This window comes from Cannabis sativa, chromosome 2, assembly GCF_029168945.1.
Source record: "Cannabis sativa cultivar Pink pepper isolate KNU-18-1 chromosome 2, ASM2916894v1, whole genome shotgun sequence".
Classification (NCBI taxonomy): Eukaryota; Viridiplantae; Streptophyta; class Magnoliopsida; order Rosales; family Cannabaceae; genus Cannabis; species Cannabis sativa.
This window is the reverse complement of record NC_083602.1, coordinates 55,322,340-55,450,502: the sequence shown is the minus strand read 5'-3', so window position 1 is coordinate 55,450,502 and position 128,163 is coordinate 55,322,340. Positions and strand designations below refer to the sequence as shown.

Genomic DNA, 128,163 nt, shown 5'->3' with positions numbered 1-128,163 from the left:
AATAGCTTTGGGAATTATCAAGCCTTAGGGTTTTCTAGCAAAGTGCTTTCTTGATAGAAAACTTGACATCTCTTTCAAATGAGCACCAAAGACCTCCTTTTATAATGTTTAGGTGATCACACATAGAATTCAAATTCCACACTCATTTCTTTCCACATAAATGAGTATTAATCTATTTTGTAACAACTATATCATCACAATTTTGAATTCTATCATCATCTTTGTGTAACATCTCTTTTATTACACTAATAATGTGTGATCAACATATGAGTTACAAGTAATAACAAATTGTAACTCCTCTCCAAGTTACAACATGTAGGTTACAAAAGTGTAGGTTATAAAATCATAGGTTACACATTTATTTACCATACACTTAATATATATTATTCACATATATTTATCACATTTTAATCTACTTTATTATTATATTATAAAATAATATAACAATCCCCCACTAGATTAAAATGTGTGACACACTTGTAACACACTTGTAACATTTATTTAATCAATCAAAATATTATATCAAAATATAACATTCCCCCACTTTGATTGAATAAATATACACTTTTAAAGAAGTCTTGCTTAGGTGCATTAGGTAAAATGTCTTTCGACTTGAATTTTACCTTAGTGTAGTTACCACAAAGTTTGATGAAATTTTGGTTGCCGTAGCATTGAACCACTATCCCTTTAATACAAACCGGTGATAACACACACACCCTCGCTAATGCTCACTTGAGACCGCATGTCTCGCTCTTGCACCGTTAATGGCCATGTGCAAAATTCCAATTCATGGACTCTCTAGAGAATACTCCCAATTCTCATAAGAGGCGGCACCACCTCTAGTCCATATAGGTGGAGTTTTAGTGTCTCACCACTCGTTAGATACTTCTTAAGCTTAAGTGAGTTTTCTTAAGCTTAAGCTCCATTAAAAAACCTTTTGGTTTTAACCCTCAATTTTACAACATGTACTCATCCATAGATGGGACAATTGAGTACCACATTCACTCTATTGACTTGTTATTACCTATTGAACTTAAGACTAGATTTTTACTAGTGTTAAGATAGGTTACCATCAATGAGCAAAACGCTAAGGGAGTTTAGGTCCCATCCCTCGAAAATTCATGCTTTAATCTTGTACGGAGATTAAGCGATTTGTTATAACCTCTCACTATTGATTCCATGTGAATCATGCATGCCAAAAAATATAGTGTTCACTTTGTGACCACTTTTCTCCTTAAGTACTTAAGCTTTGAAAATTCAATCATAAAAGATTAATTTTCACTCAACTCAAATTCTCAATAATTTTGATACCAAGCATATCAAAAATACACTAATTTAGACACCAAATATGTCTAAATTCTCATATTTTAATTTTAGACATCAAGTATGTCTAAACTTTCTCATATTGGAGTATGCACCCCCACATTTTCACATTTCATTATCAAGACAATATCTTGATTTTAAAATATAGAAGACTACTTTGTCTCTATAATTTTTTTTTTTCCTTCTTGAAATTATTTTTACCAAAACTTTGACACTAAATATGTCAATATTTTCACTTATGCACATAGCCAAACTTGATTTAGAATTTGAATTCAAAATCAAATAAATTAATCAATAATGTCTCAACACATTTTGATTAAATTTGTGGCTCACCCCCACATTTTTACCATAAAGTGTATATAAAATATCACTTTTGTGTATTTTTCTCTTCAAATGACTCTTTAAGGCCACTTTAAAAATACCATTTGACATTTTTAGTTTTCTCAACAAAACTAAAATATCAAACTCACATTACTACTCATAAAATAATGTGATTATTTTTACTCATAATTTTAAGGTTATCTCCTTATTGAGATTAGCCCAAAATTATACCAAAGTTAACAAAATTCTCATCAATTTTGTTCACCACTTTGATTATTTAAGATTCAAAATTGCTTCACTAATTTTTGAATCCATATTGATTCATTTACTTTTGAGTCCAAAATTGCTCTTCCAATTTATGGCTCATTTCACAAATTTGGATCCACTTTTAATCCATTTGTTCTTGCTATGACAAGACAATTCTCATAAGTGTAACTCTCATATAGTTCACTTTTCTTATCTCATAATATGAGATAATTATCACTTTTTATTCAAAAAGAATGTAACTTCTCACAAGTTACAAATTTTTTTTTCTTTTTTTTAAAATCACTATTGAAAAAGAATTTCAAATTCTCTTTGTTCACAATATATATGATAATAATCTCCACATCAATAGTAATAAACACTATCAATATTATCATCATATACATTATATAATTTGTATATTAATGTACAAAATTAATATATAACTCCCATGCATGAATTATAACTCTCAAATAATAATTTTATGCCTATTAATATAATATGTATGTAACATACACAATATTAATTATATAAATATATATGTTATATATCTCATATACATATAACATATATACTTTAATATACATATATATCATATACACATAATACATATATATATTAATTACACAACTATATATGTTACATACCTCACACATATATAACATATATATACATATTAATATACATGATATATATTATATATACATATATAACATATATTATATATGCATGTCTCAAATAAATACATAGAAATAATTATTTCTACATATTTAATCTCACTAATATATATTATATCACATGCTCTACATATATATAATATATATTACTCATACATACATATTATATATTATATATCTCACATATATACATATAATAACATGATATAAATTTCAAATATCATATATATAATATGATATAAACACATGATCATGTATATGTCACATATATATAACTCATATATATCATAAATATATATATTACTATCATATATAAAATAGTAAATCATATAATATTCATGACCACCATGCTCACCCATGAATGGTTTTCACATAAAATCTCTTATCCTTGTATTCTCACAATCTTGATTTATCACCTCTTCCATTGAAAAGGGATAAGCTTTTGATTGTTAGAGATTTTATAACAATGGAAGAACATCAAGATTTATTACAACTCTATTGTAAAATAATACAAGGACTAAAATAAGAGATTGATTAAATATATGTTACAATACATATATATACACTATATATATCACATATATATATATGAAAGGTAGAAGAGAAGATTACAACACATGTAATATAATATATATATATATAACAAGAGAATAATATATGTCTATATCTATAAATACTCACTCACAACCTTGAGTGTAGATTAGTGGGGATCACCATGACTTGAACAAGGTATTACACCTTTGTCCAAAAGCTTATTTCCCCCTATCTCTAAGCACTAAGGGAACTCTCTAGGAAATAGCTTTGGGAATTATCAAGCCTTAGGGTTTTCTAGCAAAGTGCTTTCTTGATAGAAAACTTGACATCTCTTTCAAATGAGCACCAAAGACCTCCTTTTATAATGTTTAGGTGATCACACATAGAATTCAAATTCCACACTCATTTCTTTCCACATAAATGAGTATTAATCTATTTTGTAACAACTATATCATCACAATTTTGAATTCTATCATCATCTTTGTGTAACATCTCTTTTATTACACTAATAATGTGTGATCAACATATGAGTTACAAGTAATAACAAATTGTAACTCCTCTCCAAGTTACAACATGTAGGTTACAAAAGTGTAGGTTATAAAATCATAGGTTACACATTTATTTACCATACACTTAATATATATTATTCACATATATTTATCACATTTTAATCTACTTTATTATTATATTATAAAATAATATAACAGCAGTCACCACAACCCTTATTGTACTATCACACTAGTCATTGTTGCTGCAGCTGCTGAACCTTTTCCCCTCTCTGCATCACACTTGGGGGTGGACAAGAAAAATGCCTCTCCTAATGTAACTATCAAAAGACCGAATGATGCCCTCTCAGTAAGGAAAATGTTAAAGAGATGTTGTTGTATCAACTGGAACAAACTCTTCTTCGTTGTCACAGGAAGAGGCTGCTGAGAACTTAGTTTCTGAAATTCCAGATTCTATTTTCTCTTATGACACATGAGCGGTGGTTGCTATGTAATCCCGCAACTCACCATGAAAACCATTAGATGGAATGCACAAGGTTTGGGGAAACTGGAGTGCGTTCAAACATCTTCGACTGCTTATTCAACAACAATCATCCCATGTTTTGTTTCTTATGGAAACGAAACTCAATGTCAATTTGATTACTCGCCTCCGACAATCTTTTCATTTTAATAACGATATTGAAGCTCCTAGAGTGGGGCTTAGTGGTGGTCTCATGTTCTTATGAAAAGATGATGTGGATGTTACCTTATTAAATTATGATCCTATTTTTTTTGTCTGTTATATGATGGCAGATGGGAGACCAAGTTTTCACTTTACTGGTTTCTATGGTGCACTTGAAACCAATAATGGGTCTCAAGCTCAGACACTTTTTTAGCATTTTATGGATGTGGTTCCACTCCAACCATGGTTAGCAATTGGAGACTTCAATTAAATCCTCTCCAACAACAATAAATCTGGTGGTCCACTTCGTAATTAGTCACAAATGGAAGCTTTTCGAACTGTCCTAGATAATTATTGCTTACATGAAGCTTCTTATGATGGTGATCCTTATACTTGGATTAAAAGTTGCAAATTTGTGAAAACAATAAAAGAACGTCTGGATTGATATTTTTTCAACCACTATTGGGAGACTCTTTTCAACACACACTGTGTAATATTTGGACTACTACCATTTTGACCACCGTGCCATTTCAGCCACTTTCACCCCTACTGCATCATCATCACTCAATGAAAATAGTAAGAGCAAGTCTAGGTTTGAAAAGTTATAGTTGGCTGATCCCAAAAGTAAGGTAATTATTGCAAAGAACTAGATTTCTTTTGATTCAAATGACCTGATTTTCTCAGTCCTTCGTAACTTGGATTCCTGTGCCAAAATCCTTCAAACTTGGCATATTGGGAAATATGATAAAATGAAGAAAAATATCAATGAGAGTTAGGTTAAAGTTGCTCACTTGAATAACGCCACTACTCGCACCAACAATCATATGAATGAATTGTAACAATTTGAAGCAATTCTTGAAGACTAATTGGAATAAGAAAAAGTTTACTGGCAGCAACGTTCAAGGGTTGATTGGCTGGTCTGTGGTGATAGGAAAACCAAATTCTTCCATGCCAAGCATTTGCTCAAAAGTCCAATAACAAAATCACATTTCTCTACAATGAGGCAGGCCAAAAAGTGAAATCTAAGGCTGATATCAATGCTATTGTTTAAGATCACTTTTTTGGCCACAAATATAGATGAACAAGCCCTTATAACCACCCTTGGCTACATTCCTACTCTAGTTTCGGATGACTTAAATGAGAACCTTATAAGGCCTTTCCTGAAAGCTGAAGTTGAAATGGCCTTAAAAATCATGGGACCGGATAAAAGCCACAGAATTGATGGCATGTCTGTCATGTTTTACCAATAAAATTGGTCCATGGTGGGTGATCTTGTAACCTCCGCTGTGTTGAGTGTTCTCAATAATGGTGTTGATCCTTCAGGCTTAAATCAGACCACCATCACTCTCATTCCAAAAATTAAGAAGCCTCAACGCATGAAAGAGTACAGGCCCATAAGTCTTTGCAACGTTATCCATGCTTGTTACAAAAGTTCTAGTTGCTAGATTCAAACAAGTCCTCCCTTTGGTAATCTCTGAAACACAAAGCTTTTTCTTGTCGAATTGTTTAATAACAAATAATATACTAGTAGCTTTTGAGTTATTTCACGCTATAAGACGAAAGGACATTGCATGTTTGAAGCTATATATGAGTAAGGTATTTGACCGAGTCGAATGTATTAGGGATTGTTTTACTAGGATTTAGATTTACTACCATGTATGTTGTTTAACATCCTAAATATAAATTTCTAAAACAATGGAATTTTAATACATATAAAGTTTAAGAAACCTTACATTGGTTGCAGCAGAATTAAATGACTCCTTACACTCAGATTTCTAACCCTTGTTCCTTTCTGTCGCAGAGTATTTTTAAGATCTGAGCTCGATTCTCCTTTAGGTGTTGGATTCTTCACAATTTTACACACTATGATTGAGTACTAGACTTGCTATGTGTGGGCATGTACTCAATCACTATAAAGGACAAAAATTTGAAGAGAGAGAGAGAGAGAGAGAGAGAGAGAGAGAGAGAGAGAGAGAGAGAGAGAGAGAGAGAGAGAGAGAGAGAGAAAAGACTCAAATTTCACTAAAGGCTTAAGTTGCATCAACTGTCAGTTTTGAGTCTATCACTATCTATTTATAGGAATCCTTCTAAGTTTATGTTTCAATTATATGTCATTAAAGAATCAATAAATAAATGGCTAAATTGAGCTTAAGTAGTCATTCATTAGGATGTGGGCCCACCAGTTACAATTTTTCTATTTTACTCAATTATTTATCCTATTCTTTCACAAAAGTTATATTTTCTAATTCAACCACTTAAATGTCAAAACTATTTATTTAATAATTAAAATTAATTATCAAATAAAATTACCATTTAATTTATTTATCAATTAGACTTAATAAAGTCTCTTAATTAACAAATAAAACCTAAAACCTCTTTTCTTCATAATTAAGCCCTAACTTAGTGAAAATTCATAATTAAGACATAGTCTAATTTTAGAATTATAATTGATTAATTAAAATTAATTAACTGAGTCTTATAAGCAGTATTGTCTCAACTAGTGTGGGGACCATGTGCCTATATAACTGAGCTTCCAATAAGCAGATCTATAATTTACCAAGTAAATTCCCTAACTTATTAATTCCTCCTTGCACTACTATAGATTTGAAATCGCACTCTCAATTATATAGAACGCTCTATATGTTCCATGATATAGATACGTTATGAAATTTTAACCATCATTCTAATCCCAATAATCAAAGATCTCCTATAGATAATTTACATTATGTAGGGATAAATTTATCGTTTCACCCCTCACTGTATTTTATCCTTAAAACACTTAGCTTCCTATAAATGATATTTCAGTAAACTAATATAATTACTGAAATAAGAGCTCTTTCATTTATCTTTATTAAGCCAAGCTCGAAGGAAATTATCATTTCACTTCTATGTCTAGATAGAAGCTATAGATTCCGTATTTATGATTAGCGTTCCCACTTAATTATACTATCATGTTCCCAAGTTGTACGTGTGACCTAAACCAATTGGTAAGTTTTAACTAAAAACTCTAAGAACATAAATAAAACTCTTAAGATCGAACCTAACCATGTCAGGATTAAGATCTTTTGATCTAAGATGAACTAGTGATATTGACTTAGAAAGATGCAACGGTAAGATTATAATATCTTTACCAAGATCAATATCGGTCCCAGTCTAATGTATACTCCATACATCCGATACTAGCATACTTTGCTAATGTTCTGGAAAGAACATAATACTTATCCAAGGTGTAAGTAAGCTTTATTGCTGACTATCACATCAGTGTAAATCCAGTGCACTGATGAATCATAGGACATTATCTTTTGAAGCATATATAATCACAATTACCTTCTACTGTGTTGGCATCACTGTAATTGTGAATAACTATATGTTCTGGATTTAACAGAAATTGTATATTAAACCATAAACATGAAAACTACATGTAAACATAAATGACTTCTAATCTTCTATTGATAACAAATAAGATTATATTGAAATAGGTTTTATTTAGGGCATAAAATCCCAACAAACTCCCACTTGCACTAACATAAAATAAGAAGTGCATTTCAATCAATCCATTGTCTTGATATCCAGATCAAGTGTAGTGTGTTTGACTAAACCCAAATAACAGGAACTGTAAGGCTGTGGTAAGCAACTGCTTTCTCCACCGTTACTTCCTTTGTGTTCAAAAAACATTATGCAACATCATATTCTATATGTATTACTCATCTAGGGATACTGAATTCTTCACTGGTTATTAAGGGCATCTGAATATACAGAAGACACTTCTCTAATTCAATCCAAAATGGAATAGAGATAAAAACAAGTTAAGATCTTTCTTCAATTTGAATAACTTTCTATTACTTATAGAAGCAACTAAATTATTATAGATGGGTTTCTACATCCTTCTAAAATAATTCCTCCACCCCAAAGTAACCACCATCTCTAATAGGTTCTGAGTTGGTGTAGATATAAGAATTTTAATATACACCCCTATCATCTAACATAGAGGTCACTTTCAGAGATTCTTCCTTGATTATCTCCCAAGATTGCTTGTTTGATTACATCTTTGATGGCTCCCACTCAACAGTATGATCTGGTTAAATTCATACACAAGTGGGCATTTAACCTCTTACTATTGGTGCTTAAGGACCTCTTGTTGTGACATTTTATCTTAGTCTGAAACAATAAGTTCCATCTAGACTAAGTCATCAACATTACATCTAGTATTATCATTAATGTAAAATAATTACTTAAGATTAAGTAATCACTAGAAATACCATAAAACTTTTCATAAGGATTAAGAATTTTGCCTAAGTCTTTCGAATAAATATTGTAAAAAAATTCCCTATCTTATACTCATAATATTGATAAGTCATTTCTATCCATATGAATGGTTAAATTTATTTTCTTAGTTTTATTCTAAAGTTCCTATCTTGATCATAACATAGTAGGCTATCACTAGTCTCATCCAAATAATGATGAGCTGGAATTTTAAAATTCTCCCACTAAGATAAGGTACCGTGATACTATGTCCAAAAACTTTATTGGTATCAATCTCTATTACTACAATAACATGTTAATTGGGACACTTATAGGATCAAGAGTAAGTTCTCATAGTTTGCTAGTTCGTTTATTGTATTATATCCATGTCTAATCAAAAAATGTGTGTCATAGAGACTGTGGTGTATTGAGTATAGTCTAGAGTTCAAAGTTAAAATTTGAACTGCATATAACAATAACTTCTTCCACCCCTAAGTGATGTAGAGATTCTATGAAGTTTTGAATATAGTATAGAGTTCAATAGATCTAAAAGATCTTTGAACTGCATATATTGTTTCTTAACATCTTTCACCCCTATCAGGTAAAAATATCTTTTTTATTAAACAAAATCTTAATAATTGCTTAAGAAATGACAATTATTTATAAACATTGAATTTAAATTCTAAGTGTTTAAGTGGTATTATCTCTTTACAGATATTAAAAATACCATAGATTTTGTCTCATTAATAAATAAATAAAAAAACATACAAAATCATTGCAAATAGAATTAAGCCCATCCTACCTAATATTATCTCCCCTACTCAAGCTGCCTTCGTTCCTGAAAAGGATATACAAGATAACAATGTTATTGTCTAGGAAATCATCCACTCCTTCAACATGAAAACGGGCAGAGAGGGTCTCTTTGCAATCAAAATTGATCTTGTGAAAGCCTATGACAAGCTTCGCTGGCAGTTTGTTGACCATTATGTCCTAAGGTGCTTTGGGGTCCCGGATAAATTTTGTAAATGGATTGACCAATGTATCTCTACCACTTATCGTAATGTTTGTCTGAATGGGGGTCAGGTTGGAATAATTAAACCATCTTGTGGTCTGAGGCAAGGGGACCCTCTATCCCCGTATCTTTTCATTTGGGATGCAGAGATTTTATCTAGACTTTTTGAGGATTCGGTGAACAAAGGAAAGATCAAAGGTATTAGAATTAGTCAAAATGACTCTAGTATCTTGCATATTTTCTTTGCGGATGGCCTCATCTTGGTTTGTAAGGCCACTGTGGGGGAGGCTATGGGTTTGTGGAACTGTCTTGGTAATTTTTGTGATTGGTCAGGGCAACGTGTCAACAAGCTTAAAACCTCCATTTTCTTCAGCAAGAATACTTTTGAGAACATGAAGTCGGAGATTAGGAAAGCCGCCCTTGGTATTGGCAGCCCAGAAGGCAACATCAAATACCTGGGTCTCCCTTTGTTCAGATCAAGACACAAGGATGTCGACTTCAATTTCATTCTGAAGAATCTGATTTCCAAATTACAAGGTTGGAAGGCAAAAATATTGTCTAAAGCAGGACGTGCTACCCTCATTAAATCTGTGGGGCTTGCTATGCCAACCTATGCTATGTAAACTACTAAGCTTTCTAGTCGGCTCGCTAGAAAGATTGATGGTATGGGATTCACTTGAAATCTTGGGATAAGATGTGCCTCCCTAAATCCTGTGGGGGCCTTGGCTTTTGGAAAACAAAAGAAATGAATCTGGCATTCTTAGCCAAATGGGGTTGGAAACTGCTCTCAGGATCCCAGTCTCTTTGCTGCCAACTATTGAGAGCTAAATATCTGAGAGGAATAGATATTCTTAAGTGCAAGGCCAAGCCTTCTGATTCCTGGTTTTGGAAAAATGTGATTAAAGCTATTGATATCTTGAGACAGGGTGCTTGCATAGTCATCACTGATGGAAAAGATACAAATATTTGGGATGACCCTTGGATCTCTCATGGTAAGAACTTTTTTCCTAAAGCTCCGGGGACCGATTCCTTTGTCTGAAAAAGTGGCTAATCTGTTGACAGATAGGGGAAACTGGGACCTCCACAAACTGCATAACCTGTTTGATAATGAAACAATTGGGGCCATCTTGAAAGGTGGTAGTCCTACGGGACAAGGAAAATTTTATTGGATCTAGACAAAGGAAGGTAATGGCCAATTCTCTTGTAAGTCGGCCTATCTTATCCAAGCCCTCAAAAGAAACCCCCACTGTAATGTGGCTCCAGTTCTTTGGAACAAGCTTTGGAATAGCAAGATTCTTGAGCGTCACAAGGTTTTGTGGTGGTGCATTCTTTTGGATGCGCTCCCGACCAGGTCGGCTCTTTGTAAAAGCTTCAGTATTGAGGACACTCGTTGCCCTATTTGTGATGCTGATCAGGAATCATCTGAGCACTTGTTTCTGCATTGCAATTTTGCTTATCATATGTGGCGCTCGTCCCCATGGGAAATCTTTTTTATATCTGACAGCGGGATTAGAGTTTGGGATTGGGTTAAGTTCATATGGAATCTTTAGCATAAAGGTGTAAACCCGGATGAGGTGTTTCTGTATGCTTCTGTTGTTATGGACACGATATGGAGAGTCTGGAATGATAAGGTACATAATCATAAAATGGATAATGTGAAGCAATGTATTGGCTCTATTTCTCACTCTTTTGCATATTATAGATCTTCATTTATCTAGCCTCCTCCTCCAAGCCGTTCTCTTACTTGGTGCCCGCCTCCTCAAGACTGGCTCAAACTGAACTGCGATATCAGAGTAGGCTCAGATCACATGTGTATTGCAATGGTTGCTCGAAATCACTCGGGTGAGGTGATTTGGGTGACCTCAACAAAATTGGAGTACTCTGACGCTCTTTGCGGTGAAGCGACGACTGTTTATTTGGCTTTAGAGGTGGCGTTGGAACAAAGTTATAAATTTATTATTGTTGAGAGTGACTCCAAGGCAGTAGTCAATTCCATTACTAGGGTGGACCCTAGGTGGGAAATTGAAAACTACTCCTCTTTTTGTACTAGAGTCATGTCCTCTTTTACTAGTTGCCTTGTTTGTAATATTTCTAGAACGTGTAATGTTATGGCCCATAATGTGGCTAGATGGGCGTTTACCCACAATCGGTTTGGTTGTATCCCTATCGACTTCGCCATTCTTAAAAATATTTTATGTAATGACCGAGAGGTCTAATTTTTCTTTATAATGAGCGATCACTTTTTCAAAAATTTGTAATTTGAATGCTTTATGATAATACTTTTGTAGTTTTTTTTTTTCAAAAGAGTAAATTTGTATATATATAAATAAAATTAGAAGATAGAGGTGAGAAAATCAGCTTCAAAATTAGGTCAATCAAATAGTTAAGTATTGTTTTATATATAAATATTTATACTAATTCTGCTGTTTAAAAGTTATGTATTGTTTTTATTTCTAATTTTATATAATTTGTTTTAAAATTTTGAGAGTGGGATTGAGCCCTCTACGAGCTCTATGTGAGTTTGCCTATGACTACTACAAAAAATAATTATTATACTATTAGTGATAGAAAATCTACTTCAAAATCTTTCAAAAAAAAAAAGAAAATCTACTTCAAAAAATAGAGCCAACAATTGCCGTATCTTTTTTGTTAAACCGACCGTTTTTATATATGATTATGTGAACGCTCCCTCAGAATTTTGTTATAACTAAAAAATGTCAGAATGTCACCTTTGTTATATTGATTTAATAATTGTTCTATTTTGATTAGAAAAGAAAATAATAATAGTAATTCTATTGTATTATCTTAAAAAACTTATTTATAGAAAACTGAATTCTTACTATTTTTAATAATTAATATTATATTTTGTGTGGTTTTATAAACAAAAAAATATATATTCTTACTATTTTGTTTTACCAGTTATTTTAGTACTATTTATTAGACAAAACGAGCTGTCATATTATTATTTTCTTAGGAGGTATGTATTCGACATTGAGTCTATTGACCCCTAATACTTTATCGTTTGTCTTAAATGTCTCTCTTAAAAAAATAAAAAATAAAAAAAATGGAATAGTTGACCTGACCAAATCTTATGATAACCTTGGGCGGGCCTTTGATTATAATACACTAATACAGACTATAGAGTGGTAATAATAATGAATGATATATATTAAAAAAAAAAAGGAAATTGGAAAGAGAGGGACAAATGATGATAATGCTATGAAGTAAGAATATAAAATCATTTCAAATATAATTTTAGAGAATTTAAATACTGTATTAAAATTTACCTTCCCTTTTAGTAAGATATAAAATAATCAAAACATTATGGTGTACAATAATCTTTTAATACAATTAATAACTATCCTCATGTCTCAACACTGTTTACGGTAATTACTATAATAAAACCATTATTCCTTTCTCTATGGTTTAACTTGTCAAAACTTTTCAAAGCATTTAAAGGAAAGTAATTTATATGGACAAAAAAAGGTGGTCACTACTTACTATAGTTATAGTAGTAATTTACTGTCCATTCTTTTTGCCATTAGAATCTCAAAGAGGAAAAATGAAAAGGATAGTCCTAAAAGATCAAGCTTAATTTAATTATATAATACAAAAGATCCACTTTTTCAAAATTTTCTTTTATTGATACCTTAATTAACAACAAAGTATGGGATAGAGATGTTAGTAAGAGATCTATCTAATATAATAAGGCCACTATATTTAATGTTAGTTTGAGAGTTGTTTACAAAAATGCCAACATCTTCAACTAAACCCAAAAATTAGATTTTTATTTTAGGCACACTTATAGCTTAGCTAACCAATTTTAATTACTTTTTTAGATTAGTAGTGAGAATGTGTGAGAGGAGCAAGGATAATGATGAGCCAACATGTGTGTAAGGGGACCATTATTTTATATATATGTATATAAATAACAATAATAATAATAATATTAATAATAATTACATTGGTGGCCTGTGAAGGGAGAGACAAAGCATGTCTGTTTGGCAGTTCTGAATAGTTGTAGTGTGTAAAAAGATAAAGGATAGTTGAAAGTAGAAAAAGAAAAAGAAGAAAATTCTGAAAAGTTTCACATGGTAGGGTGGTGTAATATGGTGTCTCACACTCACACACTTTGAGCAAAGCAAAGTATTTTTTGGTACAGCTTAGGGCCTCATCCCTTCTCCTACACACAGTAGTGGGAAAGATCCTCCAACCTCATTCTGACCACTCATGCCATGTGATTTTCAACCAAAGCTTTATATTTCATTCTAGTGTGTCTCACTATATCTTCAAATTTATATACATATTTCTAACAATAAAAAATACAAAGGAACACCCAGAACTGAGGACAAGAGATTCATTGATCAAATAACTTCCTTTATAATAAAATGTCGAATATAAATTGGAAAACCCAGTTACCAAATAGTATTTTCAGTAGTTGATAAAACATGAGCTACCATATTAACTGTGTTAGAGCAATAAATAAAACTAGCATCATTAAAATTATTACATTGAGAAACAATACCGTCTACCAATCACATTCTCATCATGATAATTTTGTTGCGAAAGGTTTTATAGTTTTATTTTGTTGTGAACCCTACTCACATTCACATCATGAGGATTTTAAATGTAGTGAGCCATATGCATCTACCAACATGGACGGGAGAAGGAGCTAATATAAGTCAAACCAAACAAAAACAATTTTGTTTTGAAATAATAACACAAACAAAAAGATATAAGGGGAAAAAGTGCTATTAAATAGGAAAATTGTGTCAATATTTGTATACAAAGTCCCTTTAAATGGGTCTCTCTCTTTGTTTAAGGCCCGTTTTAATGGAAAATGTTGCATGTGGTGTATCATTTTTAACAGGCCCTTTGATTGATTGATTTATTATTATTATTATTATTATTATTATTATTATTATTATTATTATTATTATTATTATTATAATTTTCAGACGCTCTTGCTTTCTTTAATACAAAAGACACGTGTTTTCTTCACACCTGTAAACCCAATGAAAATGCAGATATAAAACACGCAAAAATAATTCACATAATGTAAAAAGTATATATGAACAATATAAATGAATTTGCTAAAAAGAAACAATACAAATGAATAATGTTTTTCCATATTATAATGTGATATGATCAGAGAGTCATTTTCAGAAAAGAAAATGCTATGAGACTCAACACTAACTACAATGATGGGTCTGTTAGGTAGCATTGTGTTGTGGAAAAAAATAGATGTACCTACACTGTAAGAAAAAGCAATTGCACTGAGTATTTGGTACATTATAAGATTTTTAAGTAGTAATGCTAATTATTGAGATTTTAATTATAATGATAATAATATTATAATTTAGTCTTGTAAATGCGGGTTTAATTTTTTGATATGAAATTAGTATAATGGTACGAAAAAATATGAGTTTTGCACGATACGATACTACAAAAGCATGACAGAACGACAAACTCAAAAGGCACTACGTAACCATAAATAGTCTAGCCGTATCAAGATTAGGGTGTTAGTTAAAGTTTAGTTAAGTTAGTTATAGTCTGTTATAACTAATTATTAGGCTTCTTGATTCAGTTGGTTCAGTTAGTCATTTGTCTACTGCTATATAAACCAGCTCTTTGTATCGAATTCTATAACAGAGTAATAATAATAACAGAGCTTTCTCTTCTTCTCTCTCTTTCTAAATTCTTTGTTTCTCATATGGTATCACCAGAAAATCTTGCCAACTCTTCAATGGAGAGGCCCTCCACACACTCCCAGGTTGGTGTTCCTCCACCTGCAGTTGAGCACAACCCATCGGATTCTAATCCAGATGCGATTTCTGCACCAGTAGCCAACAATTCCATGGCTCCACGACGTGTTCCGAGTTCCAGATCTCAATCTCACAATGAGGAAGACAACACGGAACCAGTTCATCCATCTCCTATTCCCCCACCTAACAACTCATCTCAACCCACTCGACGTTCTCTTCTTGATTGACTGGCTCACGAAGACATTTCCAGTCATTTCTTTCTTTGCTCAGCCGATCACCCAGGTCTCATCCATGTCTCCACCGTTCTCAATGGTGCAAATTATCAGTCCTGGAAGAGAGACATAAGAATGGCGTTGATAGAAAAAAAAAAATCAACCTTCATAGATGGCATTTCCTCAACCTACAATTGGTAATCCTCTCCTTAACTCTTGGAATCGTTGTAAGAACATGGTAATGTCTTGGCTCATAAACTCTGTCTCCTCTGAAATTGCACAGAGTATCATGTATTTTGATCTTGCTACAGATATGTGGCATGATCTTCAAGAAATATTCAATGAGGGTAATGGACCTCGAATCTTTCAGTTGCAAACACAACTCACCCATTTGCAACAAGGTGACCAATCCGTCACCATATACTTTACAAAGCTCAAATCGATTTGGGATGAGCTAAAATAATTCCAACCAAACGCCACTTGTTCTTGTGGTGCCATGAAATTGTTTCTTGATTACTATAACCAAAATCAAGTCTTGCAATTTCTCACCGGTCTCAATAAGTCTTATGCATCTGTAAGGGCTCAAATTCTTCTTAATGAACTGATTCCTAACCTCTCTCGAGTCTTCTCTATGATAGTTCAAGAAGAGAGATAAAGGACTTTAAGATCCTCATATCTGTCATCCCTTGCATCCTTGGTTCGCCCTTCTTCATCCACTAACAATCCTCGATCCAAAAAATCGAGGCCTTCTTGTACTAGTTGTAGCAAACCAGGACATTATGTGGATAAAAGCTACTTTCTTCATGGGTTTCCACCAGCCTATGTGGACAAAAAGAAATCTGATAAAGGCAAGGCCACTGCCAATAATGTTGCAGCAAGTTCTAAACCAGAAATTGCGCATAGTAACTCTCAAGCTGACCTTTCCACCCAATGTCAGCAGCTCATTTCTTTACTCAGTCACCAATTGAGCCAAGGTCCAACTCGTGATGACTCCAACAATGTTCCTATAGCTTCAAACATGGCTAGTAACAAGTCTTTATTTCAAAAAAAAAATTCGGATAATTGATAAAGGAGCCACACATCACATGTGCTCCACCAAATCTTATTTTTCCAATTTTACTAATCATGCTTTCCCACCACAAGTGCTTCTCCCTAATGGCACTAACATTCATGTTCAAAGAATCGGCACTATCAAATTAAACCAGCAACTAACTCTTCATAATGTGCTGTTTGTACCCACATTCACTATAAACTTGTTTTCCATTCCTACATTTCTTCACAACACCACTAACATGGTCTCTTTCAACCTTAATTATTGGTTTTACAGGCTCATTCTTCGAGTGTGGTGATTGGGACAGCTAGAAGACTTGGAAAACTTTATGTCATTCTCCAAGATTCACTTCCAATGGCTAGTTCTAATTGTCCTTTATTTTCTACTAATAATGGAGACCATTGACATAAACGCCTTGGCCATCCTTCAATGTACATTTCTCAAACTTTCAATAAAATGCATGATGTTGGTTCCATTAATTCCAAGAATCACTTCTATCATATTTGTCACCTTGCAAAACAAAAGATGTTGCCTTTCATATCAAATAACAACTTTGTTGAAAACATATTTGACCTTATCCACATGGACATTTGGGGACCATTCAACATAATAAGTATTGAAGGTTACAAATATTTTCTTACAATCGTTGATGACAAATCTCGATTTACATCGACATTCATGCTTAAAACCAAGTCTGAAGTGCAAAATATCATCCTTATGTTCTATAACATGGCTTGCACGCAATAATCAAAACCTATTAAAGCTATTATATCTGACAATGCCAAAGAACTTAATATGCAATCTTTTTATGCTTCCAAAGACATTTTCCATTATCATTCGTGTGTTGAAAGACCACAACAAAACTCGGTTGCGGAAAGAAAACACCAACATATTTTAAATATTGCTGGAGCTTTATGCTTCCAATCCCATTTACCCCTTCCCTATTGGTCATATCTCATTCATACTGCTACATACTTAATGAATAGGACACCTTCTAATCTACTTCAAGGCAGCACCTCCTATGAGATACTTCACAATAAACCCCCCTCTATGACCATCTTATATTGTTTGGGTGCATAGCATATCCCTCTACCCTTCCCTCTAGTAGGCACAAGTTCTCCCCTACGAGTCGTGCCTCAATTTTCATTGGATACCCCCAAGGTATGAAAGCCTATATATTGCTTGATATTGAAACCAAGCAAATATTGTTGGGTTTTATGCCCTAAATAAAACTCATTTCATATAATCAGATTTACTCATTAATAAAGATCAGAAATAACATTTTATGTTGCATGGTTCACATGATTTATTTCATGATTATATGTATATAATGTATGAATTCTTTTTAAGTCCAGAACATATGAGTTGGTTAAAGATTATAGTGTTGTCAGCACAGTGGAATATAATCTTTATTATATGTTCAAAAGTTGATTCCCTGATTTGTCAGAACACTGGATTTAGACTGACATGGTATAATCAGCGATAGGTATTCTTACACCTTGGAAAAGTGTTATGTCCTTTCCAGGACATTGGCAAAGTTTACCAGTATCGGATGCATGGAGTATGCATTGGAATGGACCGATATTGAACTTTGAATTAGATTTTGAAACTTACCGTAATATCTATTCAATTCAATATCATCTGTTGATCCTAGATCACATGATCGAAATCCTGATATGGTTAGGCTCAATTTCAAGAGTGTTACTCGTGTTCTTTGATTTGTTAGTTAAGCCTAGTTTTGTATCAGGGTGATACGTACATTTTGGAACATGGTAATACAATTGAGTGGGGGAGCGCTAACATAAATATGGAATCTATAGCTTCTATTTGGCAAATAGAAGTAAAGGATGATTTCCTTCGAGCTTAACCAAACGAAGATAAATGGTGGAGATCTCATTTCACTTAGGTGAAATATCATTTATACAGGGTTAAGTGTTTTAAGGATAAAATACATTGTAGGGTGTTACGATAATTTAATCCTGTACAGTGTAAATCATCTATATAGAGGATCATTGATCACATTAGGGTTATAACAATGGATAACTGATGACGTGTCTATATCGTGGAACATATAGAACGTTTCTATATGACTGAGAGTGCAATTCCAAGTTCTAAGTGTGGATTCAATGAGGAATTAATAAGTTAGGGAATTTACTTGGTAAATTCGGTTCGACTTATTGGAAGCTCGGTTATATAGACCCATGGTCCCCATACTAGTTGAGGCCATACTGCTTGTGAGACTCAGTTAATTGATTTTAATTAATCAATTATAATTCTAAAAGTTAGACTATGTCTACTTTATGAATTCTCACAGTTTAAGGATGAAATCGTAAAGAAAAGGGTTTCTAGGTTTAATTATTAATTGAGAGACTTTGCATGTCTAATTAATAATTATTTTAAATGACAATATTATTTAATAATCTATTTTAGTTATTAAATAATTAGTTTTGGCATTTAAATGATTAGAATTGGAAAAATGGCATTTTTGGAGAAATAGAAATAAAATTGAGGAAACTGCAAAATCCAAGTGAGGCCCATTTCCCTCTTGGGCCGAGCACTCCCTTTGTATTTCCCAATTATTATTTTTATTTTTTAATTGTCATGTAATTGCTAATCAAAGCCTAGCTATGATAGGAAAGTGGTGGATCACACTAAATAAGGCAGTTAATCAATTACACAGTAATTAAGAAAACTGTTTTATTTGGAAAGTTGTGCTCTCCCTTTTCCCTATATAAAGGAACCTTGCTCTCTTCTCTTGCATGGATGATCAGCCACGAAATTAAGAGAGAAAATAGAGAGAAATTTCGAAATCCTTGTGAGATGAGTAGTGCCCACACACATCAAGTGGTATCTCAATCATAGTATGGAAGACTATGGAATTTTTGCATCAAAGGAGGAGAAAAGAAGATCCAGGTTCAGATCTTGGTGATGCTCTGCTACAGAAAGGAATCAAGGGCTAGAGATCTGAACGGAAGGAGTCATATTATTCCGCTGCACCCACTGTAAGGTTTTCTAACTTTATATGTGTTTATTTTCATTGTTTTAGAATTCATATTAGGTTGTTAATCCAACATACTTGTTAGTAAATCTAGATCCTGGTAAAATAATTTCCAACAAATATATCAATCTCGAGATGTAATTTTTTATGAGAACATCTTCCCCAAAACTGGTCAGCAATCTGCTACTGACATTAACCAGTTTTTTCATTCCCTCATAAACACCTATGTTTGAGCCACTCACTCGGGCCAACACATCCAACAAAAAACCTGGTGCCTTTCCCACATCACATACTTATCTTGGCATTAACCAATTGATTATAGATGATTTTAGTGCTTCTCTCACACCAGCAACAACCCCTGGTGACAATCACTCACCCTTAAATAATTCCACAATATCTTATCATGTTAATGATCAAGCACGCAAAGAGAATTCTGATGTGCACAACTCGATTGATAGCAGTTCTGATGTTTGTCCCACACCAGACACCATTTGTACAGAACAAATCCCAACTCTTTCTGCTGAAACTCCACAGGTTACTGAAGCCATACCTGCCACTTCAGCTAACACATCACCTCCTCAATCCAGAGTTGGTAGACATATCACAAAACTCAGACTTTTAACAGACTATGCCTGTCACAGAACATCTACAGTCTATCCTATTGAACAATTCATATCCTATGCCAAACTAAGCCCTCAATTTAGAGCTGCTGTTTTGGCAGCTTACTCTCAAATTGAACCTCATTCTTATTCAGAAGCTTCACAATTCACACATTGGCTTAAGGCCATGGATAGTGAAACTGAAGCACTTGAAAAAAACAAAGCTTGGACTGTCACCAAATTGCCTCCTGGTCACAAAGCCATTGGATGCAAATGGGTCTACAAAATCAAGTACAATGAATAAGGTGAAGCTGTTAGATTCAAAGCTCGTCTTGTAGCTAAAGGATTCAATCAAAAACAAGGTATAGACTATGATCAAACATATGCCCCCATGGCTAAATTCAATACCCTTAAAATATTTCTTGCACTAGCTGCAATGTACAATTGGGATGTTCACCAAATTGACATCAACAACGCTTTCCTACATGGTGATCTCCATGAAGAGGTCTACATGAAAATCCCTCTGGGTTACAAGGCCCCCCAAACTCTGTTTGTAAACTCAACAAGAGCATATACGACCTTAAACAAGCTTCTAGACAATGGTACTAAAAATTAAGTACCACACTCAAATCTGTTGGATTTCACCAATCCCTTTCAGATAATTCCCTATTCATCAAAAAAAAAACATCTACATTCTTACTTGCTGTACTAATATATGTCGATGACATTATTGTGGCTAGCAATAACAAGGAAGCCATCACTCACTTCAAACAATTTCTGGACAAAAATTTTACACTTAAAGATATTGGATCACTTCGTTTCTTCCTCGCATTAGAAATAGGAAGAACAAAGCAAGGTATATCAATTTCCCAAAGACCTTTCACTCTACAACTCCTTGCTGACACGGGTTACCTTGGAGCTAAACCAGCTTCCGCTCCAATGGAACCTAACCTTAAACTCAGCAAGGACAAAGGGAAACTCCTTCCCGATCGTACAACCTACAGGAGTCTAATCGGTAAACTCATCTACCTCACCATAATGAGGCCAGATATTTCTTATGTTGGAAATCACCTAAGTCAATTCCTAACATGTCCAAGAGTACCATCTCCAAGCCACTCATCGTGTGCTACAATACCTTAAACGAACTCCAGGACAAGGTCTTTTTTTCCCATCAAATGTCCAACTTTCTTTCTTTGCAGATGCAGATTGGGGGACATGCCAAGATACACGTCGATCCATACCTGGTTATTGCGTATTCCTTGGCAAAGCTCTCGTCTCTTGGAAATCAAAAAAACAACAAGTTGCTTCTCGATCATCAGCAGAAGCCGAATACCGTGCCATGGCTAATGCCACATCTAAAGTAACCTGGATTATTGCCCTCCTCAAGGATTTTGGCATCTCACTCAACAGGCCCGCATCTTTGTACTGTGACAACACCGCAGCCATTCACATAAGTAAAAATCCAATTTATCATGAGCGCACCAAGCACGTTGAAATTACCTGCCACTTCATTCGGGAAAAAATCCAGCAAGGGACACTTAAGTTACTTAACGTTCCATCTCAACAAAACTTGGTTGACATCTTCACCAAAGCCTTACTTCCATCACCTTTTAATTCTATTGTATCCAAGATGTGTGTATCCAACATATACACTCCATCTTGAACGGGCTATCAAGATTAGGGTGTTAGTTAAAGTTTAGTTAAGTTAGTTATAGTCTGTTATTACTAACTATTAGGCTTCTTGATTCAGTTGGTTCAGTTAGTCATTTGTCTACTGCTATATAAACCAGCTCCTTGTATCGAGTTCTATAACAGAGTAATAATAATAACAGAACTTTCTCTTCTTCTCTCTCTTTCTAAATTCTTTGCTTCTCATAAGCAGAGAGCACGTCAAGTTAAAAAAGTTGTAATTTGATAATCGTAATAATAATAAATATTCAAACTTTAATAGTTTTAAATAATTTCTTATATGATTTTTTTATTGAAAAATTATATAAAATACATATAGTTTAGTTATTATCTCATTAATTATAAAATAAAATGTGAAAAAGTAGAGTATTGATTTGAACCTATATAAGAAAATGGATGGGTTTGAGTAAAGCACGCGAGAACACAACCCATATTTTTTTAGGGATATTTACACCATATACTAACTTTTCTCTAAAGATTACATTAATACTTAGACAAAAAACAAATTACATTTATACTTTTCCTACTTATATTTTTATTTTACTTTTTTTTATTAATTTTTTATTTATTAAAATTTGTATAAAGTTTTTTTGTCTTCCTTATTATATCTTGTATTTTTTTCTTAGTTGAATTCTCTTTTTTTTTTTCTTATATGAGCTTGATTGAATATTTTTTTTTTCTTTTTCTTCTCTCTATTTATTTTTTATCTTTTTTCTTTTTCAATTCTCTCTCTCTCTCTCTCTCTCTCTCTCTCTCTCTCTCTCTCTCTCTCTCTCTCTCTCTCTCTCTCTCTCTCTCTCTCTCTCTCTCTATATATATATATATATATATATATTTATATATATCTTCCGAGAAATGCTAAAGGCACCAGTGGTGTCTAGCACCCTCCTTTGTGTCATTATAGCAATTGGTCCAATTAAGTGTCGGGTCCTAATCATATATTTTAATGTAATAACTTTTAGAGAGTATCGCTAGCTAATCGCAAGGTGACATGTCTAGAGGTGCTAGGCACTATTGGTGTCCAATAGCAATGCTTATATTTTTCACACTATTTTTTTTATCTTTATATATACAAAAAAATATATATAATAAGTATACATTTTTATATTTTTTTCTAACACTTTTTCGCTCTCTCACAAAATTTTATTTTTATACATTTCATATTTCTTTTTCTCTTTTTTACATTTTCTTCTTATTCATACTCAAACTATTTCATACTATTTTTATTTAATTAATTGCATTTTATAAGAAAAAATCTTAATTAACTTCTTTAAATTTTACTTTTACACTTTTTCTTATAATTTTCTAAAACTTTCTAGCTATCTTAGAAAAAAAATTAAGAGCACTCCTCCTATATATTTCTCTCTTTTACATGATTGATAAATTAAAGTAGTAATTTTTTAAATATTTTTTAGTTTATTCAGAGTTAATTTATGAATAATTTGTATATTTTAATAAGGTTGATGTCTTGTTATTTAGAGTTATCTTTTTGTTATTTTATAGTTGGTTTATGTTGTTGTATAGGTATTTTATAGTTATTTTTCTGTTACTGTTATATATTTTTTGTACAGTTATTGTTTAGTTTATGTGCATTTTTTATGGTGTATACATTTAATTTATTCCACATAATTTTTTTGTTGTATATATGTGCATTAGTTTTATTATTTTTATGTTATTTTTTTTTTTTGTTATTTTTAAGTGGTTTTCAGAATATTTTTTTGTTCAACGGTCATTTTTTAATTATTTTTTATTCATGTGTATTTTTTTATGGTGTAGATTTTTAGTTTCTTCCTAATAATTTTTTTTTGGTTGTGTGTGTGTTGCTTTGTAGTTTCGATAGACATATATAGTTTTTTTTTATACATTTTATTAAAATACAATGATAGTTTTTTTTTTTTTAATTGACACTATGTACAACAGTAGATATTAACTTATTGATTATATATTATCGATTATATTATATACCCCATTTTAAAATCATAAAATTTTATTATTTTTATTATTAATGTAATTATTTATTTAACTTTTAAAAAATAAATTATCATTTTAACTGTCACTAACATATAAAGAGAAGAAGAGAAAAAAAAGTTGAAAGTATGAAGTTGTAACAATAAATTTCATGAAAAAAAAAATAATGTAGTAGTACAAAAAGATAAATCAAGTTATCAAAACTAAGTAAAAAAATCGTAATACAAAAACATATTGATCAATTAGGTTATTGTTTTATTATTTTTCATTGATTTGTAGTACCTTTTGTTGTTTTATAATTAATTAATTATTTTCATGTTGCTTGTTAAGTTATTTTAGAGTTTTTTTTAAGTTATTTTTTTTTATTTTACTGAAACACAATATTTTTGTAATTTTGAAATTTTAACACAATATTTTTAAAATCTTGGTACAGTCTAAATGTAAAAATAAGAGTATAACAGTAAAAATGTAATAATAATAATAACAAAATTGGTTATTTTTATTAGATCTCTTTTTTTTTTATGACATGGCACACGGTGCATATATTGAAAAGTATAAAAAATAAGGATAATTTGTTCAAAAAAAAAAATAAGGATAATTATATTTACGTTTAAAGAAGTTTTTTTTATATTTTTACAGTTTTTCATAGAAACAACACGAAAACAACAAGAAAACTACATAAAAGTAACATGAAAATAACATCTAAATAATATCAAAACAACAACAAAAAAAAAGAACATACATATGATAAAATATCAACAACAAATTAACAAGAGTACAACATAAAAAAAAATGTATTTTCTGTAAATATAATTAAAAAAAATCGTAAAAGTATTTAAAATTCCGTAAAACTATATTTTTGTAATTTTTTTTGTTGTTTTTGTGTATTTGTGAAATAATCCCTAAAAAATATTGGTAGGGCCAACCCTACACACATATATTTATAACACTATTATAATCTAATTCATTCTAATCACAAATATATAAAAATCTATATTAATGCAGATTTTCGTTAACCAAATTTAAGCCTCGCGATGATAATTCAACACAGAAAAAATAAAAGTTATAGAAAAATAATATATGAACACAAGGTTTTTTTACGTGATTTTGCAGTTAAAATTCTGCATAGTCCACGAGTCAATCTTATTCAGATTTCTGAGTATTTTTTCATGGCCTCTTTCATAAGAGTTTTTTCGTCCCCTTTTTTGAGATTGTTTGCCACTATTTATAATTGTAGTGGCAGTTACTTACAAAGCTGACCAAAATATGATTACAATCATTATCCCTAAAATCGTGGGATCTGGTTACGTATCACAAAATATAAATACGGTGTATGATTTTGAAAATCATATATCTGTGATTTTCCCACTTTTACTGGGTCAAGAATATCGTGTATTAAACACGTCTTTAATTGTTGAATCTAGAGATGTCTCGACAGAAACTTGATTGTAGTGATCCCAATGGCGAGATGGAACCATTCTTCTTTCCAAGGTCGACAAGGTATGTCTTATGTCGATCACGGAAATCTTAAGACTTGCCAGAGTTATGAGCCTCGCTCCTGTTAGTTGGAGGAAACTATAGGAAGTTTTCTAGTAGCGAGATGGTCATCTCGCATTCTTGTTCTTCGAGCCGATCCGACTTTTACACTTAGTTTGCTTATTGTAAGCTAAGGTATGTGCTACTTTTCTCCAGTGCCTCGCTATTCTCATTCAGCGACATATGATTTCTCGTTAATACACTAAGTGCCAGTTCGTACATTGATTCCTCGCCTAAGACCTTACAGCCAGTGGGTTACAAATATACTCTGATACTTACGCAATTAATGAGTTATTCTATAAAAAGATATTGCACTGATTCACATTCCCTTTACCTTGACACATGTCCTCCAGCCAAATTTTGGGTATAACAATTGCCCCTTAAAAAGTTCTTTTTTAGTAAAAAGAGCTTTTTAATAATTACAGGGGGCATTTTTGCCAAAATCCTTTCTTGGAAAGGATGCCTCCTTTGATTCTGGCCGTTGTGCAGTTTCGAAGATCATTAAGAATTGCCTATTCATATTCTACACGATTCCCAACCGAGAGATTTCTCAATCTTTGGCTTTCTTGTCACTGAATCTTGTATATAAAAGGGGGGCTCAAGCTTGTCATTTTTCATAAACCTCTAGCTTCTTTAGTGACATCCATTTTCAGAATGGATTACTTCCTTCCTGCCAAAATGTCTCTTCTGAGTTCAGAAATTTATCCTTCCAGATTCATAATACCCAGATGCACCAACCATTTTCCATTTGTTCCTACAGACTTCAAGTTTCAACTGGAGCCGAAAATAATGGATTCCATGTTCTGACCTTATAGGATTGTTCTTGGGTAGTCATGGGACTAGTTTCGATATTTTCTTGCTGAAACTAAGGTGATTTTGGGTTAGAAATCGAGTTTGGAACTTTTTAAAGCTTAGTCTGAGCGTTAATGACGTTTTCTATTTAAGGGCTCGATTTTAATTTATGTTATGTAAGGATGGTAGTATTCATGGTATATATGTGCCCTGTGAAGTTTGGAGTGATTTGGATAAGTTTTGGTTGTATTTCAGTGAGTGGGAAAATTAAGATTTTCGTGTTTCATAATTTTTTGAAATTCATTGGAAATCAGAAATCGTATTTTTGTCATAACTTTTCACTCGAGTGTCCGTTTTAGGCGTTCTATATAATGTTTCAAATCTTGCGACGAGCTCTACGATATGGTGTATGTTTTAGAGCCAAATTATAAGTTTTATTTTAGTGTATGTATACCGCGGGGTTGGATAAAAAATCCTAAATTATCTTACGCGAGTGTTAAGTAGTGTTTTGGGATAAACACTTATTAGTTTATTATTATTATGACATAGGGCCCGGGATCATCGATCGTTCTCCAAGCAGGTCAGCCAATACACCTGAACCAGAACTTGAGGTAAGAAAAGTATAACTACATGGCATGACATGTTCTGAAATTATCGATTTTCTGATTAGGCATTGGTAATGTAATGATACTATGGACATAATATATGGGCTCACCTGATTAGGTGATGCGATACGGGCATAGGTACAGGCATCAATGACAAATGATGAGTACCGAGCATAGGTACGGGCTCACCTGATTAAGTGATTCAATATTCCTGGCGATGTATCGGGCGTAGGTACGAGCGTCAGTGATATAAAATTGCCTGGTTATGGCATAGATTGAAATCATTGTTGGGTTTCTTCCTGGCGACGTATCGGGCGTAGGTATGGGCGTCAGTGACATATGATGAGTATCGGGCATAGGTACGGGTTCTTCTTATTAGACGATGCGATATATTAGAGCCAAGTTGTGGCACAGGCTCACCTGATTAGGTGGCACAGTGATATTATATATGATATTGCATTATGACAGGGGCTCGCCTGATTAGGCAATGCAAATACGAGAGCATATCTATTTATATTCATATGACTGGTTATTTACCTACTATTTAATGTTATATTTTAATCATTATGTGGTAATGAAATATATAATTAGCTATTTAATGTATCCTTCTTTATTACTTTTCTTGCTGTGTGTATGTGACTCACGGGTGCTCTGTGGTGTAGGTAAGAGAAAAAAAGTTAGAACAACCATGAGATGGAGGTCTTCTCCAGCAATGTACATATTGACCCCACCGGCCTGCGTGTCGAGTTGCCAGAAGTTGTTTTAGACTGGCTATATCTGTTGTATTTTGAATTGTTATTTTATATAGTCTTTTGGGTAAATCTTTTATAACAGGGATCCTCGAAATACTTTTTACTACCGCTATAATGTATGTTTTTAGTGTTTTATTTTACTCAAATTTTTATTATCCTCACAGTTTGTAATAATTAATTAATATATTAGTATTAAACTAGTTTTATAAAATCACACACGTGGCGATCTTATAGATTAGGACATTACAGTACTAGTGTTGGTTACACTAGATCGTATCCTTTGAACATCATATACTGTACCAATTCACTCAGTATCGGTACCGTACTAGCGTTGGTAGCATATAAATTACATAATCAACATGCATATAATACACATACACATATACATACATATATTCTATGCTAGTCTTGCCTTCTTTCTGAATTCAAGTGTGTTGGTCGACTTGAATGGAAAATTACACGCTGAACAGAGGCCCTATGACACAATTGTGTAAAATAGGTAAACAACTTTCTAAGATCTTTCTGGGGACCTAAAATCAAACTATGAGTTTTCATATTGATAAATAGCACTACAATACCCTAAATATCGAGAAAACATAAAAAAAAAACGATATTACGAAAAACTTCCTAAAAATGGCAGGCCGTTTCTGTAAAAATGGCAAGTCATTTTTCTGGTTCTGTATTAGTAAAAACGGTAGACCGTTTTTGCAAAAAAGTTTTGCCGTTTTTCACTGCAGAAAAACAAAGTCTCCAAATCGACTCAAAATAATCCCAAACTCCATACTAGGCTCCAAATCACCTAACAACATCATAATAGACCATTTTCAAGCAATAGAATCTCAAAACATACAAAAATTTTAAAATACCATTGTTGAGCCAAGTTTGAGCTCTTGAACTCAAACTTGCTCCACTTTAGAATCAATCAACAAAACCAACTAAAACAAGCATAAAATATCACTACTAAGCTGTAGAAAACATCCCCAAACAAAACCATAACCAACAGAACCTAATTTCTAACTTACATGGTTAAAACTTTCAAAACTTCACAAAAGAACACTAGGGTTATTACCTTTAGTTCTAGCTCCCAAACCTTCCAAACTTCTACTAAATTCTCTAAAAATGGTGCTAAAATGACTGGGTTTCTTCTTCTTGTTCTAGAGGCTGGGTTTTACTTGGCTTTTGTGATCAATGAAAAGATAAAGATAAAATAATCTTATCTTACTAATTAATGAACAAAGACCAGCTGTAGGTTAGTGGAATAATCCACTTAACACTAAATAAAATGCCAAAACTACTATTTCTTTAAAGCTTAACTAATAAAATAGCTTAGGGGTAAATTGGTCATACACCACCACCCCCTAATCCTGACAATCCACAATCAAGCATACAATTATTTCCCTAGGTAAATGTTCTAAGTTTACCCATGTGACTCTAGTGGTCATCCGTCGTATTTTCTATCGTCATCGAGCTACAATTATAAAAAATGTATGTTTCACATTTAGCATAAATAATACACATGGAGTTTAATAAAATCTTCAGAATTGAGAAATTATAACTATAATATCCATTTTCTTAAAAAAAGGATCCACCATAAATATAATCATAAAATATTAATAATAAATGTTAATTGTCCTACTAATTCATAATCTAATCATGCGAACATTATATTGTTTGTATGATTCTTCACTTTCCCTACGACCTCTCTTAGCCTAGCTAGCTCAGAATCATCCCCAAGTCAGTATGAGGCTTGTTGACACTACGTTGGCTAACTTCAGGCTCGATTTCTCTAGCGTATTATCTAGGGGTAGCTCTCGTTAAAGGAACCCTTGTGGTACTTTTGGCAAGTTGTCCAACATTGACCAGAATTTGTCTGGTATTTTCCAAATCTTTCCCAGTATTAACTGGGCCTTCAAGTCGGAACCCTACAGATGGATTGGCCCAAGGAGCCCGGGCAGGGTTGGTCGAATTATCACCAGTGGGTGGAACACGGACATTAAGATCCACAGCCATCGGATCCTGGGGTTCAATGGACACGCTTCTTCTTGTCAGGACCATGGTGATTATCAGGTGAAAAGAGATGAGATCTTTGTAAGAATGTTGAAGCTCTCAACGAAAGCACCAGAATATTAACTGAGAAAATTGCCAACTAACTTTGAGTCTAATAAACGTTGATTAATCACCAGTAAAGAGTTAAGAATAATAAATAAATAGAAAAAATACCAGAATTTATAGAGGTTCGACCCCTTTATATATGGGTAATGACCTAATTCCCTTTTAATTGTATTGATTGTGAGATAATATCGTGCAGATCACTAAGGAAGACAAAGTGAATTCTAGATACAACTCTCAAGATGTTTACAGAGAATTTAGCAAAGTGCTCTTAAGTGCGAGATTATGATTTTAGGTCCCTTTCCCTATGAATTCATTCACTATTTATAGGAGGAAGGTTGTTACAATTAGCTCCATAAAAGGAGTAACCATAAAGTAAAATCCCTATATTCTAGGGTGCAGTTACGATCTGTTAAAGCTCCTACAATCTCAGGTAGAACAGTTGAATCAACATCTATAAGATACAGTTAAAGAGATTTGTGAAAGTTTATTTTTGAGGAAGAAATCAAGGCTTGTGTAGCCTTGCCCGACATTTCTGTCGTCATTTATCCTAGCCGACGTGTTGACAACCCGGCCAGGCCCTCTTCGAGACTTGTCTTTTTCGATGAAGTTACTCACAAAGCATTCCTAGAAGGTACCCTTCTCTGGCCTGCATGTTAAAGCCCGACTAGATACTGCTTGGAAATCCATCTACAATTCATGGATATTAGCCCCATATGGAACCTGCCAGGTACATTTTTATCTGTAAGTTCCTTGTCATGTTTAAGGGTCGGCTGGATTATACCACAGGTGGTGCCACATCAGAAGTGCAAACTTTGGGATAGCAAAATCATTCTACCTCGCGATCAGTTTGGTTTTCCTTTTGTCATTGATGAGTCATATCTCACGTTCAGTATTTCTCGAGCAAGTTATTGTGCATGTTTTAGGTCTCGCTTCACCTACCATTCTTATGATCAGTATTTCTGACTCATCCTTACGGCCTAAGGTAAGACTTAAATTCTGAATCATATGAGTATCTTTCAAGACACATTAAATAACACATTAATTTTTTTAACATGCGAGCCTACTTATTTTCAAGTTCATGCATACATGCGATGGCCATATTTACTGCTGAAAATATAAAAACAACAACAACCATAATAATATAAAAATATTATCACCTACTTTTTATCAATTGCAATAAAATGAAACAACAATGAGATAATTCCCAAAATTCCAATAGTTTTTTTTTAATAAATAGATGATAACTTATTTCAATAACTCAATAAATAGTAACTTAATCCTCAAAATAATTTAAGAAATTGAAATAAAAAAGAATTAAAATAAAAAATTTAGATGTCGTTTGATAACACTTTTGTTGTCAAATTTTTTAATCACAAAATGAAAGTAAAACTTTTGTTTTTAAAAATTTTATTTTTGAAAAACAAAAAAGCATTCTGTAACCACTTTTGTTTTTCAATTTCAAAAACAGAAAATAAAAGTATGTTCTGTAAAGTTTATTTTCATTTTCATTTTTTGATTTTATTTAAGTCGGGTCTAGATTTGGGATCAGATTCGGGTTCGAGTTAGAAGTCGGGTTCAGCGCCAAGGCCTTGGGAGGGATTTAGGTCCGGATCTAGGCGGAATTCAAAATACTGATTAAGAAAAAAATTGTTTAAAAAAATATTAAACCTGATTTTTTTTTAATTTTGATTTTCAATTAAAAAATTGAAAAGTAAAAACAGTTTTATAGAAAATGTTTATGAAAAATATTTTCAGTTTTTTAATTTTAAAAACAGAAAACTAATTAAAAAAGTGTTATCAAACGCTACCTTAATAACTAAAAATTAAAATTTGTAGCCAACAAATCCCTTAAAAGAAAAAAAAAAATAGTCTAAAAAAACAGGACCAAGCCTTCGTCTTCTCCGTCTCTCAACAAGCATGTTGGCTGTCCAGATCTCGTCTTCTTCCTCTTCAAACTTTCAGAGTAGCGATGAGTCTCAAAAATCTTTTTCCCACCCGTCTCCGTGTCGTGGTGGTTCAACATTAATGGCGATTGACAGCCATCCATCAGCCTTCTCTCAGCTGGGATCGGAATCGTCAACCTTGCTGACGATTTGGGAGAAAGCGTGCCAATCCATTAATGTCTCCCTTACAGGTTTGATCCCCTCTCTGAACAAATCTCATTATGATCCCTATTTTCTCTTAATCATGACTGCCTATTCCAGTTCTTTTAGGGGTTATAGTCTTAATTGCTCTTTCTACCAACCTTGTCAGTGGATGGATTTGGATAATCCCCCGCCTGATCCGGTATTAAATACATGTCTTTTATTCTCCCTGTATCACTCGAGTACATCTCTAGATTTAGGAGATCTATCTGTTAGATTCTTAATTGCTCTATGCTTTGTTTCCTATTTAAACTCAGTTCTAGATTTAAGGAAGCTTACCCTTTTCGTGCATTATCCTTCCCTGCTTTATTCGTGTGCCCCTTTATTACTAAAAATGGAAGACTTAGCTAAATCTTTTTCTGCAGCCCTTCACCTCACTGATACTGAAAATACAATCCACTCTCTCGCTGAGCATGTCGACCCAAATGAGGGACTTCCACCAGCCCCACCCCAGTTTCATCTCATGGCCACCCTCTTCACAACAAAGAATTTTAACCACAATGCCCTCAAAAATTACCTGGAAAAACATTGGAAAGGTCGCTTCCCAGTGAGTGTCAAAGAAAGATCACCCAACTCAAACTTGTACCTTGCAGCGTTTCACTGCGAAGGTGACAGACGCAGAACCATTCTCAACCAACCATGGACTTTTGATAAATGCCCTATCCTGCTGGAAATTCCTGACACTGACTCCACCTTATCCCCAGAAACTATGAGAAAAATCCCCTTTTGGGTACAAGTCCACAACATTCCTTTTTCACGGAGGTCTATCTCTCTTGCCAAATTGCTGGGCCAAATCACTGGCACCCTCCTTGAAATTCATCAGCCCTCCTTGCTTGAAACTTGGGGCTCCTATATGTGGGTACGTATCATGTTTGATGTAACCAAGCCTTTACCTCGGGGTATCCCAATAGTTTTCCCTGGTTTAGCCTCCCCAACCTGGCTCGAATTGAAATACGAGGATATCCCTGATCATTGCTACTATTGTGGCCGTCTAGGACACTCTTATCCCTCCTGCACTGAGTATATGAGAGCCTCGGATGAGTCTACCCAACCACCACCCCTTCCTTATGAAAACGTCTTGAGAGGCACAACTCGCCCAAACCATGGCCCCTTCGGAATACTTCCCAATCCTTTTATCCTTAACTCACCAGCCATAGTGTCCCTTCCAAGTGCCCCAACAACCTATCAACCAACCAATCTTACACCAATCAATCACCCGCGTGGCCAAGTCCTGAATTAGGACTTCTCTTTCCACAACAACCCAACTAACTATGCTGATGCCGCAGGACTGTTTCTGAGCTCTAGCCAAAACCTGGGAAATCCCCCACTTGGGGATCAGGGAGCAGGGCCTTCCAACTTAGGACCAACCCACTCTTTTGCACCCCCTGGACAGCTTCACTCTCTCGCACCCCCAGGGCCAAATTTTGTTGCCTTGTTATCAGTGGCTACTGGTGGTAATTTGTCATGTTCTGTCTCCCCCCAGCAGTCATCCAATCCAGGATCCCGGGGTTCATCTTCCCCATCTTCTAGCCAGCTTCAAGCCCCCTTAATGATATCCACTTCCACTGCCCAGCTGGACCCGACTCCTGTGGGTCACATGGCTGACATTCCCTCAACTCTGGCGTTTGCTATTGGCAGCAATGATGCGCCACCCCGTCGGCCACACCAGAAGAAGAACCAACCCACTCCCTCGAGTGGTTTCAAAAGGCAGCTGGCTACGGTGGGGAATGAGCAGAGGGAGATGCTGAAAAGACACAGACCTCACTCAGGACAGGATGTTGTGGAGGTTGTTTCAAGTGATGAGGCAGGCCCTGTGAACTCACAGGCCTGCCAGGAGGAATGAGTCTCATCAGTTGGAATGCCCGGGGGCTTGGGAGTGACCGAGCATTCCGAAATCTCTCCCTTCTTGTTAGATTGTATAAGCCCTCTTTACTTTTTGTTATTGAAACTAAATTGTGTAAGAACTCTATTGATCGTTTTAAGGTTAAGCTAGGTTTTGATTTTGGTTTTGAAGTCCCCCGTGTTGGTTTAAGTGGGGGACTTTTTCTTTTGTGGACTTCGGATTTGGATGTAACTATAATTAACTATTCTCTTAATCATATTCACTGTTTTATCTCGTCTGATAGTTTTTCTAGTTTTAATCTTACTGCTTTTTATGGTGCTCCTAATCCTGCTAATAGGTCCCAGACTTGGGAGTTATTATCTAGAATTGGGCTCTCTTGCATTTCTGTTCCTTGGTGCGTGTTAGGCGATTTTAATGACTTTTTAACTTGGGAGGACAAATCTAGCAGAAATTTAGGCAATGGCCCCTCCCCTCTTTTTCGCACTTTTATAAACAAATTTGATTTTCAAGTTTTGCAACCTGCTGGTCCGCCCCTAACTTGGACCAACAACAGCCAAGGCAATCGAAGAACTTTGGAACGTCTTGATTGGGCTGTTGGCAATAGCTTCTGGCATTGCCAGTTTCCAAATAGCACCTTACATCACCTTGATTTCTTCGGTTCTGATCATAGAGCCATTCAACTCTCCCTCAATCCAAACTCTCACTCTCATTGTCCTAGGAGAAAAGATAAACGCTTTCTTTTTGAAAATGTTTGGCTTTCTGAGCCACATTGGGATGATGTCATTTTAGAAGCTTGGTCTTCCAATTCTCCTAGTAATGACCCTTCCTCAGCTCTTCTTCGAAAGCAATCCAATTGCTCCACCTTTCTTTCGTCTTGGAAACACAAAGCATTCTTTGGGTTTCAGAATAGGATAAAGCAGGCTCATCAGGCCCTTGAGCAGGCTAGGAAGACTGATGACACGTCTTCTGAGTCCTATTATCGCCAAAAGACTCTTCAAGCTAATCTTGATTCTCTCTTGCTAAAAGAGGAAACTTATTGGAAGCAGCGATCGCGAATTCAATGGCTTCAGTTGGGAGATAAGAATACTCGGTTTTTCCATAAGTTTGCTTCTAACAGGAAGAGAAGTAATCGAATTGATTCCCTTACTTCTGAGGATGGAACTGTTTACCAGGATTCTGAGTCCATTCTATCCCTCATCCAATCGTTTTACTCCAACTTATTCACGTCTCAACACCCCCAAGATTTGGATATCGAGGCTGCGCTCTCTGATCCTTTTCCTCTGCCTGAACCATCACATTACCAATTGCTTGAGGAAGCCTTCACCCCCTCCGAGGTTGAAAAAGCTCTGTTCCAAATGGGTCCTGACAAAGCTCCAGGTATAGATGGGTTTAATAATAAATTCTACCAAAAAAACTGGAGTGTTGTGGGTAAAGATGTCACTGAAGCTATCCTCAATGTTCTAAATAATCATGCTGACATCTCTCCCTTTAATTCCACTCTGATTACCTTGATCCCTAAGGTTAAAAAACCTGTTTCCCTGAAAGACTATCGCCCTATTAGCCTTTGTACAACTATCTATAAAATCATTTCGAAAGTCTTGGCTAATAGGCTTAAGGTTGTTCTCAGCCCTTTGATTTCCCCAAATCAAAGTGCTTTCCTCAGAGGCCGCCTCATCTCTGATAACATTCTTATGGCACAGGAAATCCTGCATTCCAGTAACAATAAAAAGCAAGGGAGAGAAAGTTGGATGGCGGTTAAGCTTGACATGGCCAAGGCTTTTGATCGAGTGGAATGGAAATTTCTCCATAAAATGATGGAGAAATTTCAGTTTCCTAGCAGATTCATCAAGCTGGTCATGGCATGCATTACCACTGCCACTTTCAAATTCAACATCAATGGCCAAGCTCAAGGGCTTGTCACCCCATCTCGAGGAATCAGGCAAGGGGATCCACTCTCCCCATATCTCTTTCTCATTTGTGTCGAGGGTCTCTCAACTATTCTTAAACGAGTGGAAAGACAGGATGAAGCTTTTGGTATAAAGATAACTCGCTCAGCCCCTAAGATTTCCCATCTCCTGTTTGCGGATGATAGCATTCTGTTTTGCAGGTCAAACATCCAAGCTTGTAATGCTATAAAAGAAGCCCTTGACCAATACCAAAACATCTCTGGCCAACAAGTCAATTTTCAGAAATCCTCACTGTTTTTCTCCCCAAATACAAGCCTCACATACCAAACTCTTATCCAAGACTATATGCAAATCCCCATGACAAACCACCTTGACAAATACCTTGGATTGCCTCAGTGTTTTGGCCGATCCAAAAGCTCCTCCTTCAACTCCCTTAAGGATCGCATCTGGTCTTATCTGTCTAAATGGCATGGCAAGTTTTTATATAAGGGAGGGAAGGAAATTCTCCTAAAGGCGGTGATTCAGGCTATTCCCAGCTATGCTATGTCCGTATTTAAATTGCCTGATTCTTTCTGCAACTTTGTCGAGAAAGAAATGGCAAACTTCTGGTGGGGAATAGTTGATGGTAAACACAAACTTCACTGGAAGAATTGGAAGTTGCTGTGTAACTCTAAAAGTATAGGGGGCTTAGGCTTTCGATCTCTCAAGCCTTTTAATCAAGCGATGCTTACCAAGCAGGCTTGGAGAATTCACACCAATCAGTCACCACTTCTTACTCAGCTTTTTCAGGCCAAGTACTTTCCTAGAACCCCTTTCTTAGACTCATCTCTGGGCCATTATCCCTCGTATGTTTGGCGTAGCATTCACTGGGGCAAATCCCTTCTCAAATCGGGCCTTTGCAAAAGAATTGGTAACGGGGCTAACACCAGTATCCTTGATCCTTGGATTCCCAACCATCGAGTTCTCCCTTCTCAAATCCCATCTTCCCTGACTCATGTATCCACCCTCCTTCTCCCCAATGGGGATTGGAATATTCCCCTTCTTCGAGCTTACTTCCAGCAGGACACCATTAATGACATTTTGTCCCTCCCTCCCCCTGATCCCACCCAACCAGACACCTACTTCTGGCAGCACTCCACTTCTGGACACTACTCGGTTAGGACAGGCTACCATGTTGCTAAACAAGCCATTAACCTGGTTCAACCTTCTTCCTCAAACACGGAAACCCTCACCCGTTGGTGGAAATCCCTCTGGAGTCTTCCAATACCCCCCAAAATTAGACATTTTGTTTATAGGTTGGCTCAACACTCCCTTCCCACTACTGACAATCTTTATCATAGGCATTGTATTAGTTCCCCTATTTGTCCTAGGTGTTCTCTCTGTTTTGAGTCAGTGCAGCATGCTTTGTTCGAGTGCAAGAAAATGAAGAAGGCTTGGTCAGGTACGATTTTCAACTCTATCCTTAAAGAAACCAAACACATGAACATTTTCGATATTCTTTTATTAATGCAGTTAAATTTTTCCAAAGATGAGTTTAACCTATTTCTTTGTATGCTTTGGAAGTGTTGGAATGCAAGAAATGCATCTGTTTTCAGGAACCAAGATTCAAGACCGGAGACCATTGAACAAGAAGCTCTTGATTATTTGGAATTTTATCAAGCAGCCCAAGACAAGCGTGGGAACCACACCCAGTTTACATCAGACAGAAATCTGCTGGATTGGGAGCCTCCACCAGTGGGATTTTTCAAGCTCAATACGGATGCTGCAATCTCCTCTCACCAGAATAGAACAGGAGGGGGAGCATTAGTTCGTGATCACACAGGAAAAGTTCTAGCAGCAACAGCTTTTAACCGAATTGGACAATTGCATCCTCAAGCAGCGGAAGGATGGGCCTTGTTGGAAGCTCTTAAATGGTGTCATGATAAAGGAATCAACATCCACCACGTAGAAGTGGATTGCAAAAACCTCCTCACGGACTTGCAATCATCCAATGAAAATCTTACAAGTTTTGGCAATATAATCAAAGCTATTCGACGGCTGTTATCTTCGTTCCCCACTGTAACCCTTCTCCACACTAGACGGCAAGGGAATACAGCAGCACATAACCTGGCACAAATGTCCATAGGGCTAGATAACACTTGGAGTTGGAATAGCCAAGACCCCTACCCTTTTCCTCTGTAACCTTTGGGTCTTATTTTCAAAAAAAAAAAAAATCCCTTAAAAAAATAAATCTTTGTGTTTGACATAAAAAAAAAATAAATCCATTTAAAATGATAAAAAAATGTAAATTGTAGAAGAGGATAAATAAAAAACTAAAGGAGGTTGGGTTTTGAGGTAAAATTTCAGTGAGCGTAGCAAGAGTTAGAACAGAGAAAGACTGAAGAGAAGAAGGAAGACCAACTGACCAAGACAAAAGAAAATGGAGAGTGGAACCTCGGCCGGCGATGGCGACCCAACCATAACGATCCACGTCAAGTTCGGCGGCAGATCATTTCCGATCCTCATATCTCCCGATTCCACCATTAAAGAACTCAAGTCCCTTCTCCAACCTCTCACCAACGTTCTTCCCCGTGGCCAGAAGCTCATTTCCAAAGGTTCTTTCTTTCTTGGCTTTTCACTCTCCAACTTGAGTTTTTCAGAATTACATAACTTCTCTATTGGTGTTTGTTGTTGAGCGTCGAAATCATGTATGGTCCGGTATGTTTTGGTAGGCAAACTTTTGGTGGATGGAATGACGATTAGGGAGTCAGAGGTCACGAATGGATCCAAGATCATGCTCATGGCTGCTCACGGTTTGCACCAAGGGGTATTATATCTGTTTAACTACCTTTTATGGTTTCGTTTTTTTCCAATTTCAATTTTGGCATTGAGAATGAAAAATTTATATGAATGGGAACGTTCACTTGTTCGATACGATAAACCAAATTATTTCAATGGACGAATGATAGAACATTGATATAAGAATTTGTAATCAGTAGAAAGTTTAAAGAGCTTCGAAAGATTTGAGTGACATCGTTTTTTTTATTATTATTATTCAAGAAATCATTTAACCTATATCATTCTTTTGAAACAAACATATTCAAGAAATGATCTAGCCTACCTCGTTCTTTTGAAACAAACATATTCAAGAAATGATCTAGCCTACCTCGTTCTTTTGAAACAAACATATTCAAGAAATGATCTAACCTAATTGTGTTGTTTTGCTTTGGGGATTTAACCAGGACGGTCCTGTCCTTAAGCAAGCTCAGACTCGTCCAGTGTTAAGAGACGGAGATGCTTCTAAATCAGCAAAAGAAAGTAAGCCAATTGATGCTGATAAAATCAGGCGGGATCTATGGAAGGCAACTGGAGTTATAGCATTGTCTGAATGCAACCTGCAGGTATAAGAATCAAATTTTGTTTGGATGATCAGACATTGTCAACATTTATCTTTGGTGGTCGTACCTAATGCATTCCCATGTTTTTCATCAGGGATGCATTCTTAAATTTGTGCTAATTATATTTCACTTATGATTGTCCTTGCTATACATCATTCATATACGCTGATTCATCTTTATGCTAGCATTTAAAATATATTGCTAGCATTTACTTGTAACTAAGTGTTCACATGGCTTAATTTTCCAAATAGTTGAATTATTGTTGTTGATTTCCTTTGAAGGCCATACCTGATGAAGTTTGGGCTTCTGGAAATGTCAGACTTCTTGATCTTAGTAACAATGCTATTGAAGAAGTGTCTTTCCCAGTTGGTTCCTTTCATGTGCAGGTATTGATAATTTTGTCTCTTCTTTTATTTCTATGTATTTACTTTGATCAGAACTATTCGACTCTCTTATTGTAAGTTCTAAACATTTCCCCCAATTCTCCTGTTGCACAGACATTGTTGTTGAATGCAAATAAGATAACAGATGAATCTCTTAGGTGGGAAGGAATGGCATCTATGCGAAATCTAACACTTCTTTCTCTGAATCATAATCAGTGAGTATATTTTGGCCTTACCGGTTCAATGCAAGTTTTTTTTTTTTCTTTTTCAAATGAGGTCAAATTTCGAAACAAGTACAAATGGAAGAATTTGTTCTTGATTTTGATTTATTATTTTCAAGACTCCAGCCTATGGCTTGAGTTTACTTGGGTCAGGGTTCAATTTCTCTAGATCACCTATCTGGAGAAGGGCCAGGAAGTTCATACCTATGATTGTTATTGAGTTCAGGATTGAGTTGCATGTCTTACAAATACGGAGTTAATGGGCGTGATAGAAAGAGAGGGAGAGCCTAAAAACCAAATAAGGACATAACGTCAAAGAAAGTTCTGTATTTTATTTTCTTTCATGCAATAATATAATATGTTTCCCTTCTTCAGCTTAACTACTTTACCACCTGCACTGGGCGAGTTGACTTCACTTAAGCAACTTCGTGTTGCAAACAACAAGTTGACTAGCCTCCCTAACGAAATAGGACTTCTGAGACAGCTTGAAATTTTGAAAGTCAACTCTAACAGGTAATGTTTTGAGTATTCTGATATATGTTTAGTTCTTGTTCTATTATCATGGGGGGTAAAGTTTAGTTCTCACAAACACGGAATCGGCATCATTGCATGTAAACATGGGAAAACACTAGATGATTTATATTTATTTTTCTGTTATCTTTTTGACTGTTGGGAATATATAATTTTGTAATAATAATACTCTGCTGACCAGAAAGATTCTAGAGCCATTATGCTAATTCTGACATTTTCTTGTTAATGTTACACCTCTTCGCTCAGGATAACCGAAATAACTGCATCCATTGGGGATTGCAGTGCTCTTATTGAGGTACTACAATTGTCTCCATTTAGTTGAATCTCACTCTGGATATGGTTTTTTGCCTGTCTGCTTATTTTGTTCTGGCACAATACAGGTTGATCTGACAGCAAACCTTCTGTCTCAGTTGCCTGATACATTTGGCAATCTGCACAATTTGAAGGTCCGTGTTTCCTTTGACCTTTTAGAGCATTGCTATTTAACACTTTAAGATGCCCAACACCACACTGATGTAGTGTCCTATAATTAGTTAGCGGTTTCCCATATCATTTATTAAATTAAAATATGTAAGACCTAATATTAAAATGCACTAATAGCAGTGTACCACGTCTTGTGGTGCTTGGGACCTTAAGGTGCCCGTTTTTCTTATAATTATGTCCATTTCTTCCATTGAAGAAGCAGTAAATACTTTTCAGTCCATTTGGAGAGCACTTGAATGAATAATGACTTTGAGAAAATGGTGGTTTTTTATAATAATAACAATAAATACGCTTATGCCTTAGTCGACTGATAGGGATTTTAATAGCAGTATTGAAATTGTTACTGTATCATAAAATGTAGAGCTAACTTCAAGGGGTTCAGTGGTAAGGGCGAATGCTGGAATGTGTGGGAGGGCACACTGTTCCAGACTTTGAATCCCTAGACTCAAAAAGTTGAGGTCTCCTGGTCGAACTGCCAGGGCCTTGTGAGATTTGTCAGACAACCCCGGTTACTCACCATAAGCGTACATTACTATTTAAGCTTTGAGAGAAGAAACATCTATTGTGTGTGTCCAATTCTATCATTGTTATTATTATTTGGTGTAGCCTTTTTACTTTACCCTTCTATGTGCAGTCATTGCGTCTAGGTAACAACGGACTCAAGTCCCTTCCATCCACCCTTTTCAAGATGTGCCTACAGCTGACCACATTGGATTTACACAATACTGAAATCACAATGGATATCCTTCGTCAGGTGTGTGTACTCTACTGACATAAATCATTGAATCTAAATCTTGTGAAAAATACTGAATTAATGTTGTTGCTTCTTCACTTTCAGTGTGAAGGATGGGAGAGTTTCGATGAGCGTCGACGATTGAAACATCAGAAACAATTGGATTTTCGTGTTATTGACTCTGCTGATTTCGATGAAGGTGCTGATAAGAAGTGACTTCTGCCCTCTGAATTGTCTAAGCTGTTGGTCGAAGCCAGCCATTGTCTCAAAGCTAGAAGAATACAGTAGGTCACTATTATCTTTTGTTGGATGACCATACTATATGTACATTGTTTGATACATATGATATCCAGAAACTAAAAAGGTTAAAAATGAATTACTGATACACAAATTCTTTGTAATTGAAATTAAGAACTTTTAACAAATGGAATGATTGCGATGTTAATGCATGTCTTTTCTTCTGCAGCACTTTAATAATGTTTTCTTTTTTGGGGGGTTCCAATTTACAACAACAATATCGTCGGTCACTATTATTTTGGTGGGAACGTTTTACTTGAACTTATTGTCTAACTAAATCTAAATATGTACGTGGTCTGATTCTATTAGCCCGTACTATTTTTCAAAAAAGATTTATAAACACCATTTGCCAACGTAACTTCTTATCTGAGTAAATAAAAAACCTATACTAAAGATCTGAATAAAATCAAAATCTTGGAATCTGAATAAAACTTGAATGATCTGTTTAGGTAACTATTTTGTATTATATTTGATTATGCTGTATATTTTTATGTAATACTATGTTGGCTTATATTAAATGGGGAATGAAGGTAGGAGTTGTACTATAAGCTTGCACCACATTAACAATTTAACAGTTGAACTAGTGTCTGTATAAATGGAGACTCCTAATGATGGCAAGAGTCTCCGCCTCACTTTGTCATTGAGATCACAAATTGACCATACCAAGGCCAACCATGTTCAATTTGAATGAAAAAAAAAAAAAAAAGATGAGTTGGAATAGGCCAAGAATGATAACAGGATCCTCATGATGACAATTGTCGACAGGCATATTAGCACTATGGTATTGCTGACTAATTAAAAGCCCAGTGAGACAAAAATCATAATGAATGTTTAGGTTCTTTAAAAACGTCGTCACAACACAGTAGCCATGCATTCAAGGTTCTCGGTGGTTAACATATCCTCCAGCTCCAGCACCAGCTCAAAGATGTTATTACAGCCAAAAGAAGCAACTGGAATAAACTCACTAACCCTATCCTAAGTAAAGTGTAAATTGTAATTATTACTAAAAGTTCAATATTATTTTATGTTTTTAAATTTTTTTTTGGGAGAAATTTTAATCACATATATAATATTTATTTAATTGCCAAAACACTATTTTCGGGTAAATATAGCCATATGATTTTATTTGTTTTACCCGGATTCAGATTTATTAACATATATGTTGATTATAATTCTATAATCTAACATCTTAAATATGAATTTTTTAGAAAATGATAAATAAACATTAATGTATAGAAACCCTATTGATGGCAGTAAAATAAAATTACTCTTTCCGTTCAGATTTCTAACTCTTGATTCTTGTCTGTAGCAGAGTATTATCAAGATCTGAACCTGGATTTTCTCCTCCTTCGATTGTGTTCATCACAGTCTTCTACAAAGGCCTGAGTTTCACCTTGAATAGTATGGGCTGATACTCAAATACCTTTGGAACAAAAATTTTGAGAGATAAACTATGTAATTTTCTAAAATCAAGAAAAGAGGAAGAAGTGACATTAGATTTTTCAATTCTCTCTTTCTTTATATAGGTATTCACATAGATAGGGTTAAGTTTAGATGAGATTTGGCTTAAAATAGAGACTCATGCTAAAGTCTAACTCTAGGGCCGAATTCCTCATGGGCATTAGAGTTAGATTTATGTCACTTTATTTCATTTAAATATATAATGTGTCTTTTTTTTTATTTTACCACTTATTTCTTCTAATTATTAAAATACCAATTTCATTTTAATAATTATAAATAATTATCATATAAAATATAATTTAAATAAATTTATTAATTAGACCCACAAAGTATACTAATTAACAAGTAAACCCTATTTTTCTTTTCTTCTCAAAAATGGCCAAACTTGGTGAAAATTCTCAAATAAAACAGTCTATTTTTAAATTCTAATTGACTTATTAAATCAATTAGTTGAGTCTACAAGATGATATTATCTCAGACAATGTGTAGACCATGGGCCTATGTAACCAAACTCCTAATAAGTATATCCGAAATTTGCCAAGTAAATTTCTTAGCTTATTAATTCCTCTTGACTCCACTATAGATTCAAAATTGCACTCCTGATTACATAGAACTCTCTATGTACCAAATATAGATACGGTTTGAATTATCCATTGTAACAATCTAAATAGTCAATGATTATCTATAGACAGTTTACATTGAGTAGGGATAAATTTACTGTTTTACCCTTCAACGGATTTTATCCTCAAAACATTTAGCTACTTGTAAATAATATTTCAAGAAACACTTAGATACTAGTTTTCTTTGCTAGATATGGAGAGAGAGGATCACCCTAGCGGAAACCTCTTTGAGGAACAATAGAACCTGAAACTTCTCCATTGATTAGAAAAGAGAAGGTGTTGGTATGAAGACATGTCATAATAAGAGAGATCCAACGAATATTGAAGCCTATTTTCCCCATAATAGCTGCAATAAAGCTCCATTCAACCCGGTCAAAAGCTTTACTCATGTCAAGTTTGAGAGCAGCATAACCTTTGTTACCTCTATTCCTATGTTTCAAACTATGAACCAATTCAAATGCAACAAGAACATTATCTGTTATCAATCTATTGGGAAGAAAAACACTTTGTGTTTCAGAAATGACCGTTGGAAGAACCTCCTTAAAGCGAATGACCAACATCTTCGAGATAAGCTTATAGATGACATTGCAAAGACTAATTGGACGGAAAAGTCTTTCATTGTCTTCGGCTTCTTTATTTTTGGGATCAATGTGATTAAAGTCTTGTTGAAAGTTGCTGGACTGCTACCATTGTTCAATACATTTAAAGCAGCTTTGGTGACTAACTCTCCAACAATATCCCAATTATGAAAATAAAATATTACCGACATTCCATCTATACTCGAACTTTCATCTGAAACCATTGTCTTCATTGCTGTTAACACATCCGAGGCAGCAAATTCTTTAGATAAGAAAGCATTTTGCTCGGCTGTAATTGTAGTTGGTATAGTAGATAAAACATGTGACAAGGCCCAATGATCTTCTTCAGAAACCAAGAACAGATTTTCAAAATAAGAGGATACCATTGCTGTTATGCAATCTTTAGAGGTTATTATATTCCCATTGTCATCATGTAGAGCTTTGATTTTTTTGTTGGAGTTCCTAGCTGATGATTTGGCATGAAAAAATTTAGTGTTACGATCCCCTGACTGCAACCAATCCACTCTCGAACGTTGTTGCCAATATTGCTCTTCCTTAGCTAGAAGATCATCCAAAATACTTTCAGCTGATTGGATGTGATCTGTGTTAGCAATAGTTTTGGAGTTCAAAGAATTAACCCGTTTTTAAGCCACTGCTATTAGGGGTGTACGTCGGTAAGTTTGGTCGGTTTACGTTACATTTTATTTAACCCATTGTAAAGATCGAGTTGCAAAAATCTAAGTGCAACCCGCCCAATTAAAAAAAAAAGTTGCAACCCGCCCAATGAATTGGTCGATTTAGTCTGTTTAACTCGTCCAAACCGAGTATACTAATGTTTATTTTTTTCGCATTCAATTGTTATATTTTAGTTATTGTGATAATGAGATAAATATAAAGATTGAATTTAGAGTTCAAATCATTCGCCATAAAAAATATAGTAGTTTGAACTTTTTATTTTTTATAAATATGTATATAAATTATATAATATATAGATTATATATAATAAAAACATACATATAAACTCTCTTAATCGGATTGGTCGGGTTAGTTCGGATTGATATTATTTTCAACCTGCCCAATATAAAGATTGGGAGGGTTATATTTTCGTCGAGTTTTTCGGTTTGCATTTTTCGTCGAGTTATTTCGGTTTGGTTTGGACGGGTTGTTCGGGTTGGACAGTTTACACAAATTTATGTACATCCCTAACTGCTATATCCTTTTTAATTTTTCCAAACTTGCTGAAGTGCCATTTCTGTAAGTGGTCAGCACACCTATCTAGACAAGAAACTGTTGTTAATATTTTATTAGGATCTAGATTTACTAACAAGTATGTTGAATTAACATCCTAGATATGAATTCTCTAAAACAATGAAATGAACACATAAGGGTTTAAGAAAACCTTACATTGATTGCAGCAGAATATAATGACTCCTTCCGTTCAAGATCTCTAGCCCTTGATTCCTTTCTGTAGCAGAGCATTATCAAGATCTGAACTTGTATCTCTTTCTCTCCTTCGGGTTTGGTTACCACCGTCTTACTCACTATGATTGAGTACTTGACTTGCTATGTGTGGGCACGACACTCATTCACTCAAGATTTCGAATTGTGGAAGAACAATAAAGGAGGCTGAAATCACTAAGGAAGGAACTCTCTCATCAACTAGTTGTCTAACATAGAAAACTATGTTTGATTTGGTTGAAGGCATCAAGTGGATGAGTGAGAGTATCATGTTCCTTTTATAGTGTTTCAACTAGGGATTAGAGCTGAATTATATGGATTAAAAAATAATAAAATATTGGGCAAATATCCACATCATGGTCGTACACTATAAGACCAATTTCTAGTTAGATTTTTGCCACTTTATTTCAACTACTTATTCTTCTTTTCAATAATAACATATTTTCCAATTCAATCTTATAAATGTCAAAACTATTTATTTAATAATTATAATTAATTACTAAATAAAATTGTCATTATGTAATTTATTAATTAGACCATACAAAGTCTCTTAATCAACAAATTGACCCCAAAACCTCTTTTCTTTACAATTAAGCCCTTACTTAGTGAAAATTCATAAATAAGACATAGTCTAATTTTAGAATTATAATTGATTAATTAAAATCAATTAACTGAGTTTGCAAGCAATATTATCTCAACTAGTGACAGGACCACGAGCCTATATAACTGAGCTTTCAATAAGTAGATCTAGAATTCACCAAGTAAATTCTCAACTTATTAATTCCGCCTTGCGCCTTTATAGATTTGAAATTGAATAACATTCTCAGTTATATAAAATGCTCTATATGTACCACGATATGGATACGTTATGATTATCCATTGTTACAATCCTAATAGTCAAAGATCCTCTATAGATGATCTACAGTGAATAGGGACAAATTTACTGTCTACCCTTCAATGTATTTTATCCTTAAAACACTTAGCAACCTATAAATGATATTTCAGTAAACTAATATAATTACTGAAATGAGATCTCAATCATTTATCTCTATTTAGCCAAGCTCGAAGGAAATCATCGTTTCACTTTTAAATACCTATAAAAGCTATAGATTCTATATCTATGATCAGCGCTCCCACTCAATTGAACTATCATGTCCTTAATCTGTATGTCACGAGAAGATCCAATTGGTCGACTTTAACGAACAAATTGAAGAACATAAATAATACAACTAAGTTGAACCTAACCATATCAGGATTAAGATCCATAGACCTAAGATCAACCATTGATATTGACTTAGAAAGATCTAACGGTAAGTTTATGATATCTTGTCTAAGATCAATATCGGTCCCTTCCAATGTATACTCCATACATCCGATACTGGTAAACTTTGCCAATGTCCTAGAAAGGGCATAACACTTATCTAAGGTGTAAGTATACCTTATCGCTGATTATCATGCCAGTCTAAATCCAGTGAACTGACAAATAATGGGAATTAAATTTTTGAACATATAATCATGATTATATTCTACCGTGCTGACGACACTATAATCATGAAAAAATATATACATATTTATATATGTTCTGGACTTAATAGAATTTATACATTAAGCACAATCATGAAATAAATCATGTGAACCATGCAACATAAAATGCGATTTCTGATATTTTATTAATTAGTAAATCTAATTATATTGAAATAGGTTTTATTTAGGGCACATAACCTAACAGAAACAAGGCCAAGAGAGAGATCATTTTTGCTATCATAGTACCAACAGTCTGATATTAAATCAATACAATCAGTTTTGTAAAGTCCTTTTTTGGCAAGTTAGTTGACAAAATAATTTTTCCTTTTATGGTAAGATTGTTGTGCATTCATATTCGAATTCTTACCTTATAAATTCGGTTTTTAGTTGCTCTTTTCCTTGTTAGGAAAGTTGCACTTTCAGCTGAACTTTCCTTTGTTGAAAACTTCTTAAAAGAGAAGCAATTCTCTTTTGTAAAGTTGTCTTTTTTAGGGAAACTTTGATTATTGCCTTTTCCTTATTGATTTCGATTGTATCTTGATACAATCAGAATATCTAATCTGTTTTTAGCAGGAATCAAGCATTGATAGAAGATCGGACCCGATTATAGCAAGTTTCCTGTTTCTGGTGTGATCTGCTGCGTCAGCATCCGAATCTGATGTAGCAGATCGTGTTTTCTTAGGAAAGTTTTTGTACAGCTGTAGATTCGAACTTGTGGTTGTCTCTAAGGTTTCTATGTTCTATAAATAGAGCCTAGAGAGCAGCCATTCGAATCACCTCTTCCACTATTCATTTTTTGCATTTATCTTTTGAGAGAAGAGAGTGTTTCTTTGTTTTGTGAGAGCCTAGTTGCTCATCTAGGTTCTAGTTGTTTATTTCTGTTCTTACTCTGTCCTAGAGGTTGTGAAGAACTCTTTGATTGAACAAGAGATTGGTCTTCGTGAGAAGACTTGATAAAGCCTTACCTCGGGAGGAAGTAAGCACTTGGTCTTCGGGAGAAGACTTGTTGAAGCCTTACTTCAGGAGGAAGTAAGCACTCACACTTCAAAGACGAAGGGAGTTCGGGCTTGAAGGTGTTTCAAGAAGTCAGATTCATAAAGTGGATTACAAAGGATTGCAGGAATATTTTAGAGGGAGTCTAAACTTGTTTAAGTCAATTGTCTTTGTAATTTTGATACTTTATTAATTGATTTCATTCTCTGGGCGTGGCCCCGTGGACTATGAGTGTTCGTGAGAACATTGATACCACGTATAAATCTCTTGTGTCAAGTTATTTATTTTTCTGCTAATATTTTATATTCTGCCTGTTTTGTTTTGCTGCAGCAGAATTACTTTCTGCTTCTGCAAACGCTTACAGTTTTATATTTTCTTATATATAACTGACATTTACAAAAACACGGTTTTTCAAGTTTCATTCAGCCAAAGACGCTCAAAACAAAATTGTGATCGATTTCTTTCGTGTTGTTGTTGCTGCTGAGAAAAACAAATTTCTGCCAATATTGCTCTGTGATCCGAACCATAGTAGACCAGGTGTGTAACAGTTGGTGAGACAATATTGTCTTGCCAAGCATGGTTAATGAAACACCAATCCAATCTCTCCTTAAGAGATGCTGATTTTTTTTTTTTGTTTGCCCACGTGTAATCATCACCAATAAAAGGAAGTTCAAGCAAATTACATTGATCTAATGTAGAGAGAAAAGCATTCATTTGATTATCATTTCGAAGAGGAACCCCATTCTTATGAGATGATGAAAAAATTTCATTGAGATCACTAATTAATAATCATGGTTCAAGGGGACAAGCATCAGCCAGACGTTTAGAAGGGTCCAAGTGTGTTTTTTATTCATTGCTTCAGGAAAACCATACACAGCAGAAAAAGGTTAGTGAGAGCCATCATCAAACAAGACATAACAATCAGAGTGATTTGTATTCATAGATAGTAAGGTTACATCAACATTCTCTTTCCACAATAACATAAATCAACCTTTCAAACCAACCCGAGGAACTTCTAAACCATTATTGAAATATAAAGACTTTTTAAATCTAGAAAGAGCACTAGTAGAAACCTTTGTTTCCATAAGAAAAAAGACATGAAGAGTATGCTCACGAACAAGTAAGCGTAGGCGACTAAATGCACTTTGACTCCCCAAACCTTGTGCATTCCAACTTAAAATTTTCATGATGAGGAGCGGGATTGCTGAGCAATCACTGCTGCATTATCAAATGAACCAGCAGAATCTGAGGAAGTTCCAAGAGTTGGTTGGTTAGGCTACACTTCAACTGATGAGGAAGAAGCATCAGGTTGGTGAACTGCTCGACATCTTTTCAGTGTTTGTCTTAAAGTTTTGGGGTCATGTTACCTCTTGAAAATATGATTGGGATGCATATTTTCTTTCTCATTGACGGCATCAGCAATAGAAGAAAATGCAGGAGCAGGTATAGTAGCAACAATTGATGGAGCAAGGGAGAAAGTATCCCTAACAATAGGGAGGGACATATTAATTGGAGAAGGTTTTGTGACAAAACATGTAGGATTATATGGAGGGTATGTAGCAAAAGGAAACGGTGAAGAGAATTTGAATTGGGAGACAGAAGAATTATCTCCAATATCTGGTATGAACACATTAAATATATGAGCAATGGAGACTACTTTAGTGGCCAAATCTGATGGTGTAGTAAGATAAAGGTGAAGTGTGATTAATAGGGACATACGATGCTAAAGACAAGGATTGAATATTGGCAATGGAAGTAATGAGAGAAGATGAGGAGTAAAAAAAGTGGATGTAACTGTCTATGCCAAAGAAGTTAACATTCTGTCTTATTGGATCATCTTGTTGTTGTGTGTTTGAAGCCTCTCCAATCAAAAGTGATCTCGGATGTGAGGGAGGCCTAGTAAGTATTTATGAGATGGAGGCAGTAATAGAAAATCTAGCCAATCTTGTAAGAAAGGGCCAAGCCTTTCCTTTAGAATAATCAGATCTATATCAGTCATATGGAGAAGTCGGTAACACTGAACCCTTCAACATGGGGCCATAAGCCAATTATAGTTCAATTCCCTTGTCAAGATTCTCCAAAAAGATAAGATATTTTTGGTATAAGTGGCCAATCACCCCACATTCCATACAATAGTATGGTAACCTTTCATATCGAAATTCCACCCAAAATTCATCACGAATTGTTGGCAAAGTTATCATTTTTCCTCTCAGCAGTAGCTTAGTGGTGTCAAGACGAACTCTAAACCTCAAAAACGGTCCCCAACCTTCATTTAAGGGGTCATCATGGACTGCCAAAAACTCACCCAACAGATTCCCTAAAGCTTTAGCCAATGATCTTGATTTGCTAAGAAATGGAAGCCTATATGCTTGTACCCAGAACAGAGAGAAAACTATATCCTTAGGAGTAACATTTTGCATTAATGATGGAGAATATAGGACAATATGATAGTTTTGAAAGTGTCATGGTTCCTTTTTCCATGCTCTAAGTCGATCACCTTCACAACCAAAGCATACTAAGAAGATACCAAAATGGTGTTCCTTGATATTAACTTTGAAACGACCATCCCAATGCTCCGCCATTTGACGATGCAAAGTAGAGAGCCAGACCTTTTTTTAGGTAAATATTCTTGGAAACAGGGCATATTCTTGATGAGCATTAACATGCGAAGGATCATTATCCACAATAGCAAACACTGATCTTTCATCTTCAATTAAGTTCATGTTTGTTTTCATCTTGTGAATGAAAGGATCCACGGTATAGAGAAACAAGGGAGGTTAAGATCAAAGAAGAGGGAAATATAAATAAGTTTAATTTTCTATTCACAAAATCTTAATTTGTTTAAATTATTTATTAAACTTTTAATAATTTTAGTTTAATTTTATGAAGTGTGTTTATAAATAAAATAAAATTTAAAAATATTTTAAAAAAATAATAATATAGATACTTAAAGTAAATTTAATTTTTTTAGGGGAATTACCCTATATACTACTTTTTTAACCTTTTTTTTTTAAATTTACGGTTTGAGTTTTTAAAGTGGTTGCAGCGCTAGTTGCAATAAGAGTTTCTATACAATTTTGTGTTGAAATTTAGGCTGCAGCGCTAGTTGCAATAGGGGTTTCTATGTAGAATTCTGTAAAAATACAAAAAAAAAAAAAAAAACAGTTTGGAAGTGTAAAAATGAAAAAGACCCTTTTTTTTTATTAACTTCATATTTTTATTATGTTTTTTTAATTTTTTAAAATTAATAAAAAAAATATATTTTTTAAACTTAGCATCTATATATCTATATAAAGGAGAAGTATGAGGCGGTTACATGGAATTCTAAAATCACTCTAAAGCTATTTTTCTCCTTTCTCCTTAATTCTCTCAATTTTAATATTTTATTAAAGCATAAATCTACAAATTGATATTTTACTATTATTTTAATTTTTTATAAATATATAAATATTTTTTTAAAAAAGTTAGAAAATAAAAAATAAATTCCAAAAATAATATTAAAACTTAAATTAAATATAATTAATCGTAAATTTCGTTTATATACATACATAAAATATCGATCAATATATACATAAATCTATATCTATATATATAAAGCATCTATATATCTATATAAAGGAGAAGTATAAGGCGGTTACATGACATTGTAAAATCACTCTAAAACTATTTTTCTCTTTTCTCCTTAATTCTCTCAATTTTAATATTTTGTTAAAGCATAAATCTACAAATTGATATTTTACTATTATTTTATTAATTTTTTTATAAAAAAAAGTATAAATCTACAAATTAATATTTTACTATTATTTTAATTTTTCATAAATGTATAAAATATTTCAAAAAAAAGTTAGAAAATAAAAAATAAATTCCAAAAAAAAAATATTAAAACTTAAATCAAATATAATTAATCGTAAATTTCGTTTATATACATGCATAAAATATCGATCAATATATATATATAAATTCATATATATATATATATAAAGCAGAGACATAAAGCGGTGATATGGTACTCTAAAAGTTCTTTAAAACTAATTTTCTTTTATCTCTTTAATTTTCTCATTTTTTTAATTTTTAATTCATATAAAATTGCTCTAAAACTATTTTTCTCTTTTCTCCTTAATTCTCTAACTTTTTTTTAATTTTAATTCTATAAAAAAAAAATACAAAAATAACTCCATAAAACTCAAATTATAGTAATAATAATACAATATACAACTTTAACATTTTTGGGTTTTATTTAAAAAAAATATATTGTAATGATAATATAATATAAAATAATATCTCTAATGTGTACGTTTTTGACTTTTTTGAAACAAACATCATAATAATAATAATAATAATAATAATAATAATAATAATAATAATAATAATAATAATAATAATAATAATAAAAGAATCAGTTAAACGTGATACTTGATAATATTTCAATTGCTTTTTACCATGTTTAAAGTTTTTATTAAAAAATATTAATTAATTTTAACAAAAGTCTACTTTACATCTTTCTTGAAATGATAGTTTTAATGTCAAGTATCACATAATTATAACTAAAGAGCATTACTATTGGGCACTAGTGGTGCCCAACACCTTTCATACGTTGCACCCTATGAATGGTTAGCAATATTCCCTAAATCTTATTTTTTTAAGTTATATGGGACATGCTACTTAATTACACTAATAGTGGTATAATACTAGCAAAAAGAATTACCTTTTAACATTTCTCATAACTAAATTATTACATTTTTAATATTTTTTTTCTTTATTTTTAATTTAGATATTTAAAAAATAATAATCATTTTTTTTTTCAAAACATATTAATTCATAATAAAAGAACAAATTAATGAATTTTCTCTAATGTCTTAAAATATTAAAAAAAATATTTAAAATTTGAGATGAAATCTAAGATTAAGATATAAATTTGGGAAATACAATAGTAACAACTACAAGTGAACTACGTTAATGACAAGCAGGCCCGGCCCTGGGCATAGGCGGGCTAGGCCTGTGCCTAGGGCCCACCTATCCCAGGGGCCCAAAAAAAAAATATTTACCTTTTAAAATTATACCATTTTTTTTTACTGATTTTGAAAAACACCATATTTTTTTCTTAATAAGGGCCCAAAATAATTTTTTTTCTATGGCCCACTAATAGTCAGGGCCGACCCTGATGACAAGAGATGCAATACAGTGATGACAACAGGTGAGATACGGTGATAAAAATAAGTGAGATACAATGAGACAACAAGTGAAATACAATAATAACAATAATTTTGAATGATCGAGATATGAAAATAATGTATTATGGGAAATACGGTAATTTTTTTCTATGCCACGTTATTTATTTAGTTTTATAAAAATAATTTCTTTTAACAAAGCAATTTAAAATACTACATATAATAAATTTTAAACTTCTTAATAAATAATTTTAAATAATAATTAATAAAATTGTGAATTTAATTTTTAATAAATAAATTATTTATAATAATATGAAATAAAATAATATATTTATAATTTTATTATATATTTAAATTATATTTTTAAGTAATTATTTATTATAATATTAAAAAAAAAACTAAATTAGCTAGACGAAGAGCAACTATATTACTTAGTTTTTAATAAAAAAGCAAAATTTATTATTTAATTAAAGTTCAAAAAGTAAAACCAATAATTTTGAACTGAAAGAACATAATTATATGACCATAATATTTTAAAAGTTCAAAAGCAAAAATACTATATTTTTTTTTTTTTGAAAAGAACCTTCTTCCTTTTCAATAATTAAAAAAATACATAATTATATGACTATAATATTTTAAAAGTTCAAAAGCAAAAATACTATTTTTTTTTTTTTTCAAAAGAACCTTCTTCCTTTTCAATCATTAAAAAAAATACATAATTATGAAGAAAAACATGAAGGTTGAAAGAAAACCTCTGTATAAATGAAAAATACCTTTTGCTGAAGGAAAGGGAAGAGAAGGACAAACAAATTGCCATAGTTCAACTAAAGGTCCTTCGGATTTTTCAGAAAAAGAAAGCGTCTTTTCAGATTTATATATGAAACATGACTTTGTGAAAATATTCATGTATGCAAATACCAAAGTAAATTTGGAACGGAGTCAGAAAAGCTTATTTCAGGGCTCTCATCCTATAATCACAGTACAACAGACTCAGCCGGATTAGTGACTACAAACTCAACGGAAGTAAATCGATACCAATGGTATGTCGATATCGTTGTCTTCGTCATCCTCACACGCCACAACCACATCTAAATGCCGACGGTACGAAGGTAGATCAACTTTAGCCACTTCCCTTGCAAGATCCACCATCTTCCTGTCCATGCGGTCCTTGTGACGCGGGAACATACTATTATAAAGCAGGCAACTTCCACAGGAAATGCTGTAAGCATTTAGGCCTTTGTTCTTCAACCAATCAAGAAGTTCCCTTAGTGTTGGATTGTCATTTACAATCCACCTATCCCAAACAGTCCACTTCATGTCACGGTGCTTAATCACCTTCGGAGGAACTGGTTCGGCCATAGAGAACAATGGTAGTGCCAAATTTGCAAATGTGTTTCGGTAGTCCTCTAGTTTGTGGCTTCCATCCAAAACCTTGTAAAGCTCCAAGCATACGAGGCCTGTTGCCATGGCAGTCGAGGTTGCAATTGCAGGAATAATTCTTCCAGCTATAAATTTCGCCTTCAGCTTGTCAACCTCAGGAATGCTGTAATTTCTGGCCCTCATGTTGGCAAGACCAGCTATCAGATCCATGTGGTAGTTAGTATCATCATCCTGTATGACAGTTTAAGGCTCAGTAAGTAAGAATTAAAAAACAACACAGAGAACAACCTCAATTGTTAAGGGTTTTAGAAGAGCAGTCAGTTCTACAAGACTATTTATAAAGAATCACAATTATAGAATTGCAGTCTGTATCTAAGATTTTACCAAGAAGAAATTAATTTTATGAGGGAGAAGAGTATTGAGGAAAATTAAATGGAAGAAAATATTTTCCTAATTTAGTGTTTTGTGTTTCTTTTTTATTATATTTATAATTGTTCTAAATCTAAAATACGAAGGATAAAATTTTTTTCTTTTTTTTTTTGCAACGGTTGTTTGGTTGCAGATTAAAGCATTGGCTTTTCCACCATTTTGGTTGAATAGCCATTCCCTCCTATCTAAGAGGGAATTTTTTTCACTCCATATTAAATCGTGTTATAAGACTATTCCCAATTTTCCCTGTTCTGATTACTTCCAACCTAACATTCCCATTGTAGCCAAGCATTCAAGATAAATAACCAACAACTTGAGTCTAGTTCAAGTGGCCAATCCAGATTAGAGCAGAAAACTAGAATTTCTTTTTTCAAATTAAAACAGCTTGGACTGTTGGACAGTATAGACTCTATCTTCATCTTAAAGCCCAAATTATATGCAATATATCCTATTGAATGTTCATATATTAATGGTGGATAAAATGCGATGATTGGTGTGATTTTATCAAAAAAAAAATGGACAACAGTAATATAAATAAAAAAAATACTACTAAAGTGAGACAGAAACAGACCTTCTCAAACTGAATTGGTTTCATTTTATACCCGGGTGCCAAGTTGGCTCGGCAATGTTCCAACCTTGAAATCAAATCATTAATTACCAGAGTATCATCTACAGATGCAGCAGAATTAATATTGGTAGCCTTCTCATCAGTCTCAATTTTGACACCTTCCCTTGGCTGAAACTCAGGAACTATCACTCTATCAACAGCTTCAGCCAATTTATTAGGGTTGCTAGCCCAATCAGGAATTGGAATGCCAAATGTCTCTGCTCGTAATATTGATGCTGCCATAACATAATGGAGGTGACCAGGATCAGAGGCTGAGAACTGCAGTGGCTGAGGGAACCGCTTAGGAGCTGACCAAAATGGAGCCCCAGTACTAGTTGCAGCATTTTCAGGAAAAGTAAAAATCAACTGCTTCACACGGTTGGAGAAGTAATCTTCAAACCTGATGGCGAAAATGAACAGCATCAGGTGATGATATAGAAAAGACAAAAAATCTAAAGGTAAATTAATAGTTTCAAAATCGGAAGAATTACTTTAGACGAGCCCAGGTAATGCAATCTTGGAAATTCTCGCATTTCTCTTTGTCAAGACACTCAAGAACACGATCTAATGTATCCCTGGCCTGGGCATCACCAGCATTCCTCATTGCAGTTGCATATTCACTTGGGTTGGACAGATACGCATTTACTTCAGCAGGGGTCTTCTCAACCAAACCCTCAAATTCAGATCGGGCCCATGTCAAGCAGTGGTCAATGTTGTGAGGGAAGGAGTGCACGGTGCACATTGGTGCTTGCTTCTCTGGTGGATCCCTTGAGGCACCATAATTCTCTGTTAAGTGAGTAATGACCATCTGGGTGTTGCATTTGGCACCAAGAGTTCCAGACTCAAGAAGTGGCTTTTGGAAATATAAGCACCTCTGATCCACATAAAGACGAGCATTGACATTGTCTAGCGCATTGATTACAACATTCACATTCTCCCAGAAGGTGTCATTGAAAACATTTTCAGTTTCAGAGCCCACTCGATTCTGCAAGGCTTCAATATTGAGACGAGGATTGATTGAAGTAGCCGCAGAAGCAGCAACTGTGGACTTGGCCTGCCCAATATTCCAATCACGAAAAAGGAATTGCCGGCTAAGGTTACTCTTCTCAATTACATCATCATCTGTTATTGTCAGCTTACCTTGGTTCCCACATGAAACCCCCATCAACGCAACATTTTTTAAGAACTCACAACCCAGTGCACCAGATCCAACAATGAACACAATAGCATCCTCCATTTTCTTCTGGAGCTTAGACCCAAAAACTGAAATCTGTGCATCATAGCGACTATTTAACGGTTTAAAATCACTGGAGTCTAGCGGCTCTGTTGGAAGTGACTCCACCGAGTCAAAGTAGAAGAACTGTAGGGGGAAAAAAAGGTTAGCTTCAAATAACTGGTAATGCAAGGAAACATTAAAAATCTATTTTTAAAGCACAAATATAATGATCTTGAAGCACTAGATAGTTTTGTTAGAAACCTATTTTTCAATTTACTAAGATTTGCAAGTGAACTAAGATATAAAGTATCAATTAACATTTGGTGACCAAAACTAGCAGGCAATGCTGAAAAAAAAAATCAAATAACACTGATTTAGCGGATTGGAGTGGGTGAGCCAAGCTCATGCCAAATCCATGCAAAAAAACACTGATTTAGCGGATTGGAGTGGGTGAGCCAAGCTCATGCAAATCCATGCCAAAAAAGGGGATAGCCCCAAATTGGGAGAAGCATTCTAATATCAATATTCAATAATAATGCATACATAATTACAAAAATGACCCAAAGAACAAAATATCAAAATAACATAATAAAATAGCTACTAATATTTGATTACTATCTCCTACATCAAATGTTCACCCTAGGTAAACTGTCAATTTAGCCATTTAATGGTGTGAACTGTCACAAAATTGCAAGCCCATGTTTCTCATGGGTGACCATGGAAGTTTACGAATTGCAAATAAATGTACTAGCAGTTTGCATGCGTATTAGTTTACCATGTATATACTGATTCCTATCAAGTTCCATATCATGTTGACAGCACAAAATGTAATGAGTTTATGGCATCTCTATATCAAAAATATACCAGCATTTTTACATTATAAAACAATGACCGACAAGATATTAGAACATCTAAAGGCTAAAACTAATAGGGAGACAAGACTGGATATTCACAAACCTGGTAGAGTGGATGAAACTTTCCAGAGCAAGCTTTTACCACTTCTTGTCCAACAATACCACCAAACATGGCAGCCATAGGGTTCAGTACTGCCCTTGCACCAAAGGCAAAGTGCCGTAGAATTTTTGGATTTATGTCTTCTAATTTACTATCTCCCAAACTTTCATTGATGTTACCAGCAATTGATACAAGCTTCTGAGCATCCTCCTCTGAGCCCGCAACAGGGAAACGACCCAAATCAGATACGAACTTATCTAGAGCTTGGAACGCCAAGTGTAGAAGGGGTGGTCGATCAAATTTGGAGAAATCACTCAAAAGAAAATCACCAGGATCACTAAGTGCTTCCCTCAATGGCTTAAACTTCAACTTTTTGGGCTGTTTCACCTGTGTAACAATACCACCTCTCTCATAGGCACCAAAATTTGAGGTATCCTCCTCAAGGACGAACGAATAAGCCCTTGAACTCTTAATCTTTCTTGGTTTTCCATCATTCAATTGAGTCATCCCCCGAACTTCTGAGAATATAACGTAATCCCCATCTTGAAACTCGAGTCTTTCATCATCGACACATGATACAAGAGCAGGGTTGTCATTGCTAATGGATGCAATAATACCACTGTGGGGCTCTTCTCCATCAACATCAAAAACAGTAAACTCAGGTCCAAAATCACAAAAGATAGAGCCAAAAAGACCCCTGACTTCAGATTTAATGAAGGCAATAGGAGGTTGATGATTATGACAGTAATCATTGAATTCAATAGCTTTTTCAAGACCAATGTCAGTGAAGACAACAGCCTGCAATACAGAAAATAAATAGATGAATACAGTCCAATTAGCAATGACTGAAAAACAAATTGGCCACCCAATTCCATAAGTCATATGAACCTGTATTGTTTTGAAAATTATACAACCTTGGAAAACTATCGACCAATACAAAAGACTAAACCGCGATAATATGTAATATTAATAGTAACGCTGATGGAAAATGCTGTTATATATATATATCAAATGTTGTGATAGATTGATAGAGTACAAATGGGTACCTGAAAATTAGAAAGTTGTTCCTTGGTCAAAGTTGTTGTCAAAGTTTGCACAGCAACAGCATTGTTGAGCTCTTGCAACTTTTGAACAGAAGCAAGCGCTCTGTTCTTTCCAACATCATTCTCAGAGAAAATAAAATTACTGGACAAATCCCAAAGCTCCACATTCCCTTCATCGTGCAAAGTCACAGACTTAACACCAGCAAGAATGAGGTTCTTCGCTGCATTGCAGAAATCATGTTAGACCCATCCCAGTCGTACATAACAATGCCAGGCACAAGTTAATAAATCAGGTCTGCAACTGCAGCATTATAAAGTTTACAAAAATAATTTCTTTAAAATGATAACTAGTAAAACCCGTGTATGTCCTATCGAAAGGCCTCAATCAAAATCCTTATGAAATTGATACTAATATAACAACACAAAATTATCCCAAAAAATAAAATAAAATAGGTACACAACAGAAATGAAGTAAGATAAAAGTAAGATACGTACCAATCTCAGCACCGAGACCCTGCAACCCAGAGATAAGAACGTTCGACGCGAAGAGCCTCCGCATCGTGTCACGGCCGTAGACGGCCAACTGCCGGCTGTGCAGATCCTCATCGATATCGGCGGGATCACCTGGGGACATGTTGAGCGAGAATTGGTGTTCCTCCTTAGCTACAGTATTACCACTATTTAAGTTATTATTTCCGAGGCTGCTGTTGCTGTTGTTCACCGTTGATTCGGCGGCGGAGACGTCACCGATCCGATGCTTTTTAACAAAAGAGGTGTCAGTACTGTTGTTAATGGCAGTCTCTTCTACTTCTACAACCACTCCTTCACCAGCTCTCTTTCTTGGAAGCATAAAGTTCAGTAAGCTGCTGAAAACACCAGGAAAAGCACATCACCAATAACGATCGGCGCCCACCGCCATTTCTAACCCTAAACCCCTAAATCGCGCAAGATTTACAAGAACAAGGACAAAAATAAAAGAAACGAAACGAAACAACAACTACAAACCAGACAAAGAAACAAGGTTAAAAAAACATACCGATTACACAGCGATGAGAATAAGAAGAAATGAAACCGGAGTTGCAGGTAGATATATATATCTAGAGAAAGAGAGAGAGTCAGAAAAGAATTTCAGCTTCAGATTGTCAGATTCTGCTAGTGGCGAATTCGTCTACGGAAGAATAATCTTAGCTAGACGAAGAGTGAGGGAGTAGGGAGAGAGTGAAGGAAAAGCCTGAGCGGTTCATATAGTGGGGTTTGGAGAGAGAAGGGAGGGGTATTTATGGATTTGCATTTTGGTCTAGGGTTTTTTGGGGAGCTGAGGACAGGAGCTGAATGTGGATTAAGGGTACCATTAACAAAGAGAGACCGAACAAAGAGTACACCGCAAGTTCTTTTGTTTGTTTGTTTTTTTTTTATTAGTTAAGAGAGAGAGAAACTGATTTATTTATCATTTATTTAAAATTTAAATATGCAAAGAAAAGTTTTGTAAAAAAAAAAAAAGAAAAACAAATATGCAAGGAAAATGAGTAGCAGGCAAAGTCAAGGGAGAAAGAAATATGAGGCGAGTGGAAAAATCAAATGCCCCAATGTGCATCGTGGCTTGCTTAGGTGGAAGGAGGCAGCAGGTGTGTAACGTCGTCGTATTATAGATAATATTCGCTTCTCTTCCTTTTTTGTTTTTAGAGAATAAATCGGTTATATATTAAATAATCAAAGTTAAGATACAATAGTTAATAACGCAAGGAGAGTATCCTCCAACTAAATACAATTTGTATCCACCAAAATAACATATTTAGCTAATATGTGAGCATCAGTATTATCATATCTAGAAATTCTGAATATTAGTTAGAATACAATGAAAGTCAAAAACTAGTAGGTAAAGACTAAATATAGAGAAAAAACAGAGAAAGAAAATGTAAAATAGTCTTTATTGATTGAATGAATTGAAGCATTACAAAGGAATAGCTATAAATAGCTAAGATTGTTATGTGAACATAACCGACATACAAAATAACGGAATTAACAGAATAAACTAACCAACTAATCTTAATATCTAATAGGCCCCCTCAAGATGGGGTATAGAAATCCTTTACACCCATCTTGGAGACAATATTTTTGAATGGAGTTGGAAAGAGTGCTTTGGTAAAGATGTCGGCCAAGTTGTTTTAAGAAGAGACATGATTCATTTGGAGAGTTCCATTAGTGATCTTTTCTCAAACTGTATGGCAGTCTATTTCAACATGTTTCTTTCGCTCATGATACACCGGGTTTTCAGCAATGTGGATGGCAGCACTATTGTCACAGTAAAGGATGGATGAAAGCTTGATGGGAACTTGGGAATCTTTGAGGATGGATGTAAGCCATGTTAACTCACAAGTAGCATGTGCCATAGACCTATACTCGGCTTCTGCAGAGGAGCGTGAGATGGTTTGTTGCTTCTTCGATTTCCATGAGAGAAGTGAGTGTCCCAAGAAGATACAGTATCCAGAGATTGAAAGTCTTGAGTCTGGACATGCTGCCCAGTCTGCATCGGCAAAAGCATGTAATTGAAGAGGTGTAGGTGTAGTAGAGTGATAAAATAAACATTGACCTGAAGAGTTTTTGAGGTATCTTATGACCCGATATGCAGCTTGTAGATGTGGTTGTCTAGGTGCCTGGAGATATTGACTTAGTTTATTGACGGCATAGCTAATGTTAGGACGAGTGATTGTGAGGTATATCAATTTCCCAATGAGGCATCTGTATTGTTTTGGGTCTTGGATGAGCTCACCAGATTCATTGCTGAGTTTTAAGTTTGGCTCCATTAGTGTTGAAGCTGGTTTTGAGCCAAGATAGCTCGTGTCCTGGAGTAATTGCATGGTGAAAGGTCTTTGTGTTACAGATATACCTTTGCTGCAGCGAGCAATCTCGAGACCTAGAAAGAATTGTAAGGGGCCAAGGTCTTTAAGTTTGAACTTTGAGTCAAGTGTGGCAATGAATTGTTGGAGAATAGTTGTGTTATTAGTTGCCACAATGATGTCATCGACATATATAAGTAGAGCAAGGAATGTTTGTTGAGTGATCTTGATAAACAAGGAATGATCATTTTTAGATTGAGAAAATCCTTTTGAGATTAGTGTTGAGCTTAATTTGGCATACCATTGTCGGGATGCTTGTTTTAAGCCATATAAGCTCTTTGTTAATTTGCAAACTGCATTTGGAGGTAATACTCCTTTGGAAGTGTAACCTTGGGAAAGTTTCATATAAACATCCTCATTTAGATCGCCATGGAGAAAAGCATTGTCTATGTCCATGTGGTGTAGGTGTCAGTTATTTATGGCAGCAAGGGCAAAGAGGAGTTTAAGGGTGTTGAACTTAGCTACAGGAGCATAGGTATCAAAAAAATTGATACCTGGTTTTTGTGTGTAACCTTTGGCTACAAGACGGGCTTTCAATCTATTGACTGAACCATCGGGATTGTACTTGATTTTGTACACCCATTTGTTCCCAATTACATGTTGATTGGGAGGTAAGGAGGTCACAATCCATGTGTGATTTCTTTCTAATGCTTCGGTTTCATTATCCATGGCTTTGAGCCATGCAATGAATTGAGAAGCCTCTTTGTATGATTTTGGTTCTGTGAGAGTTGCAGTAGCTAATATAACTGCTTTAAACATATTAGAGAATCTTTGATAAGAAATGTAGTTGGCAATAGGGAAGTTTGTGGAGGCAGCAACTTTATCACATATATAGTCTTGTAGATAAAGGGGCTTTGTGATGTTTCTGCCTGATTTGGTGGTTTGAAAGGGAACTGTAGCGTTGTTGGGGTTGTCAGTAGGAGCCATAGGAGAAGTTAGAGATGTTAATTGAGGATCAGGTGTGAGAGAATGCTGGTTTGGCAGAGAAGGGTCTGCTGTTATGTTGGAGGCAGGAAAAAAAGTATCAATGTTGCAATTTGGTGTTTTGGTGATGAAGGGGAAGATGTCCTCATAAAAAATAACATCCCAAGCATGAAAGATGTGATTGCTTTGGATATCTAACAAGGTATATGCTTTCATATTTTCTGGATATCCAATGAATAAACAAGCTTTTGCTCTTGAAGAAAGTTTATGGCCATTATTATGGGGGGAGGTCTAGGTTAAACAACCATAGTTCCTTAGACGAGCATAAGATGGGGTTTTTCCATTTAAGAGTTCATATGAAGTTTTGTCTTTAAGTAACACAGATGGTGTTCGGTTTAGCAAGTAGATAGCAGTTTTCATCATAAAAGTCTAATAAACAAGAGGTAAGTTTGATTGAAATTGCAAGAGCACGAGCAACATTTAAAATGTGCTGGTGTTATCTCTCAACAATGGCATTTTGTTTAGGTCTATTGACACAAGAAGTGTTGTGTAATGCTCCTTTACTTGCGTAAAAGGAGGTAAATGTAAGTTCTTTAGCATTGCCAGTCCTTATAGCTTTAATGTTTTTGTTATAATGGACATTGACATAGGTAAAGTAATTTCTGATGTGAGTTGAAGCATCGGATTTTGTTTTAAGTAAGTAGATCCATGTAAAACGAGAATGGTCATCGACAATTGTTAAAAAATACCTATATCCTTCAATTGAATCAAGGGGGTAAGGACCCCAAACATCCATGTGTACAAGACCGAAAATGTCATTTGCAAAGGTGGTATTGGAAGTAAATGGCAGCTTTTTATGTTTTGCAAAATGACAAACTTTACAATTGAAATGGTTAGGTAAAGTAGAATTACAATTGAGCATTTTATTGAGTTTATTTGTGATGATGACAGATGGATGGCCTAGACGAGAGTGCCATTTATTGGTGTGCATCTGTTTAGTGAAAGTGGCAGCGTGGCAATGTGGACTGGGAGTAGTTTCTTGCTGGATGTAATAGAGATTACCAAATCTGCTAGCAGTCCCAATCTTCAATGTCTAAGATAGTTCTTGGATAATGCAATTGTTATATGTGAATTGTAGAACATGATTATTTGCGTTAAGAAAGGAACTAACTAAAAAAAGATTGAAATAAAATTGGGGTACAAACAAGACATTGGCTAATATCAGCTTAGAATTGAGTATGACAGTACCAACTTTTTTGATTTTCACAGATTGTCCATTAGGTAAGGTAACTGCTGCAGCATGTGGTTTATTAACAAAAAAGGAAAAACATCTAATATCACAACATACATGGTGCGTTGCCCCACTATCAATGATCCAAAATTATAGGGAAAGTGGCTGACATTACCAGAGAAATTAGTAACAGTAGCATTGGTTTCAGGGGTAGATGTGGATGGTTGCAGCTGTTGAGTGAGCATGGATATAATCTGTTGGCATTGTTCAGCAGTTAACTGAGGTGGATTTGAATTAGGAAGTGAAGTGGAGGCTTGCATAGTGTGAGGGTTGGTTCGAGAGGTAGAGGGTGCAGCATCCTTGCTTTTGCCTTTGACATTGGAATCTGTTGTTCTTCTATTGCCATAGCCAGGAGGGAATCCGGTGAGGAAATAGCATTTGTCCCTTAGATGGCATGGTTTTTGGCAATTAGAACAAGTGGGGCGCATCTTCTTGTTTTTGGAAGCAAAATTTGCTCCAGGGTTGCTGTTAGTTGTTGTATCAGGGGGTTTAGTCACAGCAGCAGCTGTAATAGGATTGATATTTCGATTGCCTATTATTCATTGACGTTCTTGGTGAACAATCATCGAAAAAACCTTGTTTAAAGGGGGGCATGGATCAAGAAGTAACACTTGATCACGAACAGCATGATAGGACTCATTGAGGCCTTTAAGGAACTGTAATACCTGATCATGATTGTGGTATTCTTGCTGTTTAGCAACAGCCACACATGTACATGGAATTTTTGGGCGAAGTTGAGTAATCTCATCCCAAATGGCTGTTAGTTTAGTGAAATATGTGTTGGAAATTTATTTTACCAGGATCTTAGATCTACTCACAAGTATGTTGTTTAACACCCTAAATATGAACTTTCTAAGACGATAAAATAAACACATATAAAGTTAAGAAAACCTTACATTGATGCAGCGGAATTAATGTCTCCTTCCACTCAGATCTCTAACCCTTGTATCCTTTCTGTAGCAGAGTATAATCAAGATCTGAGCCCGAATGTCCTTCTTCTTTGAGTTTGATCCTTCACAGTCTTCCAATCTATGATTGAGTTACTGCTTGTTGTGTGTGGGCACTTACTCTTTCACTAGGGTTCGAAATATATGAAGAGAAAAGAGAGAGAGAGAGAGGGATTTCGGCCAATAGAAGAGAATAGGGAAGGCTTAGTTTTTCTGAAGAGAGAAATTTCTGACAGAATAGCTTATGAAAACTTATTAAAGCATGTGATTTGACTGAGCCATCATTTTCTATTTATAGGCAACTACTAGGTTTAGGTTAGGAATTATTTGGCATTAAAATAATGAAAAAATCAATTTGAATTTCCACAAATAGTGGCCGGCCATGGTGTGATAATGGGCCCCACTTGATTTTGCAATTTTATCAAATTTTATTTCTATTTTCTCAAAAATATCAATTTTCCAATTCTAACCATTTAAATGCCAAAACTAATTATTTAATAACTAAAATAGATTATTAAATAATATTGTCATTTAATTTAATTATTAACTAGACATATAAAGTCCATTAATAAATAAATAAACCTAGAATCTCTTTTCTTTACAATTTCACCCTTGCTTAGTGAAAATTCACAAATTAGACATAGTCTAACTTTAGAATTATAATTGATCAATCACGAATCAATTAATGAGTCTTACAAGTAGAATGTTCTCAACTAGAATGGGGACCATGGATCTATATGCTGAGCTTCCAATAAGTGAACCAAATTTACCAAGTAAATTCCTACTTATTAATTCTTCGTTGAATCCACTCTTAGAACTTAGAATTGCACTCTCAGACTTATATAGACCATATTATATGTTCCACGATATCAATATGCTATCTCATTTAACCATTGTTATAATCTTATTGTGATTTAAAGATCCTCTATATAGATGATCTACATCGAGATGGATTTCTTTACCGTTCTCACCCCTCAATGTATTTTGCCCCTTAAAACACTTAGCTACCTGTAAATGGTGTTTAGTGATCTAATAATTAGTCAGTTAAACAAGAGCTCATCCATTTACTTCTATTTGCTAAGCTCGAAGGGAATCATCACTTGACTTCTATACACCAGTAGAAGCTATAGATTCCATATTTATGTTCAGCACTCCCACTCAATCATACTATCATGTTCCCAAAATATACGTATCACCCTGACCTAAAAGTAGGCTTAACTAATAAATCAAAGGACATGAATAGCACTCCTGAGTTGAGCCTAAGCATATCAGGATTTAGATTCTTTTAATCTTAAGATCAACTACTGATATTGACTTGGAAAGATATATATAACGGTAAGTTTGTAATATCTTAACTTAGTTGAAATATCGGTCCAGTCCAATGTATACTCCATACATTCGAAACTAGTATACTTTACTAATGTCCTGGAAAGAACATAACACTTACTCCAAGTGTAAGTACACATCATCGCTGATTATCACATTAGTGTAAATCCAATAACACTGATGAAACAGGGACCAAGTCTTTTGATTCATATGATCACAATCACATTCCACTGTGTTGACAATACTGTAATTGTGAATAAACATATGATCTGGATTTAACTGATTTTGTGTGTAAATGTAATAAACATATTAAACCATTGGCATGTAAAATTCATGCAAACATAAATCACTTCAAATTTCTTATATTGATAACTAATCAGATTGTAAAGAGTTTTATTTAGGGCATAAAACCCAACAATAAGTACTAACAAAGTCTTCACCTTGATGAAGTAAGGTGAGATTTTCATTAAGTTCAAAGATCTGTGGACCATTGCCTTCATTGAACCTATTGTTAAGTTCAGTCCACATTTCTGCAGTAGTATCAAGGTACATGATACTGCTTTTTATCTCGGGTGAAACCGAGTGTAGGATCCAAGATTGGACCATTTGATTACAACGAATCCAAGAACCATATAAAACATCAGTAGGAGAAGGTTTGGGAAGCGTACCATCAAGAAAATGGGTTTTATTGCGAGCCCCTATTGAGAGTTTAAAGTCCCGAGTCCATGGCTGGAAATTCCTCTCTGCCAAGACTGGAGTGACAAGAGCAATTCCGGGATGATCTGCGGTGCTGAGGTAGTAAGGACTGCATACATCCTCATAGACCGGTCGATCTCCATTGACATGATGAGTGGATGCAGCTGGAATTGGAACATGAGGTGGAAGATCTGCAGAATTCTGGGATGCTGGAGGAACATGATTCGGAAGAGCATCGTCCACGGGATGATCAGTGGAAGTAGCAGACGAATGTGCTCTCGTGTGCACCATTGTTGAAGGCAGAAGAAGTTGAGGTTGTTTAGGGTTCTTGGATTATAGCATCTGATACCATAATAGTGGGTAAAGACTAAAGACAGAGAGAAAATAGAGAAAGAAAATGTAAAATAGTCTTTATTGATTGAATGAATTCAAGTAGTACAAAGGAATAGCTATATATAGCTGAGGTTGTTATGTGAACATAACCAACATACAAAATAACGGAATTAACAAAATAAACTAACCAACTAATCTTAATATCTAATACTAGAAGATTGCAATTCTTTTGCTACTACAAGATCAGTTTCAGTATAATGTACTGGAAACTGCAATTCATTCCGCCACCGAAGATTGTAGAAGATCGACATAGCTTTAAGTATTTTTGGCTTGTAACATCGTTTAAAAGGCATTGAAATCGCTGCCAAAAGTTTTGTTGAGAATATTTTACTAGGATCTAGATTTACTAACAAGTATGTTGATTAATGTTAGGCTAAAATTAGTCTAAGTTTCGGGTCATATTTTCAGTTAGTTTTCACTCTTTGTATCTAGTTTTAGGGCTATTTTACGCTTGATTCTTTTGTTTCAGTTCCTCGGGTGTTTAAAGAAAGTATGCACAAGAATTGAGGACAAGTGGTGAAAGAATCGAGAAGAAAAACCAAAAATTGTATCGCTGCCTATTCCAGTCGCGACGGGAACTGGCAGAGAAATTTTCAAGAAATCGAAGTTCAACCCTGTCGCGACGGGGCACATTGCTCGTCGCGACGGGGACCCAGTGACGCGATTTTTGGGCAGTTTCGTAATTTCACGAATTTTAAAGATGAGACTTGGTTTAAATAGAGGAGTTCGTTAAAATTAGTATCAGATTTGGAGCCCTAGAAACAAAGGAGGAGGCTAGAAGAGCGGCTTGTGGCGACCCGGATCAATTGCTTCAACTAGTTCTTTCTCTTCTCTTTAATTTTTCTATGCTATTTTCTGTTTCAATGTTAATTATGGATTTGATTATGGATGTTTTGAACTAAACTCCTATTTAGGGAGGATGATGAATGTTGTTTTAAGTTTTTCCTAGTTAATGAATAATTGCCATTCCTCCATCTTGATTTGTGAAATTATCTATATTTGTGTTTAATTACATGTGTAAGCTTGATCACCTTCTCCATGTTCTATGATCTCAATTCAAAATTTGAAAAGTGAGAATTGAGAATGCTAAAATTGGATAATCTAGGTTTTGATGTGAAACGAAAGTATTTGCATAGCCTTTGTGACATTTAGATTATTGCTTAATGCTGATTTCATGTTAGTTTAATTAAGAGCTTAATTAAAGAACATGTGATTTAGAACCTAAAAGATCTGAAAAGAGTTAGGTTAATTTATAATATGTCATTCACATCAAGAAAAGGATAGCAATTAGGCATTAACAATTGGGTAAACAAAAAACAGGATTCTTCTCCCTATTTTCTCATCTTGATTAATATTCTTTTGTTTCTTTAAGTTTCTTGAATTTCTTTCTTCCTTTTTCAATCATAAATACTTTTGATTTACCAAATAGAATTATAAGTATAGTTTAGTAGTAATTAATCCAATTTCCTATGGTTCGACCTCACTTGCGTGAGTATACTACTTGATTGCGTGTACTTGCATATTGTTTTACAATTTTCGTAACAATTAACATCCTAAATATGAATTCTCTAAAATAATGAAATAAACACATAAGGGTTTAAGAAAACCTTACATTGGTTGCATCGAAATATAATAACTCATTCCATTCAAGATCCCTAGCCCTTGACTCTTTTCTGTAGTAGAGCATTATCAAGATCTGAACCTGGATCTCTTTCTCTCCTTCGGGTTTGGTTACCAACGTCTTACTCACTATGATTGAGTACTTGACTTGCTATGTGTGGGCATGGCACTATATCACTATGAGTTTCGAATGTGAAGAACAATGAAGGAGGTGAAATCACTAAGGAAGGAACTCTCTCATCTAGGTTGGTTGAATAGTAAGTTGACATTAGTTCAAAAAGTGGATGAGTGAGAGCATCATATTCCTTTTATAGTGTTTCAACTAGGGATTAGGGCTGAATATATGGATTAAAAAAGAATAAAAAATTGGGCAAAATCACTTCTAGGCCGTACACAATAATGGACCAGTTTCTAGTTTGATTTTTGCCACTTTATTTCAACCACTTATTCTTCTTTTCAATAATACCATATTTTCAATTCAATCCTATAAATGTCAAAACTATTTAATAATTATAATTAATTACTAAATAAAATTGTCATTTATGTAATTTAATAATTAGAATATACAAAGTCTCTTAATTAACAAATTGACCCCAAAACCTCTTTTTTTCACAATGAAGTCATTACTTAGTAAAAATTCATAAAGAAGACATAGTCTAATTTTAGAATTATTATTGATTAAATAAAATTAATTAACTGAGTCTACAGGTAGTGTTATCTCAACTAGTGAGGGGACCATCGGCTTATATAACCGAGCTTTCAATAAGTAGATCCAGAATTTACCAAGTAAATTCTCAACTTATTAATTCCTCCGTGCGCCACTATAGATTTGGAATTGAATAACACTCTCAATTATATAGAACGCTCTATATGTACCACGATATAGATACGTTATGATTATCTATTGTTACAATCCTAATAGTCAAAGATCATCTATAGATGATCTATATTGAATAGAGACAAATTTACTGTTCTACCCTTCAATGTATTTTATCCTTAAAACACTTAGCTACCTATAAATGATATTTTAGTAAAGTAATATAATTACTGAAATGTGATCTCTATAATTTATCTCTATTCAGCCAAGCTCGAAGGAAATCATCGTTTCACTTCTAAATACTTATAGAAGCTATAGATTCCATATCTATGATCAGCACTCCCACTTAATTGAACTATCATGTTCCCAATATGTAAATATCAGCCAAAACCAAAAGTTAGCTTCCACGAACAACTTGAAGAATATAAATAATAAAACTAAGATTGAACCTAACTATATCAGGATTAAGATCCATAGACCTAAGATCAACCATTGATATTGACTTAGAAAGATATAACGCTAAGTTTATGATATCTTATCTAAGATCAATATCGGTCCCTTCCAATATATACTCCATACATCTGATACTGGCAAACTTTGTCAATACCCTAGAAAGGACATAACACTTATCCAAGTTGTAAGTATACCTTATCGCTGATTATCATGCCAGTCTAAATCCAGTGAATTGACAAATCATGGGAATTAAACTTTTGAACATATAATCACGATTATATTTCATTGTGCTGACGACACTATAATCATGAACAAATACATAAATACTTATATATGTTCTGGACTTAATAGAATTTATATATTAAACATAATCATGAAATAAATCATGTGAACCATGCAACATAAAAGCGATTTCTGATCTTTATTAATTAGTAAATCTGATTATATTGAAATGGGTTATATTTAGGGCACAAAACCCAACAAACTCCCACTTGTACTAATATAAAACAAAAAGTTCATTTCCAATAATCTCAACACCTTGATATCTAGATCAAGTGTAGTATGTAGTATTCTCTCCGTGATAGGATCTAACAGGTTGTCTTCAATACAACCTTTCCTCCACCATTAGATTTCCTTAATCATAAAATCCTTGATATTGTAAAATTTCTCTCTATATGTCTACTCCTCTAGGGATACTGGATTCTTTTTTTTTTGGCAACTACTTCCGTGTCAGTCAGGAAGTAACACTAGTAGTTAATAAATTATTGGTACAATGCCAAAAATTGAATAGAACTTTCCATAGGCTAAATATGTATCTTTCTTACAACTTTAGCATTCAGTCTCACTGGTAGAGTTAGAGATTTCAGATTAGTTTTTACACTTCTCCAAAATCACTGCTCCACCCCCAAAGTAATCACCATCTCATCAGTAGACTTTCTAGCATCAACGCAAGTCTAGAAACCTGATTTGGTGTAGTCTTAGAGTATTAAATAGCACCCTTATCGACTAACATATAGTTCATCTTCTTGATCTTAACATTTACTTGATTGTCTTCCAATGTTCCTTTCCTGAATTAATCTGATACCTACTCATTACTCCCACTCAACAGTAGGTGTCTGGTCTAATGCATACGAAAGCATATTTGAGACCTCTCACTGTAGATCCTAAGGAATTCTTTCCATGGCCTTTATCTTTTTTGGAATAGTTGAAACTTTTCCTTAGATAAATAAAATCTATGTCTAGAAGTTTCTATAAATTGCCATTAGAAAATGTACCAGCATCTTACTAAAGCAAGTTTCTCGCACTAGAGTAATTAAATCACCAGGTATACCATAAACCATAGGTTTAGATAATCTTAAACCTGTAATACTAGGAATAGGAAGTTTTGTTAAGTCCATTGAATAAACTTATTTTCAAAATTTCCTTTCTTGTCCTTGTAATAGAATACTTTTGGTTATTCTATATGAAGGGTTTTAACCATAATTCTCTTGGCTTTGCTTCTTAGTTCTTATTCTGACTTTCCATTACTTGTTTAAACTAACAATGGATTTTAAATCACAAGTGTCTCCCAAGTCATAACAGGGTGAGTTCCTTGACACCCTCCCACTACGACAAGGTACCGTGACGTACTATCTAAGAACACTAATGGTATGGCCTCATCGGTTGTATCAAGACAATCGAGGCAGTTGGACCATCTTATATAGAATAAGATGATAGAACACTTTTGGAATCAAGAAAAAAAAATATATCCTCTACTTTGCTACTTTCAGATTTAGTCATATTCTTAGAAAAGTAGTATTTGTTGAAACAAACACTTTCTTATCTTAATGACCATGGGATGGTCCACCCCTAATCACTTAGAATAGCTATGAAACATGCAAATCTTAGTTAACTGTTCTAGCTTTTTTAAGGTCACGATCAGGACATTCATGATTCTAGTAATGGTTTACACTAAGTACATAACCATTCTATCATTCTAAAATTTTCCTATTATTAGGGTATTCCCTATAGGCAGCTACTAGTAACTAATCATAGACCTTTTACTTTCATCAATATGCAAACTGAATTTCTAGGGAGGTAAGTTTGGATACAATTCGAAATCAACTTAATGATCTTTGAACTGCATATCCACCAAATATTTCTCCACCCATATCAGTTTGCAAGATCTTTAACCACTTACCTTAATGTTTTCAAAATTGCTAGAAATTCATGAAATTTCTCAAACATTTCAAATTTCTTTGCACAAGGTAAAATCTAGAGTAATCGTCTAAACAATATAACGAAAACTCATATCCACCCTTGAATGTACATCCATATTCGAATATAGATGATCATACTTTCAAGTGGACATAGGCATAATTGACTCTTTGCAGAGAATGATCTTGTCAAAACTACTATGAACAAGATGCAAATGTCATAGATACTAAAATGTGGTTGTAATCTTTTGATGACTTAGGTCTAGTTATAATAAAGAGTTCTGAGAATAGTCCAAGTAGAATCCTGGTCACAGAATACTAAACTCATATTCCATACATAAACATACAGTTTGGATCCATTACAGAAAATAGATATTAATAACTTGTAAAAGTCATACTGCATTGTCCAATGTATTCTAAGAAACTGAAATTAAAATTTCTATTTGGAATCTAAAATTTAAAGTCAAATACTTAAATTTATACCAAATATACAATGAGTGATTATTCTTTCTCGGACCACCACTATTAGTCTAACTCTAAGTCTAATTTGCCTAAAGTAAACATATACAAGTAGGAGATTTTTAAGATCGAAGATTTATATCATTTCGAGATAGAATGTTGGGAATATAATCATCTGCGCCATTTAATTTCATAAGAGAAAGTAGAATGACATCATAAGCAAATGATTTATAAACCATTCATCCAATGATATACTATTTAAGTAAATTCGACATGAATAAGCTAAGAGGAAACATTAAAGGATAATTTCAATTAAAATAAGAATCCAACGATGTCCCGGTAGGCGAGAGTCAAAGTTAAACTTATTTTATGAATCCCTTCATTGTTTCATATTGTAAACACTAATCTAAGTTGTCATCTTTGGATGTACAACTAGATGTTGCATTTATAAATATTTATCTATCGAGATCTAACACTATTATGTTTGTCTAACGGATGACAATACTTTGGGATTTGTCCCATTAAACAACAAGCTAAGTTAGACCAACAATGAAGATTCAAAATTATACTACAATTAATAACAAAAAACAACATGGTTCAATATAAATTCATACACATTCAGAAATTATCATACATTCAGCAAGTAACAAAGACGTGAAAATACAAAACAATCATATCTTAAATAATTTCCAAAGTTTCCAACAAACTGATACAGTGTCCCGGTAGGCGAGAGTCAAAGTAATCATTCATTGAATAGAGTAGTCAGCTCATCTAAAATGGACACCATTCTAGCAACCTTTTATTCGATCAAAACAAGAATCCAACATTGTCTCGGTAGACGAGAGTCAAGGTTATTCTTATTTTATGAGCTTCCACTATTGTTTCATACTTCTTAAATTTATGGGCTTATATACCCGAGCTTTCAATAAGTAGATATAGAATTTACCAAGTAAATTCTCAACTTATTAATTCCTTCTTGTGCCACTATAGATTTGGAATTGAATAGCAATCTCAATTATATAAAATGCTCTTTATGTACCACGATATAGATACGTTATGATTATCTATTGTTACAATCCTAATAGTCAAAGATCCTCTATAAATGATCTACATTAAATAGGGACAAATTTACCGTTCTACCCTTCAATGTATTTTATCCTTAAAACACTTAGCTACCTATAAATGATATTTTAGTAAACTAATATAATTACTAAAATGAGATTTCAATCATTTATCTCTATTCAGCCAAGCTCGAAGGAAATCATCATTTCACTTCTAAATACTTATAGAAGCTATAGATTCTATATCTATGATAAGCGCTCCAACTTAATTGAACTACCATGTTTATAAAATTTAAATATCCGCCAGAACCAAAAGTTAGCTTCCACGAACAACTTGAAGAACATAAATAATACAACTAAGATTGAACTTAACCATATCAGGATTAAGATCCATAGACCTACGATCAACCCTGGATATTGACTTAGAAATGTATAACGGTAAGTTGATGATATCTTATCTAAGATCAATATCGGTCCCTTCTAATGTATACTCCATACATCCGATACTGGTAAACTTTGCCAATGCCATGGAAAGGACATAACAGTTATCCAAGGTGTAAGTATTGTTGGGTTTTATGCCCTAAATAAAACTCATTTCAATATAATTAGATTTACTTATTAATAAAGATCAGAAATAACATTTTATGTTGCATGGTTCACATGATTTATTTCATGATTATATATATAATGTATGAATTCTATTTAAGTCCAGAACATATGAATTTATTAATGATTATAGTGTTGTCAACACAGTGGAATATAATCTTAATTATATGTTCGAAAGTTTATTCCCTGATTTGTCAGAACACTGGATTTAGACTGACATGATAATCAGCGATAGGTATTCTTACACCTTTGAAAAGTGTTATGTCCTTTCCAGGACATTGGCAAAGTTTACCAATATCGGATGTATGGAGTATACATCAGAAGGGATCAATATTGAACTTTGATAAGATATATTAAAATTTACCGTAATATCTATTCAATTCAATATCACTTGTTGATCCTAGATTAAATGATCTTAATCCTGATATGGTTAGGTTCGATCTCAAGAGGACTATACATGTTCTTTGATTTGTTAGTTAAGCCTACTTTTGGGTCAGGGTGATACGTACATTTTGGGAACATGATAGTATAATTGAGTGGGAGCGCTAACATAAATATGGAGTCTATAACTTTTATAGGAATTTAAAAGTGAAACGATGATATCCTTCGAGCTTGGCTAAACAGAGATAAATGGTGGAGATCTAATTTCACTTTGTTGAATATCATTTATACGGAGCTAAGTATTTTAAGGATAAAAATACATTTAAAGTGTAATGGTAACTTAGTGCCTTTTCATTGTAGATCATCTATTAGAGGATCATTGATCACATTAGGATTATAACAATGGATAACTAATGACGTATCTATATCATGGAACATATAGAGCGTTCTATATGACTGAGAGTACAATTCCAAGTTCGAAGAGTGGATTCAATAAGGAATTAATAAGTTAGGGAATTTACTTGGTAAATTCGGTTCGACTTATTGAAAGCTCGGTTATATAGACCCATGGTCCCCATACTAGTTGAGACCATACTGCTTGTAAGACTCGGTTAATTGATTTTGATTAATCAATTATAATTCTAAAGTTAGACTATGTCTACTTTATGAATTTTCACTAAGCAAGGGCGAAATTGTAAAGAAAAGAGATTCTAGGTTTATTTATTAATTAAGATACTTTATATGTCTAAATTAATAAATATATTAAATGGCAATATTTTTTAATAATTATTTTTTTAAGTTATTAAATAATTAGAATTGGCATTTAAATGGTTAAATTGGAAAATTGGCATTTTTGAGTAAATGGGAATGAAAAATAACAAAAGGGGAAAGTTGCAAAGTGAGGCCCAATTTTTCTTATCTGGGCTGCCCACTATGCATAGGCTTTTACCATTTTATTTTTCCATTATTTTAATGCCATACAATTCTAACCTAAACCTAGAAGGCATTCTATAATTAGAAAATGTTGGCTTCAGGAAACTATGACTTGCATCTCATTCCTTCAGAGCAACTTCTACACGCCACTTTCTCTCTCTTTTCCTCTCTTCTATTTCGAAACCCTTGAGTGATAGAGTAGTGCCCACACACATCAAGTGGTACCTCAATCATAGTATGTAAGACTGTGGATAATCAGCATCAAAGAAGGAGAGAAGGAGATCCAGATTCAGATCTTGATTATGCTCTGCTACAGAAAGGAATCAAGGGCTAGAGATCTGAATGGAAGGAGTCATAATATTCCGCTGCACCCAATGTAAGGTTTTCTTAAACTCTTATGTGTTTATTTCATTATTATAGAATTCATATTAGGATGTTAATGAAACATACTTGGTAGTAAATCTAGATCTTGGTAAAATATTTCTAACAAGTATACCTTATCGTTGATTGCCAGTCTAAATCTAGTGAACTGATAAATCATGGGAATTAAACTTTTAAACATATAATCATGATTATATTCCACTGTATTGACGATACTATAATCATGAATAAATATATACATATTTATATATGTTTTGGACTTAATAGAATTTATACATTAAACATAATCATGAAATAAATCATGTGAACCATGCAACATAAAAGCGATTTCTGATCTTTATTAATTAGTTAATCTGATTATATTGAAATGAGTTTTATTTAGGGCACAAAACCCAACAAGTTCACTATTAAAATTGCGAAGAATAGCTCCAAAACTAGATTTACGCTCCATTGTATTCATTGATGCATCAGTGTGAAGCTTCAGTCGGCCAGAAGGTAGATTCAACCATTGTAGTGTAGTAGAACATGGAGTAGAGTTATCTACAATGTTTTTTTTGGCCTCCAATATCGATTTTGTAATGTGCATTATGATATTCAATAACATAATTCAGAGCATATTGTAACAACACACAGTTGGCTTTGGTTGCTTACCATGATATTCATTGTTTCGTTCAATCCAAATACTTCATATGATGCAAGCAACTTTCTCTAATTCTTCCTTTGTTAAAAAATTTGATATGTAGAATAAAAAGGACTTACAAGAATCATTATTGCCAATGAGGTGAGTTATATGAATTTTAGAAGATCGCCAAGCCTTTTTTGCTCTTTTGCACTCAAACAGAGCATGATATGACATGTACATGTGAATAATTGGAATTTGTTTGACTAAGGTTAGAGGTATGATAAGTTAAATTGGATATAACTTATATTATTTGTTCTTTGAGGCAAAATTCTTGATGACATGTGCTTTGAAAAATAATTTAAGCAATATTTAGAATGTTTGCGTCTTTCAAGCTCACCTTTTCATAATTATTCCTAGTTTACATTTATTGTGCCTTGACTTGTTATTCTTGTTTCTACACATATTTTGAGCTAGAAACAATCTTACTATTATCTTCCATTATCCCTAGCTATGATGTAAGCTTAGAATAAATTTGGGAGAAATTGTAATTGAGAAATTTGGGTTGTGATATGTGAGAAATAAAGAGAAAAATGTATGAGAGATATTAAAGAAAAGTTTATTGAGTTGCAACTACACACAAAAAAGGGGGTGGGGTGGAAGAAGTGAAAAAGGCAAAGTTTCTAAATTTTAGTTTTTCAAATAAATAAATACAAAAATTTTGTTGTTGTAGCGTTAATCATAAAAAATTCTCTTATTTATTTGTAAAAGAAAAGGGGAATGGGGTGATATTTGAGTTCAATGGAGTGACTTGATTGGAATAAAAAAATTTATGGTATAGTTGAGCCTAAATGATATTTTTATCGACCTTTACCTAAGCTTAACGTTAAAACTGATTAAAATTCTTTTGATTTCGAAGCATATATTGTTGACAAAGTGTTTTTGATTAGTTTTGTTGCATTTAGTTTTATTTAATGCTTTATTTTGTTAAACTTTTTATGTATAGTGAATAAGGAAGAACTTGAATGAGTTGAGGAAAAAATGGTTGCAAATCAAAGAAATAAACATGTTTTTGTTGGTTGCATGCAGAAAGTGGAAATCCTTAGTAGATTTGTGAAGTTTTGGTGAAGCTTAAGCCTTTAAACTTAAAGAATTAAAGAAGTTGGAGTAGCGACTTGGCATAGAAATTCAATGCCAAGGCGCCCCTTTGGAAAATAATAGCAAAAAGTTGGAGTAATGGGTGCTACACACAGGCCATGGCATGAGTTTAACCATGTCGTGGCATTACAAGGTTGCTGCCCAGAATTGTGACACACGGGCCATGGCATGATGAAGTCCATGTCGCAGCCCGCCACTTCTATTTTTCACCAGGAAGTCATTTCAAGAAGACACGAGCCACGACATGGTGAAGCCTATGCTACAACCCGCATGTGAAAATATTTCTAAATTAGGCTAAGTAAACCTAATTCGAAAAAGGGAAGACGGTGACTTTTGAGGAGGCACGAATTTTGAGAGAAAGAGCAGCCTTGGAGACTACTACCATTGATTTTCAACAAGTTATTTTCTTCTTTCTTTTATTCTATGTTCTCAATTAGTTTTATGCAATTTTTTATAATGATTATTATGAGCTAAACTCATATTTAAGTTTTTTAAATGGAGATTGTATGATAATTTCTATGGATTAATGTAATTAATTTTTCTCCTTCTGTTGATTGTGTGAACTAATTTTATTTGTGCTTATTGCATATAATTAATTCACTATCTTTTGTATGATTTATTATTCCAATATAAAATTTGAAAATTGAATATTAATTATGTTATAATTGATTAGTCATAGATTTCAATACAAAATAAAAATATTTATGACTTGTGTAGCATTCGAATTATTTCATTGTTGATTATATGTGTATTATACCTTGTTGGAAATTATTTTACCAGGATCTTAGATCTACTCACAAGTATGTTTATTAACACCCTAAATATGAACTTCTAAAACGACGAAATAAACACATATAAAGTTTAGGAAACCTTTTATTGGGTGCAGCGGAATATAATGACTCCTTCCGTTCAGATATCTAGCCCTTGATTCCTTTCTGTAGCAGAGCATTATCAATATCTGAACCTGGATCTCTTTCTCTGAATCTTTGATGCTGAAACTCCTTCTTGCTAAAAGTCTTTCTTCACGATCTTCCTCACTATGATTGAGGTATCACTTGCTGTGTGTGGGCACTACTCATACACTAAGTATTTCGAAATTTGAGGAAGAAGAAAGAGAGAGTGGGTTCGGCCAAAGATAGGGAGAGAGAAGGCTCAGGTTTTTCTCTGAAGGAAAAATAGAAATTTTAAGTGTAAATTTCCTGAAGCCTTCACTATCTATTTATAGCATTCCACTAGGGTTAGGTTTGAATTATTTGGCATTAAAATAATGAAAAAATCAGTTTAAATTTCCTACAAAAGTGGCCGGCCCTATACTAGTGGATTTGGGCCTCACTTTTTGCAATTTTGCAGTTTTATCTTTTCTGCATCTGATTTTCTCAAAAACGCCAATTTTCTAATTCAACCATTTAAATGTCAATTATAACTATTTAATAACTATAAATAATTATTAAATAATATTGTCATTTATCATATTTATTAATTGAACCATACAAAGTATCATAATTAACAAATATGCCCCTATAAACTCTTTCTTTACAATTTCGCCCTTACTTAGTGAAAAAATTCACAAATAGACACAGTCTAATTTGAGAATTATAATTGATTAATCAAAACCAATTATATGAGTCTTACAAGCAATATTATCTCAACTAGTGCGGGGACCATGGGTCTATATAACCGAGCTTCCAATAAGTAGATCAAGAATTTATTACTAAAATTCACTAACTTATTAATTCTTCATTGAATCCACGCATAGAACTTAGAATTGCACTCTCAGTATAATAGAATGCTCTATATGTTCCACCATATAGATGCATCATTAGTTATCCATTGTTATAATCCTAATGTGATCAATGATCCTCTATATGAATGATCTACACTGTAAAGGGATTAAATTACCGTTACACCCTACAATGTATTTATTCCTTAAAACACTTGACCCCGTATAAATGATATTTCAGCTTACGTGAAATGAGTACTCCACCATTTATGTTCGTTTGGTCAAGCTCGAAGGAGATCATCCTTTGCTTACTATTCGCCAGATAGAAGCTATAGATTCCATGTTTATGATAGCGCTCCCACTCAATTGCACTATTGTGTTCCCAAAATGTACGTATCACCCTGACCTAAAAGTAGGCTTAACTAACAAATCAAAGAACACAAATAGCCTCTCGAGATTGAGCCTAATCATATCAGGATTAAGATCATTTGATCTAGGATCAACTAGGCGATATTGACTTGAATAGATATTACGGTAAGTTTAATAAATCTAAGTCAAAGTTCAATATCGGTCCCTTCCGATGCATACTCCATGCATCCAACCTGAGCTTTACTTTAACCAATGCTCTGGAAAAAACATAGCACTTCTTCAAATGCAAGTAAACTCTGTTGTAGATTATCATATCAGTAAATCCTATGTCTGATAAATCTAGGAAACTTTATTCACATAGTCATGTTTACTTTCCAATGTGTTGACGGCACAATAAACAGGATCAAGTATGTGAAAAGGGTTTCAGATGAATTTATACATTATGTACATATAATCATGAAATAAATCATGTGAACCATGCAACATTAAATGTTAATTCTGATCTATATTAATAAGTAAATCTGATTATATTGAAATGAGTTTTATTTAGGGCATAAAAACCAACATACCTCAGAGATAAGAATAATGTCATCTATAATTTAAGTTCTTTATGTCTTAATCAAAATAGAGAATAAATTATAATCTGCTACCTACAAGGTAGAAGAAGAAAACTAATTGTATTAGTGAAGTAAAAAGTAAAAGAAATTAAAATTAATTTCTCTAATTTTCTAAGTCACTACGATTTGTTTTTATTAATAATTTGTTTTTTTTCTTATATTAATTGATTAAAATCTATTGTTTGTAAAATAGAACTAAAAATTCAAAATTAATTAGTAATTAGTTACGGTTCGTGTGGAATCATCTCTCTTGTGAATTTATTATTTGAATAATTATATAAAGTACTATTTTTTGTAAAATAATTACACTTTTACGGTTTTTCAAAAAATAACACGAAAACAACATAAAATCAACAAGAAAATTACATAAAAGTAACATCAAAATAACAACAAAAAATAACATATAGATAACAAAAAAATCAACAACAAATAATATAAAAAAAAATTATTTTCTGTAAAAAAAAAAAAAAATCGTAAAAATATTTAAAATTCTGTGAAATCGTATTTTTTAATTTTTTTTTTATGTTTTTGTGAAATGATCCCTTGAATACAATACATATACTTGTGTTTAGGATTTTTTGCTACGATACTCATAAGTTTTGGTTGCTGCAGGAAAAGAAAAGGACAGAAGCATTTGAAGAAAGAAAAACCAACAAATATCGAAATCAAATAAAAGGTTCTCAGTATATTTTATATACTTTTAATACATACTTTTATTCATGAGACATGTAAATGTGTGAATAATCACTAATGACTTGGTGAGATAAATATCAAACAATCTGTCTCCAACGTTCATTTACAAACATGCAATCTTGATTCTTGAACACTTATTTCAGATCTATCAATCCTAAAATCACAACTCCATTGCTTATCGATAGTAAATTGATATGAGAGGGACGTCAACATCATTGTCATCGTCGTCTTCACAAGCCACAACAACATCAAAATGTCGGCGATAAGAAGGCAACTCGACCTTTGCCACATCCCTTGCCAGATCCACCATCTTCTTGTCCATTCGCTCCTTATGACGTGGAAACATACTATTATAAAGCAAGCAACTTCCGCATGAGATGCTGTAAGCATTTAGTCCTTTGTTCCTCAGCCATTCAATAAGTTCTCTCAGCGTAGGGTTGTCTTTCACAATCCACCTATCCCAAACAGTCCACTTCATGCCCCCATGTTCAATGACCTTTGGCGGAACCGGCTCGGCCATGGAGAACAATGGTAGTGCTAGATTTGCAAATGTGTTCCGGTAGTCCTCTACCTTGTGTCCTCCATCCAAAACCTTGTACAGCTCCAAGCATACTAGACCTGTTGCCATAGCCGTGGAAGTGGCAATTGCAGGGATAATCCTTCCAGCTATAAACTTAGCCTTAAGCTTGTCAACCTCAGGAATGCTGTAATTTCTAGCCCTCATATTGGCAAGACCAGCTATCATGTCCATATGGTAATTGGTATCGTCATCCTGTGTGTCAGAAGTAGGTTTAGTAAATCATGAAGATCTGTAAAAAGAATTCAAAATCAAAATCTACATGGAACAGACCTTTTCAAACTGAATTGGTTTCATCCTGAATCCAGGTGGCAAGTTTGCATGACAATGTTCTAATTTTGTAATTAAGTCGTTGATTATCATAGAATCATCAACAGATGCAGCAGTACTAATGTTGGTGGCTTTCTCATCAGTCTCAATTTTTACACCTTCCTTTGGCTGAAATTCTGGAACCATCACCTTGTCTACAGCTTCAGTGAACTTGTTATGATTTCTAACCCAATCTGGAATTGGAATTCCAAATGTCTCTGCTCTTAGTATTGATGCCGCCATAACAAAGTGCAGGTGGTCAGGATCAGCTGCTGAGAACTGCAGAGGACGGGGGAATCGCTTAGGGGCAGACCAGAATGGAGCACCAGTACTAGTTGTGGCATTTTCGGGAAATGTATAGATTAATTGCTTCACACGGTTGGTGAAATAGTCTTCAAATCTGAGATGAAAAAAAAGGGAAAAAACAGACAATGAATATTAGAAACTGACAGAAGGAAGTTATAAGCTAGCATCTAATGAGAGCAGCATATTTTGCAAGGAATTACTTTATGCGTGCCCAGGCAACACAATCTTGGAAAGAATCACATTTTTCTCTGTCAAGACATTCAAGGACACGTTCCAAGTTATCCCTGGCCTGCGCATCACCTGCATTTTTCATTGAGGCAGTATATTCACTTGTGCTGGATAAGTACGCATTCACTTCAGCAGGAGTCTTCTCAAACAAACCCTCAAATTCGGACCGGGCCCATGTCAAGCAGTGGTCAATGTTATGAGGAAAGGAGTGCACAGTGCACATGGGCGCTTGTTTCTCAGGTGGGTCTCTTGAGGCACCATAGTTTTCCGTCAAGTGTGGAATAACCATCTGAGTATTGCATTTGGCACCAAGAGTTCCTGATTCAAGAAGTGGCTTCTGAAAATATAAGCACCTTTGATCAACATAAAGCCGGGCATTGACATTGTCGAGGGCATTAATTACAACATTCAAATTTTCCCAAAAAACATCATTGAAAACGCTTTCAGTTTCAGAGCCAACACGATTCTGCAAGGCCTCAATGTTTAAATGAGGATTTATTGATGCAGCAGCAGACGCAGCAACTGTAGACTTGGGCTGCCCAATATTCCAATCACGGAACAAGAATTGCCTGCTAAGGTTACTCTTCTCAATAACGTCATCATCCGTAACTGTTAGTTTTCCTTGGTTGCCACATGAAACACCCATCAAGGCAACATTTTTTAACAACTCGCAGCCAAGTGCCCCAGATCCAACAATAAAAACCTTAGCATCCTCCAGCCTCTTTTGAAGTGCAGACCCAAAAACGGATATCTGGGCATCATAACGGCTATTTAATGGTCTAAATGAACTGGAATCTATTGGCTCCGTTGGAAGCGACTCCACCGAGTCAAAGTAGAAGAACTGCAGTCCAATATAAAGAATAATCAAATGATTTGAGACAAATGAAAATCTTCTTGAAGCAAGAAATTACATACTTGTAAAGAATGAATAAAAGGTTGAATATATAGACCTTATATCTATATGAAGTACATAAGTTTAACCGTATAGTACAATTATGCATGAATGGTTGTGTTCAAATAGGCTTATAAGAGAACTTAAAATGTCAGGTAAAGAATAAGTAGAAGAATATCCACACAACCATTAACAGCTCAGCCTTCTAGCATCAAAATTCATAAAGGAGAACTCATATACAAATAAAAAGGGTAAAACAGTATAAAGCTACTGACCTGGAAGAGTGGATGGAACTTTCCAGAGCAAGCCTTTAGTACCTCCTGTCCAACAATACCACCGAACATGGCTGCCATGGGGTTCAGGACTGCCTTGGCACCAAAGGCAAAGTGTCTCAAAAGTTTTGGGTCAATGTTTTCTACTCTCCCATCCAGTGAACTGTCATTGATGCTACTAACAATAGATATAAGCTTCTGTACATCTTCTTCAGAGCCAGCAATTGGGAAACGACCCAAATCAGATATGAACTTATCCAGAGCTTGGAATGCCAAGTGGAGGACAGGTGGACGATCAAACTTGGAGAAATCACTCAGAAGAAAATCACCAAGATCCTTTAGTGCTTCTCTAAATGGCTTAAATTTCAACACTTTTGGTTGTTTCACCTGAGTAACAATACCACCTCTTTCATAGGCACCAAAATTTGTGGTATCCTCCTCAAGAGTGAATGAATAAGCCCTTGCATTTTTTATCTTACGAGGTTTTCCATCATTCAGTTGTGCCATTCCCTGAACTTCAGAAAACACTACAAGGTCCCCATCTTGAAATTCAAGTCTTTCATCATCTACACATGATACTAGAGCAGGGTTGTCATTGCTTATGGATGCAATAATACCCGTGTGAGGCTCCTCTCCATTAACATCACAAACAGTGAAATCAGGTCCAAAATCACAAAATATTGAGCCAAAAAGGCCTCTTACTTCAGATTTAATGAATGCTATGGGAGGCTGATGATTATGACAGTAATCGTCAAATTCAATGGCCTTTTCAGAACTGATATCAGTGAAAACAACAGCCTGTAAACGAGAAAATAAGTAGGTAAATCCATAAACCATTACCTCAAAAGCAAAATTAGGCATCGATTTTCTCACATCCCAAACATGGAAAGTAGAACATGTTATATACCATGTACCATTATAATTCCAGATTAGAACACTGTCGTACTAAGAAAACTTAACCTAAAGAAAACACAACCAACACAATAGCAATGCTACTAAGAAAAAAGATAATTAATGAGGTACCTGAAAATCAGAAAGTTGTTCTTTAGTCAATTTTGTAGTCAAAGTTTGCACAATTACGGCATTGTTGAGTTCTTGCAACTTTTGAACAGAGGCAAGTGCTCTGTTCTTGCCAACATCATCCTCAGAGAAGAGAAAATTACCAGACAAATCCCATAGCTCAACCTTTCCTTCATCGTGCAAAGTCACAGATTTGACACCAGCTAGAATGAGGTTCTTTGCTGCAAATCAAAGAAGTTAGACCAAATTACAATCAGATACATCCAAATTACCTTCAACATCATCTCCAGTCATTAATAATTAACAAATTTTGACCATCCAATCCGGTTAATTAAAAAATACAAAAACAAACCGATCTTAAGCAATCAGGCGGCTAATCTATGTCAGACACTAGCAATCTTGAAACCGATAAATCCAAGTTCTAGCTAAATTATATAATATAATCAAATCAAGAAAAATATTTCTAAGATAGTTACCAATCTCAGCTCCCAGACCCTGCATCCCAGAGACGAGGACATTCGATGCGAACAGTCTCCGCATCGTATCGCGTCCATAGACTGCAAGCTGCCGACTGTGGAGATCCTCGTCGATGTCCGGAGCGTTACCATTATGCCGAGCCATGTCGTGAGCGTGCTCTTTCCCCTTAGCTCCGGTACTGCTACTATGCTTTATAATACTATTACTGATGTCTCTCACAGTAGATTCGGTTGTTCCTGCGGCGGTGGAGGCAATTCGACGCTTCTTAACGCTTGACGAGCCTTCGGCGGTCGAATCGGTGGTGGCGGAATCACTATCGTCTTCAACAATCGTTACTTGCCAAGCTCTCTTCTTTGGAAGCATAAAGTTCCTTAAGCTACTGAAAACGCCACAAAATTTCATCATCGTCATCGTCACCAAAACTAGAAAAGCAAAAAACAACGATCCTATTCTAACATCACGAGTAGCAAAGCTCTGAAACGCCAATCCGAAAAAGATCGGTGTCATACCTACTGTTACTATAAACCCTATCCCTAATTTAGGCATTATTCCAAGGCAAAGATTTGAAGAAAAGAAAAAGATCGGTCTAAAACCGATGCTGAGAATAAATGGAAAAACGTACCGATTAGGAACAAGAATGGAATCCGAGAAGGGAGGAAGAAAATGTTTGGTGCATTAGATTTATTGAGGGTTTTGCTAAATATTTATATATATATATATATTATATTTAGAAGATTCTTGAAGAACAATTTAGAGTATGAACAGGAGGAACTGGGATGTTTCTTAGTCTTATGGCGGGTTTTGTTGCAGGTGAGAGGGGTATTTAGGGAATTCCATTCTAAATATTTTCAAAGGCTTTCTGGTATTGCCAATTCTGGTCTTGTTTCGACAAATAGCATTTCTATCTAGCAATTTTTTTCTTTTCTTTTTTCGAAAAAGCATCACTTAGCAATTTAAAGTGTCCAACAATATATGTTTAGTTTAATAATGAGATAATTACATAAAATATAATTTTTACTTAAGATTTTTTTTTTTATATATTTTTACGATTTTCTATGAAAATAATACGAAAACAACAAGAAAATTACATAAAAGTAACAGGGAAATAACATTTAAATAACATCAAAGCAACAACAAAAAATAACACAGATAACAAAAAATCAACAACAAATTAACAAGAGTACAACATAAAAAGATCGTATTTTCTGTAAATAAAATAAAAAAAAAATCGCAAAAACATTTAAAATTTCGTGAAACCGTATTTGTGTAACTTTTTTGTTATTTTTATGTATTTGTGAAATAATCCCTTTAATAATTAGTCAGTAGTTTCTAATATTATTTATTGAAGAGTATTATTATTGCATGAGGTATTGGTTAGTGATTTCCTTAAAACTTATTAAATTAAATTACATGTGATCTAATATTTAATTGTAAGATATAGCGCATAGGAGAATATAAGTACCACTGTTACTTTATAATATTTATTTTTATTAAATTAAACTATGTAAATTTTATTATTGGAGTGTATTAATAATAATATGTCAGTTTATATATATATTTTTTAAAGTGCTTAACACTTTTAATATAGATAGAGTTAATAAAGTGCTTAATGCTATCTAGAATTATTACGTACCTTGTCGTACTTATTTTATCGTTGCGAGCCTTCCAAATAATATCCACTACAATCGAAGCATAGAGAAACTGCCTATCAGTATCCACACCTTGCGGCTCATAATGTTGCTAGAAGAGCTTTCGCAAAAAATATAATTGGTATGGTTGAGATCTCAACTATATCAGACTTTATCTTTTATAATAACAGCAATGTCTAACTTTGTTTTATTTATATATAAACGTTTTATTTGAAAAAACACTTAAAATATCATTAAACATTTCTTTGACCAAGGTTTTGAACTATTTTGTAATTTGTAGTACACATACATAATACATAGAGTAACTAATTTGTTCAAATCAATTAATTATTGGTATCTATATTTTATCTAATTAATTATTATTGTCTTTTTTTAACATAAAATTCTCGATTCAGCACAAAAATATATATTATTGTTGATGAAGTTTAGCATTTTCTATACAAAAATTGTGAGCTTAATCAATCATCAATCAATCAATATCAATATATAATATAAAGGAAAGCACAAAACATGTTAAGTGGCATTCTAATCTTCTTCTATTCTCTATTCTCTATTTTTTCCTATTTCTATTTTTTAATGCATATTTTTAGTTTTAAGTAATTAATTCATTTCAAATTCATGTCTAGCCTTAATACTATTAGCTCTTTAATTATTATGTATACTATTCTTAATTATATGTGTTCTTTGAAAGGACTACCTATCATTAATTATATAAATATTTTTTTTTAATTATATATTATTGGTAATTTTACACTAATGTTTATAGAGGTATTCTTTATTTTTCTCATTTTTTTAACTTTTTTAATTATTTATTAAATAATTAAATATAAAAGAGAATCAATATATATATCTGAGAATTTTAGGGAAAGTGATGTCACATCATATATGAGAGTTTTTCTATTTTTTAGTTTTTTCAAAATTTTTAATTTTTCTTATATATTTAGAGTTTTTAATGCTACTTAAAACAAAATTTTATAACTAAAAACTATTTGTATTCTTTGTACACTGACTGCGCCGGGAAAGCTTTGCCGGCGCAGTTGTGCGCCGGCAAAGCTTATCTGGGAAGCTTGGTCGGTAAAGGACTTTTTACCGGCGCGTACATTAACTGCGCCGGCAAAACGTCCTTTTACCGGCGAGGAATAACGCCGGCAAAAAATAAGCGCCGGTGTTAAAAAATGCCCTTATCCGCCTTGAACCTGCTATGATTAGGTTTTGCCGGCGCACTATTGGCGCCAATCTGACTGTTGGCGCCAATTGTTTTTGCCACTTTTTACCGGCGCACTATTGCGCCGGCAAAAGTATTAAATTTTATTTTTAAAAAAATTTAATTAATTATATTTAATTAATTTTAATATTAATTAATTAAATATAATTAATTATATTTTTTAAATAATTATAATATTATATTAACAAAATAAACCAACATAATTTACATTACAAGATAAACCAACATTAATTACTACTAAAATCAGTATATAAACAAAATGTTAAATGTTCGAACTGGATAATAAAAAAAGTACAGTTCTATAGGCGGGTAATGTCGTCATCGTTGTTTCTCTGAGTCTCGGGAGGCTGCGAAGACGATCCAGCACCAGCAGCAGCCGATGATCCAGCACCAGGAGTGGACAATGGTGGAAGATCCATGGGAGGCAAGTTGAAACCCGGCACAGCTCGAGAAAGATACTCAAACTGATCTTGGAATCGTCTGAGGTAGAGTTGTTGTGTCTCATACTGCTGCCTCGTATGTTGAGTTGTCTGCTCCGCTTCCTCCACTTTTTTCTGTAAAGCCTCGTACTGTTCCATTGTAACAGTCGGTTGGGCTGAAGGATGCGTGGCAGGTGCTCTTTTGGCCCCAACTCCCTTCAGTCTGGGGAGATGGCCAAAGCCTCTAAGATGCCGAGATCGTTCCCCGAGTACTTGCGTCATAACAGGTAAGTCTCGGGGGTACTGTGTAGGATCGACAGCAGGCTCTTCGGGCTCATCTGCAGTGGGTACTTGCACACATCTATTGAGTCGTAACCCAAACCTAGATTGCGCAATCGCATCTTCGACTCATAATGCGACTTCGGTAATTTTGTCCCCTCTGGAAATAGATCAATCAAGATGGACAGCAACATATCGAAAGAGTGGTTGCTCCACCTATTCAAAACCTTGCAGTGCATAAGCTTTACCAGTGCATTAAGGGCTGACTTTTTGCAACCTGGATATAACTCAGCCTCCATCTCCTTAAACAAGTCATCGAACTTGTTGTTGTCGTTGATAGGGGGTTCATTGAAAGAATCAGTAGTGTTAGCAGGTTCGTCAAACCCAGGGTCCCCTCTTAACATGTCGGCCAACACATCTGCCATTTCCTCTTCGTCATTTTCAGGAAGTTCAACTGCGGGCTGAGAGAAAGTCTCCCCGTGGAAATACCAGGGGTTGTACGAAGGTTGGATCCCGCTGAGAAATAAATGAACCCTTATAGTTGCAGGTGTGTGAAAATTCACATTCAAACACCGCATGCATGGGCATCGAGCTAATCCGTCAGCGTTCACGTGGTTTGTTGCTACCGCAACAAACTCGTCAACGCCACTTCGAAACTGCAGAGCGCCGTGCGCCTTCATCCAACTTCGGTTGGCAGGCATCTTCCACTACGAAGTATTTAACAAAAACAATTTAAAAACAAACAAAAAAATGTGCAAGTGTCCTAATCCACCTTCTCACTCCATTACTAAAAGGGTAAAGAACCTATCCCATTCAGGTTTGTAATGTACATATAGTGCAATCTACGCTCTTAAGATTATTTTATTTTTGTAAAAATTTCGGCAGCACCTCCCCACAATTCTTATAAGTTAGCAAACTTGTAGTAATTAAGTTTGCCGACTTACAAGAACGTGTAAGAAGACGTTGTACCAAAATATCTACTAATGAAATAATCAAATAAGCAATAGATCATACTATAAGTATAAAACAAGCCCAAACTATCCATGCGGACAAACAGTCCTGGATAATTTGGAGAAGCGTATTTAAGAGTCCTTACTGACTCAGCCTCTCCAAACGGGTCTAAGGTATTTCGTGCATGTGTAAAATTGAAAAAAAAATTAAATTATCACTATGTGATAATACAAATACAATTGTTCTATCCTATCTTTGGTGTATAACCAAAGAGATGAAGAAAAGATAAAAACAATTTAATTTTATGCTATTTTAATATCTTATGCTCATTTGTAGTTACTTTATTTTTTTTGAAGAAAAGCGTACGTGCGATAGATGAAAAAAAAAAACAGTTAGACCTCACGGTCATTACAAAGTATAGTTTCGGGCAAGGAGGAAATAGGCACAATGCCAAACCTCTGATGAGAAAACGCCCACTTAGCCACATTATGGGCCATAAAATTACAGCGTCTACTAACATAATCAAAACTACAACCAATAAAGAAAGGGGAGGTGATTTTACAAAATGAGACGAAGTTATCAATCTCCCAACGGGACTCCTTCCCATTAAGAGCATTGATTACCACCCTCGAATCACTCTCCAGAATAAGATACTTGACACCTCGAACTTTTGCTTCCTGAAGGGCCAGACAGCACGCCATTGCTTCCCCACAGAGAGCACTGGAAAAATCTATCTTAGAAGTAACCACCCAGATCACCTTGCCAACATGATCCCTTGCAACCACAGCCGCACACATGGTATCCAATCCCACTCTGATGTCACAGTTCAGCTTCAACCAATCCCGTGGGGGGGGGGGGGCGCCACATCTCCGTTGGACACGGTATGGGGCAAGGGAGCAGGAGAGCATGATGATCTGCAAAAGAAAACTGAACATAGTCAATACATTTAACAATATCTGCAGGGCAATTATTATGTACCTTATCATTCCGAGTCCGCCATATTGTGTCAACTATCAGCGAGGCATATAGGAAAACCTCTTGGACATTCAAACCTTTTTTGTTTAGATCCCATAAGAATTTAACCCAATCCCACACCCGAATACCAGTGTCGCAAAAGGGATAAATACCCCAAGGAGAGGACCGCCAAAGGTGAAAGGCGAAGTTACAAGATAGGAAAAGGTGCTCCATAGTTTCTACTTCCGTTCCACACAGGGGGCACCTCTCATCTTCAATAGGAAATCTCCTACTTATAGCCGAGCGGATCGGAAGGGCTTTAGAAAGAATACACCACCAAAGGACCTTGAGCCTCTCAGGTATTTTGCAATTCCATAGTTTATTCCACATGGAGGGGGCCACCTCAATTGGATTCATTCTCTCCTCGGCCAGAGCACGATAGGCTGATTTACAGGAGAACCGACCATTACTTTCCAAGGTCCAGAACCAGCTGTCTTCGCCCGTGCCGGTAGGGTTTCCTCCCTTGAGGATTGCAGAGACAGTATTACGATCGAAAAAACAATTAAGCTTTTGGATGTTCCATCCACCGTTAGGCTCTAATAACTCAGCAACCTTTGACTCTCTATTCTGGACCGGCCCCACCGGTATTGGAGTAAAACCTTCTAGATGAGGAATCCAAGGATCAGACCAGATGTTCGTCTCCTGACCCTTAGTAACAAGCCTGCAAGCACCTTTTCGAATAATAGATTTGGACTTAGTCACATTTTTCCAAAACCACGAATCAGAGGGCTTCGGATCACACTCTAGGAAAGATTTGCCCTTCAGGTATTTGGCTTCGAGGATACGGCAACATAGAGATTTATTCCCTGAAAGGAGGTTCCATCCCCATTTAGCAAGGAAAGCCTGATTCATTTCTTTGGAATTGCGAAAACCTAGGCCTCCTACCGACTTAGGAAGGCAAAGTTTATCCCAGGCTTTTAGGTACAAACCATGGTTCCCCTTCTCCGAGCCCCACCAGAAATCACGCACCAGCCCATCAACCTTAGCTGCAAGTCGGTTAGACAACTTGGTAGTTTGCATAGCGTACAGAGGCAAAGATAACCCCACCGACTTTATAAGAGTCGCTCGCCCCGCTTTGGAGAGCGTCTTTGCCTTCCAACCATGAAGTTTCTCAGTCAGATTATCCAGAATGAAGTTAAAGTCAGCGTCTTTTTGTCTTGATCTGAATAAGGGGAGCCCAAGGTACTTAACGTTACCTTCTGGTGATCCAACTCCCAGCGTTTCCTTGATCCTCTGTTTCATAGCATTAGGGGTATTTTTACTAAAGAAAATAGAGGTCTTCATTTTATTTACCTTTTGGCCTGACCAAGCACAAAACTTTTCAATGCAGTCCCAAAAGCCTTTGGCCTCCTCTAAATTGGCTTTGCCCACAAGGATTAGATCATCCGCAAAGAAAATGTGAGAAAGCGTCGGGCCTCCTCTACTTAACCTGATTCCACTTATGGTTTTTGAGTTAAGAGCATCCTCTAAAAGTCTAGAAAGAATTTCCGCACCCCATATGAACAGGTAAGGGGACAAAGGGTCGCCTTGCCTAAGACCACAAGAGGGAATGATCTTTCCCACCGATCCTCCATTTATGCAGACATTAAGGGAGGTGGTGGCAATGCATTGGGAAACCCAAGATCTGAACTCTTGGGGAACCGCAAAGCATTCCATAACATGATCGATAAAGCCCCAGTTCATCTTGTCATAAGCTTTCATTAGATCAATCTTGATTGCAAACAAACCTTCTTTGCCTTTCTTTCTATTAAAGGTGTGAATTATTTCCTGGGCGATCACATTATTATCTTGAATAGCTCTGCCTGGAACAAAAGCAGCCTGGGTAGGGCAAATAATCTGAGGAAGCAGGGGTTTGATCCTGTTTGCAATTATCTTAGAGATTACCTTGTAGACCACATTGCACAGAGAAATTGGGCGGAAGTGGTTTGGTCTTTTCGGGTTTTGCACTTTGGGGATCAGGACGATATTAGTGGCATTAATTCCTTTGTGCATACGCCCAGAATTGAAGAAGTTGGAAACTGCATCACAGAAGTCAAAACCCACCGAATCCCAGTAGTGTTTAAAGAACAGAACCGACATACCATCAGGGCCTGGAGCTTTATCACTGCTCATCGCAAACAGTGTATTACGTATTTCCTCAAGAGAAGGCTTTCTGGTGAGGTCAGTCTGTTCATCCAAGGACAGGCGATTCCTGACCAGGCTCGAGCAATTAGGAGCAATCACATTATCAGAAACCCTAAAGATGCCTTGGAAGAATTCCATGAATTCTTTCCCAATGAGCTCCCTGTTAGATATCCACACATTATCTTTGTTGAGGATGCTTTCAATGGCTTTCCTTCGGCCTCTGATAGAAGCCGTCAGGAAAAAGAATTTAGTGCACTTGTCCCCATCTTTCAGCCAGGAAATTCTAGCTCTTTGTTTCCAATACACTTCTTTCCTAGCCCGGACCTCGTTAAGAGATAATCGAAGCTCCCTTTCCATTACCCAATCTCTAGAGCCCGCAGGCCGCTGCTGGATACTATCCAGTCTTTTTTCAAGATCACAGATTTGGACATCTAAATTTCCAAACTGGGTTCTATTCCAATGCATAAGAGCGACCCGAGTAGCCCCAATCTTCTTAAAGATTCTGGCTGGAGCCCATGGAAAGGAAACAGACTTCCAAGCAAAGTCAACCACCCGTTTACTACGCTCATCCCTAGTCCAGGCTTCCTCAAACCTAAAATTTCTTTTGACATTCTCCCCCAAACCCCCAGAAAACAAACACAGAGGGCGGTGGTCAGAGTTAGCAGTCTGAACAGAACAGAGAACAGCCTTCGGAAAAATCCGGACCCAATCACCATTAGCAAGCCCTTTATCTAAAGCCGACTTGACATGGTTAGTCCCAGACCGGTGGTTATCCCAGGTCAATTTGTCTCCTTGGATGGGCAGAGAAATAAGCCCCCGGGTATTCACCAGATTGGAGATTATAGGAATAAATTGGTCTCTACCCTTTGAACCCTCTCGCTCAGAGCTACTAAGGACAAAATTAGTGTCACCCAATATAAGCCACGGACCACCATACCGATCCCCTATCTTCATTAGTTTCTCCCAGAACGCTTTTTTTGCATGAAAGTACGGAGGACCATAAACACAGGATAGGAGCCAAGGGTACGAGGGGGGGTCCGAGAACACTAAACCAGATATATGATTACGGGAGCACTCAATACATTCAAACTCAAACCCAAGTTTCCACGCTAACAAAATACCTCCCGCATTACCCACAGCTGGAACAGTAATATTAAAGTAAAAGTGAAGGGATTTTAGCATACGTACCAAAGAAGAAGCATCCACTTTTAGTTCGGTCAGAAAAATGACATCCGGCGAGCGCGACCGAATCAGGGACTTCAGCTCACGAACTGTAGAGGTCTGCCCTAACCCTCTACAGTTCCAAGCAATGCCTCTCATGGCTCCTGTGGAGGAGTAGAATTCTCCTCCACAGGGGTATGAGAGTGAGCCGACCCAAACGAACCAGAGTCTTCAATCACAAAAGTGCCCTCCATTGGTCTTGATGAAATCACATTCTTGCCTTTTGTCTTCCACTCGTCCGGGCCCGTAAAATCATTATTAGAGAGGGAAGCCTCTTCTGAGGGCTCCTCTTTCGACTCCATAGTATCATTAGCGCAATCCTTTGAATCCCAGGGAAAATCACGGATAGCCCAAGGATGAGGATGAAGGAGCTTCCAAGGACGAGAACAAAGCGAAGCGGTAGTCTCATCAAACTTTCTCTTTTTGAAGGAAGTAGTTCGTTCATTAACCTCCGAGGTAGTAGGAACCCCAATGTCGCCTCCAATAGATTTAATCTCATATAAGTCCAAATTCCCAAATTTCTTAAGTTCTTGAAGAGTAGTGCCTTGGGCTTGAAAAAAATTAGTCAAAGCTAATTGTTCATCATGATGGAAGTTAACTTCTTGGCCACAAATAGAACTTTCAATTGAATTGGACAAGGCCGGCCCAATATTCTCATTACCTTCAATTAATGCATGTGAAGGCTCTAAATGCCCAGTTAATCCAGTCGGCCCACCACCTTCTAAAAAAGCTTTACCTATTTCCTTTTGAACAGCAAGCGGCCCACCACCATTTAAATGAATCTGTCCATGCAAATCTTTCCTTGGTCCATTTGAAGAGGCACAATCATTCAAAAAGCCCAACTTGGAAACCGGCCCAGAACAAGAAAAAGCTGGCCCAACATTAACTTTGCTACACCCAAACCGAAGCCCTTTGCCTTTCCCAATGTTCATTTCACGGTTTTCAAATTTTAAATTAAACCCAGGAAAAGGTACAACCTCCTTTCCACCCTCCTGATTTCCAAAGCGTTTTTGGTTACCATTTAAGGAAAAACCTGGCGTGCGTGAAGCAGAGGATGCTTTAGGCACCCAGACCTTTCTGCGCATCTGACCACGAACCAGTCCTCCACGAGCCGTCGCCTTCACAGCCTGGTTCGACATTCGAGCAGACGTCTTCCTCCCAAGGCCCTTCGAACCAGTGGTCACGGCCAACGGCTGGCTTCCAGGAGTAACAGAGATCGATTTCACGGCCTGGTTCGACAATCGAGCAGTCGATTTCGCACGGTTCACTGGAGTCGACGACGGATTGAAGGTGAAAGCTCCCGAGAAGACGTCTAGATAAGTCGACTCCATCGATATCCACGGCCCATACATCGGGAAAGGAACCCCGCTAATGCTCGCCACCGTGATCGGAGAAGAAAGAGTGCACCCTCTTCTTTGATGTCCCATTACACCGCAGTTATAACAAAAGATGCCCATCTTCTCATATTTGAACTGAATCCACCTTTGGGAGCCCGATTCCAGACCGATATAGCATCCAGCAAACAAAGGTTGATTAACATTTAATCTAATCAAAACTTTGAGTGCCTTACTCCGGGGTGCAGAAAAACCTTCATCAGCATTCACATAAAGCACCTGACCAGCTTTTTTCCCCAATAAATTGCCATTATCCGCAGAGAAGTAGTCCCGAGGGAGGTTGAAAATATGTATCCATATTTTCACACTATTAAACACAGCAGATAGATCCTTTAGAGGCTCCCAAACCTTCAACAGAAAAGAATACCCACGAACACACCAAGGGCCGTTCTCAAGCGCCCAAATACGGTTCCCCGCACTCGTGAAGCCAAGTTCAAAGCAGTTACGGTTATTGGCACCCTCATTAACAGCTACCACAGAAACATTAAATTTCCAAACTTTTTCCACAAAGTCAATAATGGTGGCTTCATTTACTACCATCGGGGCCACCACTTTCCCAAGCAGACAAAAGGAATGTAAAGCCTGAGAAGATTCACAAGGAATGAGTTTGACCGAAGCTTCCTCACACGTGAAGCACTTACCATGATTGGAGGAGTAGGTAGCATTTACTAGTGCCATTGAATATAAAAATAAGGGGAAAGCAGCCAAAACAGAATAACACTACACAAAGACCAAAAACCACAAACAAACACTACCAACACAGAGACAAAACCCCACGAGAAGCCCAAACCTTTACTACACTCAACCCCACAAACTAAGACCCCACCCAGAGACAAACACGACTGAAAACAAGAAGTTTTGAATCCAAGAAGACCAAACCAAGTCCAAACACCAAAGAGAAAGATGATAGCTCAAAGACACAGCCACACACCCACAGACAAAACACTAAACACCTAAAAGAAATGAGATGAAATAGGACAGGAAAAAGAATGAAATGAAGGAAATGAGAACAAAGACTCAGAAGGAAAGAGAGAGTGGTAGATGACCATTCTCTCTCATCCTCCCACAAGTCCATTTGTAGTTACTTTATAGTTACACTTACTTTATGATAACTTGATTAAATTCTAAATATAATTACTTTAAAATTTTATTTTATTTTATCTTTAGATTATAAGTATGAAAGTTTTAAAATTTTAAAAATATCACTTGATTAAATTTTAATTTTTATTATAAAAGTTAATTCATAATTTTTTATTTTATTTATTTAAATTACAAATTACAAACTTTTTAATCTTCAAAATATCATTTGCTTACATTTTAAATTTAACAATAAATATTCATTTATAATTTTCTATTTTTTTTTAACTTAAAAATTACAACCTTTTTAAAGTTAATAATATCACTTACTTACTTTTTAAAATTAAACAATAAGTAGTAATTTATAATTTTCACATTTATTCATTTAAATTAAAGATTAACAATTTTTTAAAATAAAAAATAATTGATTACCTATTATAGATTATAATATATACTAATTTATATATTACATTTTTTTACTTTTATTATTTTTTTTATCATTTATTATTTAAATTAAAATTACTAACTTTTTCAAAATTTTAATATATAGTAAATTATATATTACACTATTTTTTACTTTTATTATTTTTTACTCATTTATTATTTACATTAAAATTACTAACTTTTTAAAAACATTTAATACCACTTTATTACATTTTAACTTATATATTACATTTTTTAATATTTTTTTAATTAAATATTTTTCTAATTATTTATTATTTAAATTGAAAATATTTTTTTTTTAAAATAAAATTACTTCACTAAATTTTTAAATTACATGTTCCAATTTCAATTTTATGTTTTACTTTATTTATTTTATTTTATCAACAATTACTTTATTAAGTTATTCTTAATTTTTTTTTTAAACAATTAATTAATTTCACATTTTACCTACTAAAATTTCTAAGAAAGATAACGCTTAAAAATTGTAAACCCAAAATTTTCAAAACCTATAAACAACACAAACAAATATTTCAAGACAATATATATAAACAAGAAAATAATCCACCCATCCAACAAGCGGTCAATTTTATCACGTAACCTACTTCACTAACATGCATATACATATAAACTAATATCAAAAACTACTACGTACTAAGTGAAAGCAAAAAAATATACCTGAATCGAGTGAAAAAATAACAACTTGTGGCAGCTTGCGGTAATCCCGAGCGGTTGAACACGGACCTAATTACATAAAAAAGTAAAATCAAATTAAAAATTTAATACCTAAATACATATCAATACATACACACATATATTAGTATATACACTCACATACACATAGCTATTCACCTACACCCACTTATACACATACACACACATACACATACACATAAACTCACATACACTTATACACACCCATACATACATATATACATATATATATGTTTACATACATATATACATACATACACACATATATACATACATATTTACATGCATACATACATTCATATATACATACATACACATACATATTTACATACATATATTCATGCATACATACATACATACATACATATATAAATACATACACATACACATATATACCTACATACATACATACACATACACAAATATACATACATACACATACACACATATACGTATATACACTCACATACATATATATACATACATACATACACATACACATATACAAACATATCTACCATATACACATACACATATATACAAATCTAAATATTTAATCAATAGAAAAAAAATAAAAAATACCTTGAACAGGTGCGTTGGGCGGTGCGGTGATGCGGACGGTAGTGGTGGTGCGGTGGTGCAGCCGCCGGTGGTGTCGTCGGAGTGTGGTCAGATTTTTTATTTGGGGAAAAAAATAATGGGAAATTAGAGGGATTGAGTGGGGGAGATAGATTTTGAGAGAAATTACAAAGATTGAGAGAGATTGAGAGGGAAAACAAGAGAGAAGGGGAGTGGGCTTGAGAGAGAAAAGGAGAGGGGGTGAGGGGGTGGCTGCTGTTTGCAGAAAATGAAATGGAGGGGAAGAAAGGGGGCTTCGAAGCCCCTGATACATATCACATCTTTTACCGGCGCATCCAATTGCGCCGGTAAAAGTATTAAAAAAAAATTATTTCTGACCTAAGGCAAAACGCGCGTTTCACTTAACACTTTTGCCGGCGCATAAGTGCGCCGGCAAAAGTGGCCCCACCTACCACATAAAACCCACGCGGGAATTTTCCCTCCAATAATTTTGGTTACTTTTACCGGCGCAAATGTGCGCCGGGAAAAGTATAAATGCGCCCCAAAAATGAAATCAAAGGCGACAAATTCTCGCGCCTAATGTTTTCACGTTTTACTGGCGCATTTAACTTGATAGCGCCGGTATAGATATGTTTTGCCGGCGCACATATGCGCCGGCAAAAGTAAACCCAAAAAAAAATTGGGATTCCAAATATTTGTTTGTGTCGACAACTTTTGCCGGCGCATGTCACCAAATGCGCCGGCAAAAAGCCCTTTTCTTGTAGTGTCTATAATTAATTACTAAAACTATTTATATTTTTCTATTAAAAAAAAAACTCTTTGTATTCTAGCTCTTATTCCTTTGTCTATATATATAAGTTAAAATTTTGTTGACATTCATAATTTTTAAGTTTTTCTTATGTTTTGTTTTGCTTTCTAACTTTTTATGCTTTATTTTTATATTTCTTAATATGGCTATTAATTTTTGAAGATTTTATTATGTTTTTCTTTTCATCTTTTTTCTAATTCTTAATGCTCTATTTTCAGGTTATTTATTGGCAAATCTCTCAAATAGATATTTTGCACCAAAAACTATTAGGTAATTTTTTTCTTGCTTTGAAAGATTATCACTAATCTTTATTTGTTTTTATTTTCATCATATATCTCTCTTTCTACTATTTTTTTTTTTTGCTCCATTCTACTCTTTCTTATAAATTTGATTTTCATAAGTTTAAATTTTTCATTTTCATCTTCTATTTTGATTTTTTGTTGTTTATATATATATATATATATATATATGTATATAAACTATCCGAATCCCATCTCATAATAAGACATAAAACCATAATATCTTTAATTTGGATAACAATTGGAAGTAGTATTACAAATTCTATTTAGTTTATGAGGAAGATTTTCAATCTTTAAAAATAAAAAAGTTTAATAAAATTTAAGCAATTTATCAATATAATTAATATATAATGCCACATTACTTTTTTTAAAAATTTTCTTTACAGATATATATAGATAGATTGTAATAAAAATCTGCATACATTATTTAAATTTCTATATTCATTATATATTATATTATATAATTATATAAAAAAAGACAAATAAAAGTGACATGGCGAACTTTATGAATTTTTTTTTTTCTTATTTCTTGACATCTCAATTTTTCTTATTATTTCATTATTTTTTTAATAAATTTTTACTAAGTGTCCGTTTCAATTTAATTCCTTATTATTAGCCTACATAATTTACTTAATTTATAATGGGTTTATATGAAAATAAAGTTTAACATTATTTCATTATTATTACCCTACGTTTTAATATAAATTTTCAACGTTAAATGACTAACCCTTTCTCATTCCCACTGTTTCATTTATTAAGAATGAAATATTTATGTTTTATCAATTATTATGATAAATTTTATCTAAGAAAGAAAATTATGACTGATTAATAATGAGTAATTACACATTTTGATTTAGATCTTTATATATTAAAAGTGCCTATCTAACGGCATTTCTTGGTTTAACATTCTTGGTTTAACAGAATATACTTAAAAATAAAAGAATATTCTGTTAAATTTAACGATTAGTTTGATCTCCCGTTAAAAAATAAACCCAATAATTAAACCCAAAAAATTAAACAATCTTTTAAATATTAATAATCTCTTTTTAAATTAAAAAAATCATCTTAGCCACATATCTCTCTAACAAACCTATCTTGGAGAATATTAATAATTTTTTTATTTATTTTTTAAAAAAGAAAAATATAGATAAAATATCTAGAAAAGATAATATAGAAGAAGATTGATTGTGTTGGCTTAGAGATTTTTGGGCTTGGGCTTAAAAAAATAATAATAAAAAAAGATGAAATGGGCTGTAATTAGTATTTACCTTATATGTTTGTGCTTATTTTTAGTTTTATTTTTAATTTTACCACCAAGAGGAGAAGGTTGAAAAATATTAGAATATGAAAATATTATTGGTGCTTATTAGTAATTTGCAAAGAATGTGAAAGTCTATAAATATATAGTTGTGTAGCTATTATTAGATATGAAATGAAATAATAGAACTTTTTTCAATTAGAAGATTAATGTACATTTTACTATTAAAACATACATTATTATAACACAACTATGTTTTACTTACTAAATATACTGACACATATTTTATTTTTATAAAACAAATCGTTCAAATAATTATACTATTTTAATTATTAATTAAAATAAAAAACTAAAATATTAAATAAAACTAACACTACGTGGCTTGGCACGTAACAATCACCTAGTATATAAATATGTATAAAAATATAAACATTGTATACTTGTATATGGATATGTATGATATGGCAATGGCATCCTAAATCTTCTACAACTATTTATTTATTTCTAATTTTTAATTTTTATAGTATTGTCTTCCTTTTTTTATTATCTTCAATTTTTAATTTTTAATTATTACTTTTTATTTATTATCTTCAATTTTTTATAATAATAAATTAAAAATAATAATATTTTACTAATTCATTAAAAAAATAATAACATGATAATAATAATTTATAATAATGAACTAATGTTTTATACCAAGTTAACAATGGTAATAGTTAACTAATAAATAAAAAATTATTGACAAATAATATTAATTCATACTTTGCTATATATTAAAACATTGTCATTTGTCACTATAGAATTTATTGTCTTTCAAATTTCCTTAATTTTAATTTACATTATTTCTCACTCTTCCTCTCTCTCCCTCATTCTTATACATATTTGTAAGTCTTAACATTTTATTGCCAATTAATTTTCTAGCTTTTCTCTTTGTTTCATTTTGTTATTGTAAAACCATTTTGATGTTTATTTGTGTCATTTGTCATTTTTTTTTTGTTCCCACTCCTTTTAATTAGTTTCTAAATAATAGTATTTTAATAATATTGTTCATATGTGTAAGATAGTCAATAATTCTAATTTTTTAATGTGTTTATTATAAATTATTACTTTCAACGACTTATAATTTAATATTTTCTTAGATGCATGCAAAAAAAAAAAAAAAAACGAATTTAGTTAATGTGATGAAGATAATAATTAATAATTTTCTAATTTTAGAGTGGAATAAAATTTCAAAAAACATATCATATATATTTTTTTATAAATACTTTACTAAATTTTGGTATTTTTATTTTTGATACTAATACTATATACACAAATGAGTCTGAATTATTTATGTTGAGAATTTCATGTATTAATTATCTATCACTCAAAAAAACTTCAAATGTAATTATTATACATTAAGAAACATCATCTTCAACAAATTTTATAATTTTGTAACTCATTTGAATCATTTTACCTCTTATATAATAATGAGTTATATTTTGCCAATTTTAATATGGGAGTAGATTTCAAAAGACAAATCATATATATATTTCAAATATTTGCGCTACTTTTTGGTATTTTTATTCTCTATACTAATACGATATACATAAATGACTATGAATCATTTTCATGCAATAATTCTTTCACTAAAAAAAAACTTCAAATATACTTTTTCAAAATTAAGTAACATCATCTCCAACAAAATTCATAATTTGGTAATTACTCATTTGAATCATTTTTCTCTTATATCAATGCCATTTAAATTCATAACCTTTTATACTTATCTATGTTTTTTTTTCTTACAATATTTCTTTAATCTTACTTGACTTTTGAATTCCACTAACAAATTGCCAATCTCATATGATTCAAAGAAAATATTTATTGGAAGTAAAAAAATATATATTAATGACAAATATTATTACTTTTTTGTAATAATTAATATTCAGCTTAATTGAAACATAAATATAAAAGAGAAAAAAAAAAAAAAAGACAAAGATACTGATGTTATTATATTCCAATATTTTTTCATATAACAATTAAAACAACATTAGACATATTATATATATAATATATATAAATATAACTGAATATATATATAAATATTTCCACAAAGGTATTTTTTTTTTTAAAAAAGAAATATAAGAATTAAAAGTGCATAAATCTCATATCATATATATTTTTAAAAATATTATTAACTAAATAAATATAATTTAATAAAAGTGAGAAGATGAGAGATACAATCAAAAAAAAAAAAAAATCAATCAATTTACATATATTCTTTAAAGAAAATAAAAATACATTTTATAATTAGTAACATAATAATTTTATATTTCAATTTTATACCTATCTATAAGTTAATACCAAACAAATATAAAGAGAGTTACTATCATCTCTATTCATCATTGTCCATCATTCTCAAACTCTTGATCTTTTTACTATATATTTTTATTACATGTAAGCACAATATTTTTCTTTCCTAATTCTAAAAAAGAAAAACAAATAAAATTCTAAACATACAAGCAATTTGATTTTTGATTTTTTAGAAAGTACAAATTAATTAATAAGGTGGCATCCTACTTTTTATTTTGTGGTATTTATTTATTTTATTAAACTCTTAGTGAGTTTGTGGTTTTTTTATATAATTTTGTATACATCGAATATTAATATATCATCTTAGTAATTTGTTTAAGTAAAAATCTTACATATTTACAAATTATGTTAGGGTTATAAGTAGTATAAATCATTTCTTTATTGATCAGTTCAATTTGTCCAAAAATTAGTAGTATTTTTCTTTTATTTTATATAAGTGATTGAATACTTAAATCTTGCTCAATTAAGTGATTAAATTTAATAGATATCTAAAAAATTATTTTTACATTTTTTTTATACACTTGATAATTTTTCTTAATTATTTATAATTTTGTTATTTAATAATTAGTTTCTATATACATTAATTAGTGTATGTATATAAGTAAATAATTAAAAAAAATTGAAAAGTATTAGATTTAATTTTATTGATAATTAAGAAATAAATTTTAAAATATATAATTTCAAAAAAATTTATTAATCCATTCCCTAGTATACTATAAAACAAAACAGAAATATATTGTACAACAAAATCCATATACCAACAACCCACAACAGCTCATCAAAAATTAAAAAAATCGACATAAGTTTAAAATAAAAAATATTTTAACAAAACTAATATAGATATACTATAATCATTAAGTAATTTGCTTCTAATTCTAAAAAAATATGAAAAAAAAATTATTGATTTTTTTATATGGAATAAGACAATATAAATAATAAATAATTTAGAAGAGTCATTTGCTACAAGTTTTGAAATGAGAACATTTATTAACATAGTCTTATGATTTGGGACTATTTACTATAATTTCCCGAAAAAGTAGAAAAATATGCTTTTTTCAAAAAAAGAACAAAAAAAAAGGAAAGTAGGCCTTGGAAAAGAGGGAGCCTTGTGCAATGGCCCACGCTGTCTAATACTTGGGTCGACCCCTGCGTAGTAGTCGTGCCAATAATATCAATATTAATTAAATAATAAAAAATATAAATCATAAATTCAAGGTAGGTTGAATCCATATGGGTGGTTGGGCCTCCATTTTTGAAATTATTGTTGAATCTTCATCATCTAATAATAATGTAAATTTTTTATAGCTGTTATCTCCGAGATTGTAGATGCCACAATCACAAGGAAATCCCTGAGGACCGTATGAGATTAAATCAGTGTCATGACTGAAATAGATGCAATTTGATTTACATCCAAGAAAGTTTGATGCACGCACATATATTGAAGAGTTATCTCCTAGAAAGAGAGCAACATCTCCTAGACTTTTAACTATAACCCTTTTTACTCCTCCATCAACAAAATCCAATTTAAAAATATTTACTTTTGTAGTACGTCGTATCGTCAAACTATCGTTCCATTCACAACGTCTTAACACTTGTAAAATATCTCCCTCAAATGACTTCACAATATAAGACTTGATACCAAACCAATTGTCAGAATGATTCCAAGTTACTTTTGTACCACAGTATGGCTCACGACTATCATAAGATGAAAGAGTGTCATGATTATGATTAAGAAAATAAAACTTATTGCTATTGAACAATATATCACTAAATATTTCTTCATTTGGATCAATTTTTCTCCAAATATTATCTCTCCCGGGACTTATAGTGGCTATTTTCCAACAATATAAATAAATGACCACAACCATATAATCATTTGGATTTATTAATGGATCTGCAGTGATTGTCGCTTTGTAAATATGTTGATCACAATATTCTCTCATATCTTCCAATCCTTCAAGATCCCCATCTTCAACTTCTGGAGGAAACAAACACGGAAGATTGATGATTGCACTATCATGATCTGTAGAGTAAGGCTTGTATAGTGTAACCGTGAAATCACGATTCACAGTTAGTAGCCATCCTTGTGATGATCCTCCAAAACGCTTATCATAAGGTATATGTAATTTGGATATTTCTTTGAACTTATTAGTCATTGGATCATACATATCCCAAGTATGTTGTTTTCTATTAGGAACCAAAAGCATGGGAACTTGGTGTGAAGTCTTCATCAAGCATTTAGTTTTATTGTGTTTTATTATAGAATTCCATGAAACACACACACCATAGAATCCTAGAATATCTTTGAAAGACTCCAATTTTTCCAAAATTAAATCAAGAAGATGGCATGGTAATCTAGCCCAATCTAAAAAATAGAATAAAATATATATTATACATCAAAATTAACTATACTTTTTTTTTTCTTGTATGAAAAATATTTTAAAATTTAGTATTTATAATTATAGAGAAAATAATAGAAAGTAGAATATTAAAGGTATTATTATTTTGAGCATATATATGTATATAAATAGAATAACAAGGATATACCTGGGTGTACTGTCTTCTGCTTCTTTTTAGTAAGAGACATTGTCATCTTCTTAAAAATTGAGTTTTCTATCAAAAATTAGCATTTAAATATTTAAAATTTAAGAAAGAAAAAGTAAAAAGAAAATATAAATTACTTCATTAAATTAAAATGGTAAATAGATAATTTGAAAACATTCAAATTTGAAACTCCATATTTTATACTATCAAAGCCAAACTCACAAATTAAATTTCAGTGTTAGCTATATTCGAATATATATAATATATATTAGTTTTAATGATACTAAATTAACTCATTGTAATTCCATGAACCGGACCACTAAAACCTTAAAGATCTTAGTCAAAAAAAAAAAAAAAAAAAAAAAAAAACTTTAAAGATCAACACACACACGTACCTCAATTTCTTGAAAATAATTAATAATTTCAGTCTAATATATATTTATATGTATCTAGGGTTTAAAAATAAAACTTTGAAAATTTGTAGGATATATATATATATTTATATAAATAAAGTCGGAGAGAATTAATGAGAAATGAGGATAAGTACATGGATTTTGGCTATATATATATTTCCTAATTAAGCCATCCATGCAAATCTTATTCCTATTATTAAAACTATTATTACATTTTTTAATAGATTAAAATTATTATTAAGTTATCATATTTTAAATTTTTTTTAAAAAATAATATAAGAAACTATTTAAAAATTTAAAACAACTCCCGCATAATAATATAAGAAACTGGAAGACGTCAAATTATAAATAAAACAAAAAATGATATTTTTTTTAAAAAAAAATTGCTAAAAGGCACTAGTGCTTAGGTGTCATATTGTTATCGGTATAATTAAATATCAAGTCAAATATAACTTAAGAAAATATATTTTAGGGAATATCGCTAACTAATCGTAGGACGCTTCCTATAAAAAGTAGGGTTGAGCAAAAAATTCAAGAAACCGACCAAACCGAGTACACCGACCGTCTAAACACCAAAAAAATCGAAAACTGAAAAATCTGCCTGTGCACGGTCGGTTTTAGTGTCAATGGCAAACCGACCGATTAAACCGAGAACCGACCGAACATATATATTATACAATATACATATATAATATAATTATTTTTGTACATATTTAATGTACAAAACTAGTAAATATATATATATATATAATCGTTTAGGAAATAAAATCGGTAGCATTTATTTTTAAATAAAAGTAATTTATTATTTAAATTGAAGCAAATATCTTTAAATAAATAGTTATTCATTATTTGGGATATTTTCCGTTTTCAAATTATACATTTTTAGAATAATACTAAAAAATTAAGTTATATTATAATTAATCTTTATTTAGAATAATAATACTAAAAAATCAAGAATTATTGTCCTTAAATATAAGGAAACCTATAAAAATATTTTAATTTGGGTTAACTTTTACAAAAATACTGTCATATTGATTTTTTTTTTTTTAAGAATATTGTGTTTTTATAAAACAACAGTTGAACACAAAACAAGAACAACTAAAAATAACAGTGGGAGAATTAAAAAACAACCGTAGAACAACAATGAAAACTTAATGCAATACACAATATATTTTTAAAAAAGATATAGTATTTTTGAAAAAAAATATAGTATAAAAATTTGAATGTAGTGTAAATAATCCTTAAATAATTATATTTGAGAATCTTAATTTAGTCTAAAAACATGTATTTGATTTGTAGTTAATAGATATTGAAGATTATAATTTCATTTTGAATACTTCAAATTCACAAACAAAGGATTACTAATACGATATGTAATATTATTATAAAAAATATATATTATTAATCAATTAATTTAGATAAATTATAATGATAATAATAATCAAAATATTACCTTGTGATGTTGATGGTGATGAAGTAGCATTAGCATTACCCATTGAAGACTCAGAAGCTCTATATATTATTAATCTTCACAAATTCGACTAAATAGTTTAGGGTTGAAATTAATTATATATATATAGGCTATCTCCCTATAATTAAGAGCTTCTAATAAAATCGTTTTTTAATATATAATATGAGGATTAGGAAAGTGGATTTCTAAGGCAATTATTTTTAAAATTTATTTAATATTAAAATAGAAGGAAATATCTTTAACAAATAATTTATCATATTTTCTTTTTTGTATATATTTTGTATTTCTATGCATTTATAATAAATAAAGATATTTTGAGTGTTTTTTATTTTTTGTGAAAGCCATATTTAGAGTGTTTGATACACGAAATTTTCTCTAAATTAACCAACTATCAGTAATTAAAATTACACCTAATATTCAGTTTAAAAAAAAGAGAAAATTTTCTTTTTCCTTTTTATTTTTTTTTTTACAAAATACACCACAATTTGAGAGTTTATGAGTATGTGTGTCATGAAGATTAAAGAGTAGCTTCAGTTAATATTTCTACAAATGCATTATATATATATACATATATAACATGTATATAAATATTTAATTTATTATAGATGAAAAAGTAAAAACTATCACTTTGGTTATGAATAAGTTTATTGCTTTATTTTAATTTTTAACAATTAAGTTTTCGTTTTAATAGAAAAAGTTTCAAATCTAAATGTATATGATTATATTAAAAGTTCAATTTATAATTATATGTGTAGTGTATATAATAGAAAATTTTAAAATAATGGATGTCTTTGTTTTTAGTTAAATTTGCTTAATTTTGTGATATAAGCATATTTTTGTAGATAGAGAAAATAAAACGATAAATGGAAAGGTTACAAGCCCAAAGTGAAGCCCAATTAAAGTTGAAAAGCCTAGTTTATCCATAATGAAATTAGCCATTAGGTACTAACCACTACTGATGAAACGCGTGTGTAGTATACGATCGTGAATGCTAATATTTGTTTATTTTATTTTTTAAACATAAAATTATTTGTTTATTAATCTAACCAACAAATTATAACAAGATGAAATAACTGAGTTGAAGTCTTAAAAAAAAGTAAATAATATACAATTGAGTTAAAGCTTTTGTCGTTTTCTTACAATATAATAGTGAGGGAATTAAAAACAAAGGAAATCCTACCATTAAGTTTTAAATTAAAATTCCCTAAAAAAAAAAGTTTTAAATTAAAATATTGCTTCAAGACCGATTATTTGCCACATCACATGAACAGTTAACCCACTCTACCAACCAAGTAACTAACCCTTTTACTTGTATGTTGTTCCTGTTAGAAAATCTTTATATATTAAAAATGCTTATTTAACGAAAAAAAATGCTTATTTAACGGTAATTCTTGGTTTAACGATTTCCTTACACGATTAATATTAATAGAGTCAGTTAACGTTAAACGTTAACAAATAAATAAACCCAATAATTAAACCCAAAAAATTAAACAATCTTTTTTTTTTTAAATTAAAAAAAATATCTTACCCACATATCTCTCCAACAAATCCTACCATTTTCGAATTTTTTTTACACATCTTCATTCAAATTTCAACAAATAAACCCAATAATTAAACCAAAAAATTAAATAATCTTTACAATTAACTTACATATCTCTCTAACAAACTACAATTTTTGAAATTTTTTTACTTTCATTCAAATTTCAAAAAATAAACCCAAAAAATTTAACAATCTTTACTATTAACCCAAACACAACAAAAGCCTCTCTCTCTCTCAATTTCACCTACTGAAACAGATTTCATATTTCTTTCTCATCGATTGCAGGTTTGTTATTAATAACTATATTTAATTATAAAAGTATTTTTTTTATGACAGACTAAATCATAGCATACTGCTTATTGATAGACTCCACTGTCCATATTGTTATTTGTCATACTGTTATGTGCTTTACTTTGTTGATCTTTGATAATTCTTCTGTTGGTTGGATTGGAAAGGATTATTATATTGTCATTTGAGGAATGTACCTAATAGTTAATTGTATTTTGTTTATTCTGAAGTAACGATATGATTTCAAAGATCAAACCTTGTCTTTGTTTGAGGGTTTGTTGTACTCTTCTTTGTTTAAATGACGTTTGTGCTTAGAAAATTTGGCACTCGGTCCCTATCTCTTAAGGGAAAATTTGTGAATTTTGGCACTCCAATCTCTATTTTTGATTTGGCATTGTGATATTTTTGTTAAATTATAGATGGATGGGTTTTCTCATTGGCACTTACGGGTGTTCTAAGTTATGAAATGGGATTTTCAATTATTATCATTATGTTGTTTAATAGAAATCTCAATTATGCCATTGTTATCTTTAATTGGATCTTGCTATTAATCTTCATATGCTTTCGTACGTATAACTTTGACCATATAAAAAACTCTAAATCCAATTTTTATAACACTTTTTTGATTTCTGGGTGTTGTTATGATGAAGAAGTTTCTTGAGTTAATCATCATTTTGTTGTTTCTATCTTGGTTAACCTTCTTAATTACATTATGGATACTTTGATTTTTCCCTGTAATCTCTCTCTATCTCTCTCTCCTTTGCTAAAGAATGGTTAAATTATGCATACTAGATGAGATTTTGTTTGGACAGGCTGATTAATTCTTTTAATAAAGGATTGTCCCTATCAACTCAAGTAATACTTATCACTCAAAACATATCTAGAAGCAGTTATGGCATAAAGTACTCCTAATATATTCTCTATAAATGTTTAGTGATATGTCATATGTATAACTCGAAGATAACACAAACTTCTAGAACCAGTTATGTTTGGAGACGTAAAAAATATTTTTTTGTATTGCAGTACAACCAAAGCATACTCTGCACAGATATTTTTTCACATACACATATATACAAAAATTTCATATAATTATTTTCATAATTTTTTTTATAAAATTTCAAAATTAATATTATAGGAACATCGCTTTGTTCAAAATACTATGGAGAAGTTATCCGTCAAGAAAATTGCAAATGGACAAGATTAGATAAACCACTTTAACTTACTGCTTTATTTGAAGAGACACTCATTTCCTCTAATTTGTTCATGGTATTAATTTTTTTATAACCCTTTCTATTTTCCCTTGAGTATATTACAATTAATAAAGACAAAAATAATAATTAAAAAAAAATAAAATAATTATAAATACATCCAAATATTTATTATATTGTATAATGTTAATTATATATAAAAATAAAATAATTATTCATTAAAAAATATATTTATTAATTAGTAAATATTAAATTATTGTATTTTTATTAATTGAAATGAATTTTTTTATATATTTTATCATTACGTTATTTATTTTTATTCGTTATGTCATTTATATACACCATCTACATACAATTTATGTATAATGCATATATATATATATATATTATTGCTAATAACATAGAAATAACTCAGTTAAAAATAAAAAAATCGATATCACAGACTAAATATATATCATAATATTTTTTTTTTATAATAAACAAAATATTGATGATATTTAAATTTATTTATTAATTTAAAAATAGTATTCAAATTAATATAATAGAAGAGAATAATTCAGTCGCACCATTTTTTAAGTTATCAACATTACCCTCTTCAAGGGTAGTTATATTACTAAAGGAATAACATTAGAAGGTTAAACCTTCAAAACAAACAAGGTGATGTTTCACATTACCATTCCCTTGCTAGCATTAACTCATTTTAAATAGCCCTTAAATGACTTTTTATGAGTGTACAACAAAAACAATAAAATTACAAAAAATGTGAAAAAAGCATAAAATTTTATAACTTGTACATTTTGAAAATATATTTACACTAAATCATATATTTTGAGCTTGTTGAGTTATAATATTGTATTGTATTAAATAATAAATAACATTATATTTGGATAAAATATTGTATTATATTAATTATTATGACCATAAATTTTAATACAATGTGAATCATATTATTTAATATTATGCTATAGTTCTTCCAAATAAAAATATCTCCGCAGGTTTTCTGTCTTCTTGGAAAGTCAGTTGTCTCCCAAAAGAGCTTTCCTAAAGGGCCTAGGTGTCCATCCGGAAGGAGTCTTCAAGAAAGCTAGTCTTACTCTGAAAAAGACTTACAGATGGCTAGTTGTTTCGTCCTGAAAAGAGGTCCCAGATAGTTGACTCCAACTGTCTCTATTCCTATTGAGGAAGACCCTTCAGAATGTGTTTCAATTCATAGTCCCAAAAGTGGTCGCTTCATCTAGGAGCACTATAACTTAAGTTGGGAGGAGTTTGTTAAGTTTGGTCATAACTAACTTATACAACTTAGCACTTGTAGCCATCGACTTAATTAGGATCTATATCTTGAATCTATAAATACCACCAACACTTAGCTTTTTTAAAGAAGAACAAGATTTGATGAGTTTCGAGAGGTGATCTTGAGAGAGAAAGATTGCGAGGTAGAGAGAGAGAGGTACAAAGAAAAGAGAGAGATTGGGCTTGTGTTTTGTATGAAGAATCTTCTATGGATGAAAAAAAATTTGAGTAAGAGTGTGAGAGATAAATACTTTGAGAGAACCTAACAGAGAATCGGTCTCGACTGTATTATAGCCTGTTCTTGCTTAATCAGTAAAGAGAATTTCGGTGGTGTTCCAGAACTGGAGTAGAGCCATAAATTACATCGATCTATAGGACTTGAACAAGTATAAATTTTGGTGTTGATTTTATTATGCTATTGCTCTAATCGTTTTTGGTTTTAGATACTCTGTTTATCCATGCTTCTAATCTCCAGTAATTGTGTATGAATTATTAATCTTGTCATTATTAATTGTTTGTTAATTAAGTTTTAGTTGATTTAATTCTGCACTTTAGTTGTAATTTTCCCACAAATCAAAGCTTGGTAATCGATCAAGAATGTAGAATCAAGATTTTTTTTGCTGTGCAATTCTTGAAAAGGCAATTAACGGTGTCAATGGTGAGATTCAAATTGGAGAAGTTCGATGGAACAAATGACCTCGCACTATGGAGAGAACGTTTGAAAGAGATCTTAGTGCACTAGAAAGTCTCTAAAGTTCTTGAAGATGAGAAGTTACTGGCTAAGAAAAAAACAAAAGAGAAAGCAAAATGGAGAAGATAGCTTATTACACGATCATCATGTATCTGTCTAACAATGTGAGACGAAAGCTTATCGCAGAAAATACGGCTAAAGGGATTTGGAAAAAGCTTGAAGAATTCTATATGAAGCCATCAATTGTTAGCAAGATTAATTTTCTAGAAAGGTTATATGGTTTTAGAATAATTTCTTTTCTTTCTTTAGATGATAATATTGACAGGTTTAATAAGATTATTGTAGGATTGGCTAATATAAGTAATAAGGTTGATGAAGAAAGCCAGGCCATCATTTTGTTGAGATCTCTCCCAATCGCATATCAAGAAGTCAAAGGTGACATCAAATATGGTAGGCATGTGATTGCATTGGAGGATGTTCTTGCCGCACTCAAATAGAAGGATTTTGAATTATAATTGGGAAAAGAATCCAAGAAAGAAGAAGTGTATTTGGCAAGAGGGAGATCACCCAAGAAAGTAAGTTCAAAGAGTAAGCACCATCACTCTCGATCAAGATCGAAGTTCAGATAGATAGAAACTCGAAAGTGTTACCTCTATGGAAGGTCCGAACACTTGCAAAGATTTTGCAAGAAGTACAGGGAGTAATAAGGCTTCAACAAATCTCACAATAGAGATAGGAAGGACAACCAACATCATCACCACATGAAGAATTCAGCTGCAGTCACGCAAGATAATGATGACTGCTCAACGGATGGAGAATTATTCTCCATCTCGAAATCTTTAATGAACAGGGTATAGATTCTTGACTTCGGATGCATGTATCACATGTGTCCAAGTTGAGAATCATTTTTTGATTATAAATCAATTGACAGAGGTAAATTTCTAATGGAAAATGATCATTTATACAGGGTCATTGGAACCAAAAAGGTTGCCATCAAACATTATGATAGTGGAATCAAGGTGTTGACGAATGTAAGGCACATTTCGGAGTTAAGATGAAATCTCTTATCCCTGGGTGCGCTTGAAGATGATGGTTACAGATACAAGTCCATACACGGAAACTTGAGGATCACCAAAAGTTCGTTGATAGTGATGAAAGGTGAAAAGATCATTGTCTGAAGCTGATTGGAGTTAGCTGAGCCTAGAAGGGGCTAGGGAATAGCAGTGTTTAAAATAACGATTTATCACACAACTTTAACTTGAAACCAAGGTGGAGATTTATTGGTTATGGTTACAAGTTTTGTCATCTGGGAAGCTAGTTGTTATTCGAGAAAAAAGTTACAGGAAGCTTGGTATCCATCCGGAAAGCTTTGTTTAGAAAGTTGTGGCCAGTTCGGATGGTTCTTTCAGACAACTTGTCCTCCATAAGAAAAGTCTTGCCAGATAGCTTGTCACCAGTCTGGAGACGTACTTCTAGATAGCTTGTTGTCAGTCTTAAATGCTCATCCAGAATGCTTGTATTCATCCAGATAGTCTCGTGCGAATTGACTCTTCTGAATGTTCGTACTGAAAGTGCGTTACTAAAGTTGATATAATATGTTGCTGGAGTTGCCTTGGAGACTTTAAAGTGGCATTAATTAGTCACGATAGAATCAGAACAAGTTTTAGCAACTATACAAATCTATATATAGCTATTACCTTTGTAATCCATAGAATATCAGACCAATAAAAACTTGAGTGAAAATCGTGATTGTGTAAGGTTAGAATGAGAGAGTTCATACTAGAGAGAGAAAGTTCATCTTGTAATCTCTTTAATAGTGTGTGAAGATTTTTGTAACCTTATAAATAATATCAACAAAGATATGATTGCTATTATTCCAACCAAGAAGTAGATCGAGCATTGCACATGACTCAATTATTTGGGTATTTGGTTCCAGCCAATAATATCCTTAATTTACTGCTTATTAATTCATTATCTGGTTCTTGTGATTCTTTAATAGTATTATTCTTGATTGTGTGTTTATTGATTCAGTATATTTGTATTGTAAGTTATTGATTGATTCACAACAATCATTTTATAGTTAGTTAGATATTATTTAAGACAAAATTTAATAACAGATTTGAGTCTCTTAGAGAGAAAAAAAAATTAACTAATAACTAACATAAAGAGTGATTATTTGAATGAGTCAATCTAATTAGTATTTTTTTTAGAGATTTTAACACGTTCTAAATATTTTTAACATGTAACTTCTTCCTACTAACTACATATTGCGTTACCTTTTGTTTTATTAATAAAATCATTCATTTATATTATATCATAATAAAAACATGATCAAAATTAAAAATGAAGAAATCAAGTCTTTGTAGTAAATAATTAACTCATCTAAATCTTTTTTTATGAAGAACTAATCTAAATGTAGTCATCCGAGTCTTGTTGTATAGATACTTAAGTTTCTGAAATTATGAAGAGGTTTGATATATACTTCTCTCTAAAGATGTACTAAGAAAATGTGCTCTTTCATTGTGCAATCACCAATAATAATTTTTCTAGTGTGCATTGTGTCTAAATAATTAATTATATATTTTGTACTAGTATACATTATTATTGATTGTAACATGTAATATACATTTGGAAAAACAAAATCCTATATATTTGACTTTCAACTTACTATGTCACAAATTTTCAAAATAGGTGTGACTCAATGAACATTTTTCTTTTTACATATATACACGTAACACCCCAAACAAATTATGAAGACAAAGCCACTAGAATCTAGAGTATTATATTGTATTAGGAGATCAGCAAATAATATATCATGGTCCTAAATCATTATAGGAGTCAAACCTAATATTAAGCCAGAGTCAAATGTCAAAGTCAACTGGTCAGGTTGATGGTGAGTAGGAGAGGATTCCAGTTTCAGATAATTAGTTTGACTTGATATAGCCCTCACATGCAATACATGCATATAAGTTAATATATTATATCCATGTGTTCCCATGACTAGAGGGTGCCAATCCATGCCTCGACTTGCGTAAAATACAGGCTGCTTAACAAATAATTAACTTCATCTTTAAGACCATGTTCATGTTATATTCTTCACCAAAAACAAATTAGCATATAAATACTACACATAATGACATATGGTGCCTTTGTAAATCCCAATATTATCATCCACCTCTATAATCACAGAATTGGTTATGTTGCTTTGAACATACGTTTCTGTATTGTTTTTATTGTACATGTCTACTAATTACTATATATAATACTAACTTGAAACCTAGGATGTTTTTTTACACAACCCCCAATAATATATTTCTTTGTATAACTTGATTATGATTGATTGGATGTGTAACATAAAATAGGTAAACTATATTTACCATATAACTTCCATATGGAACTAAAAACTAGAACCAGATCAAGTACAATGACACACTAATCCCCAGTTGTTGGGACAGTGTTATTTTAAAACAGTTTATTTGGGATGGACCCTCTATTGGCTCCTGTTAGATAGCAACTACACAAACACAAAGGAACCACTTATTTTGGGAGCTTTGGTCCATTATAAGCTTCCTATCATATTCTCATCCAGACATTATAATATACAATTTCTTTGCCTTTTCACCTTTTCTTGTTAGTGTTTGTTGGATCTTGGGTCGCATTCTATTAGATGGACCCTCATTAAAGCTCTTGACTTTTCTTCTTCTTCTTCTTTTTTTTTTCCCTTCCAATTTGGGGTGTACTACTGTACTGCATTAAAAATAAAAATAAAGAAAAAGAAGAAGAGACACTCTATTTGTAGAGCTGATTTAAAGACTTTTAAGCTCAAACGTGTCATAAATAGTTGAACTGTCTTGGTCTTTTTCTTTCCAATAAAAACAGAAGAAGAAAACAAAGGCACCGAACTTTTCTGCGTAATTTATTGGCAAAGATATCAGATTTCTCTCTCTTTTACTATGTTTATCATTTATATCATTACCAATCATACTTTTTTACATTGTGTTTTGATAACCTTTCTTTTTTCCAATGGTTTCAATCATTATAATTGAGTAATTAATACGTAATGATTCTTTTTTATTGTTTAAAGTAATGTGAAATGCTTACTCATTCATGACAGCACAATATGAATAAAACTATATACTTTATAATGAATATTCTCATACCATCACACAGCCAATTATAGTGCGCATGGTCAAGACATTTTTTAACCTAAAAAAGAAAAAGGCAATACAAATAAAGCTTTTTCCATCCAGAGAGTTGGCTCGGAGTAGAAAGAAATATGAAAGAGGAACCATACATATATGCATTTACATTTATGCATACATATATATTTTATATGTATATAACAACTCCTATACTTACTTGGGGGCATTATCAATATCAATAGCAGAAGAAGCAGTCATATTAGATCCAAAGAAATTTATTTGCAATTGTTATTGTTGGGTCGAAGTAATATTGACAGAATTTCAGAAAACTGAGGTCGTTTTGATGGGCAATTGTTCCAGCACTTTGACATTAAAGACCTCAGCATTTGGGGACAGTCCTTCGGAATGTCAGGTCTAAGACCACAAGCAGCTATTCCCACGGCTGCCTGAACCGGGGAAAATGCTGAGTAGGCTGCCTCGCCGGTCACCATTTCCCAGATAATCATCCCAAAACTATATACATTACTCATCCAAGTCTCTGTCACACACTCTGGATCACCAGCAATTATCTGTAATCACCAACAGGGAAAGTTAAAAAATGTTAAAGGGCTATGTTATCTTCCATAATTGCATTTTGTTTTTACCACGAAACGTGTTCTGAGTGAGTCAATTGTGAATAGAAATATTACACTGAAAAATGACAGGACGTGTGTATAGACTGGTAATATATACCTATATTTTATAAGCTATTACATGTGTAAACCGAATCATCCAAAAGGCATTCATCATAATATTGCAATCATAGAAAAACTTATTTATAGGTTGGACATAAATTACAAACATATATAGTGTATTTTTGCATAATTATATACATGCAAAAACAAAAACAGTGAATATCATGGTCTGGTAAAGGTAAATCCCATGAACAAAGATGATGCTAAAAACTTAAAAAGCTCCATTATGCGGGCTCCACAACTAGATAATGTGCTGAAAGTAGCATTATCACAATAAAACCGAATTTTTTAGTGGAAGACATGAGAGTGCTTAAATAAAGGTAAACACTATAATATTGAAATGTAAAAGTAGTAACAATTATGAAGACATGTTATGCATGCTCAAACAATTATGTCGGGTTAGTGACATAAAGTCCCTTTTTTTCAGCGAGAATATAGTTATGGTGGGAACTTTAGTTGTATTCAATGGATCCAGATAACATCCTTGAGCACATAATACAACCAAGATGAACTTTTCCTAACAAAACAAACTGTCTCAAAATAAGCTGGTGTGGTTCATGGATGTATTCCTAAGAAAAGTAGCTCCTAGTTTATTCAATGGCTCAAGAGCACAAGTGAAGGTCACAAATGAAGTCAATTCCACCTTTAAGTTCTATTATAGTGTTATATTAAATATGTTTAGTTGCTATTGCTGCCCAAGTGCCCATATTCTAATGCCCAAATGGTCTCATCAATCAATTCACTTACACAATTGAGATGGAATAAAATAATAGTTTCCATGCACTTGGGTGTAGAAGATAGGCAATGAAATTTGGGTCTAATGGCAATCAGACGACAAACAAAAGAACACATCCTAAGTGCTTTTGAGTAAACCTATAATGATTATGCAAAACGTGTTCTATATGGAGATAAGCTTACTACTAGCTAGTGGGTGATAAGAACATGAATTACGAAATGGCATTATCGTTGCTGACAAATAGAAAAGCAATGGATTGTAAAGAAAAAAAATAAATGAATGAAGATAAACAGAAAACAAACCTCAGGAGCAAGCCAACGATAACCATCAGTCTCATACTCCAATGCTTCACCAACACTCTTGCAAACAGCTACTATACCCATGTCACCTAAACAAGCATTTCCTTGCTTATCCAATAAGATTCTCTGTGTGTTGAGATCTCTATAGGCAACTCCATGATCATTCATGAACTTGATCCCTTCAGCTACATCAGTAGCAATTCTTACTATTTCCTTGGTCTGAATCTTCTTGCTTTTAAGCATCAAGTCATAAACTGATCCACCTTCCATCAACTTGGTCACCACGCACAATCCATGATTCTCATCAACACAAACGCCATGGAACTGCAAAATGTTCTTGTGCCCACAAGTCATGAGCTCCAAAAGATCCTTTCTTAGTTCGAAGTTGTATGAATTACCCTTTTCACAACCTTTGAGCTTCTCGATTCCAACCTTCTTTCCCTTGTAAACACCCTTGAATGAGTTTGGTCCAATCTGGTCAATAAACTCGAGATTATCAGAGTTCAATAACCATTTTCCTACTTCATCCCCACCTGATTGAACCGTTTGCCACTCATCAACTGACACCACAAAAGATGAGGTGGGTAAAGGCATCTCAAGCTGCACTTTTTGACTCGAATTCTCTACCCCATTTCTACCATTTTGGTCACCAACGTCCTCTTCCATCTCTCCCAATTCTCTACCTTTTGTGTTCTCTTCTTGGCACCCACAAAGCCCGAAAGCGAACTTCTTTGAGGTTTGTTTAGGCTTCTTTACAGCTGATTTCAAGGCGCTTTCAATCCGGGTCTTGAAAGTTTTCTCCTGCCCAGCTTGAACCAGAAAGAGAACAACACCAAGAGTAGATCCTTTCCTCTCAAAGATCTGTATCTTCTTGCAGCAAATAGACGCACTGTCAAGTGCACCAGACATTACTGGCCACGAAATAGATGAGTTACAAGCAAATGTAAGCCTGAAAACACACCCCTGAATATCGTCTTCAGACACTTCTTGGATCAATATAGAAGGGTGGTCATCCAAGGCTGCCTGCTCTAGCATTTTTATATGAAGAAACACCTCTTTCATATCAAACCCTGCCTGAGCATAACTGTTCAAAATCATTGAAAAACAAAGTAAATTAGCTAAATTAAGACACACCCAAATACTCTGTTTGGATGCTAAGGAAACGATAGCACCAGGGAGAAATTTCAAGAACTAAAAATGGAATCTGTGAGCATCCTATCAAAAAACCCAAATTATATTGATACAACTGTTTTCCTTAAATTCAAGAACTATCAACTAAGCCTTTTCAGTCTTATCAAACGGGTGCTATTTCATTTCTTTTCTAGGCTGCCATTTTCTCTGCAACCAAACATCATTAAAACTCAATACAGAAACAAAAGAATAAAAAGAAAAGGCCAAGTTCAAAACGAACCTGAGTGGCAACGAATCGTAATGCTTGCGAATATTAGAGATGAGCTTCTCCGGTAACTGACTGCCAGGATAAAGCTGAGTGAGGTTCCGTACAACACCGCACCAAACGACCTTTCGACAACTCTCGATCTTGGCCGACGATGTCATCTGATCCCGAGCCGAGTCCAGATTCAACGAGTTTTTAAGCGAGGCAATGACCTCAGACACGTTCCGGCCCAACCTCTGAATCCTCTTCTGCATAGCCGATGGATCCTTCATTCCTGTACCAGAAGAACTCTCCGGCACCAAACCCTCTGATCTATCCTGGGTTCTCATCAGAACTTGTTCTACCAAGTCCTCGTCCGTACTAGCTCGACTGGACCAGCACTCCAAGGCTGCAGCCATGACTTACCAAAACTAAAAAAAAAACTGAAACCCAAATGCAAGTCACTCCCTAATCCAATACCCCTTTTTGGAGAAAATACCACTATCTATGATTCATTCATCAAAAAACTGAACGCCATAGACATAGAAAAAACAGAGTAGAGAGAGAGAAGAGAGAGAGTGAGGGGGTGGTTTGTTTCAGAATTCTCAGTCTTCCCATAATTTTTTTATCTGACAAACTATAAAATAAGGAAAAAGAAAAAACATTAATTAAATAATAAAATAAATAGAGGTGATAGTAAAATTAAAATGGTTGTTTTTGTCTTAAATTTGTGTATTTACACTAAAAAGAAAAAAGAAAAAAGAAAATTGTGTATTTTCCCCTAACTGTGAAAAATTCTATTCATGAAGTTCGTAACGAAATTATTTGGGTCTTTAATCTTTATCCTTTCTTTTCTTCTGTCACACTTATCACGATGGATGGAAAACTCATGTGTTGGTCTGGTCTCCTCACCTGATTTTCAATTGTCAATTTTTTTATTAATTATTTATCTACTATCTGCACTTTTGGTAATTAAAATTAAAAGAAAAGTGAAAAAAAACACGTGATGCTTACGTGTATTTTTTTTAAAAGAAAGCTTACGTGTTCCTTTTAAGCATTATAGGCATTTTACCTTAACGGTTTTATATATTATTTAGGAAAATTTCTATGATGTATTTTTAAACTTAAAATGAGCAATGTTCATTCAATTAAATTTATATTATTTTGTTAACAGTGGATCTCATCTATACTAAATGCATATGTAATGCTTTAAATCTAATTTAATTAGCAGAATAATTTAAATCTAATTTACAATAGTAAAAATATAAACAAAAAAATAATAAATTCTAAAGTTGAGAAAAAAAAAATAATTATAGTTAAAAATGGTGTATTTTCTTCTCTCTCTTCATAGGAAGGAGAAAGAAGGAACATCTAAAGCTTGAGATCAAGACCATCGGGTATGTGGAATTGGAGCAGGAGCCCCCTTCGATCTAGGAAGTGGATGTTACGAGCATGACTGAGGATTTTCACGATACCTAGTCGGAGTTGGGAGTGGATTTGGGCCAGTTGAATGAAGCATAGTTGGTAAACTCTGGGATTAAATCTTGGGCTGAGGAAGTGGAGGTGGTTGATTTTCAAACGTCGGCCAAGAATAATTGGAGCGAATTCAAGGCTAATCAGGTTAGGACCCCCTCAACTAGACTTGAATTCACTGAACCACTAAAACATGGAGATTGTTTTATTGCAAAAATTGATATAGAAGAGGTTGAACCTGAAGCTGCTCTATGGAAAAGCTTTGTAATATGTGTTGTCCTCAGGGCCAATCCCCCTTTTTGTGTCTCTGAAGGGTTTATCAAAAGGATTTCGGGGAATTCGGGCATAAATCATATCGTGAGGATGCATTCAGGCTTTACACTATTTAGCTTTAGAGATGAAGAGACTAGAGATGTTGTTTTGGAAACTAAGGTCATACACTTTGAAAAAAAATCGGTTGTGGTTAGATCTTGGTCCTCTGACTTGGACTCTTTGAAGATGGTAAAAAATGTCTCTATTTGGATTTGTCTTAATGGTCTTTGATTGTAATACTTGGGAAGGAATACTCTAAGTGCTCTTGTGAGTACTATAGGGAACCTGATAATGATTGATAAAGTTACCAGAGATCGCTCAATGATCAAATTTGCTAGGGTACTTGTTGATGTGTCTATTTTTAGTAAGCCTCCTACTAGTATCAACTTTGTCATTGAAAGAAACCAATTATTGGAGCAAGCTATTGAATACGAGTGGTTGCCTACTTCTTGTGCTGCTTGTGGGCTATTGGGACACAATATCAGCACATGTGCCAAAGACAAAGGTCTAGTCTGGACTAGAAAAGCTTTATCGAATCCAGGCAAAGGGAAAGAGATCGAGAACAAGCCTTTGGAGGAAAAAACTAATCTGAATGCTATTAGTAGCCCTGCTACAGATCCTATTACTGTAGATGAGTAGAAAGAGAATAAGAAGAAGCCAGAGAAAATGGAAGAGATGAACACTGATGTCGATAAAGTTGAACTTCAAGAAGTTGTTATGCAATAGAATTTCTCAGATGGTCAATGGATCACTCCCAACAGAAAAGGAACAAAGAAACAGTCTAGCTCAAAAACTGATTTGCCAGATGCTATAATAGCAAACACGTATGAGGCTCTACGGGAACCTTTGACCTTGAATGCTCCTTGTTCTTCTTCTCTTATCAATGGAGTGGTGTAATATCCTTTGCTGGAACATAAGAGGTATGAATAAAGTCAATAAGCGATAATTTATCTTGGATGTTTATCGTTTGAATAAGATTGAGATTGCCTTATTTTTGGAAACTAAAGTTTGTGATGAGAAAATAAATTGTATGGTGCACAATAATTTTCTTAATTGGGATTTTTATTTGAGTACTACTAATGAAGGTCGCATTTTACTTCTCTGGCAAAAGCCTTTTGTTCAGGTTGAAATCTTGGATGAAAGTGATTAGCTTATTCAATGTAAGATTAGAGTGGTGGGATTGAATTCAGATTTTATTCTTACTGCGATTTATGTTAAGAACACAGTTACAAAAAGAAAAGATTTATGGGGCAAACTTGGTGGCTTTAAGTATATTCAGCTTTCGTGGCTGGTTTTACAGAACTTTAATGCCATGTTCAACATAAAAGATAGAACTGGTGGTAGAGAGGTGACCCTTGTTAGAATCTTTGATGCCCGAAATTGGCTCTCGTTGGGTCAGGTGGTGCTTTAAAATGTACGGGAACCAATTACACTTGGTCAAATAAGCATGAACAAGGAGTTAGAATTTATTCTAAACTTGATAGGGTTTTAAAAATGAGAGTTGGTTGGACCTCTTCCCTGCCACTGAGAGTGTGTTTAACTTTGAAATTTACTTGGACCATAGCTATTGTGTTATCAAAAAGTTGGAGATAGGAAAATTTGGCACCAAACCTTTCAAATTCTTTAATTTTTGGATGGACCATTCCAAATATAAAGAGGCTTTTCTTGCCAACTGGTGCAAACCAATTGTTAGAAAAGGATTGTCTAAGATCATGGGTAAACCCAATAGATTGAAGCAATGTCTGAAGGGCTTCAATAAAGTGGAAATTGGGGATGTTTCTCAAAGCTTTTTTAAAGCCAAGGAGAGCTACATTAATGCCCAGAACTGCTTTGTTGCTAATCCTTATGCTTCTTGACAGGTTGTTGAGAACGATTCTAAAGAGATATTTGCTTCTATTGATAGAATGTATGCTAGTTTTTTGCAACAATAGCAAAATTTCTCAGTTGCATTTTGGCGATGGAAATAACTCTTATTATTTTCATGCTAGCATAAAAATGAAGGAGCAAAATAGAATTACCTCTTTTGTCTTTAATGGGAAGGTGATTGATGATTATGATAGTGTTATCTCCTATTATTTTGAACATTTTAAGAACTTCATGGGAGCGAACCGTTTGGTCACTAAGAATTTGAATGAGGAATGTTTGAGCTATGGTCATAAACTGAATATTCTTCAGCAGGTTCAACTTATAAGACATTTCTTGAAAAAAGATGAGAAAGATGCAATGTTTGGTAATCACCATTAAAAAGCCTGGGGCCAGACAGATTTAGTGCTAGTTTTTTTCAAGGAGTTATGGTCTTTGATCTAAGCTGAAATAATAGAGGTAGTTCTTTATTTCTTTGAAAAAGGAATCATGCCTAGAGACCTGAACACCACCACCATCTCTCTAATCCTGAAGGTTAATGCTCCCACTTCCCCCTGTGGATTATAGATCCATATCTTGTTACAACACGCTCTGTAAATGTATTTCCAAGATAATGTGTGCTAGATTGAATGAGATTCTGCCTACTTTGGTGCATGACAATCAAGAAGCCTTCATTAAAAATAGGGTGCTTGCTCACAACATCTTCATTTTTCAAGACCTCCTCAAAGGCTACACAAGAAAGAACATATTAGCTCACTGCTTGATAAAAGTTGACCTTAGTAAAGCATATGATACAGTTTATTAGCTCTTCATCTCAGACTTACTCGAGGGTCTGTGCTTCCTAGCCAAATTTATTGACTGGATATCGGTGTGTCTGTGTGGTACATCCTACACCCTTATCCTTAATGGTAGATTTCATGGCTTTTTCCAAGGGAGAAAAGGGCTCTAAAAGGAGATCCAATACCTCCTCTCCTTTTTGTGCTGGTCATGGAATACCTCACTCGACTTCTAAGCCATTTCTCAAATACAAAAGGATTTGACTTTCACCCCTTTTGTAAGTCTCTTAAACTTATCAATCTTTGTTTTGCTGATGACTTGGTCATCTTTTGTAAGGGAAATCTATCCTCTCTTCATATTGTTCAAAAGGCTTTTTCTAATTTTTGTGATGCTACAGGTCTAGTAGCCAACATATCTAAACCCTCCACCTATTTTGGTGGTATCTCAGCTGATCTCGAAAAGAGTCTTTTGGACATTGTAAATATGGAAGAAGGATTATTTCCCTTGAATTATCTTAGAGATAAACTGCATCCTAATAAATGGAAATATACTGTGTTGGTATAATTGAAAAAATTCAAAAAAGTCTTCATGGAAGGAGCAGTAGGCACCTTTCCTTTGCTGGTAGAGCTTAATTAATCTATTCAGTTCTTTTGGGCATTAGAAATTATTGGATGTACATGGATTCTGGCTGTTTCCATAGTCTTCTGCATGGCGACCATTATATCTTGCATCCTCCTATTTTGTTCCTTTTGCGCGGCTAGTTCAGCCTCATGATCAGCCACCTTTTGCCTTAAGGCCAGTAGTTCGGTATAACTGCCATCGTCATAAGCATCATACCCTTCTTGGTTTCTTCATACTCCTCGTCATTTGTTTCGTCTTGTTCTTTAGTATCCACGTTTACTCGTGAAGCTGCTTCTTCATCCCCTAGATTCTAGGAGTCTTGGGGGGGGGACGAGACTGACGTGTATGGTTTCTAGTCTCCACCATTGTACCTTGAATCTTCTGTTGGTGTTCTTTGGACAAAGCTTCCCACAACTCTCAATAAAAGCACCAAAATGTTGACTGAGGTTTTTAGCAACCAGATATTTAATGTAATAATGATAGCTTAGGGAGAGTTAATGCACATATTTTTACGTGGTTCATGCATTAATGAGTCGTAGTCCACAAGTCTCTGTTATTAATAGGTGAGTGTTTCTTACAGAGAATGTTTATGTGTTCTTTTTCCAATCCCCTCATTAATTTTGTTAAGGGGTATTATAGCGATTGGTAGGAAGAAGAAAGGTCTTAATTGTCTTTAAGTGCCATCCATGAGCACGCACAAGTTCCCAAATGTATAAAATAGGGCATGCATAACCTACGTAGTAGGCTGCCTATGTTTTAGGTGAGATTAGCTTCATCCTTTCTTGAATGATGTGATTCTTCATAATGGAGCCATCACTTGCACCCTTGATTATCGTGTAATTGCTAAAAGACGAGTTTATGACGTCTAACACGTCCTCTTATGGGTGTTCCCAGACGCTTCCCTCATGCTGCCTTGAATGCGAGGTGACCGTTCATCCCCAGTTTTGCTAGTCTGAAGGGGTTTATACGCCCTTCGTCTCTCGGAGAGGAAGTAGGCTTGTTTTCTCACATCCGGGAGCTTACCCTTGAACTTAGTTATTGGTTCCTTTAGAGGGGATTTGGTTAAGTATTTTGTTCATCTCCGGATAATGGGTCTTAGTTTGCCACGTATCCTATGCTGATATTACCGTGTATATTAGAAAAAACTTGGGGCAACAATAGTAATTATTTATTTTTTGTAATAAATGAATACTTTTTTTTCCAATTAATTAAATAAGGAAAAAGAAAAGAAAAGTTGTTAAAGTAAAATTTGTCGAGACAAGATTTGTTAGGATGAAAGACACCAACCTTGTCCTAAAAACATAGGTAGGAGCCTAGGCTTGTTCTCGTCCCTATTGGATTTGTCTTTTTGGGCTAATTAATTGTTTAATTAATTCAAATAGGTAAATATGTAATTTGAAAAGTGGCTATAAATATTTTAAGGTTGTTGAGATATTCTCTCAAGTAGTTGAGAGATTCCCTCATAAATATTAGTAACCAAATTCGATTATAAATATTTATTTATTTAAACAATTAAATAATGATTTAATAAAAAGGATTAACTACTATAAATAGGAGTCTAATTTAAGAAATCAGAAGACCTCTTTTCATACTAAAATTTCAAAATCTATTGAGAGAAAAAGGAAACTATTTTTTTCTCTTAGTTGCTCTTGCTCATGTGTTGAGAACTCAACAAGAACAAGGTTAAACAATTTATTGTAATAGCCCACACTATTCCTTGTGTGTGGTGGATCGATTTGGAAGACACTAGTGTGAGTCCAAATTGCATATTTCTCATCAACTAGATTAAGGGATACAGCATACAGAAGTTTTAAGGATACCCTAATAGGCTTCAAGAGGTATACTTTAAACTTATTATTTTTATTATTTTAATTTAATGTACACACATATGGATATCCTAGGGGCTACGGTACAATGATAATTAGATAATACAACTCTTCCGATGCGTCCTTGATTTAGTACCATAAAACTAACATCAAGCTCTGCCACAAGACTTTGTATCACCCTCAAATTGATGGGAAAACTGAGGTTGTCAACCATTGCCTTAAGATCCATCTATATTGTTTTTCTTCAAACTATCCCAAAGGATGGGCCAAGTGGCTAGCTTGTGCGGAATATTGGTAAAACACCACTTTCCATTCCTCCTTAGGTTGAACACCCTTCAAAGTTTTGTATGGGCATGACCCACCTTCTTTGGTTTGTTATTTAGTGGGTTCTACCTCGATATTGGTTGTTGATCAGAGGCTGAAGTGCTGAACTTCTTCCTTGATGATTTGAAGATGCATCTCTTGCGTACTCAGTAAAAGATGAAGGAGATGGCTGACGGTTCTCACGGGCAAGTGGAGTTTGCTATCAAGGATAAGGTCTTTGTCAAATTAGGACCTTACTACCGAAAATCTTAAGCCACTTGAAAGAACGAGAAGCTGGCAACAAGTTACTATGATTCTTTTTCGATTCTGAGGCGTATTGGTAATGTGGCTTATCGTTTTGACCTTCTTTTTTCGGCTGCCATACATCTTGTGTTTCATGTGTCACAACTCTGCACTACCATTTGTAATGCTCACTCTTCCATCACCCTACCCCTACTTTGACTGCCGATTTAGAGCTCATTCTTGAGCTGGATGAGCTTTTAAATGTTTGCCAAATTTCCACGTCTCCAGATCAAGCTGTGGAGGTCTTGATTCGTTGGAAGGGTCTACCTTTGCTTGAGGCTACTTAGGAGAAGTTTGATGTCATTTGAGAGCAATTCCTAACATTCAACCCTGAGGACAAGGTTAAAAATTATTGGGAGGGGGGGTAATGATAGAATTGCTAGGCCTAATATAAGATTTAGGTATACTAGAAGGAAGGAGTTAGTTAAAGGGTAGTTTGGGTATTATTTAGGCCATATAGTGCCTTGAGAAGCTATTGTTGGGTTATGCGAGAATTAGAGTAAATTCTCTGTTTCATGGAGAGCTCTTTCTCCCTTTGTATTGAGACTTTGTCTCCAATTCTGAT

General features: G+C 33.6%; 5 protein-coding genes and 2 long non-coding RNA genes across 11 annotated transcripts; 2 read left to right on the top strand and 5 right to left on the bottom strand.

Moving 5' to 3' along the window:
* Positions 1-27,650: 27,650 nt before the first annotated feature.
* On the bottom strand, positions 27,651-28,673 carry LOC133035013 (uncharacterized). Its single transcript, XR_009686301.1, has 2 exons — positions 28,556-28,673; positions 27,651-27,961 (listed from the first exon to the last, which is right to left on the bottom strand). It is a non-coding gene; the product is annotated as an uncharacterized LOC133035013 (long non-coding RNA).
* Positions 28,674-37,692: 9,019 nt separating this feature from the next.
* On the top strand, positions 37,693-41,669 carry LOC133035016 (LRR repeats and ubiquitin-like domain-containing protein At2g30105). Its single transcript, XM_061110646.1, has 10 exons — positions 37,693-38,086; positions 38,204-38,298; positions 38,714-38,872; positions 39,151-39,255; positions 39,367-39,467; positions 39,849-39,986; positions 40,251-40,299; positions 40,385-40,450; positions 41,122-41,241; positions 41,326-41,669. Exons 1-10 carry the CDS (start codon positions 37,912-37,914, stop codon positions 41,434-41,436), a joined length of 1,119 nt encoding a protein of 372 aa, XP_060966629.1. The 5' UTR covers positions 37,693-37,911; the 3' UTR covers positions 41,437-41,669.
* Positions 41,670-54,159: 12,490 nt separating this feature from the next.
* Positions 54,160-60,613, bottom strand: LOC133035015 (ubiquitin-activating enzyme E1 1-like). Of its 3 annotated transcripts, none has more exons than XM_061110643.1 (7): positions 59,985-60,613; positions 59,444-59,814; positions 58,952-59,169; positions 57,909-58,703; positions 56,227-57,095; positions 55,700-56,135; positions 54,160-54,930 (listed from the first exon to the last, which is right to left on the bottom strand). In XM_061110643.1, the coding sequence occupies exons 2-7, from the start codon at positions 59,796-59,798 to the stop codon at positions 54,334-54,336; spliced, it is 3,270 nt and encodes a 1,089-aa protein (XP_060966626.1). In that variant the 5' UTR covers positions 59,799-59,814; positions 59,985-60,613; the 3' UTR covers positions 54,160-54,333. The 3 variants fall into 3 exon arrangements, with proteins under 3 accessions (XP_060966626.1, XP_060966628.1, XP_060966627.1); XM_061110645.1 differs by having other exon boundaries at positions 59,444-59,811; positions 59,985-60,456; XM_061110644.1 differs by having other exon boundaries at positions 59,444-59,883; positions 59,985-60,400.
* A 15,870-nt stretch (positions 60,614-76,483) lies between these two features.
* On the top strand, positions 76,484-78,653 carry LOC133033997 (uncharacterized). The gene is made up of 2 exons (XR_009685983.1): positions 76,484-77,109; positions 78,037-78,653. It is a non-coding gene; the product is annotated as an uncharacterized LOC133033997 (long non-coding RNA).
* Positions 78,654-81,468: 2,815 nt separating this feature from the next.
* LOC133035014 (ubiquitin-activating enzyme E1 1-like) lies at positions 81,469-86,486 on the bottom strand. 3 transcript variants are annotated; one of them, XM_061110641.1, is made up of 7 exons: positions 86,208-86,486; positions 85,585-85,964; positions 85,112-85,329; positions 84,092-84,886; positions 82,897-83,765; positions 82,355-82,790; positions 81,469-82,276 (listed from the first exon to the last, which is right to left on the bottom strand). In XM_061110641.1, exons 2-7 carry the CDS (start codon positions 85,946-85,948, stop codon positions 81,680-81,682), a joined length of 3,279 nt encoding a protein of 1,092 aa, XP_060966624.1. In that variant the 5' UTR covers positions 85,949-85,964; positions 86,208-86,486; the 3' UTR covers positions 81,469-81,679. The 3 variants fall into 3 exon arrangements, with proteins under 3 accessions (XP_060966624.1, XP_060966625.1, XP_060966623.1); XM_061110642.1 differs by having other exon boundaries at positions 85,585-85,961; positions 86,208-86,462; XM_061110640.1 differs by lacking the exon at positions 86,208-86,486 and having other exon boundaries at positions 85,585-86,171.
* Positions 86,487-88,758: 2,272 nt separating this feature from the next.
* LOC133034378 (uncharacterized) lies at positions 88,759-94,566 on the bottom strand. Its single transcript, XM_061109456.1, has 4 exons — positions 91,087-94,566; positions 90,507-91,022; positions 89,374-89,864; positions 88,759-89,260 (listed from the first exon to the last, which is right to left on the bottom strand). The coding sequence occupies exons 1-4, from the start codon at positions 94,564-94,566 to the stop codon at positions 88,759-88,761; spliced, it is 4,989 nt and encodes a 1,662-aa protein (XP_060965439.1).
* A 22,389-nt stretch (positions 94,567-116,955) lies between these two features.
* Positions 116,956-121,022, bottom strand: LOC133035012 (uncharacterized). The gene is made up of 3 exons (XM_061110638.1): positions 120,157-121,022; positions 118,749-119,829; positions 116,956-117,545 (listed from the first exon to the last, which is right to left on the bottom strand). The coding sequence occupies exons 1-3, from the start codon at positions 120,537-120,539 to the stop codon at positions 117,252-117,254; spliced, it is 1,758 nt and encodes a 585-aa protein (XP_060966621.1). The 5' UTR covers positions 120,540-121,022; the 3' UTR covers positions 116,956-117,251.
* Positions 121,023-128,163: the final 7,141 nt, after the last annotated feature.

Bases quoted from the DNA above. Each gene is read 5' to 3' on its own strand.
- LOC133035016 (XM_061110646.1), top strand. From the start codon at position 37,912: ATGGAGAGTGGAACCTCGGCCGGCGATGGCGACCCAACCATAACGATC. The intron at 40,300-40,384 runs GTACTACAATTG...GGCACAATACAG, and splicing joins ATTGCAGTGCTCTTATTGAG to GTTGATCTGACAGCAAACCT. The intron at 41,242-41,325 runs GTGTGTGTACTC...CTTCACTTTCAG, and splicing joins CAATGGATATCCTTCGTCAG to TGTGAAGGATGGGAGAGTTT.
- LOC133035015 (XM_061110643.1), bottom strand. From the start codon at position 59,798: ATGCTTCCAAGAAAGAGAGCTGGTGAAGGAGTGGTTGTAGAAGTAGAA. The intron at 59,170-59,443 runs GTACGTATCTTA...TCTGCAATGCAG, and splicing joins GGGTCTCGGTGCTGAGATTG to CGAAGAACCTCATTCTTGCT. The intron at 58,704-58,951 runs GTACCCATTTGT...TCTGTATTGCAG, and splicing joins AACAACTTTCTAATTTTCAG to GCTGTTGTCTTCACTGACAT.
- LOC133035014 (XM_061110640.1), bottom strand. From the start codon at position 86,131: ATGCCTAAATTAGGGATAGGGTTTATAGTAACAGTAGGTATGACACCG. The intron at 84,887-85,111 runs GTACCTCATTAA...TCTCGTTTACAG, and splicing joins AACAACTTTCTGATTTTCAG to GCTGTTGTTTTCACTGATAT. The intron at 82,277-82,354 runs GTCTGTTCCATG...TCTGACACACAG, and splicing joins AACCAATTCAGTTTGAAAAG to GATGACGATACCAATTACCA.
- LOC133034378 (XM_061109456.1), bottom strand. From the start codon at position 94,566: ATGAGAGGCATTGCTTGGAACTGTAGAGGGTTAGGGCAGACCTCTACA. The intron at 91,023-91,086 runs GTACATAATAAT...TTTCTTTTGCAG, and splicing joins GGCGGACTCGGAATGATAAG to ATCATCATGCTCTCCTGCTC. The intron at 89,865-90,506 runs GTCTAACTGTTT...AATACTTCGTAG, and splicing joins TACTTTGTAATGACCGTGAG to TGGAAGATGCCTGCCAACCG.
- LOC133035012 (XM_061110638.1), bottom strand. From the start codon at position 120,539: ATGGCTGCAGCCTTGGAGTGCTGGTCCAGTCGAGCTAGTACGGACGAG. The intron at 119,830-120,156 runs GTTCGTTTTGAA...GATTTTGAACAG, and splicing joins TACGATTCGTTGCCACTCAG to TTATGCTCAGGCAGGGTTTG. The intron at 117,546-118,748 runs GTTTGTTTTCTG...TGGTGATTACAG, and splicing joins ATCGTTGGCTTGCTCCTGAG to ATAATTGCTGGTGATCCAGA.